Genomic DNA, 144,179 nt, shown 5'->3' on the forward strand with positions numbered 1-144,179 from the left:
TCCCTAATTGAGTACGGAAGGTAGGATACAAAAGGGCATAAGAAAGTATCCACATCCAATTGTGACCTCTTCTCAGAGAGTCCATCTATGCCAGACACTATTTGCCCACCCAGGGCAAAAGGGGTATTCTTGTGTATTTTAGGCAGAGTGTATGCGTAGGGGTAGCCGAGCTCATCAACCTCCCAAAAATATAATCCTTATATGTGATTAGTCTTCTTCATACCATTTTGTAAGCTCCTTGTTAAGTTTAATAGAAATGATAGGGATTGGGTTGGTCTTGAGGGAGGTGTAGCAGGATAAATTACTGAGTTGGTTGGTATATTACATTATTGTAGTTCACTTTATTAATGACCACTACACACCCACCTTTATCTGCTTCCCTAATGATGATCTTTTCATCATCCTGTAAAGTTTTGTGTGTCAGATTTTCTTGAGAGGTTAGGTTGTTACCAGTTGTTCTAGATCTCATTTATGAAGACGTCTCTGACATTTGGTCAAGGTCTCTGCATACGTTCTTAATAAATGTATCACAGTTGTTTTCAGAGGGTAAATTAGGAGTCCATTTTGACTTGGGTCACAGTTCAAAATCACTACTGGATCATATATCAATGCCTAATGCTTACACCACACTCCTGACACTCGTAATTCCCTTGTCTCCTTCAGTTAGTGAGAGGTTAGTAGAGGTGTCAATTACATTCTGTATTGAAAGATTACTGTACGCAATCATGTCTGTTACATGTATCTGTTGTGAAGTCTGGCCTACAAAGTATTTCTTGAGCTTTAACTTACTCACAAATCTAAAGATATCAATGTTAACAAGATTAAGATTAAGATCAACAAATGGACAAAAGCTTAACCCTTTTTTTAAGAATTCAGTCATATCAAGTGTAAGATTCCTATCTGACAGGTTAACAATCCTTACATCAGGTGTTATCATCTCTGGGTCTGCAACACCTATATTTGCTTTTCTAGGCCCTTGTTTGCGTACCCACTTTCTCTCTTCACTGGTCTTTTATTTCCTTTCCCTCTTCTGGTCTTTTTGCGTTTGTGGATCAGGTATTCCCATTCCGGCTGCCTATCCAGATCCGATGCAGTTTTTCTTAAAAAGGTTTTTTGCTGCTAGAGGTACCTGAAGTAGCCTCCCCAAAAACATGATTACTCTTGTTATCTCCTCTCGAGGGTACACTTGGTTGCTGAAGTTTTATCAGTTGAATGGACTATTTTCCTATAGACCAGGTAGTCAAATTGTTTACCGAAAGTAAAAACTCTCCCACCAATGTAGTCACTTTTGTCCCTTTTTAGTTTTCTGGCCTTCCTCATGTTTAGTTCATCTTAGTGTTTGTGGAGTTCACTATTAAGTATGTCATAATCCTTTTGAATGGGGTCTGGAAGATTCATGTCTTGTATTTCTTTTTCCTTGCCCCAATCTCTTGTTCATATCTAGATTTATTTCAGTTTCAACTATCAGGATTGCAATGAGATTCATCAAACTGTGAGTCAGGTCCTTTTCCCACTGCAGAAGAAATCCTATTTTAGATCGTCATATGTTGGAAAAATCTGTGCCCTAAAGAATCTTGGGATTTTGTTTAGCTTGATATATCTTTTAAGGCTTACCGCATCCCACCATTCTGATAATCTATTTACTCTAGGTTTCTCCAATTTATTAAATGTGTCTTATCACTCTTGTAACCTTGTTAGGCACTGGTGTTCCAGCGCTTAAGTTGCTAAATAACCCCTTGGCTATTTTCTCTTGTTCTGCAATAGTTGACATTACTACACAGTAGATATTCGCTGTCTAAGTCCAAAGTGGTGCTGCTACTCAGATAATGTTCAAACACGAGATAGGTGGCTGGGGAAGAAGGGCGCACACACTTAAATGTCGGCAAAGTTCCAAATGTCCCAATCAGCACATAACGTTACTTTATGGCTTCTCCAGAAGGGAGAAGAGCTACGGCGTCTTCCTCTGTTGGATGAGGTTCAAGTCATAAGCAAAAATCTTTGAGCACTCCGAAATATATCAAAGTTGAGTTCAGTTGTACGTTTTCAGCTTTTATTTCTCTCAAAGCATCTTTCAATTCTCTGCCTACACATGTTTTGTCCTCGCTGCAGATTTGGACTTCATCAAGTCTACAATGATAACCATATATGCCTTAGGAGTTCTCCCTGGACATGAAATGGCCAGAGAATCATCACCTGGCCCAGACTGACCCCCTCACCATGTATACAAGAGATAATATAGTGAGCTATCCAGAAAGATAGTACTCGCTATATGTTATATTTCTAGTAGGTCTAGTGGCCATTGGCATAAACCAATCAGGTATCCCAGAGGACAGAAGATAAGTATACCATAGAAGAGTCAAAGCTTGAAAATGAGGTGATCAGTATTATAGATATCCCACCAGTGAATGAATGACTTTCACAATATCTGTTCACCTTATTGGGTATAAATTGAGGCTGCGTCTGTTATCCCAGAGTCTCCAAATATTAAGTACTTCAGTCTTACAATATATATTATGTCCTTCATTACTAATGCATGCCAGGGAACTAGTCAATCAACAACCTCATACATATCAACTTCAGCTCACCTTCAGCACTTGCAAGATGTGTAGGCGCAAGGTTGCTCCTCTAAAATCAGTTGTCCAGCCCTGTAAGCAACACATATGTTTTTGTGTCCCTGTTTCCTTTCCTTCTCTTGTAGTATAAATACGTGCTATCAATGTAAGTGGTTGTTCCCCAGCATGTGTTTGAGTGTGCATCCTCCCACATTGTGCTTCCTAAGTGTGCAAAATGCCTCCACAAGGAATTAGTCCCCTAATACTATCTGTTGTGGCAAGACGTACTTGAGCAGGAAATTTAACTTATTACATGTTGTTAGACCTGGCATCATTGACGTGAGTCTCCCTTCCATTTTGACGGATTGCCTCCTCTCTTTTGATATATTTTTGCTGGTTAGATGCTTTGGGAACTCTACTATTTAGTGCCACAGTGCAAGTGCTCCCTATGTTAAATTGATGTACAAATTGGTGATTCCATGATTGGGTTATTTGATTTACCTGTCAGCCCCTAGTACAGTGCACCATCTGTCCCCAGGGCGTGTAAATAAAATGCTGCTGGTGTGCTTGCTGCACTGGTTGTGCCACCCACAGAAGCAGCTTGTAAAGTGGGTCTCAGGCCTGCCATTGCATGGCCTGTGTGCAGTCTAGTACTGCCATGTCGACGTGGCAAGTGCACCCACTTGCCAGTCCCTAAACCTTCCCTTTGCTTCATATTAGACATCCCTAAGGGAAGGCCCAAGGGCAGGGTGCATTGTAAATATAAGATAGGACATGCTTTGATGTGTGTAGCATGTTCCAATAGTGAATTACAGCCATTTTCATTTTTCACTATTGAAGGCTACCTATTCTCCATAGGCTAGAATGGGCAGTTAGATTATTACATTCTTATAATCCTAACTTGTTGAGTAGGAATCTAGGACCCTAGTGTAATTTTCCCAATTAATGCCCATATATAGGTATAAATTACCCGATCCTTATATAGGCATAGAAATCATTACCATATTAAGACTGAGCCTATGCAGCCCAAATACGGCATGGCTACTTCCACTTAGTTCCGAGAGTCAACAACGATTTCTTAGAGAAACCCGCCTTCAACAGCTAGGGACTTCCCCTTGCCTGAATACTAATTTATCTAGGAAATCATGGAGTTTTCAAAGAACTGAGTCTTTGATGACGTTATTATGTCTAATCATACGTCAAACTCGGCACCTTCAAGGTATAAATATGCCTCCATTTGCCTAGACAAACACACAGTGGTTTGGAGCAGTTCGACTATCTACTTGCCCGACGCGCCCTGCAGCAGCAAGTGCCGAAGGAAGCCGACCCTCCAGCTGACACACTGAGAGACGCTGTCTTCTCTCCTGCCGAGAAATCCAGCTCCAGTGTTTCCAGGCTACCCTTGCGGGTTGCTGGGAAATCGAGTCCTGAGAGAGAGATACAAGACCTCCTTCATTCTAAAACCAAGGTACAGAGCTGATTAGACCCTTAGAGAATTCTTGGAATAGATTCTTGGTAAAGAATACTAAACTTAAACTACACCTCACTTACTTCTTCCCTTGTACTAGACTTAGTTTAGGTACACCGGGTGTAGGCGTATTTTAGAAGCACCAGTTGAGTATTTTTAGTGGTTATTTATCACTGTATGTATTTTATGGCTTGGAAACCATCTCATGCTTTCACAGTATTATTTTATAATGCTCTTCGTGCTGTACGCATTGTACTTTATAACCAGTATTACGATTGTAGCAGTACATTTCTTATGTTTGAGAAAGAAGACTGTTCAATAAATACTTTTTATTGAAAACGCCCGTCTCTATTTCTCAGCACCTATGGTGAAACGAAGCATGCACGAGTGACTGAGTAAAATAGCTATCTATTGTTTCCGCGACTCTAGAGAGTGATTTCTTATACTTGGGAAACAAAGATGTCATGTTTATGCGGTTGTCAGAAACTAATCCCTTCTTGTGAATTCGAGAAAGTTTCTAGTGACCTCTGAGCTAGCTGGCACTCACAATTAAGTTTAATATATTCGGTAGAGACCTAGTCGACCTCAGTCCTACGTCTAAACTACAGGATATATTTTTCCAATGCGCAGAGCCTATTGGGAATATAGGAACTATACTACAAACTGACTCAGGGAACATGGTAGAAATTCGAATTTAGTATGCCTGACTCAGAATAATAAAATACATCTTTTAGTAAAGTTGGTTTGAATATTCTCTGTTTGAAAATACCACTTTTAGAAGGTAGGTATTTTCTTGCCTAACTGTCCAGGCCTGCCTCTGCTAGGCTGTGTATTCCTTGTCTGGGGTTGTGAGTGACAGGGCTGGGGGATTCCAGGAGACAGGCTGGGGCAGCCCAGTGGTGAATAGAGAGATCTGCATCTAGATGGAAGGGAGGAGTTGCACCTGGGACCTGAATAGGGCTGGGCCTTCCCTCTACAATGCTGGCTCCACCTCCTGTGGCTTGTCTGATGCCTCTGCCCTGCACTGTGAAAGGAGAGAAGGAATCATGTCAACAAAGTTTTTAAAAAACTGTTATTCTGATATTATGCGCTATTGTGTTTGTATTTTGGATTTATTGGGCACGGCAACTTGCTCACCTGATTGTTTCCACTCTTGACCGCTCTTGACCCCGTTCCGCCCCAGCATTGTGCCGTTTGAGCGGAGGGTCATCTACACAAGCGCCACTTCCTGCTTTCCATCACTTCCGCCCTGCCTCTCCACTGTGCAGGTTAGCGGTCTAGTGGCTGCAGAGCTCTCACCTATTTCTTGCGCGTAATCGGGCTCCTCAGTCTGACAACGTGGCGAGTAAGGCTGCGGGCACGTGTTAGCGCTATCGATGTTTTAATTACCTTATTCAGCTGACTACTAGCTGCTCTTTTTAAAAAAACTGTTATTCTGATATTATGCGCTATTGTGTTTGTATTTTGGATTTATTGGGCACGGCAACTTGCTCACCTGATTGTTTCCGCTCTTGACCTCTCTTAACCCCGTTCGGCCCCGGCATTGTGCCGTTTGAGCGGAGGGTCGTCTACACGAGCACCACTTCCTGCTTTCCACCACTTCCGCCCTGCCTCTCCACCGTGCAGGTTAGCGGTCTAGTGGCTGCAGAGCTCTCACCTATTTCTTGCGCGTAATCGGGCTCCTCAGTCTGACAACGTGGCGAGTAAGGCTGCGGGCGCGTGTTAGCGCTATCGATGTTTTAATTACCTTATTCAGCTGACTACTAGCTGCTCTTTTTTAAAAAAATGTTATTCTGATATTATGCGCTATTGTGTTTGTATTTTGGATTTATTGGGCACGGCAACTTGCTCACCTGATTGTTTCCGCTCTTGACCGCTCTTGACCCCGTTCCGCCCCGGCATTGTGCCGTTTGAGCGGAGGGTCGTCTACACGAGCGCCACTTCCTGCTTTCCACCACTTCCACCCTGCCTCTCCACCGTGCAGGTTAGCGGTCTAGTGGCTCACGTCACCCAGTATAAATGGCGACTTGGCGGAAGCGCAGCAGACGAGCGCAGCGGGAGCGCCGACTTCGCGCCGAAGTCATGCATAAGTCAAGCCCGTCTGTGCCCGTCCGCGGCCGACCGGGGCCCGGGGCCACGCATGCTGCTTGTCGTATCACTTATTCCTCTCAGGATTTATATTCTCTTCAATGCTCTGCCTCTCCTGCTCCCCATGTTGCTGGTATTGCCCAAGCCTGTGGCATTTGGACTTCTCACTGTCCTCATCACAACTGGGTTAGGACTCCTACCCTTACTCCTCATAGTAAGGCAGTCCCCACACCCACCACGACTAGTCCACGTGATTCCCATTCTATCTCCATTGTATACCTTAACACTCGCTCGCTTCCCAAACACCAACTGGAAGTGTTTCAATTGTTGGACAATGGCAACATCGATATTTTGCTTCTCTCTGAAACCCGGTTACATGAGGACTCTTCCCCCGATATCCTTGCTGCCATCCCCTCGGGATTTTACATCCTCCAGGCCAACAGGTCAACGGGTAGATCGGGTGGCGGAGTAGCTGCTATTATTCGTTCTCAATTCCATTTCACAACTACAAGTACTCCCATCCTAAACTCTGATATTCTTACCTTGAAATTTATGTCCCCTAAATATTCCTTTATCTGTGTCCTAGTTTACCGCCCCCCTGTTAATATGCCCCTTTTTTCTTCCCATTTTGGTGATCTCATTTCTCAGTTAGTTATTAATTCTGCTAGAATTTTGATTATAGGTGACTTCAACTACTGGCCATCAGACTCTCAGGAAAGTGGCCTGTCGGTTGAATTCACAGATCTATTATGTGGCCTGAATTGTCAGCAGCACATTTCTGTTGCGACCCATAATAAAGGCCACACTCTTGACCAGGTATGGACGGCAAACCTGGATATTTCCCCTCCCTCAGTTTATCCTTGTACTTGGTCTGACCATTTTTTAATTTCTTTTTTATTAAAATCTTCCCCGCCTACCCGTCCTCCACCGGTGTCTAACTTCACGGCACGAAACTGGAAGCAGGCTGATACCTCCCACTTTCATTACATCTTGTCAACCACACTCCCTAGCGACACCACTGATATCAACACACAAACCGCTATCATCGATCAATGGTTGACCCAAGCTAGTGATGTGGTTGCCCCCGTGAAAATTATCAGAACTAAACGCTCACATGACGCTCAGCGCTCGTTTACTGAACAACTAAAACTGGACAAATTAGTTCTTAGACAAGCTGAGCGTCGGTGGAGACCAAATTATGACCCCTCATTAAGGACCAGTTATATGGATCTATTAAAATTGTACAAGAAATCTATTATATCGGCTGAATCTTCTTACTACTCCCAGAAAATTATCAGTTCAGCTTCAAAAACCAAGGACATTTTTTCCACTGTAGCTGAACTTTCTCTTCCGGATCACGTTACTGTCCAGCCCCAACCCTCACAGGCTCTTTGCGACTCCCTCAATCTATTTTTTATTGACAAAATCACAACTATCAAAAATAACATTCCCCCTCCTTCCTCACCTAATGTTTGTGTTCTACCCCCCACGAATCCTTGCAGTTTGCACGAATCTCCTCCTATCGCTCAGTCTGAATTTATTTCTTTATTACATTTAGTAAGTTCTGGTTCCCCCAATGACTGTTGCCCCCCTCAAATTTTGAAAGATGCTTTCTTGGCCTGTCCAGGTCCCCCATTAGACCTTCTTAACCATTCTCTCGCTACAGGCTCTGTCCCCAATGCTTTCAAAAAAGCTATTGTAGTACCCATTCTCAAAAAAACAGGTTCTGACATAACTGTTTTGGGCAATTATCGACCCATCTCCCTCCTCCCCTATCTGGGGAAGGTGTTGGAGACCCATGTCACCCGTTGTCTGAGCGCCTTCATTAAAAAATCTCACTTCCTAGATGACCAGCAGGCCGGTTTCAGACCGGCCCACTCTACGGAAGCGGTCATTGTGGCCGTGATGGATGCGCTGAGACAGGGGGCTGACAAGAACCTGGCCCAGGCCTTGGTGCTACTAGCCCTTTTGGCCGCTTTCGACACGGTCGATCATGCTATTTTGATCGACTGTGTCAGAAATGCTGGTATCCGGGGCCTGGCCTTAACCTGGATTGGGTCGTTCCTCCAACAACGTTTTCTATCGGTTCAACTTTCTACCTTCTCTGCTCCCCAATCTTCACCTTCCTGTGGTGTCCCCCAGGGTTCCGCTCTATCGCCCCTTCTGTTTAATCTTTACATGCAACCCCTCTTAGCCTCTCTCCGCCACACTCCTGTTACCATCTTCAATTACGCGGACGACCTACAGCTAATCTTTCCTATCGATTCCTCTTCTTTCTCTTGCTCTAATTTTCAATCTATCATGCTCACCATCTCTGAGTGGATGAATTTCAGTCAGCTGAAGCTTAACCCCAGCAAGACTGAGTTGGTCGTGATAGGAGGGTCTTCAAATCCTTGGAGTTCCAGTTTTTGGCCCCAAGCTCTTGGCCCTCCTCCCTGCCCAGTCAAGTCCGTGAAGAGCCTTGGTGTCATCATTTCAAGTGACCTGTCGATGAGACCTCAAATCAACTCTGTTACCTCGGCCTGCTTCTATCATCTACGCAGAATTGGCAAAATCCGTAGGTTCTTATCCACAGAGGCTCTCATACTTGTTATTATGGCCCTTGTCACTTCACGCATTGACTATGCGAACTGCTTGTATGTGGGGATTCCTGTGTATAACCTTCATCGGCTTCAGCTGGTACAAAACCAGGCGGCTAGACTGGTTTTCCAACAGCCAAAGTACCAACACGTCATGCCCCTGCTGAAAAGACAGCATTGGCTCCCGGTCGCTTCCCGCTGTATTTTCAAAATGGGTTGTACTGTTTTCAAATCTCTTTTTGCACTTGCCCCTGCCTTTACCTCTCTTAGTCTCAAACGTCACATCCCCTCAAGGCATCTTAGGTCTTCTGCACATAACCTCTTAATCACCCCAGGTTCAAACGCAAGAAACAGGGTGGCTCTTGTTTCTCTTTTCTTGCTCCTTCTACCTGGAATTCTCTCCCTCTTTTAATCCGGCTTACTTCTGACTACACCATCTTTCGTAAAACCCATAAAACCTATCTTTTTCAGCTAGCTTATGATTAATCTCTCCACTCACACCCGACTGCTCTGTCTTTCCACTTTGTCTCTGAGCGCCATGAAATCAATTGGTGTCCTTGTGCGGTAACAAATTCCTTTAACATAACAAAGTGCTCCAGAGCTGTACCTTCCCTCCCCTGTGCTGGCTCCACCTCATGTGGGGCGGCTGATGTCTCTGGCCTGCACAGTAAAAGGAAGAAGAGACTCATGTAAACAAAGTGCTCAGGAACTGGTTTGGACTAGGCAGAGGCCTCTCTGCCTTCAGAGAACGAAGGATTTTGGGGTATAAATATTGGGACCTTGATCACAAGAAATTAGATCATTTCTGGAACAAGAAACTTTTGGCCAAGTAGAAGAACTAAGGAGGCTAGAGGAGTTTGACTGCCCCTATGCCAGTGTGCTGTTTGCTGGGTTGGTCTGCAGTGGTTGCTTCATTGCCCAGGAAAGGAGAAGGAACTTTTTTAAGGACTTTCATCATCTTCAGAATATTCTCCAACGGCTTGAACTGTGCTTGCCTCCTGCTGAAGTCTCAGGGACAAAAGGTCGCTGGGAGCTTGAAGCGTGATGCATCAAGAGGTAGCGTGTCGCCACTGCAGCTGAAATCGTGGCATCGCCGGAGAAGCGAGCCTTTGTCGCATCTTCCTGGAAGCTGCCTGCTGTCGCATCATCGGAGAAGCGTGACGCCATCGAGAGAGTCGCCATCGCATCACCGGAGAAGCGTGTCGCAGGGCCTGTTGCGGCTCCAAAGTACAGAGTTGTCGCAAGGCTGCCAGGTCGTCTAAGCATCATTATTGCAGCGTCATCGCATCGTCGTATCAAGGGCGCCATCTTCTCGCATCGCAACTGGATCATCGCATGGCATCAAGGCGCCATCTTGCGCACCACAACCGGCCCGCAGGACGAGATTCTACGCATCCCCTACTCTGCGTAAGCATTGAGGCACGACGCATCATCTCCCCTGGATCATGGAACCGATGCATGTCCCCTTTTGCGAGCCTCTTGTTTACTTTGCGTTACGCATCCAGGTACTTTGTTGACAACTTTGTCGCTAAATAACTTTTATCATCTTTAAAGCAATCTTAAGTGTAGTATTGTGGATTTTTGTCGTTTATGGTCTTGTGTTAAGTCTATATAAAGAATACTTATTTTCATAAAACTTGTGTTGTGTCCATCTGTAGTGTTTTCACTGTATTACTGTGTATATTCACAAATGCTTAACACACTGCCTCTGAGATAAGCCTGTCTGCTCGTCCCAAGCTACCAGGGGGTGAGCAGGGGTTATTAAGGAGTGTAATCCCCTTATCCTGACTTAGAAGTAAGGGTCCCCATTTGGACAAAGGTGAATACCATTTCCAACTAGAGACCCCCAGATCTAACACACATGCAGCAGCGATTCTGTGTTTTATATTGTAATTCATCAACATGTCATTGTCAGCGTAATGACCGGACAGAGTGAGTTATTAGTGTCAAGTATAAACAAGCCTTCTAAGTGTTGCATATATCCATACGTGCAGCAGTGCCCAGGCATAAACAAGCTGTGTACGTGTTGCAAATGTCAACAATATAAGTACCCAAGTATAGACAAACGCTATATACATATGTGGTAGCCATAACGTGGTGCCTGCAACATTAGTACATCCATATTTGCATTCCATCTGGATCGGCATATATCTCAGAGGTGGTATGTGTCATATATAACATGAAAACAAAACAATTCAGCCCTATACCTGGGAAGAGTACTCCCAACATGTGCATCATGTGCATCCCTCATGGAGTATCACGGGGTTCTGGCTGGCGTGCAGCACGGCTGCTATCTTGGGGCTCATATTTAGACCAATATCCAAGTACTACACAGGTGTGTTTAGAGGACAGACTTTTAAGTGAACATAATCACTGTGGTCACCAAATTGAAATGGGGCTCTGGCCCATTATAATGGTAATAATCAGTGAGTTTGTACAGCTGGATGAATATCATGCGGCAACACTGTGGCTGCCCTGTTTGTAATCTGCTGCTAGCTATCAATAAGTGGGAACTAATTAATGCCAGAGTCATGCTCGCACTCCATGTATCCCCAAATGTCTTTATTGTGTGAAATACATTTCTTGCTACCAATGAAACATCACATTTATCCAGTATGGACTATGGATTAGTCAACTACAGAGATCCACAGAGATGACGCCATTTCGGCAGTATATTGTCTCAACAAACCCCTTGTATCCTTGTCTCCTCTTAACTATTCATCATTATTGCCACAGAGCAAAATTTTCCTAAAAAATGAAACGTAGACGTTTAATTTCTTTTTTTGAAATGCATCCTCTTTTTCTTTAAGGAAAATGCCTGCCTTTCAAAAAACAAAAAAAAAGATTTTCTGTATAAAAAGCAATCACAGACATGGTGGTCTTCTGATTCCAGCAGGCCGCCATCTCTGTGATGGTTCCTAATTCCTAATGGGTCGCAAACTGCAACCTACCTCATTATTATTCATGAGGCAGGTCGATATGAGATCCACTAGGAATTCCCACCTACAAGATGTACGTTTTCTTACATTAGAAATTGCAGTTTCTTAATTGTGGTTTAGTAAGAAGGGCAATTAGGAAGCCACAATCCCTAAATTCCATACATATGGCCCAGGCCCTTGGTATGCTGCTCTGTACATGATTTATGGACCAAATGTTAGTACAAAGTTGAAGATATATGAACTCTGAATGTGTACTTCTATAGCGTTCTTTTGTTTGTGCTTATACATTTATGAAAGTAATTTACGATTGTTGTTTCAGTAGCTTTGCGTCACCCATGTCTGAAGCAGGAAATAGAATTAAGTCGATAGCTAACTTGGTTTAGACAGTCTAAATTCCTAGAATAGAGAACAGATACTTTTCAGCCACAAAGACTAGGAAGTAATTGCAAACTAGAGGAAATTCACACGTGCAAAAAAAATCGCCCAAGAATGTTAGATATATTTGCAAATATGGAAATCATATAAACAAGCTACAAGGTGCATATGAGAATATTAGCAGTTAAAACACAGGTAACCCTACTTCCTGTCATTGTTTTATGTTTACCTTGATGCCACACAATCTAAGTCAATTTCAGTACAAATCATGAGTATTTAGAGGTTTCAAATATAGCCAATGGAATAATTTAAATTAAGGAAGACCACTCAGTTGTGGTTTTGTGCCTTTGCAAACAATGGTGCAGTTGCAGGAAACAATTGGGGCCATATCAAGCTTTAAACAAGTAAACTGGGCTCTTACCATGGATTTCCACTTATTAACTACTCATATTCACACCGGTGGCCCAAGTCCATCTGAACTAAGAAGAAATATGACTACCGGACTTCATTCAATGTTCATGTTTGCTTCACCTTTTCCCTAAGTCAGTGCTTTCCAAACTTTTCATATTGGTGCCATACTTTTTAGACATGCATAATTTCACAACACTGTATTTCAGTTTTCCTAGCGAGGAGGTTAAACTAACCGTATATAAGAGATACAGACAAATACATTTATGTTAATGAAATTGTAAATAGGGAAATGTATGAGGACACAACATTTCTCATGAAAACATTTCATTGAAATTCTTAAAAATATATGTTTTGTAAGATAATAACACATATATATTTCCAAACCATGTTGTCCTTTATGAGTACCAATATGTAAATATGTGCAAGAATTAAAACATTTGAATAAAACCAACAACACTTACTATTTCAATGAGTTGTATGAGGTTGCTAGGAAGAATACAGCTGGTCAATATTTGGTGGAATCCATATCCATACTAATAATATAAAGAGAGATACCAAAACTTTGAGGCGGGTAAGCTCTGGAACCACTGCGCCAACCAAAACACCGCATACAGCATTGGAAAGGTGAGGCAAACCAGATGGACATAGGCTATACACCAGCGCAATATGTAGTTCGGAAGGGACAAAGCACGTTGTGGGACAAAGCAGTCCATTGGATGTAGCACCACCTCTGAGGTGGGCATGTTCGTACAGCATAAGCATGGGAATAGCGTTCTACCACGTTGAAAATGTGCGGCATCTGAGTACGCCTTCGGATGACTTTGACGCGGCGTGTGGCGTCTTAGGGGACCACGCCGTGTTGTTGATGTGCTTGAAAGTACGAAGCCAAACAGAAGACGCCCGGGCATGATGTGCACGGCAGGACGTCTGTGACGCTTTTGCAGACTGTGAGGCCAGCGAAATTGGGAGCAGTCACACACGTTCAACAGTAGCGCCGTACATAGTGGATGCGTGCCGAATCACAGACGCATGGGATCGGGTAATCGCGCGTGGGAGTGGGTAATCGCTGTGCCGTATATGCAGACTGTGAGGCCAAAGAAGTTGTGAGCGGGCACACACGCTCAACTTCAGAGCCAAGGTGAGTTGCCAAACAACAAGATTACTGCAAGTTATTAATGACCCATTACAACTACAGTGCTAAATCATTTTTGTCATACCCGGACAACGTCCGGACGGGCCGCTAGTATTAGATAAAGACACTCGCATTTCGTCATCAAGCATTTTCAAGCTTCCACGTTTCAGTGTCTTTGTTTGTCATCGTTAAAAGGGATACTTCACAAATGTATGTAGTTGAAAACTGCAGGAGAAATTGTAAAGCTTTTTTATCTATGTTTGTATGCATTTTTGAAACACGAATCCAAAAGCTGTCTAAGTCACCCTCTTCATGCATCATTAACAGACTTCGATCATTTTTTATTTCAGCTAATTCTTCCTCAATAAGTTAAAATTTTCCATTTGCAGTTGAAAGAAATGGATTTCTGATCCAATCATATTCTTGGATTTTAACTTTTCTGAAGTAATAATGAACTTTCTCTCTGAGCAATGTTAAATGGTCAACAATCAGCCGACTGATATCACATTTCAGCTCGCACTTAGCAGTTATGGAAATCATTTCAAAATTGCCTTCTTTCACTTTCCTTTTCCAAATTGCTATTTTTTCTCCCATAGCGCACATTTATCTACCTCTCTTAAGATATTGTATCCTTTTCCTTGCATACCGGTGTTAATTTTATTCAAATATGTCTGCAAAATATGTCCATTTTGTGCACCAAAGTTTGTTTTGAATTAGATTGCAGAATTTGTGTGGCTGATTTTCCTAAAAAAGTTTAAGCATCATTTCCCGCAGTTCGTATACACGACAAGGCACGTGACATCTTGAGAGCTAACAAACGTCTGTGGGCAGTAGAAGCTTTTTAAACCTTCCCCCCATTTGTTCACAAATGTGAGCAAATAATCTTGATTTAAGAGGGCTGCTTTTAATGTAATTGACCATTTGAACCACTTTGTCCATAACTTTTTAAAATTAATTTCCAATGTTTTGCACAACTAGTGCTTTGTGATGTAATAAGAAACGAGTAATTATGCTATTTTCATTCTCTTCGCTAAAGCTATAAAACCTTTTGTTGAGCCAACCATTGAGGGTGCGCCATCCATGCATATTCCAACAAAATGTAACCATTGCAAATTATTTTCCTTCATGAAGCAATCTAAGGTTTTAAATATGTCCTCACCCCTCTAGTTATCATTGGAAGTTCTAGGCAACACAAGAATTACTCAATAATTCTGTTGGTATGAATGTATAAAAACTAATAATTGAGCTAACCCACTGGCATCTATTGATTCGTCTACTTGCAATGTAAAGATCATATTATTGTCTTGAAAAATCTCCTTCATTTGCAGCTTAATGTTATCAGACATATCTTGAATAAGTCTTCCAATTGTGTTATCTCCCAAGGGGATTTTATTAACTTCTATGTCAAATTCAGGCCCATTCATTGTTCGAACCATAGCACAGCAAGAGTCCTTTATGGCGGTTTCGGCAATAGTGTGTGGTTCCTTGTTTTGGGCAGTTATTTGAGCAAGCAAGTAACTTGCCTTTTGAGCTTTCACTGATGTCTTCATTCTTTTTGTGAATGATGCAGACTGCTTCTTTATAGATTTTGAAAGCTCAATAAAGTATTTACTGATTTTTCTGACAAATGACTGTGTTTTGAGGTAAAATGCTGTTTAATTTATTTGGTACCATACTTTGATTTGCAAGTATATCCCTATAAACTAAACACTGGGGACAAGGATTATTTTAATTGCCTGAAAATGTGAACACCAGTTTCAAATAAGCTTTATTATATAAACGAGGATTGGATATTTTTCCTTTACATTTCTTACGTACTGAGACAGACCTTTCAGTTGATTCTATGTCAGGACCGGAGGCGAGGATTATGCTCATTCTTTCTTCGCTTTAATTAACAAAATTTCAACAGCAACTCATCATCAACTTAATAACAACTACATTGTCCTTTCATGCTGTCCATGTCTCCCAGCCAATAAATCATGCTATCACTTTCTGCACTTCATCTTTCTTCGTTGCTCGGCAGCTATAGATAAGTGCTTTCTTGTCTCCATGGTTGTCATGATATACATTTGCCTTTGGGCGCTTTCGTTTGTGGAGATTTGTTGTGCGTTGCTTTTTCTCCACAGATTCCCTCTTTGCTGCCGCGGGAACGCTAGTGCGCTCCTTACGTGGCTTGGCCACTCCCTGGGACCGCGGTGCGGTCCTCCGCCCACTAGAGGGCGCTGTGGGGGACGGTGCTCCGGGAGCGTGTTTCTGTCTGTTATCTCTGAAACGCGCTCCGGTCACCATTAATGTCCGCGCCTCATGCTGCCTGCAACATCGCTCAGTTCTGGTCTTGGTCTGTAAATTTCCCCATTTGTTAAAACGCCCGCGTGGTGGGTCAGTAGTGGCGCGCTGCACCTAAGGGTTTGCCCTTGACATGCCCAGTGGCACAGGTAGGTACTTGCTTGTGTGGAGGCCTCAGGCCCTTGCTCACACGGACACCTGGGGCAGGCAGAATTGGTCCCTTTGTATATTTGGGAGTATAGGTGTCCTGGGGTTGACAGCCATGTTGGAATCAGTGCCTCTGGCCATTAAAATGCATCTGAGAGACACTCAGTCAAATGTTTCCTCGCTCTACATGTGAGGGTGGTTCCTGGGGTTACCCAGCCTTTTATAATTGAGGTTTGTGCTGATTGTTGTTTTTCCTTATGGATAGCAAAATGGAGCAGGATTACAACAAGGAGGAAGACTCATTGTCTTAACTGCAGTGGGATGATGATTTTTACAACAAAGTGATAGTTCCCTTTAAAGGGCAGTCACAGAACTTATGACTCCCATGGAGCAGCGCTTGGTGGATAAAATAGAAAAGTTGTGTGCGAAGGTGGCACCCCCCAGCGCTGCATGTCCGTCCTCTGCGGGGGCGTTGGGACCTGCCCAGGTAGAAGGTAAGGGACCCCTTCCCACAAGAAAAAGTGTGAAGAAGGAGTTGATAAGGACGCGTTTGAGCACCTTAAGCAAGCGTTCCTAGAGCATACTGCCCCCAAAGTACTGCCCAAGCAGCCGGCTCCCTCGGCTGAGGACCCTCAACCAGCTTCTCCTCAGACCCAGCAGGGAGATACCACGGATGTTTCGGATGACGAGGCAGGCTCCTCGAGATCGTGGAGACCTTCGGGGTCTACTGACCCTCAGAAGACAGGCATAGCGGATATGCTGGACCCAGATGATTTAGTGCACCCTAGGGCGGAATGGGTCCCTGCTGAGAATGCGGCCTTGTATGTGGTATCTCACCTTAGGAAGCCCTTGGAGAACGAGGCTAGGAGTAGATTGAGGACTGAGTGTGCCCGACTCACCCTAGATGGTAAGGTGACGCTAACCCCGGATATTGAGGGAAAGATGGCTACCTTCCTTGCGAAGTTTATAAAAGATCCAAAGAAGGGGATAGATCGGTCGTGACGTGCATGCCAGGACAGGGAAACAGGGGAACGGGAACTGTGCCCTCTCGACAGAAAGGCGTAGGTCACTCTTAATAAAGGTGGACCTCAAGTTGGGCAACCTAGCCTGTTCAGAGGCAGGGGCATCAGCGCAAGGAGGCCTGTTCGGCGAGCCGTTTATTAAGGAACTTGGCAAATTTGTCGCCACATTCACGTCCCTAGATAAAGCGCAGGCGAACATCAAAAGGGTCTTTAGCCCCCGGGTGTTCTGCGGGGCAGGTCGGGGCAGGAGCTGACCGCCCAGCCGAGGACAAAACCAGCAGTCCCATGGAAGGGGGCAAGGCTCCGGACGTGGCCAGTACCAGACGGGCCAGCGCTTATTATATTGTACCGTTGGTTATCTATTTATTTTCAAAGATTTATAACAAGTTTCTTACAGCTATTTTTTTTTGGTTTGTAGACAAACTTATATTCATAATTATGATTGATCAGAACTGGATACACTGTACCTTGGCTCAACTGATGTTATTTGGACAAAGGGGTCATTGATTGACATTTCATTGGTGCAAAAATTTAGTGAATTTGTGTTTTATTTTAAAATGCTGCCGGCGTTTTTCCCAGGACTAATACTGTGTGTCCATTTGTTGATCATTTCAATTCATGGCAGAATTATAGATAATCAGAGCGGCTGTCGCCACACTCGATACTGTGGTAAGGGTGTTAAGACATGTGAGCGCTGTCTTTAGTCACCAACACTGTCATATGCATCCATGGGTCTGCGGGAGGGCAGCATCAGCGTTCGCCCATGAAGCTAATGGGGCTGACGGCCTCCCCTGCCGCTGCTGGTTACATAATCAAACCTAAAACTTTACAGCCGAGACCAAGGTTCAAGTCCAAATTTCACAGTGCAAATTTGATTAGCAATTCCAGTTTGATGAATTGGTTCATATCTCTGTCAACTGCTGTCTTTGTTGCCTATAACTCTGATACCATTATCTCAAGTGGCTGAAGGGACTGCTGTTTTGTGGCTGCTGTCTCCAGAGCTGCACTCTTGTGCCTCTGTGTGACTGATGTCTGCTACCTCTGGTGCTATTGTCTCTGGTGCTTTTATCTGTAGTGTGGCTGTTTCTGTGGTTGAAGTGTCTAGTGCTGCTGCATCGCTTCTTGCAGCCTATGGTGCTGCTGTGTCCAACGTGGCTGTTTCTGAGGCTGCAGTGTCTGATCCTGAGACTGCGGGGGCGGCGCAGGGTGCGCTGCACTGCAGAAGCGGCTAGCTGGGGACGGTGCAGTCTTTACTCACTGCTGCTGCTGCTACAATAGGCCCACTGGAGAACGGCAGTGTAATGCTTTAATAGGGCCTGCAGCCACAGGAGACTTCTCCTCTTCCGCAGGAAGCAGCAGTGAGCACCAGATTATGACCCCCACGCCACTGGCGATGCTAATGGGGCTGCCAGCCTCCCCCTGCTGTTGCCGGTAGGCTGAACGGGACTGCAGGGGTCGGTGCAGCCAGCGCTGCAGTCTTTACTCACCACCGCTGCAGCTTCAACAGGCCCAAGGAAGAACGGCAGCACAATGCTTCTCCTCTTCTGCAGGAACAGGTACTGCGTCAGTAACATGCGCAGTAGCTTCCATGATGCATAGACCGTGTCTCTTATGACACACCCACACACGGCAGCCAACACAATAACGTGCCGCAACACACTATTTGGAAAGCACTGCCCTAAATCCACTTGCATTTCCATTTCCTTTGGTGCTTTTTACTTTTCAATTAAAAATGTTCTTTTTGAATTGCGAAATATGTTTATTTGAATAACAAATAGATACATAGTCTACAGTTATTCTATAAAGAACTAGTAGTTAGGAAAATAGTGTATGTAGTGTATACAGAAAATAAGATATTTGTTTTGTGGAGAATTTTTCTGTTAGTACTTTAAAATGACTTTACAAATGGTCAGTGAAATGCCAAGGACCAAACACCACAAAATTGACCGAGATAAAACAAAAACTAAATAGAATTATTCAATCATCATACACATATGGTTTGCTGAAAATATACAGATGGACATAAGTTAAAGGTTAATTTAAGGCAGTTCCTGAAGTATACTATTGACAACAATATCAAAGGCAAGTGTGGGTTTTCTAAAATCGTCCTTTATAAGCAGGGCAATTCTTTCTCTCAAGAGGAAATTAAAGCCAAAATGCAGTAGTCCACAAACCACAGTAAACCCAATCAAAAGGAGGAAAAGTCAGAATGAAATATAAAGGCAGCATTTCTCTAATTTTGCCATCCAAATAAACCAGTAGGTTGCAGACATAAGATGGAGCGGGAAAAGAGACAAATATGTCAGAAATCACCTCCTGCAATTAAAAGGGGTCGAGTTTCTCTCCCTAGCACAAGATAGAAGAAACAAGAAGACAAGTGAAGGAGTTTTGATGTGATGATCAGTCCATCTCCAGAGAAGATGGGGAGTGTCTGTAAATAAATGCAATTACCCCAACCAACATGTGTTTCGATTTGCTAGTCATCTGTCAATCAGTTGAACATAATGGAAGTATGTTGCGTAGCCAGTGTATGTATACATTTGGGCAAATCTCTTGGGTTTCATTTGAAAGACATCTTACAGTCGTTACATCTCATCATGATAGAATAAGACATAAGTATACTCACTAGCTCTTTATACCAGTAATTAAACTCCAAATGCTTTGCTGATTCTGATTCTGATTTAAAAGAATCAACCAGTTTCATAATAAACTTTTCCATTATTTATGGGATGAAATAAGCCCTGCTGTACAATATAGGGATATTACAAGTCAACAAGGAGTTCCATGACCATATAGAAGATAGCAGCTGATGGGTGAATTCCTTTATAAGACTATAGAACGCCGAGGTGGCTTGCAATATCATTATCATGTTCGACAGGGGATGTCTATCCTATACGATACATGCTCATACCATCGCCTTACACGCAGACCACTTACATCATTGTTGAGTACTTTTTTAATATGAAAGAGTATGTTTTTAAATATGTAAAATAAAAATAGAATCTCTAGTGAAAAATGAAACACATCAAAAATGCTGTTGGATATTAGTTGCAAATAGATATTTGAATCAGTTTAGTACAAGTCAGTTAAAACAAAAAGCAGCAGTACCCCGGAATGTGTAGAAAAATGCTGATTCTAGATTTTTTATAATGACCTAAGGAGTGCGAACAATAAAAATGTTGCCATAAATATCTCTTTTCTGCTTATCACTGTAAGCTAGAAAAAGAGAGCAAAGGAAAGAAAAGCAACAATTCACTTTTCTTTAAACGGCTGGTATTATTGTGCTCCATGACCTGACCTGCCTTCCCTTCTGCAGCTGCCTCTGGCAGCAGGCATTGTGACATCAGAAATGAACTATAGTAAATTAATGCAGTTGAGTTCCAACATTATTTCTTTATAACCAGTGACTGGATGCATAACAAGTTGCCGGTAGAGATGGGCTTTTATACAGGGTTTGCAGAATCCCACATGCTATAAGTGATTTCAGTACCCCCTACTTTACCAGGGATCAGGCCAGCCCTGATCTCAGAAAGTCATGTAACTTTGGATTAGGCACTGTACAAAACACTAAGCATACATGCATGTTCTTTCATGATTGCGTTTCTTGCAATCCTAGTCCTGAAACAGTTCCTAGTTCCCTTAGAAGACATTGTTTCACTTTTACAGTTTCATAGATATGCTAATTAAAGAGAAGTTCAGTTGGAGAAGTAAAACAAAAACACTTGAAAGACACACTTTCTTTATTACTTAACATAGATGCCTGCCATTCTGACGAGTGCGCCTCTCCCTTTATTTCTGAAGTTGAAATAATCCACTCGTTTGCGTGTGGACGGTTTCCTGAACGAGAGAGTTTTTGGAAGTGAACATGTTGCAGTGTGATCCAAAGCAGCTCCAACCTTCTTTATGGTAAGCATTATTTTTGTGTATAAAATGTGTATTAGTGATTATTATTGCCTTACGCAACATGGCATATAATATTGTCTAGATTATTAGTCATAATATTGTTGAAATAAACACTGTGCTCCAAACATTTCCTGGTCAAGATATTGACCACTAAAATTTGTCAAGCTGTACAGATGTGGAGTTACGGATAGTGAAATGTTGCTTACCTACATATTCTTACCTTGAAAATAATTTGGTAGCAGATGTTTGTTTCTCCAATATTTGTGTAACACAGTATTTTTCCATGATTGTATGGTGCTACACCATTGTCTAAATCTACTCTGTGTGATTTTCTGTGATTTTTCTTGCTTGAGAATATTTCAAGTTTGGCTGTTACACTTTATTTATTTGAAGAGTTTCATAAAGTGTAATCATGACGTAATGGGAGCATCAATGCACTGTACAGATGGCAGTACAATCAAACATGTAGGGAAAAAAGCACAAATGAATAAGCAAACTGCGCAATGAAAGTCAGTTTTGGGCAAGAATGGTTTAATTCTCATTAAAGTGTTCAGTTGATAGTAGGCTTCCTTGGTGGTAGGACTGATATAGGCTTGCATATTTATATGTTTGTCCTATGTACTACCATGTGATTTAGTAGAGTCTATAACATAGAGGGTGCAGTTAAGAGCCGTGGGTTGTATAAGCCATTCTTTTATGGAGGAAGATTGGTTATGAGGGACTATCAAAAGGAATTTATTTTTGAGAGCAAGAGGTGATTATCGTCAGGTGATGAGCTTTTGAGGTACAGTTGTGTGTCATCCCCATACATGTGCTAAAGGATGTTGGATTGTTTCAGGTTCTCAGTCAGGGGCTCCATGTATAAGTGAATAATGTGGGTGAGAGTGTTGAACCTTAAGGCACTCCAATTGAGACCAAGGAGATGTATGAAAGTTTTTGATTAACGTTTGATTTTTTTGAGACAAACCTGTCTAAAACCAGACCAGATAACCCCATCCTGTTTTCAAGAAGGCCATTTGATTGTGATATTTAACTGTGTTGCCTACAGAGAGAGATCAAGGAGTATGAGCAAACATGGTACATTCTGATCAAGCTGTCTCCGGGCATTATAAACAATGTGGGTTATAGCCAAATTGGTGCTATGACCCATTCTGAATCCTGTTTGGCATTGGTCAAGAAGCTGATATTGTTCAATGTAGTTGCTGAGTTGTTGGTATAAGCATTTTTCAAGTAACTTTGCTAGAGTCGGATGTTAGTGATTGGGTGGAAATTGTTGAGGTCAGACAAGTCTGAATTATTTTGGGGGGGATTGATGAGGCTTGGCCTATTTTTAAGCAATCAAGAATCCTTACTTGTGAGAGGGGAGCATTGAGAATCTTCGACTAAAGCGGTAGTATGGAAGAACTATTTATTTTATTTTTTTTCAATTTGTAAGGCATGGTTAAAGAGCCATGTCTTCAGTGATTTGCGAAATTGGGCGTACACCATTTTGTTCTGAATAGCTGTGGGAAGGGAATTCCAGAGTGAGGGACCAAGGTATGCACACTCTACCACCCATCCAAGATAGTATGACTCTGGACACAGAGAATTTGCCTTGAGTGGATGAGCGAAGACATCGGGGGTACATAGGGGCAGACCAGAGACTTCTGATACTGAGGAGCAGCACCTATTTTGATTGTGAACATGTAGCTCAGGTCATTGAACTTAATTCGGTTCTCCACCCTGAGCCAGTGCAGGTTCCGCAGGTGAATAGAGACAGAGGTGACTCTAGTAACCCGGCAAAGTAGTTTTGCAGCAGAGTTCTGAACCCTCTGCAGCCTACGAGTCACCTCCTTGTTGGATCCTAGGTAGAGAACGTTACCATAGTCCAGTCTTGAGGTGATTAGCGCCTGGACTACTGTTCTCTGGGTGGGCTCAGGCAGCATCTAGATGATCTTTTTAGCCACTTCAGGATGGTAAAGCAAGTAGCGGCCACATTGACAGCTTGATCATACATAGTTAGCGAGTCATCGATGATGACACCCAAATTACGGACTTAACAGGATGGCAGAGGAAGTGCACCCATCTCACTGGGCCAATGTTGAGGGCCCTAGAGATCCTTGTTTTTACTAAGTATCAAGACCTCGGGTTCCTCTCCGTTGAGCTTAAGGTAATTTGTCTGCATCCATGATGCAATTTTACCCAAGCCCCGTTGGAGGGGGGACGACCCAGCCGCACTGTCCATAGAGAGAGAGAAAATTATCTGGGAGTCGTCCACGTAAGAAAATAGGAACAACCCTGCATCTTCCGCAACATCAAGTAGAGGTCTAACGTATAAATTGAAAAGTAAAGGGATAAGAATGGAGCCCTGAGGTACCACATAGGGTGAAGGATGGATATTGGAGCAGGCGGTTGGGGAAAAGACTTAGAAAGTAGGATTGGCAAGAAAAGAAATGAGCCAATTTAAAGCTGAGCCGCAGATGCCTTACAATCTCAACGTTTTTGCTAACATGGTGTGAGACACCATGTCAAAAGCTGCGCTTAAGTCTAGACAAATAAGGGCCACCATGTCTCCAACTAATCTCTTTAATGAGCTTGGCAGACAGAGGATTGTGGAAATGGTTGGAGAGTTTTATTGATGGTATTGCTTTAAGTAAATCAGCTTCATCCAGAGGTTTGAAGGTACTCCAGGTAGCATTATTTTTAACACAATGGCCAATGTGAGGTGCTTGCAGTTGGTGCGTAAATGGGAGGAAACTGGGTTGGTTCCGGGAAGGTAGACGTTGGGAGGTTAGTTGCAATTCTGAGTCAAACCTCTTTGTCTTTTCAATGAAATAGCAGAGGATTCATCACCACTTGGCAATGACCCATTATCAACCGATTGGAGTTTAGCTTGGCAACTAACTTGCTGTTTGAGGATTTCAAATAGTTTTTTGGGTCTGTTTTTGGCATGGTCTAATTGTACCCTTAAGTATTCTGCTTTTGATCTACGGATGTGTTTGTTGTAGGAGCTTCTTGTTGACTTGAGGTGACTTGAGGTGTGCTAAGGAGGGAGAGCCTCTCCAAGAAATCTCAGTGAGCCTTTGATTACATCTTTCCTCATTAAGGTTGGCGCTAAACCAGGGTTTGGAGAGTTTGATATATGTTCTTTTTTAGATGTTTCGGAACAATGTTGTCAAGTATGTTTGTCGTGAAATGGATGTAGTGAACAGTAAGGTCATTCACATGAGTCAGATTAGTGGGAGGAGGTAGAATGTTGTTGCTAATTGACGTTAGGTCTGTTAAATTAATATTTCTCAAGTCTCTTGACCGCTGTCACTGTCGGATGTTATCCCTGTCTAATCAGCTCCTTTTCCAATATGAGGAAGGAGATTAGGTAGTGATCTGACCAGCCACATGGGGATATGGATTCAAATGGTATTATAGCATCCTTAGCAATGATTAGATCAAGAGTAGAACCTCTGTTGTGTGTTGAGCAATTACAAGATTGGATGAGGTTGAGGTCTGAAAGGAAAGTCTTGATGGGGGTAATTTGAATAATTCCAGTGAATGTTAAAATCCCCAAGCAACATCTGTTTGGTGTGTTGGTCTGAGTTAGAGCAGATGGTCTCCATTAGTTGTTCAATGAAATGGAGATTGCCTCCAGGATGGTTGTAGATTGTGTGGCTTTTACACACAATGTTATCCTTGTGCCATATTTCAGTGCCTAGGTATTCACATGCTGGTATTGAAGTAGTTTGTCTTCCTCTCAAGGGGAGCACATATCAGTAAATGCATGCTATGCCACCCCCAAAACTTCCAGATATGTCCAGTCTAGTGATGTCATAACTAGGAGCAACCAAGATGTCCAAAATGTGCGAGGAGGTCTCATTGAGCCATGTTTCAGTTAAGATTAGGAGGTCTAGGTCTTGTACTAGTATGAGATCTGCAATGCCAGTTGTGTGTCTGACCACAGTCTGCAGTTAAGAAGCAAAGACTTTATATGAGATTTAGGGCCAGATGCATTAATACCCTAAATCATTGCGATTCACAATTAGGAAATTGCAAAATGGCATGCATGAAAGTGTGTTGAACACTCTCTGCTATTCCTAGGGGATCGCAAATGACCTACTTCATGAAGGATAATGAGGTAGGTCACAATTTGAGGCACCCTAAGTATCGCAAAAATCACAGGGAGTGTGGTCTGCTGGGGTGAGCAGATCACCATGTCTGTGAGTGCTTTTAAATAAAGCAATCTTTTTTTGTAAAGCAGCCCGTTTTAGTTAAAGGAAAACAAGATGCTTTATAAAAATAAAAATTAAAAGTTTTCTTTCATATTTTAAGAGCAGGCAGTGGTCCATAGGGCCACTGGCTGCTCTTAAAATTTTTTTTTACAAACATTCACAAAGGGGAAGGGGTCGCTTGGGGACCCCTTCCCATTTGTGAATGGGTAACCACCTATTTGAAGAAGGTGGTAAAATGTGAATGCTTTGTGACCGCATTTCAGTCGCAAATATTCATACATACCGATGTGATTCAGTATTAGGAAGGTGCGCTCTAAACATGCCGCTTCCTAATACCGAATCGCAAACCCGGTTGCGATTCGGTAACAGGTTACTGAATTGCAAAATTTAGGGTTTGCTACATTGCAAAAGCATTTTTTGCGTTTGCAAATTGGCAGATTCTGCAAATCGGCCCATTTGCAAACTCAAAAAGGGTTGACACATCTGCTCCTTAGTTACTAATGGTTCATGATGAGTTATGAGGAAATGTAGTAGATTATGCTTTTACATAGAACTGGGTTCTCTGAGCGGGTCAGAGATGGTCTGGATGGTGACCGGCAAGAATAATAAGTCCATAAGTATAGAGCAGTAACATAAAAAAGGAAGTGAATATAAGTATCAGATAAATGGTTAGTAATCCTTCATCAGCCAGGCTAGCTTGAATCCAGGGGCCATTATTTGACACAATATTTTTGATCCTCAGGAAAATTGCATTTGTGAAATGCCTTAGAAGCTTTGTTCTGTTGTTGTGTAATCAGAGCCTTAAGAAAGGGTTGAAACTGTCCAAGCTATATGATTAAATGTACCATTGAGTATCACAGCAGAACTTAAGAATTCTTTCATTGTGCAGTTGATGTAGTTGCATTAAAGCAATAAGACATCAACTATACAACTGTTGTGTTAAATGTTTTTTGGTCGACGTCTGAATTTGTCGACATATTGTTTAAATTTGGAATTCATTTTTTTTAATGATATATTCTTTTGTATACGCTGTCAATACATTACAAACATTGACCTTTAAATACATTTAAAATGTTAGCTATCATTCCATATATGTCATAAACACCGCTTTGATTCCCCATAGAGGGACCATTTGTGTACAGAACATCACAGTGGGAAAAAACACCTGTTATTCCTTTCCCCAGATATTTGCCCCCACCCTACAGTTGCTCTCAAATGTTAATCCTCCCATTCCTGTCTGTCTTGTGAAGAGCTCTCCTCGTTCTCCCCAAAATTAGCATGGATCTCTGACCGTGTTTGCAAATCCTCCTTTGCATGGTCATCTCTCCTACACTGACGGAGTAGCACCTCTTCGGCCACTGCCCATTCTATGACATCCTTGATCCACTTCTGTTCCTGGGTCCTAACGGGTTCATCCATGAAATGGCAACACACTTTTTTTCTAGTAGCACGGCCAGTTGTATGAATTTCCATTCTATTTTCCAGCTCTTGCGTTTCTTGACCATCCCCAAGAGAGAAGTGGACGGGACCAGTTTCACATATATACCCTCAAAACTCTCTAATCGTCTAACCACCAACTCCCGGTAAGCATGTCCCGGGGAATAGTACCAGGCTAAGTGAAGAAAGGTTGTAGGTCTACCTTGACACCGGTGGCATCCTTCAGTTCTGGTGGGCTCTGTTGTATGTAGGAACACTGGGGTAACATATGCACGGTGTATATAATTGAAATGTACTAGTTTGAATCGTGCATTGCTCATTCCTTGCTTAATAAGTGCGCAAGCAAATTTCCACTGTGAGTCTCCTAGTTGTGCACCCAATTCCTCTTCCCACACCTCCGTAGCCCAAAATATGATCCTTGGTTTGTCAGCAGTCATGGCTCTGCATAAATGGGAAACCAAGTGTCTACCTCCACCATATTCTAGAAAGATTCAAAACAGTAGAGAGGGAGGGGGGCATCTGGGTTTGTGCGTCAGACCTCTCGCACTATGTCGAAAATGATTGCATAGGTTAAAAACTTGCCCTGTCCCACTCCAAAGGTCTCCAGTGCCACCTCAAATGTGATAAACGTGCCATTGGGGTAAAGTTCACTTAGAGTCAAGCATCTCCCAGCACTCCAGATGCTAGTAACAACTTTGCCGGTAAATACATGTAACACTGGAAGATCCCACAAACCAAACTCACATGCAAAAGAGGCACTTTTGAGCACCACATTCATCGCTCGCTCCTATAATGATTATGTATGCGTAATTTAATATGGCAGCATGGGATCAGCCCTCCCACCATGGTAAAGCAACTGTGACAAGGTGTCTCTGAGTAATAGCTTTCCCAGTTTCCCCCATTAGACAGCCAGTGTTGTAGATGAGATGCTAGATAATACATTTCCATATTGGGCAGTGCCAATTCCCCATCCTCCAATGGAAGGTGCAGAACCTCACTGGCAACCCTGCTCCGACCGCTTGTCCACACTAAAGTTGTTAGTAAGGAGTTTAGACACTTTAAAACTACCCTATGTTGTGTGTCTAAAGAATGCTGTAGTAATTTGGAACTGATTGGGTAAATCTGGACTAAATAACGTAAAAGGATAATAGAATACTGGGATAACGCAAGTTAATTAACTGGATTGTGAATATCCAATTTGTGATTGCTGCAGTTGTCTCACTCTCTAAACAAGCTACATTTTTAACCTGATTTTTATTTTGCCATGACTTTGCCTGACCTCTTTCAGACAGCAATTCTTAAGTATAAAGAGTGCCTAAAAACAGTGTAGGGTACAAAACATGACAGACTAGAACATTTCTCATGAGGAGTGCTTCCCCTGTCCAATGGTTTTCGTATCTGCTAATCAGATGGGGTCTCTTGCGGATATGAAACTATACCCTAGAGTTTCAGAATCAAAACAGAAAAATATTAGTTTTCCATAATATGAATGCTAATCCATTTTGGCATGAAATAAACAATATATGTGATTATTATGGTACATTTTAATAGATTTTCAAGCTTCTAAAATGCAGCTTTTTGCTTCCCTATTTTGAAAGTGCCATCTATGCAGCCTGCAGTAATTACTGCCAGTCGTGCATCTGAAATGGTTTAATATTCTCAGTGATAGCGGATCTCCCATACAGCAGAGATTCCTGAATAAGGTAATTTATGCATTGATCTTTCAAAAATGTTCCTAGACAAAATCAACAATATCCATGGGAATCTTTGTTTTTATTTAGATTTTTTATATGTAATCTCATTGCATTGCTAAAATGCAAAATGTTAAATGTCTAATGATTGTTCCCTTTGACAAATAAAAAAATAAAAACATAAAAAAACACATGGGAATTTTTGTACTCTTAACCCTACTTTTTAATATCTATTAAAACTTCCCTTCTAAAGACTGATCCCAGGCATATTATTCAGAACTGCTCCTTCTTGACAGCAGATATGATGGCTAGCATTCTTTCAATACAATATGTATCTCCCCCCCAACAAGTGTCCTTAATCAGAAACACAAAGTGCTGGAAGTTACCACTCATGCATTTGTTCATGTAACTTGTGGTAAATATTTGATTTACCGTCCTAATTTCTATGCAGGTAAGTACTTAACAAAAATAACTCAATCGGAAAGAAAGAGGCAGAGTCCGTGGTGTTAGAGTTCTTAGGGGTTTTATTCCTTAAAAAGGAATGGTCATGGTACCAGATCGGATATCGTGTTCCTGCCACCACTGGGGTGCAGGAAGGGATAGAGCAATATTTTATTGACAATACATAGCTTATATACTTAAATCATGTAATAGAAACCAATACAGTAGGCGTAACATCTGAGAGAAACAAGATAAGAGCACACACGTGGTAGTGATACGTAATTGGAAGGCGTGAACTAGGCGTGAACATAGAGGCGTGTGCTAGAAACGTCATATGTAGGTGTCACGAGTAGGTGGGTACAAAGCAGAATTTGGCAATGTCAGCAGAAATCTGAGGTCGGGATGCGCACGCAGCTGCATGACGTGTGATTGACGTGGAACTGGAGGGTGCAGGGGACTTGACATTTACACTGGCGGAAAGAGACAGAAGTCTGGCATGTCAGATCAACTTGTACCTATATCATATCTGATATCTGATGTTTAGGAACCATATTATCTAGAAGGAAAAGGTCTCTGGGGCAGAAGCTATTCTATACTGACTGTGAGTGCGTGTATAAGCGTCTAAGTGTCTGCATGAGATGCGGGGGGACATGGGCCTACCATGGTAACAGAGGCTATGAATTACTTGCACGGAGACAGTGAGGCCGGGCCCTTTGCTCTGCAGCTGGGGGAATGTTTACTTAAACTAGTAGGTAGGAATGCATTTTCGAGGAGCGGAACAGATAATTCGAAGGTTGAATACAGTCTTGGCAGGCAGCAGGCTGAGCTAAACACCGTTAGCCGCGCAGGGAGTAAGGCAGAGGTCACGGGTACAGAGACAGCCTGGGCTGAGGCTTTCAGAGTCAGAAAGCAGAAAAAGGCTCGATGGCAGAATTCAGGGCCTACTTCGCCAGAGCTGAAAAACGTGTAAAGTACACCACAAAAAGACGTTGGCATAGCATACTTAAAAACGGAATATTCAACCCATTCAGGGTGGGTCTGAAAGAGGACATGTTAACGTTGGACGCAAATGTATTTGCGTCTTCATAGCTGGCACAGGAGGGAAGTTATATGTACTTTAAGCTGGTACATGGAGACGGTGGGGTACACGTTAGGGAACATTACTTGACCATAAAATTTATATTTCCTCATTCCCTCCTTGTTCCCTACGGACCCTTCATGATATATCGATCCTCATGAATCGATCAGTCTGTTCTTGTAACATCATTTGCTCTTCTTTCTTCTTTTCGCGTTTTGAGTGTAAACTGGAATGTGCAATGCACGATGTGGCGCACAGACCACAAATCGCTGGCCCGCACTGTAGGCACAGGCAGCAACTGAATACTATGACAAGGGCAATGCCTAGGAAGGATAGGATCTTCCATCCCCAAGCGGTCAACGTTGTCCAGAACCAACCGGACCAAGTCCAGGTGCCTGGATTCTGATGTATCAAACTTGCAATTTTATGAAGACGTGTAATAGCTTGGTATACCGTTGGCGCGTTTTCTGGAATGAAAACACAGCAACTTGACCCGATGACCTTACAAGCTCCGCCTCTATCTGCCAAGATGACGTCAATAACAAGACGATTCTGAAGAACAACAACCCGCATGGCGGACTGCTCCTCTGTTAAGTTGCCTAGAGCGGAGGCAGTTTCATTCACTACTGCTTCAAGTGTTCTAGTTAATCTGCGTATTAGTTTACTATTTTGGACGGGGCCTGTGAAGAAAAAGAATCCTTTATTGAAATCTGTGTATTGCTCCCATGCCGTTTCAGTATAGTCGACAATCGGGAGATCTCTTCTGAGTCTATTCTTTACTAGATTTGTATTTCTGTGATAGTCAGGAGGCGCTAGAAAAACAGGTGGCAGGAGGAATGCAATGTAACAGGTAACATCCCAATCTGGAGGTAAGCGTATGTATGCGGTATGGCCACAAACAAAGTAGGAATGACGAGTAGCTCGAAAGGAAGACTTGCCTTGATCACTGAATTCAACCACAGTAGTACATTTACTATGACCTAAGTGTACTGAACCCTTCTTTCTGACACATAAATCACCAGTAACCGGTAATACTGACATAGCCGGGAGAACTGGTGCAGCTTCGGATTCAACAGTAAGAATCATAAGGTTAATTGTATAATTACCTAATCCATATACTTCATTTTCTAGATCAGTTCCTATTCTAATGGGAAGTCCCTTCTTGTCAGGGTAACAGGCGTTAAGCAGAACTAAGTTCAAGTTTCCCCAAACCCAGTTTCCTTCGAAAACAGCAATATCAGGATCTAAGGAATTAATTATTCTAAACCATGCACCACAGGAGCCATTGTGAGTGAACGGGTACGGAAAGAGGGGCAGAACTCCCTTGTATTTCTGGTAGGGAGGGAGTCGGCCACATATCCAACAGTTTGTAGCATTATTAGTCTGATGGGAGTGATGTAACATACTAATGAATGTGTTGTTGCGCAGCGCAAGTCTGTAAGATAGTTCATGCGGAGGTAATTCACTAAAAGAATGTTCGGCAGTGACATTGTAAGCAGATTGTTCGCGCTTGAAGATAGGGTAATATATGGGAAGCAATATACTGGCAACAATAATCAGAAGACTTAGAAAAAACATAATCAATAATGTCACTATACAGTGACTGCGGAGTGATTTACAATATGTACGTTTCTTGAGTTGTCTCTCTCTCTCTCTATCTCGATCTAGGGGGTACATGTCAGAAACTATTTAACCGATTCACCTAGGGGAGGACTTAAACAATTAAACTGTCTGACTTGCTAGATCGGAGTTTTGTTCGATACTCCTCTTGGGGAGTTTTCTCTCTTTTTGGAACTTTGAAGTCTTTAGTATCGAGGCAGTCCTTTGAGGGGGTGGACGAGTCAGTTTCTGGCAACAGTTCATTACATTTTTTAATATGACTCGTATGGATCCACCCCTTTCGGCCTTCCACTTTGATGGCGGTCCTCGTGGTAAGAAGGACGATCTTTGGCTCTTTCCAGCGGGGCTCCAGCGGGCTTTTCCTGTCGAAATTGCGAATTAACACCGTATCTCCAGGACGGACATCGTGCGGCTTTACATCAGTGTTGTCGGGAAAAGCTGCAGCAACCTGTGAACGACATGATTGGAGTGCAGACATCAAGGAGGCAAGGTAATCTGTCAGCATGTTACAGTCAACATCGGTTATTTTCTTAGGCATGGGCGTCCCCCACATATTCGGTGGTCGTCCAAAGACCACTTCATACGGGGATAGTCCTGATCTCGAATGGGGGACCATTCTCATGTAGAACAGTGCAACGGGCAGGGCGACTATCCAGTCGACCCCTTTCTCTTTACAGATTTTAGCAAGGCGTGTTTTCAGTGTCTGGTTATGCCTCTCTACAAGGCCAGCGGCTTCAGGATGTCGGACACAATGGAATCTCCACTGGTATCCTAGCAGCAGGGAAACCTGTTTCATGAGCTCGTATGAGAATGGCTGTCCGTTATCTGAGTACACGACACGAGGCAAGCCGTACCGTGGGAAGAATTCTCGAACCAGCTGCCTGGCAGTGGTCGGAGCAGTGTAATCTGGGACTGGATATGCTTCGGTCCAACGGGAAAGTGCACAAACAACTACGAGGACGTACTTGAATCCTCGACAACGGTCCATCTGGATATAATCCATCTGGAGGACTTCAAAAGGGTGATCGGGAGGATGGAATCCACCTTGTTCTACAGGGACGCTTTTTCCTGGATTGAACTGACAACAGATCATGCAAGTACGCACTTTCTGTTTTGCTGCTGCTCGTAAGTGTTTGTTGTACCAGAGATTCTGTAAACTGTCTAACATAGCTTTTTCTCCTAGGTGTGCTGGACTATGTGCTGTATTTATTATGACTTGAACCATAGAGTCGGGGAGAAACCATGTAGATTTTCCCTTCGTCATCCAACCTTGATCTGTCTGGATCCCTCCTAGTTCAGTCCATTTCTTTATTTCCTCTGTAGTAGCATGTGTCTGAATATCGATTACATCTAGTGTGGGATCCCTGACTGTCATACAATGTGTCGGTACTATAATCTTTGTCACGTCAGTTGTCTGGATGTGAGTCAATGCTGTATGTTTTGCTGTTTGGTCTGCCAGGTCGTTACCCTGGGAAACAGAATCTGTAACTTTAGTATGTGCTTTACACTTCATGATAGATATGCCTGAAGGCAGATGTATTGCTTCTAACAGTGCTTGAATGAGGGGACCGTGTTGGATCTTGGCACCGTGAGAGGTCAAAAAACCTCGTTCTTGCCATAACACTCCGAAGTCGTGTACGACTCCGAAAGCATAACGGGAATCAGTGTATATGTTAACATTTCTGTTCTTGGCTAGTATACAGGCTCGGGTCAGAGCAATGAGCTCTGCCGCTTGAGCGGACAGTGTATCAATACGATATGTTTCTTTAACTTCAGTTTCAGTGGTCACTGCATACGCGGCCACTAATTCTCCTGTACTTGTTCTCATACATGAACCATCCACGTAAAGTGTCAGGTCTGGATTTGTCAATGGAACATCTGTTAAGTCTCGTCGGGGCTTTGTTACTGCATTAATGATCTCTATACAGTCATGCGGGGCTGAATTTGTCATAATCGAAGGTAACAATGTTGCTGGGTTCAGAATGTTACAGCGTCTGATTTCTATGTGTGGCTGGAATAGCGTTAATTCATAACCTGTCAGTCGTGCTATAGTCAAGTGTTGAGTCTGGGTTCGGTTTAGAAGAACCTCTACAGAGTGTGGAACTTGTACTGTTAATGGATGTCCTAAAACAATTGAGTCGCTCTGTCTGATTGCTAGGGCCGTTGCTGCTACTGACTTTAAGCACGCAGGGAGTGCCTGGGCTACTGAATCCAATGTACTTGAAAAATAAGCGCAAGGCTTATGTGATCCTGCTTGATCTTGAGTGAGGACAGACAACGCTGTACCATCACGTTCTGTAACAAAAAGTGTAAAAGGTTTGCTGTAACACGGTGTCGCTAAAATTGGTGCTTGACATAAAGCTTTCTTTAATTCCTTAAAGGCCTGTGTATGTTCCTGAGTCCAAGGAAGGACAGTCGAAGTCGCTGCCTCCTGTGTTGTCAACTGAATGAGTGGTTTAGCTAGAAATGCATACTGGGGAATCCATTGTCGGCAGTACGAGGTGAGGCCTATAAAGGCCCGCACTTCCTTTTGTGTCTGGGGTTGTGGCATATTTACAATCAACTGGATACGGTCAGGAGTGAGCTGTCTCCCCACTTTGGACAGCAAGTGACCCAAGTACACAACTTGCTGAACACAGAATTGTAGCTTCGAAGGAGACACCTTGTGTCCCTTGTCGGCCAGAAAATGTAAAACTGTCAGTGATGCTTGTTCACATTCGGGCTCTATCTGACTCTTCTCTATGTCTATCTTCTCTACGGAGCGCTTTTTCAGCACGTTTGTGTGATTCTTTACGCCAAAATTCTATGGCGTCTTTCTGAGATTGCCTGGCTTTCTTTTTCCATAGTGCTTCTTCTACCTTCATGATGCACTCGGCATCCCATGTTCCGGTAACAGGCCATCTGTGTCTCTCGTCTAGATGCTTAGTATAATCGGCCCATAAATCTAGATACAATATGGCGTCTATGCCATGCTTATGGTACATGAAATTTCCAGGCGTGTTCCTTGGAGGGGATAGGAATTTCTTCCTCTAGTATCCCTTTCCTAGTTCCTATCTGCTTTAACTTATTGAAAAACGGCATCTTGTTTACTTAGTACTGGATTCTTAGTACTTGTTACTTACTTCTGAATACAGCTAGTTACACAAAAACACAATAATGTACATCAAACAGTCACTCATCCCACGACATTAATCACATGAAAAACATTTTGAACATATATCTCTACCCTAGATACTGGATGTACTGCTAAACAGCACAGATACACTGTCGAAGACAGTGCAAGAACTTGAATAACTGATATACTGCTAAACAGTACAGATACACTGTCTAAAACAGTGCAGACCGTGTTTCTGTACCCAAACCCGTCTTTACCGGATACATAATAATGTACCCGTCTAGACACGTCCCAGCAATGGTACTCACCGGGAAGCACGGAAAATCGGAAGGCCTCGGAAAACTCGACTGGACTGGACCGGACTGGACTCGACTTGACTCGACACGTGAATACTTCGGAAACTGGTGGGTCTCTTGACACCTCGGACCTTGCTTCTTTCGGCTAGGCTCTGGTCGGGATCCTCCGCACTCCTCACCGCCTCGTCTGGGTGCTGATCGCAGTCTCCGTCACCTCCGTGGGCCAGAGGGAGAAACAGGAAATCCTGCGGGTACGCGTAGTTCCGTCTTGACTGATGGCAGGGGGCAAAGCTTGCAACGCACCTACCGGCGCGTGGGTTGGGGGAGGGGCCCCTGTTCGGGCGCCAGAATAATGTGGTAAATATTTGATTTACCGTCCTAATTTCTATGCAGGTAAGTACTTAACAAAAATAACTCAATCGGAAAGAAAGAGGCAGAGTCCGTGGTGTTAGAGTTCTTAGGGGTTTTATTCCTTAAAAAGGAATGGTCATGGTACCAGATCGGATATCGTGTTCCTGCCACCACTGGGGTGCAGGAAGGGATAGAGCAATATTTTATTGACAATACATAGCTTATATACTTAAATCATGTAATAGAAACCAATACAGTAGGCGTAACAGCTGAGAGAAACAAGATAAGAGCACACACGTGGTAGTGATACGTAATTGGAAGGCGTGAACTAGGCGTGAACATAGAGGCGTGTGCTAGAAACGTCATATGTAGGTGTCACGAGTAGGTGGGTACAAAGCAGAATTTGGCAATGTCAGCAGAAATCTGAGGTCGGGATGCGCGCGCAGCTGCATGACGTGTGATTGACGTGGAACTGGAGGGTGCAGGGGACTTGACATTTACACTGGCGGAAAGAGACAGAAGTCTGGCATGTCAGATCAACTTGTACCTATATCATATCTGATATCTGATGTTTAGGAACCATATTATCTAGAAGGAAAAGGTCTCTGGGGCAGAAGCTATTCTATACTGACTGTGAGTGCGTGTATAAGCGTCTAAGTGTCTGCATGAGATGCGGGGGGACATGGGCCTACCATGGTAACAGAGGCTATGAATTACTTGCACGGAGACAGTGAGGCCGGGCCCTTTGCTCTGCAGCTGGGGGAATGTTTACTTAAACTAGTAGGTAGGAATGCATTTTCGAGGAGCGGAACAGATAATTCAAAGGTTGAATACAGTCTTGGCAGGCAGCAGGCTGAGCTAAACGCCGTTAGCCGCGCAGGGAGTAAGGCAGAGGTCACGGGTACAGAGACAGCCTGGGCTGAGGCTTTCAGAGTCAGAAAGCAGAAAAAGGCTCGATGGCAGAATTCAGGGCCTACTTCGCCAGAGCTGAAAAACGTGTAAAGTACACCACAAAAAGACGTTGGCATAGCATACTTAAAAACGGAATATTCAACCCATTCAGGGTGGGTCTGAAAGAGGACATGTTAACGTTGGACGCAAATGTATTTGCGTCTTCATAGCTGGCACAGGAGGGAAGTTATATGTACTTTAAGCTGGTACATGGAGACGGTGGGGTACACATTAGGGAACATTACTTGACCATAAAATTTATATTTCCTATACAATATGTATCTCCCCCCCAACAAGTGTCCTTAATCAGAAACACAAAGTGATGGAAGTTACCACTCATGCATTTGTTCATGTAACTAGTGCATCTTTTAGTTCAGTATCTGTTCCTTGAAATTGGGAAACAATGCCCCCCTTCAAATAAAGCCAGAGCTGTAGTTAAATTTGTTCTGGCTAATTTTCGGCCCATCTCTATTTCTGTTACCCTCGCTAAACCCATTAGTGAAAGCTGTCAAAATCCAACTAGTTGACTTTTTTTAGAAACCCATCAGATCTTAGATTCAACTCATTTAGGGTTCATCCAACAGAACTAAAGCAGTTCTTGTGGCAACTGTTGAGAAGTACTGCATGGTTTAGAATCAGGTTGGCACGATGGCCATGAACCTTTTCAAACAGTCTTAGGCCTTAGATATGGTCAACGAAAATATTCTCATCCAGTGTATTGAAAAATTAGGTATAAAATTGTGCATTTTGGAGTGATTAAGTAATTCTTAACCGATAAACATTAAGTAGTTTCTCTCTCTCATTGTTTCATCATTGCACTGTGATGTTCAGAGGGCTTTGTCACAATTTGTTCAACATTTATGTGGCTCACCTGGCTTCTTTCATTAGAATTTTCGGTCCCTTATTGTTGCAGCCAAGCAAAAAATACATAATCATTGATTCAGCTGCCTGAACCAAAACATGCACCCTTAATCACACTTCATAACTGTTTAATTGTGGTGGCCAACTGGATGACCACCAGTGTGTTGAAATTTGTTTTAGACAAGACCAGTGTTTTAATTTTACATAATCACTCCTCAATATGGTCATCTCGTTGGTGTCCATCTATTCTTGGTCCATGTCTGATTTCTGAGGAGTATGTTCAAAACCTGGGAATTAGATTTGATGTAAAGTTGTCCTTTATCCACATGGAAATAAGCTAATCCCTGACTGCTCACTGGAGGAGCGTGATAAATAGTCTTACTTTGTTACCCACAGAGGGCAAGGAGATGTGATTTAGGAGGTACTCTTTTCAGACCACAACTATGGCAAGAAAACTCCTTTTCTGAAAATATCTGATTGCCACATGGCAGGAGATTCAGAACTTGGCAGTTTGCTTGCTTCTCATTTTATTGCCTTGTGTATCCATCAAATCTCATTTAGAGGAATTGCATTGGCTGCTCATCATTAAGAGAATTGCATTTAAATAGCTAAGTACAGTTCATGAAACCTTAACTGGCATATGCATTTGCTCCCTTATATCTAGATACCTAGCATATGTGCCATTGGATGGTCGAAGATCCGTTTTTCTTGCACCACTCAAGGCTACTCCATCCATCTTACTAGGATGAGTGGAAGAACCTTTTTCTGGGCAGGCACCCTCTTTGGAATTTCCTGCAAATGGACCTGAAATTGATCACAAGCCATCAGGTCTTTGGCATACTCTAAAAGGTCCACCAATTTAAGACTGCTCTATAGTTTTTTCCTGTGGCTCTTTCAGGTTCACAATGATGGTTTCAACCCAGATCTGTGACTAAGGGTGAGTGTCCTTGTGTTTGCTTTGTTCGCCCTAAGTTGGCAGGGTATGCCCAGACGTGGGTCCCTTGCTCACTTAGCCGCAGGATTCAAGCTAGCCTGCCTGATATGGGGTGTTACGCCATAACAGGTCCCAGGATGCTTGTTTCCAGTCCAGGGAAGGCCTGGCTTGGCAATTCAGGCTGGACTGTTCCCATGAGGCACAGGGTCAAGACTGATATGCATATAGCTGGGTCTGAACTGGGGTGGTGAAGTGAGCTAAAGAACGATGATGGGTTCAACCCAGATCTGGGACTAGTGGTGAGTGTGTGAAAGGTTTCAGAGCTTTGTCCATCATCTCCTTGTGTTTGCTTCTTTCAGGTTCAGTGACAGCATGCATTTGTGGCAGTTGTTGCACTTTATACATTTTCAATCCCTTCTATACTTGATCATCTAATTACACTTTCATAGTCCTTTTATCTCCAGGAATAAAGTCATTGGAAATACAAGACAACATTTATGTTGGCATTAGCTGCAGGGAAACATTCAGTAGGATCAACTGTCTCTTTCTGGAAGACAGTCTCAAAAGAATGCAGATAGGGTTTGGGTATCCAGGACTGGAGATAAGCTATTACGAATGCCTGAGACCTAGAGGACCACCTTTTAGAGATAAATCTGAGATGCTGCACCTAAAGTAAGAATGTAGTGTCAACTGTCCCATTTCATTTGCCAACAAAACAGAAACCTTAGCTATACATATTCACAATTAGTGAAATATAGTTGGTACACATACTTATCATATGGTGATTGCATCACCCTAGGATAAGTCTGTTTGCTGATGACAAATTGCGTACACTGGAGGAACTGAAAGGATCCCTTCCCTTGCTCTTACAGGAATTTGTTTCAAGTTCCTAAAATAAACCATAACACATTTTAGGTCATTATTCTAAAATGGTATCTTGAAGAGGTCGCAAAGCATGTATATCAGGCACTATTCACATGGGGAAAAATCTATGAAAAAAAATGTATATATTTATCCTACAAATTCACTCAACACTGTGCTACATACAAGCATGATTAGACTTAGGGTAGACATTCTTAATGAAATTTCTGAGAGTCAGTCAGGTCAAAGAAATACACAATTTCAGACTTTTCAGTTGATCTTTCAAGCCTCCTTACTATTACATCATATCTATAAGCAACCATAAAGCTTTACTCTTTCCTTTAGAGCCCCATCACACAACAACTGGAAATTCACCACTTTCATGTATTAATTGCCATGTGAATCCTCTTTTTCATGTTTACTACTAGCACAATTGGGCTGTGAAAAATCTTATTTGTGCCAGACCTGCAGCTTTAGTTGCCTGCGTTATATACTGAACCCCAAGAGTTAAGCACTCAACAAAATAACCACACTCAAGCATTTTTGCAATATCTACTAGCCCAGTTACATTTTTGTCTTAAGCATTGTGTGTCATACTACAACAAACCTCACAATTAAATAGTAAAAAACAACATTTTATTACCAGAAAGTTTCTAATTTCGAAGCGTATTTCTGCAAACCCTCGCTGAGGGATAGGTCAAACACAAAACAGTAACCAAAACTCTTAAACATTTGGTTTATTTTAACTGGACTTCTGGGAGCAAGGACATTTTGTCTGATGAAATTGGAACATGAAATCCTTAAGTAGCACTGCCTTACTTCTTGAACCTGGAAATGTATGGCCCTTGATATGTGTTTTCCTGGGATTTGCTGACAATGCAAGACTGCTTGGGTTGGATGAAAATTCTCAATTTCCAATCAATCTATTTAACTCCTCATTAATACAGATAAGGTATGATTTGATTTGATGTTGATATTTATAAAGCACACAAAATCCCGTGGGCATCTTGGTGCTAGCATCATCCTGACATTCAGCCCTAAAAACCAGAAAAGGAAATAAATAAACCTATAGAGACAATGAGAACAACTAAGATTTTTAGAGCTTCCGAAAAATAAAAAGATTAGACTAATTTTTAGATGCAAGGCCAATCTCTTCCAAATTTGACAGGTGGAATGGGCAAAACTTTGGCTGCCCTACGAAGCCTTCCTAATTCTTTTTTGCTCAAGTTCTGTTTATTGAAATTTCAAAAAAGAAACCATCACAATACAATTACAACAAGCATTTGCTTCCTTACAGTGCCCAGAGCCCAAGTTCTTGCACAAGTTTATAAGCTCTTTCTGACGTATTTTCCCATATCCTCGGCAGAAAAAGAGCACATGCAGGTCAGTTTCCTCTTTGGCTGGACAAGCTGGGCAGCCCTGGTCCCGCCCTGGTACCCACTGATTAGTGTATGCATTGAGCGGGAGACAACCGTGTCAAAACTGTAAATAAAGTTTCCTGGCCAGAGTTGGATAAATAACGTCAAGTACATTCTCCAGCATGTATGTACATTTCAAATCTAGGATTATTGACAGCCTGGAGCCAACCCTAGGACTGAGATACAATTTGTCCATTTGAACATCCCAATATCTTCTTATCAAGACCTTCCTCGTAATGCTTACACAGACTAGTCTCGGATTCTCCCACAGATCACAAAATCCTAGAGCAATCAAACAGTTTTTAACATACATAAGCCATGGAAACTTCCTGTTCCCTGAAATGATAAGGATCTCCTCCAGCTCAGTTCTATATACAGCTAGTTCCGGGGTAGCCCATATCCTTCGCCAAAAAAGAAGTGGCCTACATCCTACAACCTGGGTGATTGGTCTTACTCCTAGGTCCATGCGGAGAGGAAATAAAGGAGTGCCTACCGGGAGACCAACTATTTGTCTAAGAAATTTGTTTTCGGTGATCACAATTGGATTTTTTTTTATTGCAGTTGCTACTTCGGCCAGGGAAATTTCTGGGGAATCTATATCTGTGGTTGGCAGTATGAAGGGAGATGTTACTACCTTGGCACCGTTATCTGGTGTTGAAGAATACAAGGCTTGATAATGGGTAACCCAGCTCTCTGCTGCTATGTTCTTGTCCAAGGGAGTCCGACCCTCGCTACTACCGGTCGCGACAATGTTCCAGAATGATCTTGGATCCTTGGATTCCAGGGCTGTTTTTAACCTGTCCCATTTATCCATTCCCCATGCAACCTTGGCAGAAGCAATGCTGTTCTTGTACTGGGCCCTAGCTGTTTTGATGGCACTATGAGATTTATGTTTAATAGCCTCTAGAGTTTTCTTTGCCTGTTTACAGCTACTATTAAACCACGTAACCTTTTGTTGACTCCTTCTGACCCGTAGGCAGGGTTTGAAAAATGCTTCTCTTAGTTTACAGTAGATGGAATCATTAATGACCCCTAGTCCACTGTAAGTTTCAGGTAAAGCCCGTTGTCTACCAGGTCTGACAGGGTTGTTAGGTCGGGAATTATACTTTCATAGAGTAGAGCCAGCTTCTTTTGACAGTTTTCCATCTGCGCCCACTTAACCTTTCTTTTGTTGTTGGAGAGAAATAGCCCATCCCTAGCACACTGATATGGATCTCTTAATCGCGTTTTTAAAGGGAAGTCAAGGATTGCTAGCAGGGCGTTCTGATAACTATCATGCCTGTGTAGAATAGTAAATTCAGTAACGAAAGACCAACCTCTGGATTCTATTAGAACATAGTCCAGTATTGACTCGTGGCCCACCCTGTTAAAAGTGTGTTTGCCAGGCGAGTTGGAACTAAATTGACTGTTACAGGCACGTAGTGAATGTTTCAAGGTAAAAGCCTTGATTTGTAGTGCCAGAGGAGACCAGGCCCTAATCGGAGTAGAGTTTATCTCAGGAATGGCCCACATCTCGACTTCTTCTCTGCCACAAGAGTCATCAAAGTCTTTTAGGGGTTCAAATTAGCAGTTTAAATCATCACTTATTAACATAGATGTAAAAATGTTGGCCAAAATTCTAGCTACTCGTCTCCAGCCGCTCATGCAAAACTGGTCTTACCTGACCAGTCAGGCTTTATTCCGGAGTGCTCGACCTCCCATTAAGTACGGACGTTGTTTGCCACACTCCATACCCTCAATCCTGAATTGCCAGCGGCTGCGTACATGCTTGACGCCGCCAAGGCATTTGATTCTACAGAATGGGGTTATCTTTTTTATGTTCTGTGGAGGATGGGTTTTTCTCCCCTCTTTATTAACTGGGTGTGACTTTCGTATACTGGACCAACGGCGAGGGTGCGGGTGGAGGGCTTCACATCGGAGCTGGAAAAGATAATCAGGGGCACTAGACAGGGGTGCCCTCTCTCACCAATGTTATTTGCTTTGTCACTAGAGCCTCTGGCCTATCTTATTAGACAATCTCATAAATATGCAGTGCTTAATTTTCATCATCGTCCTGTCATAATATCTCTCTACGCAGATGACATGTTGCCCTACATACGGGAGCCTCGCACATATTTAGCACCAGTTCTTAGTGAATATATCCGGTTTGCCCTCTTCTCTGGCCTTCATATCAATTGGTCCAAGTCAGTGATAATGTACCTGACTGAGAGCACTGCCCCGCACGATCTTGAATTTCCTCTTCTGTGGTCCACAGAGCCGGTAAAATACCTTGGGGTGTGGATTCACCGAATTCCAGAGGTTGTTATTCACGAGAATTAGGGAACAGCCGCAGAAAGGTTAGAACAACAAGTGGGCAGATAGATAAAACTATATCTCTTTAGTAACATACCTCTTCAGCTCACGCAGCAATTTTTTAAATAGGTGCGCACTCTGCTACTTCGGCTCATTTGGGGTGGCCTTCAGGTGCATGTGGGGTGGAGGACTCTCACACTGAATTACAAACATGGGGGTTTTAACGTATCTGATTTTTATCTTTATTACTTATGCGCACAGGCCCAGTATGCACATTTTTGGTTCTCCCCACATGACTTTGTCCCTCACGTGGCGGTGGAACATTGGGATGCTCATCCCATCCCACTGAGCTCTGTAATAATTAATAATTACAGACCTTCCACTCGCTCCACATTTAACACCATCACCTCAATGGTTGCTGCTTGGCAGGTACTAGGTCGTGACGCTGGTAAACTTCCATTATACTCCCCGCTATTTCCGGTGGCTTACCACCCGAGCATATCTGTATCACATGAGCAAGGTGCCCTGCATACACTTGAGCAAGTGGGCATATCCAAGCTGCAGGATCTATTCCCACATGGAACTTTTCTGACCACCTCAGAAATGGAATACATAAAGAATAAGACACCTCTTTTCAGGTTTTACATGTATAGACTAAAAGAGGCGTTGCAAATTCACTACCCCACATTCCCCACGGAACTACCCGAAACATTGGCATTACACACACTTCTCATTGCCCCCACTCAACACAAACTAGTTACTAAATGATACCGCGCTGCTCGTGAAGACAGGACTCTTAGCAGAGACAAAAGACTTGACTCTTGGAATGCATATCTTGACCCACCACTCGCCCAGAAGGAATGGGAGATCTGCTGCCAACTCACTAGCGCCCTCACCTCTAACGAAAATCTCCGAATGATACACTTAAAATTCTTGCATCAGGTCTATTATACTCCATATAAGCGTTTTAAATATGGGCTCAGAGACCCAGATGCTTGTAAGCGATGTGGGGCTCGGGGGCAGACTTCTGGCATCTTGCCTGGACCTGCAGACAGGTGGCGGAGTACTGGGTAGATGTGACAACGACATTATCAGAGATTATTGGGATTACGTTGCAGTGCTCTCCACAAATATGCTTGCTGGGGTTAGTTCCTTTCCTACAAGGGTCGGTGGGTAGGTTGGCAAGAGTGGCACTGCTTGTCGCTAAGAGACGGGTGGCAATGGTGTGGGACAGTAAAATGAGCCCTTCAACGGAAATGTGGCTTAAATATCTGTCACTATGTAGGGAAAGTTTAGCCCTATACGTGGAGGAATTACCATCGTCCTCTAGGCCAAACGACTTTTGGAAGCCCTTAGTAACAAACTTACGTACTGCTACCCAGCAAGATTTAAATGAAGCTGAAACTCAGTGAACGTATATGCCATATATTGTCTGTAATGTTGTCACTCTGTCAAATTTTGTTCTCATGTATATTTTAGATTCAGTCACAGGTTTTTTTCTGTTCTTTTTCTTTCTTGTTTTTTAAATGTTTATTTTTTCTTTTTGTACTCTGAGTATGTCTTGTATGCTGGTCAGCCTGGTTAAAATCTGATATACCGGCGTTCTCCCTATTTGGAGCCTAACTGGTTTATTGTACCTGTTATTGTATAAGATGTTGTGAAAAAACTCATTAAAAAAATAAAACAAATATGAAGCCTCCGGTCCTGTATTGGAATTTATAAGCAAAGCATATCTAGCTAAGGTATTTAGAAGAGAAATGATTTGTTAAAATCAATCAGTGACACTTATAAAGCGCGCTACATACCCGTGGGGTCTCAAGGCGCTGGGGGGGGGGGGAGCCGCTACTGCTCGAACAGCCAGGTCTTCAGCTTCTTCCTGAAGGAGAGGTGGTCTTGGGTCAGGCGCAGGTCGGTCGGGAGGGAGTTCCAGGTCTTGGCGGCCAGGTGGGAGAAGGACCTTCCTCCTGTAGTCGCTCTTCGGATGCGGGAAACGGCGGCGAGGGCGTGGTTGGCTGATCGGAGGTGGCGTTTGGGAGCGTAGAAGTTGACTCGGCTGTTGAGGTAGCTCGGGCCTTGGTCGTGTAGGGCTTTGTGTGCGTGGGTGAGGAGGCGGAAGGTGATTCTTTTGTTGACGGGGAGCCAGTGAAGGTCTCGCAGATGTCCGGAGATGTGGCTGGTTCGTGGGATGTCGAGGATGAGTCTGGCTGAGGCGTTCTGGATCCGCTGGAGTCTCTTCTGGAGCTTGGCGGTGGTCCCGGCGTAGAGGGCGTTGCCGTAGTCCAGTCGGCTGGTGACGAGGGCCTGGGTGACGGTCTTCCTGGTCTCGGTGGGGATCCACCAGAAGATCTTCCGTAGCATGCGTAGGATGTTGAAGCATGCCGAGGAGACGTTGTTGACTTGCCTGGTCATGGAGAGGGAGGAGTCCAGGATGAAGCCCAGGTTGCGTGCATGGTCTGTCGGTTTGGGTGCGGTGCCCAGGGCGGGAGGCCACCAGGAGTCGTCCCAGGCGGAGGGAGAGGATCCCAGGATGAGGACCTCCGTCTTGTCCGAGTTCAGTTTCAGGCGGCTGGTCGTCATCCACTCGGCTACCTCTTTCATCCCTTCGTGCAGGTTGGCTCTGGCGGCGGCGGGGTCGTTGGTCAGGGAGAGGATCAGCTGGGTGTCGTCGGCGTAGGAGATTATGCTGAGGTTGTGTTTGCGTACGATGGCCGCGAGGGGGCTCATGTAGACGTTGAAGAGGGTGGGGCTCAGAGATGATCCTTGGGGGACGCCGCAGATGACTTCGGTGGCCTCTGACTTGTACGGTGGTAGGCGGACTCTCTGAGTTCTCCCGTCGAGGAAGGAGGTGATCCACTCCAGCGCCTTGTCCTGGATTCCGACGTTGCTGAGGCGCCGTACTAGGGTGCGGTGGCAGACCGTGTCGAATGCCGCGGAGAGGTCTAGGAGGATGAGGGCCGCTGTTTCTCCATTGTCCATCAGGGCTCGGATGTCGTCGGTGGCGGCGATGAGGGCGGTCTCGGTGCTGTGGTTGGCTTGGAAGCCGGACTGTGAGGGGTCGAGGGATCCGTTCGTCTCGAGGAAAGCGGCCATCTGCTTGTTGACGGTCTTCTCGATGACTTTGGCTGGAAACGGGAGGAGCGAGATGGGGCGGTAATTCTTGAGGTCGGTGGGGTCTGCTGTTGGTTTCTTGAGTAGGGCGCTGAGTTCGGCGTGTTTCCAGCTCTCGGGGAAGATGGTGGTGTCGAGGGATGTGTTGATGATGTCTCGCAGGTGGGGTGCGATGACAGCGTCGGCTTTGTTGAAGACGTGGTGAGGGCAGGGGTCGGTTGGTGATCCGGAGTGGATGGAGTTCATCGTGCGGATGGTGTCTTCGGTGCTGATCGGGGTCCAGGCGCGGAGGGTGGTGGTGGGGGGTGGTTGTTCGGTCATGGTGTGCGTTGGTTGGTTGTTGAAGCTGTTGTGTATGTCCGCGATCTTGTTGTGGAAGTATGAAGCCAGGGAGTTGCAGAGGTCTTGCGATGGGGTGATGTCGTTGTTTCCTGCGCTGGGGTTGGAAAGCTCTTTGACGATGTTGAAGAGTTCCTTGCAGTTGTGTGCGTTGTTGTCCAACCGGTCCTTGAATGCTGTTTTCTTGGCGGCGCGGATCAGCTGGTGGTGTTTCCGGGTGGCAAGTTTGAAGGAGGTCCTGTTGTCCGGTGTCGGTTCCCTTCTCCAGACTTTCTCGAGGGCTCGGCAGTTCTTCTTGGAGCTCTTGAGTTCGTCGGTGAACCATGGGGCTTTCTTGCTGCCGGGTCTGCTGGGCGGGGTCCTCAGTGGGGCGAGTTCGTCCGCGCAGTTGCTGATCCACTTCGTGAGGTTGTCGGCGGCCTGGCTGGGGTTCGCTGAGCTGGCAGGAGGGTGCTGGCTCAGGGAGGTGGCGAGCTGGTCTGCTGTGATCTTGTTCCAGCTTCTGCGGGCGGTCTGTTGCTGGTGGTGGTGGGTCGTTGTTTTCTTGAAGGTGAAGTGGACGCAGCTGTGGTCCGTCCATTGAAGCTCTGTGGTGTGGCTGAAGTTGATGTCCTTGCTGGATGAGAAGACAGCGTCGAGTGTGTGTCCGGCGAGGTGGGTGGGGGTGGACACCAGTTGCTTGAGTCCCAGGTTGGTGAGGTTGTCGAGCAGGGTGCTGGTGTTGCGGTCGTTGTTGTTCTCCAGATGGAAGTTGAGGTCTCCCAGGAGGATGTAGTCAGCGGAGGGGAGGGCATGTGGGCTGACGAAGTCGGCGATGTCCTCGCTGAATTGTGTGCGTGGTCCAGGGGGTCGGTAGATCAGGGTGCCTCTGAGGGTGGTGTTCGGGTTGGTGTGGATCTGGAAATGCAGGTGTTCGGCGGTGGTCAGGGAGTTGTCGGTGCTGGTCGTGAGACGGATGGTGCTCCTGTGGATGATGGCGATGCCTCCTCCCATCTGGTTGGCGTTTCGGTCCCTCCGGACGATCTTGTAGCCCTCTGGGATGGCGATGGCGATGTCGGGAGCTGAAGAGGCGTTCATCCAGGTCTCCGTGAGGAAGGCAACGTCTGGAGCTGTGGTGTCGAGGAGGTTCCAGAGTTCGATGGCATGTCTGTGGATGGAGCGGGTGTTGAGCAGGATGCACTTGAGGTGGGTACTGCTGGTGTTCGGCTTGGTGGGTGCTGGTGCGAGGCAGGTCCGGATGCAGGTGAACTTGCAGGCGTGGCAGCTGAAGGGTCCGTGGGTACGTCGTGGAGAGGCTTGATGGCATTCTGGGAGTCGGCCGGTGTTGAGAGCGGTGAGGGTGGCGGCGGAGTACGTCAGGCGGGTCGGTCGGGGTCTTCGTGGGCCAGGGGTCCTGGCGCTGGTCGCGATCCGGTCGCGGACGGGCGTAGACGGGCTTACCTTTGGCGCGCCTTCGGCGCACAATCGGCGCGCCCGCTGCGCGTGACCGCTGCGCGTCCGCACGGTCGCCATTTAAGGCGAAGTGCGCGGGTGGGCGGAGCAGCTGGGAGGCGGGAGCGGGGAGGGAACAGAAGAGAAAAAGGGGCGGGGCCAATGTCGGTGGCGGGAAGCGAGAGCGGAGGGCGGCGAGGTAGGCGGCCAATCAGGAAGGAAACTGGACACGGCACAGGGGATACAAAGAAATTAACAGGCACAAATTTAGGGCAAAACAAATAAAAACGGCAAAATACGCGAGCAGACGGCAGAAACAGACAAGCACTAATTTAGGGCAAAACAAGGAAAAACAGCAAAATACGCGAGCAGACGGCAGAAACAGACAAGCACAAATTTAGGGCAAAACAACTGGGAAACCAGAGGGGAGCGACCACGGCGTCAGCGAGGCAGAAGGCAGACAGAGGGGAACACACGCAGCAAAAGAATTTGAGTCTCAAGTTGATATTTACAGCGATCACGTACAGCAGAATCACGGCACGTGGTTGGTTTTTCAACATTTTACCTTTTTACGTATTAACATGAAGGAACCAATATTAAAGTACTTTGTAAACAGCCGTCCGACTCAAGCACAAAGGGAGTTGGCACCTAATCGGAATTTCAAGTAATGGGAATATTAACAGCACAGGAGGGAGGAGGGCAGTGCACATACATGAACACCATCGCTGATAGGTTTTCAATGTCATGTGACACGGGGGTCTCCCAATGGAAGAGTAAGTATGTTATGTGACGTGAGTTGAGGTGACTTCCACAGAAGTAATGAAGCGAATACCATCAACTGTTTACCTTTTTACGTATTATAATGAAGGAACCATTATTAAAGTAATTTCTAAATGGTACCTTTAAACAAACCCTGAATTAAACAGCCATCTGATTCAGACACAAAGGGAGTTGGCGATGAATCGGAATTCCTAGAAATTAGTATATTAACGGCATATGAGGAAGAGGGGCAGTGCACATAGAGGAACACCAGCGCTAATAGGTTTTCAATGTCATGTGACACGGGGGTCGCCCAATGGGAGAGCGAGTTTAAGTGTCATGCGGTGACTCCCACAGAAGTAATAAAGGGAAGACCATCAACATTTGACCTTTTTTTAGGTCTTGCCTGGCGTTAGCAGGGTGCATACGCTGCTCTCGCCATGCGAGGGCCTTTTGGAATCAATATGGATTCTAAAGCATGCACGCAAGCGAACAGAACATGTGCATGCGCTGCGTTTTTATTTTTACTGGGGATTACACTTGACCTCCAGTCTCTGTCTGCTCCTAACAAAGACATGCGCTGCTCTCGCTTGTCATTGCTGAATTGCTTTCAGAATGCTTTCACAGCCTCGTTCACATAGACGTTCTCTTACACTCGCCGAATTTCATTCCTGCAGTCCTTTCATGGCTCAGTGCTGCACGTGCTTGGTGGGAAATCGACCCTAATTTGCTTTTTTATTTTTAATGAGTGATATTTGTAGTCTGTCAAACAAAGTGCTTACCCTGTGTGCGCCCAGTGTGTGTGTGTTTTGCTTTCCCTCACATTTCGCCCTGGATTTAAATGGAGATGGGTATAGTCGGGAAGACCTGCTATACCTCTGAAGTTTTTAGTTTGTTTCATTGATTGTTTTTCTCGCATCAACAAACCCCCAAGAAGGTTGATCTGAAAACGTTACTGCACACATTAAATTGCAACTCGGAGATTACGCATTCTTGTTTTGTAGGCAGTTAAATTCCTTATGGTTCTGCTTGCATAGTGCTCTGTCTTAGCTGCAATTTTTTGTTAGTTTCTGACGTCACAGTGCCCTTTGTTTTCCTTGTATTTTATCGTTTTTCCCCTCGCCCTTTCGTGACCACTCCTAACACACCACTGCTGACATGCCACTGCTGACACATTATTGCTGACATGCCACTGCTGACACAGTGTACTGCTGACACACCACTGCTGACACACTACTGCTGACGATCTGCTGCAGACACACCACTACAGACACATGACTGCTGACACAACGCTGCTGAAACGCCGCTGCTGACACACCACTGCTGACTCACCGCTGCTGACACACCACTGCTGGCACACTATTGCTGACACGCCACTGCTGACACAGTGTACTGCTGACACACCACTGCTGACACACTACTGCTGACCACCTGCTGTAGACACACCACTACAGACACATGACTGCTGACACATCGCTGCTGAAACGACGCTGCTGACACACCACTGCTGACTCACCGCTGCTGACACACCACTGCTGACACACCACTGCTGACACACCACTGCTGACACACTATTGCTGACACGCCACTGCTGACACAGTGTACTGCTGACACACCACTGCTGACACACTACTGCTGACCATCTGCTGCAGACACACCACTACAGACACACCACTACTGACACATCGCTGCTGACACACTACTGCTGACACATCGCTGCTGACATGCCGCTGCTGACACGCCGCTGCTGACTCATCGCTGCTGACTCATCGCTGCTGACACGCCACTGCTGACACACCACTGCTGACACGCTGTTGCTGACACGCCACTGCTGACACGCGGCTGCTGACACACCACTGCTGACACGCTACTGTTGACACGCCGTTGCTGACACCATTGCTGACACACCACTGCTGACACGCTGCAGCAGACACACCACTGCTGACACATCACTGCTGACACACTGCTGCTGACACGCTGCTGCTGACACGCTGCTGCTGACACACCACTGCTGACACACCACTGCTGTAACACTGCACCGCCCACTGCTGACACGCCGCTGCTGACACACCACTGCTGACACACCACTGCTGACAAGCCGCTGCTGACACCACTGCTGCGGACACCACTGCTGCTGACACGCCGCTGCGGACACGCCACTGCTGACACATTGCTGCAGACATGCTGCTGCTGACACTTTGCTGCTGACATGCCTCTGCTTACACACCACTTCTAACACACTGCTGCTGACACCACTGCTGACACACTGCTGCTGACACAATGCTGCAGACACGCTGCTGCAGACACGCCATCCTGATACCACTGCTGACACGCCGCTGCTGACACACCACTGCTGACACGCCGCTGCTGACACACCGCTGCTGACATGCCGCTGCTGACACACCGCTGCTGACACACCACTGCTGACACACCACTGCTGACACATCGCTGCTGACACATCACTGCTGACACATCACTGCTGACCCCTTCTCTGCACCCCACTGCTGACATGCCACGGTTGTGCACCTCACTGCTGACACGCCACTGCTGTGCACTTCACTGCTGACATGTCATTGCTGTACGCCTCACTGCGGAAACACCACTGCTGTGCACTTCACTGCTGACACACCACTGCTGACACACCACAGCTGTGCGCCCCAATGGTGATGGCAGAATTGAATGCAGCCAAATTTGGAAGAGGTGGGCATGCACACCACAGACCCAAGTCACCTGAAGGTGTCAGGGCAAGGAGGAGGGTGCAAGAAGCTGCCAGCACAGCTGCATGAAAGACCAGGACGAAATCCATTTGATCCCAAAGCAGAGTCACACATGCGGGGGATAAGAAGGTGGGTGCAACTAAAAGAAGTGGAGTAGGAGGAGGCAAGAGCTCTGATGTAAAGAAACAACTAGTTTGGTAGAGCAGATGGATGACAAGGGGTGCTACCGGGTGGAAGAGGCTTTACAGAGCAGATTAAGGCTGCTCACCCCTCACTAAGGATAGACGCAAGTGCAGGTTGAAGTCATGTTTGGCAAGGATTGTAGGGGAGAGGACATGGGAGATTTACACGAATAGAACAAGCATTGAAAATGCAATAGGTCCCGCCTTTGATTAAGCTAGTCATGAGCATCGAAAGGGTTAAGTGGCGTGCGGTGACTCCCACAGAAGTAATGAAGGGAGGACCATCAACATTTTACCTTTTTATGCATTATTTTCAAAGAACCAATATTAAAGTTCTTTCTAAATATTACCTGTAAACAAGCTCTGAAGCAAACAGTCGTCTGCCATGACAAAAACCATTTGTGTGTGTGAGCAGCACTGCACTGCAGAGCTAAGGTCGGACCGAGCCCCACAGTGATTGTACTGTGATTCTGGGCAAATCGCTTAATCTCCCTGTGCCTATTAAATAATCGAAGTGTCATTAACTGGTGACCATTGGTTCCGGGACAACACAAGGGGAGGGGCAAATAAAGAAAACACAACACACGTGGAGGGGCGAGAAAGATGAGCAGCGATCTCGGAGCAAGAGGTGGTGGTGGGGGCGGGCTCCAGTGTTGTGACGGGGTAGAAGGGGTGGGTTGGTCCATCGCACGCTGTGTGAAGAGAAAGGTGGGATAGCCAACTAAAGCAATTACTAAGTGAAATCGCCTCGGCTGAAACAAGTAGCCAAAGACGGGACAATTCAGTGCAATTGACCAATAGAAACCCACATTCTAAATGCCACGAGAAAGAACCAATGGCAATGGGTGGGTGTGCCAAACCCCACAGAAGAGATAAGAACAGGTCGATCGAGCTCGACCTAAGAAGGCAAACCTTCAATAAACAGTTACAGTGTGTTCATAAGACATAGGAAACTAAATGCGAATGCGTCAGTATCTCCGCAAAGGCCATCAACAAAAATAGGCACCAAAAGGAGCGGAACCACTCTTATGAGGGAGCTTAGTGAGGCCGTAGCTAAGAATTGCATTGTGCGAGGTCTTGATGACATGTGGCTATGTGAAAGGTCAAATGAAGAAGAACGAACAATAGCTGGGATGGGGAAGGAGGGAAAAGGGCGGGTTGGGAGATCCAATCTGTCTCTCAAACGTGCAAGTTTGTGCATAACATCAGAGGAGAATGTAACAAAGAGCAGGGGGAAATATGGTAAAAAGCACCTTAGGAGGGCGATAAGGTGGGGAGGTTTCATGTCCCACACTAAGCCATCAAAGATGTAGGAATTTCTTACCTGTGAAGGGAAGCTTATGTGTCATTTTCTCCATGGTGATGGTATGCCAGAGTTGCGAGGACCAGGATGCCCTTGAGGGGATCAGGGGTGAACGCCAGGCCCAGGCTATAAGCTGTTTGGCGATGCCAGTCATGAGTTGCACCAGATACCAGTCCAAGTGAGTCTTGGCAGTATGTGATGTTGAGCGGATACCTAGAATATTAACATGATAGTCTTCTGGTATGAGATATCCTAAAGTGCCCTTAATTTGACTCAGGATCTCCTTCCACAAGATTTTTAACAAAGGGCATGTCCACTAATTGTGATTGAAGCCGCCCATTGGTGCAGCACTGGTCCAGCATGAGGCAGAGATCGTTGGGAATATGGTGTGGAGACGGGCCAGAGTGTAGTGCCATTGGAGCATGACTTTGTAAGCTGCTTCTTGTTGGGAAATGCTTCTGTGAGTGTGTGGAATTTCCCACCAGAGAAGTTCCCACTGTTTCTGGGTGATGTTGGTGGTAGTGACGATAAGGCAGGAGGCATGACTGTTGCAAGACTGCTTATGTCTTAGAGATTAAACCTCGGTTGCCTTCGAAGTTGCGGACATGCTGTTCAGAGAGAGAAAGTGGGTGAGTGGTGGCTTCTGAGTTTGAAGAGTAAAGAGCCCAATGTTGGAGCTGGAAATATTGGTGACAGTCAAACTCTGGGAGGTGAAAATCCTTCTTATACTGATCAAAAGACTTAAATATCTGGCCCTGAAAGAGGTCTTGTAAGAGCCTACATTCACCCTTAACCCAAGCCGGGAAGGAGACTGGGAAAAGACAGGGGAGAAGTCAGGATTGCAAGCAATTGGAGTATTTGGAGATGGGAATGTGGTCAGGCCCCTTTTGATCGCTATATTTAAACAAATGGAGCCTCACCTATATGTGTGCACATCCACATAAAAGACCAACAAGAATAGGGACCCCTTATCATTAGTGTCCCCAGGGATTTGTCAATGACATAAATCCTATGGTCAGGATGGGTATAGGTTCTAAAATCACACAGGGCCACAATTACTTCATCCACAAAAAAAGTGTGAAAGATAGAGGGAGTATCTCACGGTAGCACCGCCCGAGGGGGTTCCCGGTTAGTAATTACCGGTATACCCACTTATCATCATTGGCCACTCTCTCTATGTGAAAAGACAAAAGTGCACTAAAAATAGATAATAGTGCAAACGTGAGAATAGTGATGTGAAAAACACAAATAGTGACAAACGTCTCACCACTAACACACACTTATAGTGTACAGAGAAAAGATATAAAGACCCCTAACCAAACACACAAACAATATGTAAATGTGTGGTAGGGTTATGCTTGCTTTACCGTTTTATTCTGATGCAGCAGAACCCCACTTCTTAAAAATGGTAAATATGTATCATAACACTTTCTGTTCTCAAGCCTCTGGCCTCTGGCTTGAGATCGCAATGTAAGCGCAGCATGGGTGGGAGTGTCTGGGCTGCCAAGCGAGGTTCCAGAGTGGCCGGAAAGCGACCACCCTGTCCATGTGTACACAATATTTCTTGCTCTCATGCACTACCCAATCAGAATGATAGCGTAGGAGCGTTGCCCAGAAATAATCCTGGAGATTGGGACAAGCCAGTCCTCCTTGGTTCTACAGGAGCATGAGAAGTGCAGCAGAAATGAGGGGGTGCTTCTCTTTCTTTCAGCCTGAAACGGGTGATGTCCTCAGAGGGAATAGAGTGGGCAATGATTGAAAGATACAAAAGCCGGGGGAGGATGTTCATTTTCACTATGTTGATATGGCATAACCGGGAGATGTGAGCTGGCTTTCATCTCTGAAGATCTTCCTGAATCGGTTTACTATGGTGCAACAAGTTGGCACTAGTCAAGGTAGTCAGGGAATTTGTGATTATGAGGCCTAGATCAGGTTGATCTTATAATCAGACACCTGCTTGTAAGCTTTGAGGATCTGTACTACTGCAGGGGGGGAGGTGCCTGGTTCCCTTAGTGCATGTAGCAAAACCTTATGTTCTTGGCCTCCTAAAGGAATCCCCCTAATGTCTGCCAAAAGTCATAGGGGGATGGCAAGAGGTTCGACTATGAGGGCAAATAGAAGGAGAGATAGAGAGCAACCCTACCGGGTGCCCCAGGGTAGGGGGAAGGAGCTAGTAGTCTGGCCAATGATGTAGATAGAGGTGGTAGGGGCCGAGTATGCGCCCATACTTTTTTGGATCATAACAGGGTCTAGCCCTTTTTTCTGGAGTACCTATTCCATGAAGGCCCAGCTAACCCAATCAAAAGCCTTTTCGACATCTAAGGAAAGGAGAAGAGTGGGTATGGAGTGTCTCTGAGCCTTTTCTACTAATTGTACCAGGCATCAAATGTTGTCGGATCCCTGTCGATGTCGTATGAAACCCACCTGATCTGGGTCGATCAGTCCAGAAGGAAGCATTCTAGGCAGGTGGTCATCTTAGTGTAAAACTTTGCATCTATATTCACAAGGGCAATCAGGTGGTAAGATGCGCAAAGGATTGGGTACTTGCCTGGTTTAAAAACGAGTGTGATTTCCGAATTGGACATAAATGCTGTGAGGCCTGTGATATTGTTGAAGGAATTGCAAAGTACTAACAAGTGGGGTTGCGGCTGGGGAAGGAAAATCATGTAAAAAATCGAGGGGAGGCTGTCTGGACCGGGAGATTAAACCCCTTGGAAAGCGGGTGCTGTGCACTGCGAAGCTCAGTATTCGAGTGAGGCTCCACTAGATTGCAAGATAATCAAGAGTCTAGTGACTGCAATTTTTTATATATCGCGATCTTGACCTGAATCGGGTATCAGAGCACTTTACATAGCACCAGTTGCATTACATGAGACACATTCATTTTTTGTTAGGCATGGGGAAATTAAGTGATTTGCCCAGAATCACAGGATGTTCAGCATTGCAGAGACTCGAACCCGGTTCCCCAGATTCAAGGATGACCACCCTAGCCGTTAGGCCAACTCCTCTCCCTCATGTACAGCTCTGGAGGTACGTGGCAATCTCTGTGGGGTATTCTCCTCCGAAGTGTACAGGTTTTGATAATAAGCTTGGAAGGATCTCTGTCCGCTTCTCTAACAGCCCAATCTGATTCACCTATTCATAGTTTGGCAATGTGTGACCTAGCATGTTGGTAGCACAACCTATGTGCAAGGAGAGGACCAACCTGATCCCCTCCCTCGTAGTACTTTTGATTGAGAGCGAGCAAAGAGCTCTCAGCCTTATTAACTCGATGTGCCCGGAGTTGGTCCTGCAGAACAGTCAATTGATGCTTGGCCCGTAGCGTTGGATGTTACTTATCTGTGCGCTCTAGTGTGAGGATTTCATCAGTTAGTTTTACTTCAAAGAGACCCGTCTCCTGAATCCTAGCTATTGAGATGGACGTCAATTCTCCATGTAGGTGGCTTTAAAGCTGTCACATAGAACATGGGGTGTATCTGCTAGGAATTGATAGCAAAGTATTCTGTAATGGAGTTTTGTACAGCACAGTGGTGTATGTAAGTTTCCAGCATGGGGCGTCCATGTGAGCTCAACTGCGCTGGATGTAAATTACGCCAGGCATCCACCAGTCCCACGTCTCAGAATTCTTTCTTAAGCACCCCAGACATTGCCTCCGTGCCCTGCATGTGTGATATATTTCTATCAAGTGATGGGTAATATTCAGCAAATGTCACTAATCATGGAGACACATGGTCTACATTTTTCTTGGACCAACATGCTTCAGGAATATCATTGTAAATATTGGAGCAAGGTAAGTCTCCCAATCTTGCGGAATGATATCAAATACAGTTGCCCACCAGGTCTTCTAGTCACTTGCCCGAGTCATTAAAGCAATCCTTATGGCAGATCCTCATCTTGGCCTTCTTAAAGGCCAGCGTACCCTAGCTCGACAATATGAATGTTCTTGGTTGTGTAGATTATGATCTGGTTCTCTAGTGGGACCAAGCCCTTGGGTGTTACTGACAGTTTGTAGTGCACATTATGGAGTGCTCTTCCTTAGAGGGCGTGGCTACGGCTGCAATGGAGACGGAGGTGTTTGGGTAGAGCTCTGCAGGAGGCTCCCCTGAACAGGCCGATAACTCCTCATGCAGTCGATGCCGGGGGCAGCAACCGAGCCGAATAATCACGGGGCGTTATCCTGATGCAGCAGTGCTTATCCTGACCTGCCCAGGTTCTGCTGTGCCACTCCCAGCTGGTGAGGCTGTCTGCTGCGTAGCCTCGGCATGGATAGCCTCAGCCACGCAAGCCCGGGGTCTGGCCCTGCCCACAGGGTCGCAAGCAGTGGCGCAGTGGCAAGGAGCGGAACACTAAAGGCTTGGACTGCGGCTGCTGTCTGTACACTTACCGATCCATAATGTACTGCAAAGGAGACCCCCACTGTGTGGCCCGCCTGCCCTTCTGTGCCTGGGACGGGGCTGGCATTTGTCCGATGTGTCATGGGAGACGGGGCCGTGTGTGGTGTAGACAGCTGGAATTCCATCATGGCCGATGGTCTGCCTGCGGAGGTACGATGACCTACCTCCTCTCTGCAATAGGCACCCACTCCCTTGCTGGGCCGTTCTTTGCTGTGGGTGGAGGCGAAGAGGGAGCTGGAGCCCCAGAGGTGCTGCCCGCATGTCTCTGGGCTCTGGAATTGCCTTACTCAGTGGCTGGCGGCTGCAGTGACTGGGGGGGGGGACGCGGATGGACCACACTTGATCTGGTCGGGATGCCGCTGTCAACGCTGAGTGATCGGTGAGGGTGCCACCCCTCGCTGATAGGCTGAGGACAAGGACTGCCGGTGATGGTAACGCCGCATGATTGCACCCCCCACTGCTACATTGAGTGCAGCGTCTGATCCTCCCTGCTGCCTCTGCATACTTCTGGGCTCCGAGGAAGCGTTACGAAGACGACCCCTGTACACTGACGGCCTGACTGCGAACCCTGTAGAACCCACAGCCTACTTGAGGCTTGTGGGGGCTAGAGGTGGGGATGTGCTGTGGGATGATCCCACTCGGGCCCCTGCAGCTCTTGAAATATTTGCGCTGTCACCTAGCGACAGGGGACCCCATCCTACCCACTACAAGCCACTGTTCTGCATTGGTGCTGGTGAGCGTCACCAGCCGGAAAATCGGAATGGCATTGATGGGTAAAATGTTACGCTGAGCCCCTTATGCCCTTGCCCCAGATGGGACACCCTCCCCACATCTCTCGGGGAGCAGAGCTTTACTAACTCAGGACCCCCCCAACTCTGCTGTGTCTGCTGCAGGGAACCAATGAGGCTGGTGCCTCTCCTAGACAGTTGCTGTGAGGTCTCTGAGGCGTGATCCGGGGGACAGTATTGACATAACGTGAAGCAGAAGTGCAACCTATGCCATCACAATAGTGACCGCCGTGCAGTTGCCGCAGGCTTCCCGCACTCTGGCCGGGCAGAGCCTAGCGTGCCTTGTGGGCACTGTTTGGAGGATACTTGCAGACAGATGCCCACCGGCCTTGGCATGACCTGCTTACTTCTGCAAGGTGTGTTGATGCATTCTCACCTGCTGAGGCCTGTATACTTGAGTGCAGTGATTGACGGCTAGGTCAAATGGACGATATAGGAATGCAGTGGACGAGACCCAGTTGCTTAAACTGAGAGCTGTTGGATGCCTACTTATTTCGACCTGTTGGTGCTGCGGAGAGGTCCACAGCAGTGCTGAGTTCTGGTGGCACAACGCTGTGATTTCCCCGGACTCAGGGACAGCATACCCAAACGGACTTTACACTCGATGTCGGGCGGCACTCGAGCGTGGGCTGGAATAGGTGGAGCGCAGGCTATATCGCCGCCGTCCAAACCCTCATCGGATAAAATTGCAAAGCAGGGGTTGGTGGACCAGACCGCAAGCAGGCTGGATGCGGTACTTGCTGCAATGGAAGGCTTAGAGGAAACTGTGAATCAAACCCGCACCTCCCTGGAATCTAAAATAGATAAAGTGGCTATTGACCTCACTCACTAACATGCAGATCATCGGAAATTAATAGTATAGACAACAGTTGGTCCTTGACACAAATATGAACATTGAAATATTTCTAGCATTCGTTGAATCCTTCTTCTTTAAATAAAGACTGAATCTATGTCGTTAGAATAAAAAGTGATAATCGCCCATCTATACACAATATCTTACAGTAAGTGCTAAAAGAAAAACCTTCAGAACTGAGAAAAATCCAATCCAATCAGGTCAATCTATTTAATGTACAATATACCGAAATTTCAAAAATCAACACATCTTGATACATATATTTACAATAGCAATAAAACATTAGATATGCTCTGTTTCCAAAGAAAAACGTGCACAGAGAAAGAGTAAAGAATGTGCTCAAGTGAATGATCAGAGCACATTCTCCATATTGCAGGAAACCAGGAAGCTCCAAGATGTTCACATCGACACCTACAAAGTAGGTATGGGCGGAAAATCCGTTTCGCTCGCGGATTTTGCGGATTTTCGGGAAATCCGCAATCCGCGAGATTCGCGAATCTCCCGCAAAATCCGCAAATCCGCGAGCAGCGGATTTTGCTCGCACTGCTCGCACTGTTCGCGTGAGTTCGCGGCTTCCCAGTACAACTTCGCGCCCCGCGAATAAGTGCTAAATTGCAGAAATACGATCTTAGCAAAACTGAAACTACTTGCCAGGTTCAAAAGTTCAGGCTTATCATTAGTAGCCATTTCCTGTAGTGCTTCCTGAGGGGCCCCTCCAGAGTTCAGTTGCCAGTTGCAACTATTATGTGACCCTGCTCTGAACCTCAGAATAGTTACACATATGCCACAAAGGTCCTGAATTACAGCTAAGGGAAACAAGCAGGAGCCAGGCTGGAAGTTAAAATCCATTAATCAGCCCCTAATTCATTATTGTCAGTTGGGGCAGGGCAGGTGTTGTAACTAATTTTGCAACAATGAAAGCACTTAGCAAGTGCAAAAGATCACTAATCAGGGCGCACTAAGGAAGCAGGTGCCAGCTAAAAAAATATTCTGTGACACATTAATCAGCCCCAAATTAATTCAGGTCACTTGAGGCAGGGAAGGTGTGCTTTGCTTTGCCGAAAATAATGTACACTGGACAACCAGAGGGTGTGGTGATGAAACAGAGGGTGGCATGGGTGGGCCAGAGGGTGGCATGAGTAGTCAGAGAGTGGCAGTGGTGACAGAGAGTGGCAGTGATGAAGAAGAGTGTCCCAAACAGGCTGGACATGTAGAAACAACAAGTTCGCAAAACTTGCGACCCGACAGGTAAGTTCGCAAATTGCGAAATTGTAAAAACCCTCGCGAACTGGCAGAAACACGGGCGAACACAAAAAAAAAATCCGCAAATTCGCGGGAATTCGCGGATTTTGCGGATTGCGAATTCGCAAATCCGCAAAATTCGCGAACGCGAGATCCGCAAAATTCGCCCATGCTTACTACAAAGTAATGTTCTTTCCGGACTATACCATTCAGGTACAGCGTCAGAGGTTCTCATTCATGGCAGTAGAGAAACGCCTTCGGCAGCATGACCTGAAATACTCTCTGCTGTTCCCTGCACGACTGCGTGTGGTTGCCGGGGACAAAACGCAGTTCTTTAGCACCTCCGAGGAGGAGGAAGACTGGCTGGATACCTTCACTAGTGCGGGACCTCGAGACAAGGCAGCAGCTACAGCATTACAGAAACTGAAGGGCCCATTTCGCCGCCGACAGAGAGAGCGCAGAGCTACAAGAAGGGGGACACCGCCATCGCCGCTTGTTGGTCCGGCTCGGAGCTGATCCTCAGCGGGCGGTGGGATACTCTACAGGCAATAGCAGAAATCAGCGGTTCACTGAGGACTGAGGATGTGTCTAACTCCAGCCAACGTCACTTGACTAGTGACGATGAACAAATCTATGGGTTACAGAATTCGCAGGACTCGAATGATCAGCCGGATGTCAACCCGCAGATGGGGGACCTGATCTGATGACCATTGCAAGCTCCTGTGTTGGTGTGGACTACAACTTAAGGTATCGGGTTGTGTGTATGAGGGCATGGAGTTGCTGGCTGCACAAACACTTGCAATACAAGCTGGTATGGCCCCACAATGTGTTTTCACTGCCTGGTTCGGTAATGTACTTCATGGAGAAGGCAATGGGACTCAAATGTATATTTCATTGTTGCTTTGTGGACATTCATGCACACAACCCACTGGATATGTGCCCCTCGGCTGACGTATGTAAATTTGCTTCTTTTATAATATGTTCTGCCTGTGTATGGGGAGCCTCTGAGATGGTTGACATGTGGATTGTACACTGAAATAGAGCAGTCCGTAGTACACCCCCCCGTATCGTTTGACTGTTAACTTCACTCGGAGGCCTGGACGATTGCTAGTTGCATTTTCGCCCTTTTGAGATTATCTATGCTTATGTCTGGGTTTTTTGATGGGACGTCATTTGTTATGAGTGGATCCATGCGCTGCCATGTGCTGCGTGTAAATATGCTGGGAAAGATGTGCAACGCTAAGTCATATTCATTGCAGGTGTTTGCTGGGCTGCTGCAGGCACATGTTCACGTGACACGTTGTAGGGGCTATGTCTTCATTTAGGATTGGTACATGGAATGTGAGGGGCATGCACTCGCCATCGCATAGGTATCAGATCTACTCGTACCGTAAGCGAATCCATGTACAAAACGCCCTGCTGCAGGAGACACGCGTGGCTAGATCAGCGATACAGCGCCTACATCGCCGTTGGCGTGGCCAACTATTTGCAACAGGGTATTCGGCCTTTGCGCGTGGCGCAATAATAAGGGTGAGGGCAGGTGTTCCACTCACAATAACACACACACTGGTAGATGCAGAGGGAAGGTATGCGATAGTTAGGGGTGCACTAGATGGCTGACAAATAGTGCTTGCATCACTATATGCTCCCAACATGGAACAGGCTGCATTCCTCGATAAGGTATCACACATTCTTGTACCGTGGCACGACATCCCCATGTTGCTTGGGGGCGATTACAATTGTGTCCTTGATGTGTCCCTGGACCAATCCTTTCCACCCTTCCCAGGCACAAGCACACACCTTGCCATGAAATCACTGACCATTTGGGCAACACAGTGGCATTTGAGAGATGCCTGGAGACATAGACACCTCCTTGACAGGATATATTCTTATTATTCAGGGGCTCACAACCTACATGTGCGGTTAGACCGATACATGCTCTCGGATGCACTGCTCCCACATGTATCGATGATTTATTATCTAGACCAGACGCATTCTGACCACAACCCACATGTCCTGGAGCTGACATGGGAGCACCCCCGTCAGCCGATCCCGACATGGCGGCTGCAGCCATACTTGCTATTGGATGCACCCTTGAGTGAACTACTAGCTGCTAATATCCACCAGTACTTCGAGGACAATGCTGGTACGGCCACGACACCTTTGGTGGAGTGGGACCTGTTCATGGTTGTGGTCAGGCCTTGGTTCACAAGCAGGCATGCGGCGACAGTTGGAAACCAACCTCACGCGCCTTGAGGCTTACTCACTTCACTGGGGGGGGGGGGAAGCGTTGGAGGGACCACTGAAACGCTTTCGGGAACAGCATTCCAGATTACTGGAAAGGTTTTGTAATCTAAATTATGCAGCACACTCAACACACACACATCATATGGGAGATAAATCCGGCAGGTTGATGTCGTGGCTGATAAGGCAGGATGTGGCGACTGCACCTGTGACGGCAATACAGAATACACAGGGTGTCATGGTATACACTCAAAATAATATCCACCGTGCGTTTGTGATGCCTTATGCTACAATATACAGATCCTATTTGAGAGCTACAGATGCAGACATACAGAGCTTCCTATCCACAATAACATTGCCACAGCTCACGGACAGTCAACAGGAGGATGTAGGTGCTTATCTGCTGCCGGAAGATATGAGACAGTATCTCCTCTCTATCTAATGGTAAGACGCCGGGTCCTGATGGACTGCCGGCTGAATTTTACAAGGCATACTCAGATGTGCTGATACCAGAGCTGATACGAGTATATGCTGCAGCGTTAGAATATTCAACACTTACCCCCACACAAAACAAGGCAACATTGGTGTTCCTTCTGAAACCGGGCAGAAACCCTAACCTTCTGGGCTCATACCGGGAACTGGCCCTGCTGAATACAGACTATAAAATCCTAGCTTCGGCCTTAGCCAAACGTATTGCCCCGTTTGTGGCAACTCTGGTACATGCGGATCAGAACGGATTAGTGCCTATCAGAAGCATCTCCCTAAATATTCGAAGATTATTTAGAATCTAAAAATATGCTTGGCCTAGATCTGGCTGTCTAGTATTAGACCTGGAGAAGGTCTTTGATTCACTAGAATGGCGTAATCTTGCAGCAGTTCTACGCAAATACGAACTGGGAGATGATTATTTGCAGCTGGTGCAATTGTTATATCAGCGCCCCATAGTCCGGCACGCACGGGCAAGCTTATGTCTGAAGAAATCAGGTTGAGACGAGGAACCATTGGCAGCGCTCCTCCAAGAGGGTGGCACAGATTGGGGCATCCCCTTGAGTGATGGGCTGCACACAGTGTCCCTATATGCGGATGACCTGCTGTTGTATGTGCGAGACCTTCACGCTGTACCACTGGAGATATCAGAGCTGTTTTGTAGATTTGAGGCGATATCGGGCCTCAGGGTAAACTGGGCAAAATCAGACGCTTACTCCTTTCGCGTAGCTGCGACTGAAATAATAATAGATGGAACCGCACTTAACTGGTATCCGACCACGTTCAGATACCTAGGTATATACATTTATAGGTCCCCAGCAAACATACTAGAGGGTAATCTGGTCCGTGCCATCTCCTCAATTAGGTCACAAGTGCAATTCTGGAAGACCGTAGCCGCTTAACGTGATGAGCTGTGTCACTTTGACCAAAATGATAGTACTACCCAGATTACAGTATTATTTCGCGAACCTTCCGGTGTATTTCCCAGTGAAGCTCTTTAGAGAATTAGAGGGATTTGTTTGTGGCCTGATTTGGAATGTAGGGCGGCCTAAGGTAGCTCTGCAGAAATTGTATGCACCTCCCGAAAGCGGTGGCTTAGCAGTTCCTCATCTGGAACTATATTATCTAGCGGCGCAGCTACAGTGGGTCGCACGGTGGGTTAGCGGTAGGAACCTGACAGATACAGCAACTGACATGGCGACTTTGACACAAGCCCAGATATGCGAACTGATTCACTCGCTAGCGAAACTCCCTCGCCCGTCACAAATACATGTTGAACAAGCGCATGGTTGTTATAAGCGGAGCCTTCACCTCACGAAAGACACAACCCCTTATGCCTCGGTGCTGCCACTTCTCGGGACGCCTAGAGGCAGGGATCCTATAACGGAGGTAGCGTTGACGTCCTGGGTTGCGGCGGGGGTGGAGACACTGGGGGACTTATACGCAGAAGTGTCTTACTGCCATTTGCGCCACTAACAGCTGACAGTGGATTGCCGGTGGGTCAGTTCATTCTGCATGCAGCCATTATACGGATGCTCACACTAGCATGGGGGGATTTAACCAATGAACCGCTGACACATCAGCTGTTGCAGTATCTTCATCTAATGGGGTAAGGGTCGCATGTGATACACTGGCTGGTGCAGGCCTTGCCCGTTCATTTACTGAAGCCACTGCAAAAACTTTGCACATATTGGGCTGAGGACAGAGGTGGTCCCTGGACTAATAAAGAATGGGCACGTGTTTTGGCTGGTGCCACACACATACCGCGAAATGCACGTTTCAAGCTTATTCAGAATTACATATTACAGAGGGCGTATCTTATTTATTTCTTTATTTAAGGGCTTATATAGCGCTAGAATCGACTCCCGAAGGAGTATCTCTGCGCTCAAAACAGACAGAGGAGAGGAGATGGATCTAAAATATTCACTGAGTTTGAAACAAAAAAGTTTTTAACAATTTCCTAAAAGTGATATGTTCTGTACATAATATGAGAGTAGCGGGAAGCTCATTCCAGAGATGAGAGCAGAGGTACGAAAGAGCTTTTCCTCCCAGTCTTGCCCTCCTAATGGAGGGGACTTGTAGAAGACATTTGTTACTGGAACGGAGAGTGCGAGCAGGAACATAAGGAATAAACTTCTCTGCCAGATAAGGGGGGGCCCATATTTTGGAGAGCTTTATAAATGACACAGCATGTTTTAAATTTAATCCATTGGCGGATAGGCAGCCAGTGGAGTTTTTCCAAAAGAGGGCGCAAAGGTGATCTAGGAGGTACATTAAGGACTAGCCTTGCTGCTGTATTTTGGACTACTTGTAGTCTGCTAAGTAAAGTGTCATTAGCCGAGATCAGTAGCCCATTACAATAGTCCAGACGGCTAAGCACTAGAGCCTGAACCAATGTTTTCCTGGTTGAGTCCGGAAGTAGTGGAAATACTCTTCGGAGCAGTCCGATCACATGAAAATAAGAGCCAGCTGTCTGATCTACTTGCTCTTTTAACAATAGATCTTGATCTAATCGGATGCCTAAGTTCTTCACCATCCGCTTTGGAATAGGATCAGGACCCCGTTCTGAAGGCCACCAGTCCGGCGTCCATAGCAACGTGGCCTCCCCGAAGAGCATCACCTCCATTTTTCCTACATTACACTGCAAGAAATTGGTGAACATCCACTGTGATACCTCCCGCATTCCAACAGAGAAGGCCTTTTGGACCGCCCTGGTTAGCATGTTGAATGGAAAGAGGAGCTGCGTGTCATCATCATATGACACAGGAATAAACCCGTATGACCTCATGAGACTGGCGAGGGGGGCAACATAAATGTTGAAAAGAGTGGGGCTCAGGCAGGATCCCCGAGGAACCCCCTTGGTCAGTTCCAGAGGTGCCGAACAAAACGAGCCGATGTTAACACTCTGCGTGCAGCCAGATAGAAAACTTCTCATCCATGACAGGGCCGAGCCTCCAAGCCCCACCTCTTTCAAACGTCTGAGGATAACGTCATGGGAGATCGTGTTGAAGGCCGCGGATAGGTCCAACAGCACCAGAATTATAGAATGCCCTTTATCCAGGGACATTCTGATTTTATCAGTCACCGGAAGAAGGGCAGATTCAGTGCTATAGTTGGGCCTAAATCCGGACTAGGAATGATCTAAACCTCCAGTTTGTTCAATGAACTTCGACAAATGGGTGTTAACATGCTTCTCCATTAGCTTGTTCTGGTAGGGAAGAATTGAAATGGGCCGGAGATTCGACAATTCTGTCCAGGGGGTGTTGGAATTCTTGCGGATAGGTCTTACCTGGGCCGATTTCCACTCCTGCGGCACTAAACCCTCAGTGGGGGAAGATTGACAAGAGTTTGGATCGTGAGACCAAGCGGCTTGACCAGGGATGGAAGCATTCTTGCAGGCATGTGGTCAGAGGGGGAGCCGGACTTAACCTGGCAAATCAATGCTTCAACCTCAATTAGGGTAATGGCTGGAAATTCAGTGTATATTGTAGGATTGGATATCTTAGAGATCTGTTATGACACAGGACTGCTCATTTGGCTACCCGTCTTAGTGATCTTATCATAAATCACCTCTATTTTGTGAGAGAAATACAAAGAGATGTTGTCACATAGCTGTTGTGAAGGCAGATCAACACTTTCCCAAGCCTTAGGCTTAGTAAAGTATTGTAGGATCTGATACAATGTTTTAGATGAATTACCAGCCAGTGTTAGTTGAAGAGCTATACCAGTTTTCCGAGCGAGTTTAATATTTTTATGATAACTGGCCAGAGAGACATGATAACAAATGTTATCCTCCTCGGCATGTGTTCTTCTCCAGACCCTTTCTAGCTTTCTACACGCTTGCTTTTGCAAGCGCAGCTGATCGGTGAACCAAGCTTCCTGACGCTGGGTTGAACGTCTCATACAGGTTTTAATAGGGGCTATGAAATCAATAGCATTGGTAATTGCTGAGTTATATTTGGATAAGGCCTCCTCTATGTTATCCGATACTCTAAATTGAGGTTCTATAAACACCTTTTGGAAATTTTCCAATGAAACCTTGTGCCACTGTCTGCGTGAAAAGGAAGATTCCGGAAGCTGGTTTTTTCGATTTTATCATATCATGCATAGAAAATTCTATGACCGAATGGTCCAACCAGATCACATGCTTGGGGGGGTCACATACAACCTTAGACGAGTTGGAGAGTATCATATCCAGAGTATGGCCGGCTATGTGAGTTGGACCTTACACCCGATAAGATTAATAAATACTTTAATAGCAATACTTCCAAATGCCCAAGATGCCGCCTTCTAGGCACGGATCTATTACACATGCTATGGTCTTGCCCCTTGCTTTTACACTATTGGAGTACAATATCCGAAATACTTGCCACCTACACTAACATTGAGGTACCTATCACATGGGAGGTTTGCATCCTGGGGTTGTACAAGAGGACTAAAGCTAACAGGGTGAGCTCCAGATTCTGGGACCTGGGCTTCATAACAGCGAAATACCTTATAACTAAGAGGTGGAAACACAAGGACCCACAAGAGGTATCGCATTGGGTACAATCCCTTGCAGTCTGGGCACAAGCGGAGGGCACCACCCTTCACAGGGAAGAAACGGCTGGGCTGCGCAAGTATCCCATCGCGCAGCCCTGGGACGATATGCTCAATACACTCAAAAGCTCTGACGCCACACCACGACTATCCCATGCGCAACGGGCAGAACCCGACACCTAATGAGCCGCCAGGAGGTGGATGGTGGGCTGTCCCTGTCTGTCATTCTGGCTGTTGCTGCCGGTCCGGGCAAGGCCCCCACATTCCTTAGTGATACTATGTGGAAACAACACCTAGCAAACATCACTTAAGGCAAAAAGAAAAGAACCAACATGTCACTCCATGGGAAGCAGAAGTTGCAGCCCATGCCTTATACCACCACAATAGCCTAGTCGCGCTTAAGTACAGATGGCACACTGGATACATACTCACTCGGTCATTTGATGTCCCTTATGTTTTGATTTATTATTTGTTGTTGTTAGAATGCGGTTGAATTGTTATAACACCAATATCTAGTGAACAAGCTAAACATCTGCACATATATTTCGCTTTACTTGCTTATTAAACGTTCTCCGATGCCACTCGGAAGCTGAATCCAGTTATGTATATCCTTGAGCTGTAAATATTATTGCTTTAACGCATTATCATGCTTAGATATGTAAATGTGTATTACATACCTCTTCTCCGACCCTCCATTGTAGATGACAGAATGTGCGGGCTATAGGAGCCCAAGGCAACCTATAAATGTATGAGTAATATTACACCGCAAACAAGAACGACACTGAAATTATGAGATGGTAATGCCCTGACTTACATGTTTAGTGCTGTCGAGTAAATGGTACTGTAACTGAGGAAAAGTAAATGCGGATGTTTATATACTACTGAATCAGAAAAAATAAAAAAAATGCAATAAAGGTATTTTTTTTAAAAATGGAGTGCTCCTCTGTACAATGTGAAATTCCCTGGAGAATGTTAAACCATTCATTACATTCTGTGAAAGTCTTTGCAGTGGAAATACATTCCGTATGAAAAAATAGCAGCAATCATACCTTCAAGAATTATCACCCTTGCTTTAGAATCATTGGCTATCAATCTCACACATTGCTCATTTTGACTGGCTTCTGCGGCATTAACATGAGTGACTTCTCTTTGGTGAAGGGCCTAGTAGTCAGTTGGGTAAATGCATCAGGTTAACATAGAACTTGGATTGAATATTCTTGCAGCAGCAACATCCATGTTTGTTGGAGCTCGAGGCTTGTCAAAAAACTTTGAAACATAGAAAGATTGGTTTGCAATCTGTGCACACCTTGAACTGTTTGCGATATAAATAAAAATTGAAATTGTGGCATTCCCTGAGGATTGCTAGGGCACTTTTAGCAATGTGTGATTAACACTATTCTGCAGCTCACACTTGGTACTGGAATACAGTCCTCCTGGGTTTGTATATTCAGGAGCACAGCTCCTAGACCGGGGGTCTAGCAAACCGCAACCAACTCTGTGACTTATTAGGGTATAAAACGTCATGGACGTTTAAGACATTTTTGGTATACTATGTCATGCTTTTTTACCACTCCCAGAAGGCCTCTGCCTTTTGCAAACCTGTTATGTACTTTGTCGGGTCAGTATGATTCTTGATAAACTTCAACATCTGACAATCCCCAGGAATTAGCATACTTCAGGCACAGATTATGGTGCTGCGTACATTTTGCTGTCATAAACTTTCTCTGCATTTGGAACTACACCTTAGCTGGCTAAAAAGTGATACCTAGAAGACTCTAAGGGGGACTTTCAGTCAATCTCGCAACAAAGGCCCAAGGCGATGATCATCCTAAGAATGTCAAGTTTATATGTCTGTCATTATATGTAACATGTAAATACCAATAAAAAGATTTTTTTAAAAACACCAATTTGTTGCCGTAAAGTGTTGGCCCACAGTCATAATTTTGCCTCAGAGCACAACTGGGTACTGTGATGTTGTGTCAAAGATGTGGTATGGATCAACATGTCACTGTAACATTAATTATTCCCGTCAACCTAGACAGCACTTTATAGATACAGTTTTGAAAAATCTTAGCCACACCACAGATGCCAAAAATTGTTTTCTCTTTGGGGGCCTAAATGACTAGAAAGGTTTGCAATGTACCTGCATGATGTTTCAAGGTATAGCTAGTGGTAACCAACATTTAGTTCTATTCTATTTTTGAGAACCAGCAGGGATTAATTTGCTTCTTCCACTAGATCATTTGCAGTGGGCGCATTGGGCTCCTCACAATTTATTGTCTTGCCGAGCATCCTGGTGTCCTCCATGGACCTCACCTGGTTTTCTGAGTTAATGATCAACCACATGGGGGAGATTGATAGTTTAAGGCTATCCACAAGTTCTGCCTTCACTTCACTTTACATATATTTATATATATATATATATTTTAATATTTTCTTTATTAGCATTTTACACAATATATCGACCATTTTCATTCACATCCATACAGTAGGATGTATTACATCATATCCTTTTCCTTCCCCATTTCACATTGTGATACATTATACCAGTGTATTTTTATATCTCCTATGCCAAATGTTGGTATGTAACAAAGGATACCATCAAAACCTCTTGACTATTCGAGTCCCGCCCACCACTGTGTCACATTTCCAGCGTCACCTTCTTTCTGGTCTCTCCACCTGTCAATTCCCTAACAATATCTCTTATGTCTACCTGGTGTCTAGCTTGTCTTATTGTGTATGTATCTGTGATAAGGGAAAGCATTCATGTTCGGTTTTATGTCAGCATAGTCGTCCATGCCCGCAGATTGTCCTCTAGTTTATCGTCCCACCTGACCCTTTTCATGCGTATTGCTTCTGTTGCTGCCCATTCGCCTATATCTTTTAGCTACATCTTTATCTGCGGGGGATTTGGTCTCATCCAAAATATCTTTTAGCTAACACAAGCCCCAGCATTACAAATTTCCAATCAACTTTTTTTTTTGGAGTAGGTAGTAGACCCAGCAGCGCCTCCCGTATTCCTTTGGGCACATTCCATCCTGTGGCCTCCTTTATTTTATCCAATATTTCCGTCCAGAACGGAGATATGAGCGGACATGACCTTATTATATGCAAAAGGTCTGCTGCAGCAGTTCTACATCAGGGACACCTATCCCACCGAGTCGGGAAGATCCTACTAAACGTTTTAAGGGAGAGGTAGGTTTGGTGTATATAATCATACTGGATCAGTTTAAACCGTATGTTTGAATTTATTGCTTTAACCCCTTCATGGACTTTAAACCAATCCTTTTCAGTCAAGGGCTCCCCCAGGGCTTCCTCCCACCAGACCTGGACTGGTAGGTGTGCTGTTGTTAAATTTTCTCACAGTGCCCTATATAGATGTGAAATGAAGCCCCCCTCCCCTGCGCCATGTAGAGCATGACCTGCAGCACCTTTGTTACCGTCGGCTTCTCTAGGTATAGATGCCCATAATTCTCTAGTAACCTGTTCCTAATTCAAATATGGACTCCGCGTTTTCTCTAGTATTGAAAACTTTGTTGTGAAAAAGATCTCCATCGTCGGACATCCACTCTCCTTCCAGTTACGGACAGACACCGAGGCCGCTATTTTTGCAAAAGGTTGTATCACCCATAACGGCATATATGGGGCATGCCCCACCACCTTCTTTACAGAGCGTTATCATATTATTTGTGCCACATGTTTGATTATGTATGGGCAAGTTTGAAGAATACTTGCCCCCAGCATCAGGAGAGTCGCTAGTGAGTCTCCCCCTGTATGTGCCCGCGAGCAATCTTTTCTCCCAGTTTTAATTTTTGTCCTACCAGTGTATGGCATGCTGAAGTTGGGATGCCATGTAATGTAGATCCAGATGTGTAACCTCTAACCCGCCATTCTACCATGTTCTCTGCAATGTCACAAGGCTCACCCTTTTCCGATTTGATCCCCACAGTAATTCTATTATTAGTGTATTCAGTGTTTTGAAGAAATGGGCCGGGACCTCATATAGCGAATGTTGCAACATATACAAACATCGGGGGAGTATAATAATTTTTATAATAGCAATTCTGCCCATAAGAGATAGAGGCAGCTTTTGCCAAAAGCGTATCGAGCCTCTTATACCTTCAACCACTTTTTCTATATTAAGTTAAAAATGCCTCGCTAGGGTCAGCGGCCACCCATAGTAGCCCCACATCCGAGAGTGACTCCTGTGGTCTCTGTGCCAATCGGGAGTAGCCTGGATTTATTGGGGTTTATTTTCAAGCATGATACCTCCCCAAATTTATATAATGTAGCCAGTAATTTTGGGACCGCTTGAGCTGGTTGGCGCATATATACCATTGTATCATCTGCGTACATGGAAACCACATGATTAGTGTCGTCTAACCTGATGCCCTATACCTCCAATTTGCAGCGCAGAGCCTTTGCCAATAGTTCCATGACCTCTGCAAATAATAGTGTCGATAGGGGCATCCCTGTCTGGTGCCCCGTTGGAGTTTAAAGGCCCTAGAAATTTATCTCCCCAGAAGTATCCTAGCCTGTGGGGCCGTATATATTAGTTTAAGCCAGTTAAGAAATCCTGTCCCCATCCCCAACACACTCAATGTCACCCAGATATACTCCCAGTTTACAGAGTCACAAGATTGTTCTACATCAAGCAACGCCATAGCATGATCCTCCTTCTCAATGCATGGGGAGTGCCATACATGGGCTAATTGCCAGAGATTATGTGCTGGGCTGCATTGCAGGATAAACCTTGATTGATCAGGGCGGACCAAGTAAGACATATGAGGTAGAAGGCGTTGAGCCAGCCCTCCACTCAGGATTTTCATGTCCAAATTTAAAAGCAAAATTGGTCTGTAAGATTTCACTGAATATTATATTATGTTAGTTGAACTTCTAAAGTGCAACGGTTACCCTGAGGTGTCCTGGCCCTGAGCACTGCCTAATGGGTAGCTGTGATGTAAGGTGACTATAGAGTGAATAACCAGGTTTTTAGCCCGTTTGTAAGTGAAAGAAACTCATTTGAGTTTCTAAGGTGGAAGGGTAGATTGTTCCAGGCCTATGAGGCACATGGGACGAAACTCCCACCACCCCAACTTGCTTTTTTTGACTGGGGGGACTATCACCTTTTTTGCTCCCGTAGAAGGAAGGGTCCTTCAGGGGACATACCATTGGAACCGTTGTTTTAGGAAGTCAGGCCCACTGCCTTGAGGGCCTGTGGAAAGGGCTTTAAATTGTGACCGTTGCTTGACAGGGAGCCAGTGTAGTTGCTTTAGTTCTTTCTTAACTGAGACAAACCTGGGTGTCCCCGACAACGACCTGGCTGCCGCATTTTGCACGATTTGTTGTCTATTTAGGTATTTTTTTAATGTTCAAACAGAGACTATAGGACTAGTCTAACCGTGACATGATGAGGGCCATGACCGCTGTCCTAAGGCAGTCTTCTGGAAGAAAAAACTTAATTTTCCTTAGGATTCTGAGGAGGAAGAAGCTCGCTGAGACAACCCAACTTATCTGGTCCCTAAAAGTGAGTCTGTTATCCACTATGACCCACAGGTTCCTCGCTTTCATAGTCAGTTCCGGGACAGTTCCCAATTCTTTCGGCCACCGGTCGGGCATCCAGAGGTTCAAGTTGTTGCCAAATATGATGACCTCTGTTTTGCCAAAATTAAGTTTCAGGCAATTTGAGGACATCCACCCCGTGATAGCTTTCATACAATTATGAAATCTTGTCCCTATTTTGGCCTCATGCCCACGCCTGAGGGACCTCAATCATATACAAAATTACCAACTACACATTTCTTTTTACCTCAAAAAGTGAGCGGAACAAACTAGTATCAATTTAGTTTGTTAGGTACCCTTTATTCATACCTCTTTATTTTGATTTTTATCAATGTATGAGAAAAACACTATACACTTTACACATGAATACATTACAAATCAACATACATACAAAACAATTCCACAATCCATATATATACAATATAGAATTTGTATCCATTTTTCATCAGCAAACATTAATTCTGTGAGGTGTTACGGCACGTTGAACTATATATTCAATCAACAGCAAATAAATGTGAAAAAAGAGATTAGAAAAAGAGATTTCAAAGGACCACAAGTAAATTCATTGGTCTACTAGACATTTAGTGTCAGTCTCTTTTAATATGCCGACGCGTTTCAAACCCAATGACATCAATTTTCGGGTTCTCTTCAGGGCTCTGTCTTTTGTGTTTGTCTGTGAAATATACATAAAAAACTGCTTCGTTTTAGTTATCTAATCTTCCTACTAGCTCTCCCTTGATTTGTTTATTGTCGCATTAATTTAACTGTTCTCCAGCTAGTTGCCGGTCCACAGGGTCGCTTATTGTTTGATCATTCTTCTAAAATGCTACCTACAATGCAAGTGGGACATATCATCACTATTTGTAGGGGCAGTAAGCTAAGTAGCCGGAATGTTAAAGCCCCTCTTAGACATACCTGCACGTGTCATCAGTTTAATGTAGACACTTTTTTCTATTTTAATTCTTTCAGGTTCACACTTTTGTCGTTGTCGGTTTGTGGCCAAACGCACCTGCAAGCCACAAAAAATGTTTTCAGTCTCTCATCTACATTTTATCCTTCCCGCATTTGTGCGAAATAAGGCATACCTGTTTAATCTGTGTGTGTGTTTGGTGCTGAAAACTTTGCGCTCTTCGTCTAAATTTTTAAACCAGTTTCCGCAGCTTCCTCCGCGTGGGGCCATTGTATTTTTCATTCCCTATGCGCAAACAAGGGTTTTTAGTCGCAAGCCTAATGTTTCAATTTATTAGTTCTCTAGGCGTTCTGTTCTTCTTACCTGTTCATTCGGCAGACCAAAGACTAATGATTCAGTCTCGGGGTGGGGCGGCCATCTTTTAGTGTGTATTTATCTGATTCGACGATGTCCTGGATTTAGTATAGAACGTGGCGGCCATCTTAAAATGTGTTCCGCTGTATGCACCTTTATGTTTTATTTCGGGTGAATGCACTCGTGGTACCAGAGAGGACAGTTTGCGCTCATCAGTTTTCATAGTCTTGATATTTCAGATAGAGCATTGAGCCCAGTCAATGCGCTGTCAAATTTCAACATTAGATACGCTTCTTTCTTTAACAGTGTTTTTTCTACATAAGCAGGGCTTTGTTGTTGATTGATAGTAAACAATACTGACCATCTGAAGTCGTTTTCTCCATGTTGTTTCTCAATGAAATGATCGACCATCGGTGCGGTTAAGACTTTATTCTTAATGCGTGATCGATGCTGGGTTATTCGTGTATTTACTTGTTGATTGGTTTTACCAATATAGATTTTTGGACACGGGCACATAACTATGTACACGACATTGCGTGTTCGACAATTTGAAAAACCAACATGTTTCCACTTTACGTTGTTGTGTTGGAACTCTTTGCCCTCAATCGTGCTTACACAGGACACACAGTTTCCACACTTGTGGTGCCCTTCAATGGGTTTCATCCGCCATCGTGACAATAAGTCGCTTTTTGGTTTGGGCAAGGCTATATCAGCGCGCACAACTTGTTGGCCGATGTTTCTATCTTTCCTGTACGCAAACAGTGGGCGGGGAAATGGGCATTCCAAATTTTCTAGAAGATGCCAGTTTCTTAATATCATCTGTCTGAGTTTATGGGTATCTGGGCCAAAACTGGGCACACAGACCAATCGGTCCAGTCCCTGCTTTTCTTTCATCTCCAGTAGACACTCTGGGCGTGAAGCGTGCCCTCTTATAAGAGTGTTTGAGCAGTTTCTAGGGGTATCCTCTGTATTTAATTTCTCCACAGAATGTATGTGCATGCTGTTCATAGTCAGCTATTTCTGTACAGTTTCTCCTTATGCGGAGTAGTTGGCCAAATGGCAAATTAGCCTTTAGGTTCCTCGGGTGTGCGCTCCGGTGGTGTAATATGGTATTTTTGTCTGTCTTTTTCTTATATAAGGAAGATTTTAAAAGCCCGTCTGTGCATGTGATTTCTACATCCAAAAATGTCATTTTGGTACAGCTAGATTCAATGGAGAATTTGATGTATTGATGTTTGGTGTTTAACCACATGTGGAACTCCATCAATTCGGTGTGGCTCCCCTGCCACAGGAGCCACACGTCATCGATGTAGCGGTACCACTGTTTTATGTGTCCTTTATATGGGTTATTGTTATCAACGAATCTTCTTTCGTACTCTGCCATATACAGTACTGCCATCTCTGGGGCATAAGGGCATCCCATCGCTGTACCCTTCGTTTGCATAAAAAACTGATCATTGAAGCTGAAGTAATTCCTTTTTAGGGCCACTTCCGCTAGCTTCAGGATAAATGATGTGGGGACTCTATGCGGTCTCTCACGGGCATCTAGGTAAAGCTCCATCACCTTAAATGCTTCGTCCTGAGGTATTTGGGATACAAGGATGTCACGTCCATTGTTACCATTAGTTGGAATTCAGGGTCAAACTCGGTTTTCTCTACTTTTACTAAAAAGTCGGTAGTGTCTCTTAGATATGACTTAACTGTGCTAATAAAAGGTTTTAGAAAAAAGTCCACATATTTCGCAATCGGCTCTAAGCAAGAGTCGCACCCAGAGTCGACCTGGGGGATCACTTACATTTTTGTGAATTTTTGGGAGGAAATATAAAATCGGAGTTCTCGGGAATTTTTTAACTAAGTACTCACTTTCTTTGGGGCCCACAAACCCATGTTCTCTCCCTAGTCTGATGATGTCAGCGATTGTCCCTTGTATTTCTTTTACAGGATCTTCCTGTGGCTTCCTGTACCAAACCTGGTTTTCTACCTGTGAAAGTGCCCCAGCTATATATTTGTCCCTAGGCCAGAGGACGACCGCACCACCTTTATCGGCCTGTTTTACCACAATTGTGGGATCGTCTTTAAGATTTTTTAGTGCAGCTCTTTTCAAGTTTGTTTATTGATGACAATATTATTTGTTCGAAGGCGTGGACCTGTTTTGGGATATTCTGACTTGGTACAAAGCTTGATCTGTTCCGTAGACCCGTGGTCTCGTTATCTGGGCTCGGTGATTGATTGGAAAAAAAGACCTTTAGTCTTATCTTGCGACAAAACTCAATCATTTCAAGTTTAGTTTTTGTGCAGTCGGTATGTTGGCTAGGGACAAATTTGAGTCCAAGATTTAGTACAGACTCTTCATCTTTCGTCAATATCTTAGGGGATAAGTTTACTACAGTGGTTGGGCCCCCTACGATTTGTAGTAGTTCCTTCTTGTTCGCATCTCCCATGGTGTCTTGAACCTTGCTTTTAGTTGTTGGCCTTTCTCTAAAAAAGAGACCTGTTTTTGTTGCTATTACCTCATGTGCCTGATCCAGATGAGTCGGACGATGTGGTCTCGGAAAAGGTTTTGAATCTATACCGAGATCTCCCTTGATAATTATACAGGGCCCCTCGGGAGTCTGGCTGTGTGTAATATTCGTCTTTTAAAAAAGGATGTGCCTTTTCAAGTGTGAACGACTTAGAATCCCTTTCGTATTGTGCAGTCTTATTATTAATCGTAATGTCTTTAAATGATAAAATTTCTTTCTCTTTTTTCTCTAAGAGAGCTTTGGCATCTGGGACTACCTCGCTGTTCTTAATAGCTTTAGAGCTAGTTCCTCTATTTCTTGAAGTTCTTTTACACAGAGACTTTGTGCTGTTTCTAATGTGTGTACCATTAAATCCCTGCTACATCACTGGAGTGTTTTTAACTTGGAGCCCCTAAGGGATCGTGGCTCCTACTAGGTGCTTTAGGAGGAAGTGCCCATGGAGCTCAGTTCTAATATGTTTCTTTTTTTTTTGTAAAATTTTTTCTAATATGTTTCTTACTCAATCTAATCAGTTTATATGACTCATTTTGCTGTTGGGCAGAGGTGCTTAGTGCGACATTTGCAAATGGAGGAAGCTATTAGGTTTTGTATATGGCTCTCAGTGAACGACAGAGTGTCTTTCTTAGCCATTCCTTTGGAAGGACCCACAGTCCCCCCACGTAATTAATTCAATCTAATAATGGGACTCGACTAAATCAGGTGCCCTTAGAACTCTCGTGGGTGTTCACCCGCTCAAAACTTTGTTAAATTAAGGAGTTAGGTCCTGGGACATGCAGTTGGTTGGACCATCAAAATCTCAATCATATACAAAATCACCAACTAAACATTTCCTTTTACCTCAAAAATTGAGCGAAACAAACTAGTATCAATTTAGTTTGTTAGGTACCCTTTATTCATACCTCTTTATTTTGTTATTTTTAGTTATTTTGATTTTTATCAATGTATGAGAAAAACAATATACACTTTGCACATGAATACATTACAAAGGGACAATACAAAGGGACAGCACTATTTGGTGTCATCTGCGTAGGATGTCAATTGGAACCCAAAAGATAATATCAGGGAGGATGAGTAGACATTAGAAAGCGTTGGGCTGAGGTACGCACCCTGTGACACCCCACATGGAAGGAAGAAAGGTTTTGACCTGTCTTTGTCTAGGTCCACCATTTGAGTTCTATCTGAAAGGAAACATTTCTGAAATTTCTAAGCATTGCCTTGTACCCCTCCCCCTGTTAAACGCTCCATCAAAACCTAATGAGGAACTGTACCGCGTTGCCTTCGTGGTCTAAGGCCTCTCTTACTTCCTCTGTTGATTTTATCAGGGCCAACTCAGTGCTGTGTTCAGCTCTGAATCCATATTGTGTTGGATCTAATATGTTGTTTGTTTGAAGAAACAAGCTAAGTTGGGCATTTATGGCTTTCTCAATCATCTTTGCTGGTAGGGGGAGGCACAAGATAGGTATATAATTATTTGGATCCTTGGGATTGAGGTTCTGCTTTTTGAGCAGAGGAAGAATAGATGCAGTTTTCCATTTTTTTGGGAAACTGGCCGGATTCGAAAATTGTGTTGAACAGGGGGGTAAGGGCTGTACCAATAATCTCTGAGATTAGTTTAATTACAGATACAGGAAACGGATCCAAAGGTGATCCTGATTGGATGGAGGTCCGGAGTTTAATGGAATCTTATATTTCTAATGGTGTGAAGCTATCAAGCGTCGATATTACTTTGGAACCATTAGTCACCAGCATGGCTGCCTCCACAGTGTCCTCTGTCTGGGTAAGCGTAAATGAGGAGAAGATTGCTTCCACCTTTTGCTGAAAAAAGGCAGCTAAGTTATCACATAATTCCAGACTACTTCGATATTTGGATAAGTTGGGGGAGCTGAGTTTAGTTATTGTTTTAAAGAGTTCTTTAGAGGAGGATTTTGCTCGAGCAATCTGGTCCTCAAAAAACATCCTTTTTGTGTCAAACAGTAATTTTCTATAGAGGGTGAGACTTGACTTATACGTCTCTTTATCAATACTATTGTAGCTTCTTCTCCAGGCTTGCTCTTGTCATTTACAGGCGTGTTTTAACTTTCTTAATTCTTCCAAGTACCAGGGGCCTGATGCCTAGGCCCTTTTAAGAGTCCATAGTTTTATGGGAGCTAATTTATTACATGCGGCATCTACTAATTCCGTGTAGGCGGAAGTCACATCGTCGACTCTAGAGGGGAAAGTGCGAGCAGTTGCCTTCAGTAGATCTCCTAACTCAGCACTATTGATGTCTTTCCAGGTCCTTATTTCTATCTTTTCCTTGGGCTTTCGTGTGCCTTGATGACCATTTGGATGTATCAATTCAAATTAGATGACTGTGTGATCTGTCCAGGGGAGAGGAAGCGCCTTGGTGCTGATCAGGTTGGGATTGTTGGAGTAAATTCTGTCTAAAGTGTGTCCGGCTGTATGGGTGGGACCCACTACCAGTTGCCTGAGGTCCCCATATTCATCATTAGTCCCAGCCTAGTAGTGTCGGAGTCGGTGAGATTTTCAAGATGAAAGTTAAAATCCCCCTACACTGTGAATGAGTTTGCGCTAAGTCCCTCATCTAGTAGCGTTCCAAGGGACTCCAGAAAATTGCCTCTAGGGCCAGAGGGTCCATAGAGAAAGATCCCCTCGAATGTATTATGACAGGAGGTGTGTAGCCTAAATGAAAGAGCTTCACAAGCCAGATTAGATGCTGAGAGAAAGGAGGGCTCCAGTGAGTTGTGGTAGATAACCATCAGTCCTCCTCACCTCTTATGTGGCCTGTCTTGTGTGTAACAGTGAAAGCCTGATGGAGTGGCTTTGGCCAAATCAGGTCCTGGGGCTTAATCAGACCCGGACTCAGTTATGAAAGCCAACTTGATGTTATGTTCCTCAATCAGCAGTGCACACTCTGTGCTGTGCTTAATCAGGGACCTTGCATTTAGTACTAAACATTTTAGGGGGGCTAAATCTCCTCTGTTTTTTGTCCCTCCTTTTTTAATTTCAGGGCGACTGATGGAGTGGTACATGATATAGGGGAGATTCAACTGCCAGTTAGAACAGATACTTGTTGGTTCCTTGGGGGTTGCTTTGAGTGAGATACATGGTCAGCTAGAATTTCCACCTGCTGGTTCAATTCCAGAAGGTAATCTCTTGAATAAGTCAGAAAGTCTGGCTTCAATTACCCAGGGGGACAGGCCCTGAGCCCAGCGCGTGCACGGATGAGCACAGACGGACTTGCCTTAGGTGCACCTTCGGTGCACCAGCGGCGCGTCCACTGCTCGTGTCTGCTGCGCGGCCACATCAGTGTGCCTATTTGTAGCTTGTGGCTAAAAAGACTAGTCCGCTGACTTTGCGATGGCTGCCTCGCTCCCTGCCCCAATTCCCTCCTGTTCTGTGCAATTTCCGGTGAGTAGCAGCAATGAAAGAAATAACCCTGTACATTAAGAAACAGCTATCCCCAAGTTTTAAAAGCAGTCTATAAAAACAATATGATTAAACACATAGAATCAGGTAATGCAGTAAAAAACAATACACAGTCCTGGCAAGCTTTAACTCAGCTCAACAAACCAGGAAGGCAGCGGGTTCCTGTCAGGTTTGGGAATCATAATCACCAGGGCTTCCCTCATAGAATCGGGCACGGTCTGGAGCTGTAGAGCCTCATTGTATACTTCTAAGAGGTGGTCAACCAGCAATGGAGCAAACGGCTTATAACATTCTGCTGGCAAGCCGTCAGTGCCTGGACTCTTGGTGGGTTTTAAACCCTTCCATGCTCATGACGAGCTCAGCTCGTCATGAGGCACTGTGCTCGTGTGCTCATGACGAGCTGAGCTCGTCATGACCACACCCATTAATATTGGACCCCAGCACAGGAGAAAAATAGGTCTAGCAGCGATGTGGTTAATCTCTGGCTAGCTCCCAATATTTCTTCTCTGGTAATCAGGTTATCAAGCCCATCACCTATCTCTCCTCCAGACATGGCAGTCCCAATTTAGACAGAAACTCTTGCACCACCTCATGAGGAGGAGACGTTTTGATGGTGTACACCTCTTTCATGTGTGGAGTTAAAATACCTATGATCGACGCTTGGTTATACACCTTATTCCTCAAGTTCATCCGCACTATAGGAGGTGTAGGTTTCTCATTTCTTATCAACTTAGCATGCAGGGCCCCTGATTTATCCCCCTCAATTTGCAGCCGTTGTCAGTACGCCACTCTGTGAAATTTTCCTAGGCAGTGTAGGGACTCCATCAGGTCCTTACGGGCATTACTCCATTATAATATACATTGTGGGTGTGTTGGGAGGAGTGGTTCTAACCTCTGTAATTTATTTTCCTGGGTTGCCACTTCCCTTTCTAGTTTCTGTCTCGCCCCATATGAGGATTTTATGCATACGCTCCTGACCACCAGCTTCATTGCCTCCCACTATGTCACCTTTCTAGATGTCGTCCCCCAGTTGTCCTTAAAATAATTGGTGAGTTTCTCATCAATCATCTTTGCAAATGGTGGATCAGATAATGCCGCAGCCTGCAATTACCATGTAGGTATTACCGGTCTGGGACATCTGAAACCCAGTGTGATCTGATATATATCTAGGTAGGGATGATGTGTCCTGGACTTTGGGGATCAATTTGTCACTCAAAAAACACTGATCCAGTCAACTAAATGTATTCGTTGCAAGTGTGTGACAGGAGAAGGCTCTTATACTTGGGTTCCTTATTCTTCATATATCCTCTAGTCCCATTCCAGCCAGAGTATCTCTTAATGTCCCTGTTAGTCTTGGTTTAGTGTTTTGTCTGGGGGGTTCCCTATCCAATTCCCCATCTAATACACAATGAAGGTTCCTCCATCAGTATTACCCCCGCCCCTAAATAAGGAGTCGCTGCAGCAACCACAGCAGGGAAGAAGTCAGAGCAATCAGATTTTGAAGCGTATACATTGATATGGCAAATGTCTTGCCCGTCCAGACTGCCATGCAGAATAACATATCGCCCCTTGGGATCCACTACATGTTGGAGGTGCTGAAATGGGTCTCCCGGGCTATCCAAATGAGGGCTCCTCGAGCGAACCAAGAGTAGGAAGTAGCGTAGCTCTGTCCCCTCCATCTGCGTCCTATGCATGGTAACATATCTCCCCAGACATGTGTTTCCTGCAAGCATGCGACAGAGATCCTATACCTCTTTAAATAAGAAAACACCTGTCTCCGCCTATTGAACATTGCTGAACCCCGCACATTCCAGATAAGTAGTTTGATCACGGGGAACCATACTTGCCATTCTAAAAACCATTTCCCCTGTGTCCATCGTTTCCACTTCATTATCAACATGTACTGTGACACTGGTACGACCTTCCAGTTTGGGATCTCAACCCCTCACCCAACCAAGTGAAGTCCCAACAATTCCTAACCCACGCCCCCTCCCCTCACCCCCTGGGCAGTGATGCGAGGCCCATTCCCCATGACAGAGTTCTAGGATCCACCTCCCACGCCCCACATCCTTCCTCCCAGTTTCTTCCAACATAATAACCACCCAAACTATTGATAACCATAACATTATAATCACTCTCCTTCGCCATTTTGAATTGTAATATTGATACCTCAGGACTTGATTGCATTGCCAGTGGTCAGAAGTCGGGGTGCGAGGTAGAGATCTCTAGCTCCCCATGCGTGTCTCAACCTCTGTAGGGGGACCGGTCCTTCCCGCCGGCCACATGGGATAAGTATAATAAACAATTACCCATCATATTATCACCATAACATCAAACCCACACAAAACGTATCTGAGTGCGTTAGGAGTTAAGAATATTTCAATGTCTTGATCATGACGTATTCTTTTGGGAAGCAATAGGAAGCACCGGTAAGTCCTGCTTGGAGGTGTCCGATTCTGAAGAGGGGTCAGCTAACTGTAACATTCCATCCGGGCACACCCAGATTCAACCCTCATTATCCATCTCTGTCCGATGTGTCTCCCTGTTCTCTCCTATATTTTTGAGGGTTCTGATCTCTGCAAGCCTTCGCCCCACAGTGCACTGTGTTGCCCCATAGAATCAAGCCATTCAGATGCCTCCATTGCAGAGAAGAAAAACAGTGCTCTTCCATTATGTTCAATTCCTAATTTAGCTGGAAACAACAGGCTATACTTCATACACTCATCGCGTAGTCTTCTTTTAACAGCCATGAATGTTCACCTTTGATCTTGCACACAGGTGTAGTCCAGAAAAATAGCAATTCAATGCACCTCATAAGATGGTGCTTACCTGTGATGAATGACCTGCATTATCACATCCCGGTCACAATAGTTGCAAACGCGTGCTATAATAGCTCATGGTGATGCCCTGGGACGCGGGGGAGGAACCAGTACTCTTTCAACATTGAAAAATTTTGATAATCACTTGGTAGCCAGGACCTTAGTAATTCAATATTCCAAGAACAGTTCTGTGGAGGGCTTCTCTGCGCATTCCGGGAAGCCCACAGATCTCAAGTTGTTTCTCCTTGATCGTCCCTCTTGGTCTTCAACTCTGTCATCGAGTATAGACACACGCTTTGAAAAATTCGTGACAGTTTCCTTCAGTAGCTTAACTTCTGCCTGTAGGGCATCCACATTATGTTCATTTCCAGTGACCCTGCTTGTGGATTTACGTAGGTCACACCTTAGTAAGTTACCTTTAATGACCACTGTATTGATTTTGTTGACCATATTGTTTCTAGTAGACTGTAATGTTGCCATGATATCTGCCAGTGATGTGCCTGGGCTCACCGAGTGTATGTCCTCCTCTCCTTGCACCTCTGCGTCCGCCGCCGGTTGCGCTGATTCTGGCAGAAATGGCTGTGCATAATTGGATAGCTTGTTTGACGGTATGCGGGTGCCTTTCCCTTTCTCCATATTGATGTATTAGGTCCTGCGTGGGCCGGGACCCCGAAAAGGCCACGGGCTGGAGATCTCTGTCTCCTCTCCCAGTCCAGCAGGCCCCCGGCTATGTCACAGTATCCTCGTACTGCAGGAACTTGCTGTAAATCTTGCTCAGGCACTGACTGATGTCACTGGAGCCTCAATCACAGGAACCTCCATCAATGAACCCACCGTGCTCTTGGCCCAAAGAACCCGACCATGGAAATCCCCGTCCCAGCCGGTATAAGTATTACTTAGCTCGTCTCGAGGATCACTCACTGCAAGCTCCCGCTCCCTCAAGCTTCAGTGTTCCCGGTGCATGCCTAGTACCCAGCGTCAGCAGTTCAGGTAGTACTTAAGCGTGTTATCCTCTCACCACTAAACTTTGTTTAGAGCTCCTGGGGTAATTTCCAGTTGTCCCAGAGTCCTTTTTGGTTTGCCTCTTGTCCCCTCCACTTCGCTTCATCACTGAGTCTCTTCACTCCATATGGCTGGTCATGGCCAATGGTGTATCCAATTGCCTCCCTCCGCCTGACCCTTCAAGCGTATGGAGGACTCTCAATCCGCCGCTCACTCAGCCCTCCAGAACTCTTTCTTTCCCAAAACCGGGGACAGGGTGACCCTCCCGGTTTCAGGCGGGCCCATCACACAGTCTCTTGTTTGTTCCCCGCTGGCTCTAGCAGGGTGGTGCTCACAAGTATAGTCCCCTTTTAACTTAACTGTAAGTCCCCCTTACCGGGGCCAGCTCCATGTATGTTGGCGCCCTCACTGCTTTGGCCACGAGACTCCGGCAGTGCATCTCAAGGCCCATTCACTTCACAGGTATAGGCTCGACTGGTCCCACGTCCAATTTCCCCCCTCCACTTGCCTTTACACAGGGTTTGGGGACTCACCCTGCCTCTGTCCTCCACTGAATCTCCCCACCTGTCCAGGAATTGCAGTCAGGACTTCCATCTCGGCAAGTCAGCCCCTTGTTCAACGATGCCCACCGGGACGGCCATCTTAATCCACAGGCTGCCTCGGCATCATGGTCACAAGCCCCATCGCGGCTCCAGGTATCGCGAGGTCCGCCACTCGTTCTGGCTCTGGTACACCGCCAGCGTCGGAGCTGCCAGGCACGGTGTTCTTCAGCTTGGCAGCTGGGCCTCCGGGTCTTGACATCTTGTCTCTTCACTAAACCAAGATGCTACAGGACTCTCATTTGGATTATTTTGGGGGATTTTTATCTCCAGCTACTTTTTTCCATGCAGTCTAAGGTCAGCCTTCGCTACTCCACTGTCAACCTTGTTCTTTCTAACAACTGTATATCTGAGCACTATGTAACACATTAAAAGTGGACTGAGCACTTATTATTCAACACCTCTCAGGTTTCCAATTTTGAGTGCCATCCTCCTTATTCCTATATAAAAAAATCCTTCATATACCTCAGGATTACCGATGCTGCAAACATCCCCCCCAAAAAAATGGTTCTCCGCCATTGACCTCTTTGGGTTCACGCTCCACCTGAATGACTTCACTCTCCTCGACTCTCAGGTTGAGAGAGGTATTTTATTATTCTAGTTTTTCACCTTCCAAAATTAAAATGGTTTGCTCTCAATTAATTATGCTTTCTACTATTTTGAAAACGTGGGGGCAGTGTTTAATATCTATTTTCAGTGACTAGACTGAAATGACGATTCATGGCTAGGAAACAATTGAAAGAGTTTTCTGTATTTTTCCACTTGGGAGTATATTTATAGTTGATTAGATGCATGATTTGATGTAAATGCATGAGTAATAGCAAGGGGTGCCCATCTATAGAATACTTAAAAAATATATATTTTTTTAAAGATCGAAAACACAAACATGAAAATATTTTCTGGCCGTTTTATGTCCACGGACCATTCACCTAACAGCTAAGAGTGTTAATTATTCATGCAAGTATTTACATTGATTGATAAGTTCAGCATGCATTCAGAAATGTTTTTAAATTGGAAAGTTAAAAAATGTTGTGTTGACTAAAGAAAATATAATTTTATACTTACATCTTACCATTTCCGTTCTGAAGGCAGCCATGTCTTTCTAATTTCTGAAGGTCCAATAAAAAAACATCGTTTTACCTACTTCTCAGAGTCTTTTACAACTAAGGATTTCTTCCTACTGTTTAAGGTATAATTAATAAGAAGCTGAAGGTTAAAAGCCTTCTGGTCTGGTTGTGCATGATTAATAGAGCAAGAAAATATTACCCACCATAATTCCACATTCAAAATAGAATTCCGCTCTTTTACGATGTGAAGAGCCAAACTGGTTTGATGTACCTTTGAAGAGACATGCCTGTATTGGTATAGAGACAAAATATCGACTCCAAAATATCGACTGGACATAATATCGAGTTTTAAATATAGACTGGACAAAATATCGACTGGACATAATATCGACTACAAAAATATCGTTTTTCAGGTAAGTGAAGTAATATCGACTGTATAAAATATAGATAGCAAAAATATCGATTTTTTAATAATATATAATATTTTATAGTGTATTTTTATGTAATAATATGTGTGAATAGTGTGTATTAATGTTATAAAATATTTTATTACATGAATTTTGTTTTTATAATAATTGCGTAATGTAATTCTGTAGCGGGTTGTGGGTTTATAGGGGAATAGGGTGGAAAGTAATTTAATAATAATTAATTAATTAATATATGTTTGTTAATATTTTTAATTAATAATTAATTGATAATTAATTAATATTAATTAGTTAATTAATTAATATAATTTTGAATATATTTTGTATTAGTAAATAATTGTTAATTAATTAATTGTAATTAGTTAATTACATTAATTAGAGTACATTTTTAATATATATAATTTTGTGTTATTTTTAAGTAATTAATTTTGAAAAAATAATATTAATTATTAAAATAATTACAGCTAATGTTCTAATATATTTACTTTATTGTTATTGTTAATTAATAATTAATTGGTAATTAAATAATATTGATAAATTTTGGGTAAAGGAGCATTTTTAGGGTTCAGGGTCAGTTTTCAGTTCATGGGTAAAGGGGTATTTTTAGGGTTCAGGGTCAGTTTTCAGTTCATGGGTAAAGGGGTATTTTTAGGGTTCAGGGTCAGTTTTCAGTTCATGGGTAAAGGGGTATTTTTAGGGTTCAGGGTCAGTTTTCAGTTTTTGGGTAAAGGGGTATTTTTAGGGTTCAGGGTCAGTTTTCAGTTTTTGGGTAAAGGGGCATTTTTAGGGTTCAGGGTCAGTTTTCAGTTTTTGGGTAAAGGGGTATTTTTAGGGTTCAGGGTCAGTTTTGGGTTTTTGGGTGAAGGGGTATTTATAGGGTTCAGGGTCAGTTTTGGGTTTTTGGGTAAAGGGGTATTTTTAGGGTTCAGGGTCAACAAATAAGATTTTAAATAATTATTTTTATTATTTTCATTTATTATTTAATTATTATAATTTAATTTAAGTCGTTTTAAGTATATTTTAGTAATTAAAATTTAATATTAATTTAATTTAACACTGTTTTTAATAAAGTCGATATTTTTTACATCTATATTTTTGTTAACGATATTTTGTACTCGATATTTTTGTACTTACCTGTTTGTAGATACAAACTCGATATTTTGACTGTCGATATTTTGTCCACGATATTTTGGCAAGTCGATATTTTGTCCCTCGATATTATTTCAGTGATCCGCCTGTATTATTATGTTTGTACACAGTGTTTGTTTAACTCGTGTATAATTTATTTCTATTTTAAATCATTTGTCTTTTTGACTTATAGAATACACAGGATGATCTGAGCAGAGAACACAGAACCTCATCTTGGACATTTTGACCATCTTTTACCCAGAGAGCTCTAAAGTAATGGAAACAGAAACACCAAGTTACTATGAGTCTTTTACAAACAGTTTATTTATGTATGATGACTATAACAGTACCGATGATCCCCTTATTTTCCTTTGTGAGAAAGAGGAGCTCATGAAATTTGGATCTATTTTTGTCCCTGTTTCCTATTGCCTTGTGTTCATTTTGAGTCTCACTGGCAATGCTTTGATTCTGATTGTCATGGCAAAATGTGAAAAGATGGCAAGCGTCACTAACATTTTCATTCTGAACTTGATCCTTTCAGACATGCTCTTCTCTCTTTCATTGCCTTTCTGGGCAGTCTACCACTTCTCCCACTGGATCTTTGGGGAAATCATGTGTAAAATCATCAGCTGGGTCTTCTTTTTGGGATTTTACAGCTCTGTCATGTTCTTGACTCTGATGACAATCGATCGGTACCTGGCTATTGTGCATGCCCTGTCCACCGCCAGGCATCACCGGCTCCGCTATGCCACGGGTGCAAGCCTCGTCATCTGGTTCCTCAGCCTCGCAGCCAGTATCCCAGAATTTATTTTTTCAGGAGAAAGACGGACCTCCAACAATGAAATATTATGCGAAGAAATATCATTCATGGAACAGCATTACCATACATGGAAACAAGTGTCATTTTATCAGCATTCCATAATGTTCTACCTGGTTCCCTTGGTCATTATTATCTTCTGCTACAGCCGAATAGTAATAACAATTAGAAAAAGCAGCCTACACAAAAAGTGTAGAGTAGTGAAGCTTGTATTCTTCATCGTCTTGCTCTTTTTCCTTTGTTGGACACCCTATTATCTCATCACCTTTATATTGTACTGGCAAAATATACTTTCCGATTATGCTTGTGACACCAGTGTGGATTATGCATACTATATTTGCCGAAGTATTGCCTATTTTCACTGTTGTGTTAACCCCTTGTTGTACACATTTTTAGGTACCAAATACAGGAAACATTTGTCATACCTAATTAAAAAAAAATGTTTACCTGTCAAGACTATACAGCAGCAAGATCTAAGCATGAGGATGACTATGTGAGTACCTTCAATGCTTTTCATCTAAAAAAAAACTACACGCAGAAGAGACTGTATACTACATAATGTATTACAGAATACCATCTACAAATGCAGCTATGATGTAGTGACTACAGCATAACAAAGTGAACTCCACAGGCAGTGGCTTGTTGAATGGCAAAACTGAGTTAATGAATTCATATCTAGAACAGTGAATTCTAATTCAAAGTTTAATTTACTGCCTGTTCTTTTCAGACTTCCAGGACTTTATGGTTTGCTTGTATTTTGACTGCGAAAGACTTGCATGTTATACATATTATTTAAAGTTAAAGATTGGGGGAGCCCTGTGAGGTACTATTGCAAAACATTTTTTGTGTGCTTTGCTTTTTGTCTGTTACTTATTTCTGTTTGTTTATATAAAATATTAGGACTGCATTTGCTCTGCAATGTTATGATCAGTGGACCCTTCCTCGTCACAATTTAGACTTCATTTGACCATGACCAGGCACTATCGTATTACTTTAGGACTTAGGTGGAGGGGTTGTTAAACATTTGAACTTAACTCAGTTCTCAGCTTTGTTTTCCTTTGCATTGTTTCCATGAGAAATCCGAACTCATTGCCTTTCTTCTGTTATTCATATTTTGTTCCCACTTAGGGCCTTCAGTACAATGAGATTCATTATTTTGTCCCTGGCCATCCTGGCAATTTGTTATGTGTTTGTTATTGCCTTTTTTCCAATCACACAATTTAAAAATTCTATCCATCTCTTTTTCTGAGATGCTCCTAATGACTGCTTTTGTTCATTCTCAAGTGACAATCTTACAACCTTGGCATTATGAGGTACTCTTAGGACCTTGTTGGTCATTCATATTTGTCGACTTAATGTTTGCATTAGCATACGTTTTGTTCTGCATTTTCTACTGCATTTATCATATGAAACCAACAAATAAATATGAGACTTGACCACCAAAGGTAGAGTAACGCCATATATTTTGCAAGATGGTTGCGCTTACAGGATACTCGTGACGCACCAACAGTTATTGCAGCTGACTGTTGTCTTCTGCCGTTTTGGATCTTGGCATGGGGACACCAAGGCATATGGGGTTGTTCTCTGCCAATTTCATAACCTGGCTAACTGGGTTGAACAGAGGCATGAAAACAGCAGATCTACTGTTGTCACTCTGCTCTCCTCTGCATGCCTTAAAATGAAAGAGGCTTAGTAGCGAGGTAGTAGTAGGATGAGGCACCACCCATCAATCTATAAAGGAACTGTGTATCAACAATCTGAATGGAACTCAGTGGTAATTCTGGAGGTACCTGTGTACAAAATCAGTTCGTCTATTGATGTTTCTGATAATAAAGAAAAGAGTTCAGACACACAATTTTCAAGTCTTGACTTTTGCAAAAGTGTACTTTGGTCAGTGAATGTAGTTAGTTACCATTGTTCATATTTATAGGTGTTAGGAATTAAAAAACAAATAAAGTAGGCAGAAAACTAGGTAAACAATAATGCAAAACGTGGCATAAAAAATATATTTTGCTCCTTGTTCAAAAAACATAGGAATTAAAAAACGAATACACTTTATTATTCTTAAAGCAAAAGCAACGATAGATAGTAGGTTATAAGCTTGCGCTCAATTGTCGTTTGTATTTTTGAAAAGTATAAGGCTGCTTCTAGGGATAAAGATGACGTTTATCCAGCCGTCACAATTAGATGTAGAGAATACACATCAACAAATATATACACTTTGTATCCCGAGCAAATTAAACAGTGTATTATGCAAATTGTGAGTCCAAAAGAGACATTACAATCCACATGAGAGTATATCTTCTTCTTTAATGTTCAAAACAGCATCCTTATGAGTCCTAGCCAACACGTGTTTCGTCTATTTAGCAGTTTATGCATACAGACTTCATCAGGGCAACACTTGTAGTGAGATACTGGTATCACTGGTAACTACCAGTTCCAAAGGCGCGTTATGAAATAAAGTAAATGTTCAACAGGACATCCACAGAAATTCAACACTCCAAATATAAAACTGTTGATCCCCTCGTCAGGAAATAATCAAGTCACGCAATCGAGTAAACTGCCGGTTCCGATAACAGAGACAACCCAACTGCTAAATAGACGAAACACGTGTTGGCTAGGACTCATAAGGATGCTGTTTTGAACATTAAAGCAGAAGATATACACTCATGTGGACTGTAATGTCTCTTTTGGACTCACAATTTGCATAATACACTGTTTAATTTGCTTGGGATACAACGTGTATACACTTTATTATTATACGTGAATTTTAAATGTGCAATGGGTGCATTAAGGGGAAAGCTTGTTTGAAATTTGGTGGAGTTGGGTGCAGCCTGAGAGCAAGTCCCTTGGTTTCCTTGCAAATTAAAGTGCAAGTATTCAGTAGAGTCATACTACCATACCATACCAAAGAGTTTATTTAAAGTGCATGGCTACCACCAACAGCAGTGTCCCTGCGCTACGAGATCAGAAAAGGAGGAGAAATAGCACGATAAGGCAATTAATACAGCCATGTTTTTAAAGCCTTCCTAAAAGTAGGCTCGGAATCTGCTTTCCGCAGATGGTAAGGCATAGCATTCCAGAGAGTGGCCCTTCTCACTTCAAAGGCTTGACCGCCCATCCTGGCTTTAGAGAAGCCAGGAATATGGAGAAACATCTGAGAGTTGGAACGCAGGGTCCTGGACCGATGGTATTTCTGAAGTCTTTGTTTCAGATATCCTGGACCTTTATCTCTTGTGGCTCTAAAAGCAAGAGACAATGCCTTGAAATCAATTCTCTTATTCACAGGGAGCCAGTGAAGGCTCCGCAGATGAGGGGAGATGTGGTGGCAGAGAGGCACATTTCTGATTAAACCTGCTGTGGCGTTCTGGACTGTCTGCAGCCTACGAATAAGATAAGCTGGCAAACCTAATTATAAGCTGTTAGCATAGTCCAGCTAAGATGTAATAAGGGCATGGACTATAGTGGCTCGACAGACCGTCACAGATGAAGAAATCTTCGCAAGGTTTTGAGTTTCCAGAAACATGCCCTGGAAACTTGACCTATCTGAGCCTTGGCCGACAGTTTCAAGTCAAATTCAAAGCCTAAATTCCTGACTGAAGAGACAGGGGTAGAGGGGGGGGGGATTCAACTGCGATGGCCACCAGAGATCAGACGTGGGGGTGCAGGTTGGTTAAAAAACATCGACTCTGTTTTATCAGTATTTAATTTCAAGCAGTTGTCCGTCATCCAAGAGGAGATCTCAATTAGACAATGCCTGAAGCTGTCAAACACCACCTTGGCAGTGTCTTTAAAGGAAAACACAGGCTGTTTATCATCAGCATAAGAACTAATTCTCACTCACAGTGTTCCACAATCAATGCCAAAGGAGCCAAATAGACATTAAACAGGGTAGGGCTAAGTGCTGAGCCTTGCGGGACTCCACATACCATGGAGCAAGAGGAGGAGACATGAGGGTGTAAAAGAACCTGCTGAGACCGCCCCTCCAAAAAAGAGAAGAACCAGTTTAAGATGGGCCCCGAGATACCCAGCTGTGCCAGTCGGTCTATAAGAATTGAATGTGAGACCGTATTGAATGCTGCGGACAAGTCCAATAGCACGAGCATGGCACATCATCCCTGGTCTAGGGATTCTTTGATGGTTTCCGTTACCTCCAACAGCGCAGTTTCAGTGCTATAGCCCACCCTAAAACCCGACGGGGAATCGTGAAGGAGATTATTGGATTCCAGATAGTTGGAAAGCTGTCCCTGGACTTCCTTCTTCAATATTTTTGCAGGTACGGGCAGTAGGGAAATGGGCCTATAGTTCTTGATTAAGGCAGGATCTGCGTCTTCCTTTTTCAGAATGAGCAGAACAAAGGCATTTTTCCAAACAGAGGGATAACTCCCTGACGTCAAAGAAGCGTTCCAGATAACATTAAGGTGTGGATTAAAAAATGGGGCCAACTGGTTAAAAAACATAGCAGGACAAGGATCGCGAGGCGAGCCAGACTTAGTTCTAGCAAAGTCTAGCAAAGACAAGGTTGGACAGAATGGTCTGAAATCAGACCAGTGACACGGGGAATCCACTGCCAGTGAGGAAGTTGTACAATCCTTTGAAGCCGGAAAGGAAGAATATATAGAGTGAACCTTCTCCTGGAAGAAGTTAGACAGATCTCTACATAAATCAACTGAGGGCCTGATGCACGATCAGGTGGCTTGAGGTTTCATAAAATCTTGCACGATCTTGAACAATTCCTTAGATGAATTATCTGACTCTTTAATTTGCTTGGCTTTAAAATTCCTGATAGCCAGGCGTTTAAGGGCTTGGCATTTTTTAAGTGCACTTTTATATGTACTCTTTGCCTCAGGATTATAGGTCTTTCGCCAATTGCGCTCCAGATTTTTACAAGCGCTTTTCTCTAGATGAAGCTCCGAGGAGAACCAGAGGGCAGAAGGCTTTTTCCTGGCCAGTTTGACTATTTTCAATGGGGCAATAACATCTAGGGAGGAAGCAACCCACCCATTGAAGGAGATTGAATCCATACTAGGATTACCTGTAAGCCGAACTGTGGTGTTATGTAGGATGGGACCTAGGGACTCAGAGGAAACTCTCTTCCAATTTCTGTTCTTCACCAACTCTGGTCTCAAGCTTTGTTTCCCACTACCTCTTAGCAGGTTGAACGGGACCCACCTGTGGTCTGACCAAGTTAGAGGCAAAGGAGCCTCAACCTTAACTTAAGAATTGTTTGAAAAGATAAGGTCCAACATATGACCCGCCCGATGAGTAGGGGCTGTAACCAGCTGAGTCAAGTTTAATACACCCAACATCTCAGTCACTTGGATTGCTAAGGCACAGTCCCCTTCATCCATATTGACATTAAAATTGCCCAAAACCGTGAAGTTGGCATGTCTCAGCGAAAGATAAGCTATAATGTAATCCAATTTTAGAAGGTGGGCGACTACCGAATCCGGAGGTCGATAGACCACAGTGCCAGCAAAAGTATACCCTGGTAAAATTTGAATAGAAAAGGACATGGCCTCAATTGACCCCACATTCTCAATTCTTTTACATGCGAATGACCATCCATCCCTAAAAATAATATCTATTCCTCCTCCCCACCTATTATCTTCACGGTTGATCATAGAGATCTTAAAGCCTGCGGGAAGCGCAAGCACGATGTCTGGATAAGAAGACTCTGTCAACCACGTTTCTGTTAGAAACATAAGGTCCCAGTGATTGGACTCAAGGGAAAGCCAAATGTCCTCCGAATGTTTAGGGAGTGATCTGCAATATACCAAACAGGTTTTAATAGGGGACTTCCCCTCATCCATATCGTGGATAGGTGTATTAACATCAAATACCTCCGTCCCCTGGAACCTTTCCCGACCTCCAAACACATGTGAACATGATTTACATTGGTAAAACTGTGCTTCATTTGCCAAACGGAAATCAGAGCAAGTAGGATTGGTACAACACAGAGCATTCAAATGCCCTAACTGCTTGCTAGTCCAGGCGATCATTACACCGGGGTCGTTAGGGGCAGCGTGGATGGCCGTGGCCACGTTCCGGATGCGGACGGGCGCAGACGGGCTTGCCATAGGCACGCCCACGAAGCATAATCCATAAATAGGGTGAAAGACCCAAGTCAATTGCGCAACTAGAGCGCTAACAAAAATGGCGCCCGAGAGAAGGCACTGTCTGAAGAGGAACAATAGCAGCCAGTAAGACAGAGAGGAAGGACGCAGAGGGGTTACAGCATCCTGCTGAGCAGCAATACTGCCGCCAAAGACACAGAAGAAAATACAATTTATTTTATCAGCAATAGGTAAGTTTAAAAACGAAAAATAACCTAAAAGATTTCAGGTCATTTAAAATGTCTAAGGGCCATAGTATCATTGAAATTCACATTCCCAAAATGGTATGTATGTATGCAAAATCATTGGAAATCAAGTAATCGGTAAAACTGTGATTCCTTAATTTGCGAAATTGGCCAACCTGTGATTTTTCTGCGATTCCCTACATTTGCGAGTTCTCAGTTAGCGATTTTTGAAAACGGAAAATCGCAAAAGTAGGTAATCGCAGGAATATCGCAGATTGGCCATTTTTGCAAAATAAGGAATCGCAATGGTATGTATGAAAAATTCGCAGTTAGCGAATTTCGGAAATTCGCAAATTACAGAATCTCAATTACCACCAAGTAGGAGCAGGTGGTAACCAGGTGCAAACTATTTACGCAGCAACAGAATTCCACATACTGTTTAACACAATGGCGGGGCTTTACCTGATAGCTAGGAGGATGCGTCTGAGAGCTGCTGCACAGAGGACGATACGCCAGGAGAGGATATTCCGTTTACGTGTCAGCATCTCCAGGCGCCTTGAGGAGGAGCTCTACACCCATTACAGGCTGGATGAAGACTGCATTAATGATTTAATTGTGCAACTCAGACCCTACCTTGATCACCCCACACGCAGGACAAATTCCATCTCCACTGAAATCCAGGTCCTGTGTTCAATACACCTGTTGGCCTCAGGAAGTTTTCAGGGTGTGATTGCCATAGCAGGAGGGGTGTCACAAAGTGCCCTTTCGCGATTCTTCCATGCCTTTTTAGATGCGATGGTTCAGATGATGCAACATCACATTTACTTCCCCAGCACCCCACAGGCACTAGCCCAGATAAAGCAGGACTTTTACTGAATCTCTCAATTCCCACACGTGATAGGATGCATATATGGCACAGATGTTGCTATATCCTCCCCTCAAGCAATGAATACATCTTCAGGAACCGGAAATGCTACCACTCACTGAACATTCAGGTGGTGTGTGATGCCAAACACATCATAACTGACATAGTAGCAAAGTATTCTGGCAGCACATATGACGCATTTATCTTCCGTCACAGTGGGCTATACCGTAGACTCTCAAGAGGGGAGTTTGGCGAGGGATACCTACTTGGTAAATACCTTCAGACATAGGGCTCATTTGTACTAACTACCATGTGCATTTCTCAGACTAACCATTTAAATTGCAACCCACAGGTGACAGTGCACATGCAGTCCTGGATTTCATCTTGTCTCCCTACCTTAATCCCACCAATGCTAGAGAACGCAGATACAACAGGGCACACATCGCAACCAGAGGCACCATCGAACGGACCTTTGGGATCCTGAAAAGGAGATTTTGGTGCCTCCATAAAGGGGGAGGTGCACTCCAATACAGCCCCAATACGTGTTGCAAAATAGTGGTAGCATGTGCCATGCTGCATAATATTGCCACAATAAAAGGCACACCAGTGGAGCTGAGCGACTCAGGATCCTCTGAAGTGGAGGGGCCTGGATCAGGATGTATGGTAGCTGGTGTAGCTGTTGCAGAAGCTGGGCGCCAGAGGCGTGATGAGATTGTGTGCAACTATTTTTAGGTAAGGAAAAATGACACAATGCCAAATCTTGTAAGTGTGAATGTGGTTTTCAATCCTTACATACAGTAAAAATAGTAACACAAAACGTTCAGGAAAAGTAGTCATACTACATATGTTTGGCACATGTTTCAGTCACAGTGCCATTAAGAAAAAAGGAGTGACTTTAAAGTTCGATGTTGCACAGCGTGATGCTAATTGGAAGGTGTAGGCCTATTGGTCCTGCCACTACGGGGCCTGTCCAAGGTGGGTGGTGCTGCTCCGACCTGACTGCACGTCCTCTTCACTTGGAGTTAGTACTCAAGGTCCTTTTGTGCGTACTGCCCGCAGCTCGTCCACAGCAGTTGTAACTTGCAAAAGTGCATTTGCAATACCCTGTGTAGCATGTGTGAACTGACGCTGCATCTCTATGCTGCGCCTGGCCTGGATGCTTGTTGCAGACGCCAAGCGGTTGATGGCCCGGGTATAACTATCTTGGCGCTGCAACGCTCTGCGCCTAGCAGCACGCTCTGCGCACAATTCCTCACATACCGCCTGTAGGCCATCCCTCAGTTCATTCCTCAATCCCCTGAAGCCTGCCCTCACCTCTCTTTGTAACAGTTTAATGTTTATGGCTTGCAGGGGCTGCACCTGCTAGATATTGAGTTCCAGGACGGCAAACACAGAATCTTCGCCTCGGCCTTCAACATTGCTAGTCGTGCGCCGTCTGCGCCTGGCTGCACTTTGTGGCACATGATGGTCTGGTGCAGGGCCCTGTTGCTGTGGCTGTGTGCCATCATTTTTCAAATTTCCAACACTATCATCTGCATCATCCTCTATTGGCGGAAGTGGTCTCACAATGTGTCTCCTCTTTTGCTTGTGAGTGGTCACGGGGCTGTCCTCCCCATCATTGTGCTCATCATGGCCGGCATCTCCTGAGTCCAAACCTTCATTGACTGTTCCACTGCCTGTAGGCTGTGTTGAAGATGGTGTCGTGGACAGAAAAGCACACATTAATTTACTGTACTCACTTGCACTGTGTAAATAATTTTTTTTCACCATTTGGGTTTACATTGGTCTATTGTTTCCCTTTCATGACCTGCAGATTCTATATTTGACTTTTTTGGCTGAAGTTTTTCAACGTTGATTTTCATGTGACTACATCTTCCATAATGCATTGCTATGTCTGCCTGCTCTGGACTACCTATCTTTTTTCCTGCCCCTTGGTCACTGCTGGGGGGTGTAAGCGGTGTGAGGGCATGCTTCTTACCTCTTCCAGATGCTGGTTGATCAGAGCTGTCAAGATCAGCCACTCCTCCCACACTCTCTGGTTGCAGGGTCCCCTCCACCAGTTCCTCAAGGGGTGTAGAGTCCGAAACAGAAGAGGTCCCACCACCGGTTAGCCTAGACTGCTCCAGCCTGGCAGCTAGCTTCTCTTTTGAGCGCAGGCGCAGGTCATACCAGGGCTTTCTGAGATCCTCCAGACTCCGGGGTGTCACCCCCACAGCATTCACCTTATGCTGGATGTCCTCCCAAATTCGCCTTTTACAGCTCTCTGGCACCTTCAGAGATTGTTTTCCAAACAATAATTCATGGGTTGACTCCATTTGTTCAATCAAAGCCTCCAGTTCTGCCTCAGAAAATGTTTGCTTCCTTTTCCTGGGGCATTCACTCTCCTGCTGCTGGGATTCCTGCCTGGGCGTGTCTCCACTTTCTGCCATGTTGCTTCAGGAGCACAGTTCACTCTCCCAAACACACCTTCACTCTGCCTCTGACTCAGAAACTCAGGTGCAGCATGGGTAGTCAAACACTTCCTGGTTGTGATGTCATCATGCTGCACCTGAGTTCCTGATTGGCTGGTTTGCGAAATTCGCAAAATTGCAAATTTTTCTGATAAGGAATCGCAAAACTTTTGATTTTTCCGTTGAAAAATCGCACATATTGCGATTCCATGTGGTTAAGGAATCGCCCAAGGGATTTTCGCAAATAAATAGCGATTTATAAGGGATTGCTATTTATTTGCGATTTCTTTCATACATACCGATCTGCGATTTTGAATTTGCAATTTGGTAAAAATCGCAAATAAGGATTCTCAAATCGGTACTTTCATACATATGGCCCTTAATCATTAAGATAGAAGCACGTCCGTGCTGCTAATGCCAGCTTCAGATAGAAAATCACCAGACTGTCAACGTTATCTTTAGCGATTGTTCCCCAGGTCTACTGACCTCCGCTGCGCGCCCGCGAAGCGTAGTCCATAAATAGGGGGAGAGACCCAAGTCAATTGCGCAACTAGAGCGCTAACAAAAATGGTGCCCGAGAGAAGCCACTGTCTGAAGAGGAAAAATGGCCGCCAGTAAGGCCGAGAGGAAAGAAGCAGAGGGGTTACAGCTTCCTGCTGAGCATATAGCAAATAGTGACTTTTTACCTGGATTGACAGGCACATGTATGGTTTAGTTTATTCTGGACTTCCAGTGCATTAAAGACAGCTGAACACATGCAACACTAATCACAACCAAAACAAAACAGGGCACTTGTCAATAGTTTTGTTGGGCGTGGCATTGATAAGGCAATTGCTAACTCTAATTCTGGATGAAGGGTTCTTCCAATATATTCCTCATACTGGGAGAAGAGCACTTATCCCACACAACCTATTTCTAATTAACTCATACCTTTGCCAGAGCCAGTTCTAAATGTTATTTTAAAAAACATTATTTAGCTTTGGCATAACCATTGTAACAGGAGACTCACAATCTTTCTAAAGTTGAATATGGTGGTAGTCAAAAACTAGTGATGATGTGTGGGCATATTAGAATTCATGAAGTGCCATAAGCACAACCATTTTGGTGCTGCATCTAATGAGACAGCAACTTCAGTTCTCAGTTGTTCATTATATCCATGTATTATTTATGCAGGCTTTTCTCAAGTGAAGCATATTTCTATACCTATGCTGTTACGGTTTTTCAGGATCAGACAAGGTCAAAAATGAAATTGTTCATAGACAGAAGTCATTATTTTGTTCCCAGTGCTCTAACCGTTATCAATTCATCATGATGATCTTATGTTCATGATGCATTTGTTATCTGTGATCAGTTACGCTATAACTAATATGGGACTCGAAAATTACCCTATACATGTCTTCTTTGCTCTCATAACAGGCGACTTACCAGAACCCACGTGTGGCACCAGTACAAAAACAACAAACTTAAATGATCATTAGACTATGCACAGCAACACAAGCCCATGGCACTTTTCACAAGATTAAAAACAATCACTCCCCCACCAGATGAATGCTAAGAAGGAATATTGTGTAAAGGAAATTTCTAGTTATGTCAGACATGACATTACTTAGGCGAGAATGAACTTCAACCATAACTCCAGAACACCTATTTATTCTAGTCATTACCATATGTAATGCATATATCCCATGTCGCAAATGGGTTCCACCCAGTTAGTACACCAGGTCTTTTTGCTTTTTGATCACCAGTGGGTGAGGCTCACTACTCGAGTCTCGCTCTTGGTAATTTCATGGTAATTGAACTACTGTGCTTACCACCAGTGTCTGCATTTTAAGATGAGGCAGCTGCGACGCAGTAACGGTAAGGGGCACTGGGCTGGTTACACATGAACATGTGCACACACCTGTGTGTCCATGGGGGCAGGTTTACATGAGAGACTACAGTAGTGCATAGCCTGGTAGCTATACGCAGATGACAAGGCTGTGGCAGTTTTAAATTGCAAATTTGACCTGTCAAAAAAAACTTTTGACAACTCTTATTCTTATTTTTAAATATTAATCAGTAACCCATATGTAGGTATGTTTTAGCAGAAAGGTAGCGTGCATGATATTTAAAAATAGGACATGTAGAAATTAATGTAGAACATGTCCTTAGAGTGAAAAACTAGTTTCAATGTTGCAAGGCTGGCTGCTTCCAGAAGGGGTCATTGGGCTACGATGCTACATTTACTAAATGCAAAATTCTGATTGGTGGCAGCTGGAAAACCCTTCTTTCACTCATTTTAATGTCAAATTTTACATTATTTTGAAAACACCACTTTTAGAAAGTTGGAATTTCCCCGACTAAAGTTTCTGGGCCATTTCTGTGAGTGGCTAGCTGCCTGGGCTGATGATGGCTCTCCCAGTGTTAAATGTATAATAGGGCCAAACAGGAGACAAGGGGGCATGAGTGTATAGGGGAGTTGGCCTTACTGAAAGGATGGCTGGAGAGGAACCAATGCCCTGTCCTGATTACACTTCCACCAACACACGTAATGGAACTTGACACCAGGCCTGCCCCTGTTTTTGTTTCACTAGCCAGACTGCAGAAAAACCAATGGGAAGGGGGGGAACTGACTAGAACCAGTTTTAGGGTTAGACAAATGGGTGTCTCCCATCCACATGCTAGTACTGGGCATAAACATGGCATCCCCAGAACCTGAAAGGTGAGCAAGACCTTGGACAGAGACAGCAGCAACACCATAGGTGCTGGAAGGACAAGCCACCTTATGCCCTGATGGATTAGGACTCTTGGCTGGATGTATTTGTTGGCCGAAAGGGTACACAATTGCAGTTGCAACAGAGTACCCCTTCTGCCAACCTGAAGGTCTACCTGCCTCATTTGCAGTCGAGTAGACCTTCAGTGTATAGACAGCAAAGACTACTCCATCTCCACTTTCAAACACTCTGACAGCCTGACGTAGTAAGGGCCATTGGAGGTTTGGCTATGTGTCCACCCACCATATTTATATTTGGTGGCACATGGTCAGTTTTCTCCCCTCATCACGCCATGAAAAACGTGGCAGTGAAAACTTTCAAATGACCCATTCTCTGTGGAAAAAATGCTCCTCTGGCTTGGGCTTATTGTTCTTTATATTTTCAAAAAGAAGATCCCGCTTTAGGATTTATTTATTTTTTTAAATACATTTTTTTTAAGTTTGATGAGTGGGTCTGTCATGTTGATAGTGCTGTCTACCAAACTTACAACCGCCATCACATCAGTTCCTGGAAATGCTAGAAATGTCTGCAGGGGCAGCAGACATCTCTAAATACAGCAGGTGGAGTACCCTCACCATAGCAGGGGTATCGTACTCCACCATGGCGACTGTAATTACCCCATCAGCCAAGAACTAAATCAGCCCCTCTGTCTGCCGCTGTCCCCCATGAGTAGATGAGTGTCTGTTATGTTATGTTATTTGGATTTATAACGCGCAGGGCTACTCATGAGTGACCCGGCGCGATGTCTTAAGGGGAGCAAGGGGACTAGGAAACAAAAACATAAGTTTTCACATTTTTCATGAATGCTGTCTTTTCTTCAATATTGCATAGTGCCAGGGGAAGTGCGTTCCACGCTGCCACAGCCCTCCGGGTCAGAGACCTGCCATCCAGCCTCTGGTACTTAAATCCAGGAACCAATACGAGTCGGTGAGATGCCGATCGCAACTGCCTTGAAGGCATATAGAAGGTAAACTGCTTTTGCAGATAGGATGGGCCAACGCCATGTAAGGCGCGATGGGCTAGGACCTGTGATTTGAACTTAACCGTTTCTCTACGGGAAGCCAGTGAAAGGAACGCAAGTGGTGATGCACACTGTGTCTGGTGGAAATGCCCAGAAGAAGTCTAGCTGCTGAATTCTGGACTAGCTGGAGCTTTTTTATCAGGTAGCCAGGAATGCCAATGTAAAGCGCACTGGCATAAACCAGCCAGGTCAGGATGAGAGCACAGATGACCATTTCTCTTGCTGCTTGGGGTAGAAGAGGAAAGAACTTGAGAAGACCAAAACAGATGCCAGCCAACTTCTTAATGTGAAATGAAAAGGAAAGACTCTCATCAAACCATACCCCCAGGTTCTTTGCCGGCTTCCCTTCTGAGGAGGGCAGGGGAAAATAAGGTGGCCACAGATATTTCCGGAACCTGGGAGGGAATTTTCCAAACAGGAGAATCTCTGACTTCTCCTCATTTTAGTTGTGCAGCTGTAGGCCACTTAAAAATGGAAGAGAGACAGTGATGAGCTGAAGCAACCTATTGTCATCATTGTCCGGGGTAAAAAGCAGCTGAGTGTCATCGGCATAAGCCATCACCTTAGCTCCCAGGCTCTCAGCCAAATATACCAAGGGGGTCACATAGAAGTTAAAAAGAAGGGGGCTGAGGGAGGACCCCTGAGGAACTCCCGTAGTCACAGCCTGTAGAAGGGAGTAAGATGGAGGCAACCAGATCAGCTGGGCCCGACCCTCCAGAAAGGACTTAAACCAGTTCCAGGCCATCCCCGACACACCTATCCTGGCTAGTCGTGAGAGGATAAGAGAGTGTGGGACAGTGTCGGACCCTGCTGAGAGGTCAAGCAAAATCAATGCTGCCCTTCCGCAGGCGTCCAAACACTCCCGGATGGTCTCCACAACCTCCACCAGGCGAGTCTGACAAATTCACTGGCATAAAAGCATCCAGACAGTGTGTGGTGCCCACCTGTAAGGGCGATGTCATGACCTCGATCTCGCTGACACCCGGTAGAAAAGCCGCCTGAATCTTGCATATTTTGTCCATAAAAAAAGTAGAGAGAGTCTTGCACCAGGCGACTGAAGATGGGGATGAGCTAGCTTGTGCTGACGGTGACGTAAAGCTCTGCACTTTCGCAAAACTTTCCTTAGCGTTGTTTTTAGCAGAGTCAATATGTGAAGTGTAAAATTACCTTTTAGCCAGAGCTATTGCCTCATAATAGATTTTTTACTTGATTCTGAGCTTCAGCTTGGCCGCAGGGCAGTAGTCACTGTGGCGCCATGTTCGCTCTAGAATCTTGCATTTGTGTTTTAATTCTTTGAGTTCTGGGTTGTACCAGGGTTTAGAGGTATATCCCCTAGATGGTCTAGTAGAGCACAGCAGGGCATGACTGTCAGCACCCTTGGATATCCAGCTGGTAAAATCATCTAGTCGACTCTCTAGGTCACCCGACAGAATGGGTCTAGAGGTTTCCAAAGTATGGATGAGAGCACCAGGAGCATTTTTGCCAAAGGCCGGTTTGCTGAAGGGACACACTGAGGGCTTAGCATTGCGCAGTTCCCATGAAAAATATGTAAGGAAGTGTTCGGATGAAGAGACCTGACACGGGTCCCTCATTGAGTTGGGGAAGTTGGTACAGATTGGGTCCAAGATGTGGCCTGCCTGATGGGTAGGGAGATAAATACACAGGACCAATTGGGCCAGGTGTAACATATCCAGAAAGTTAGACGTGTCCGTAGCCTCTGGCTGGTCAAGATGGATATTAAAGTCCCCAAGGACAACATAGTTGGAAAATCTCACTGCCCTAGTTGCAATGGCTTCACCACAGGCCTGTACAAACTGATCTGAATGCCCCGAGGGCCTATAAATGAGTGAGCCCCCCACCGTGAAGTGGTCCGAGAAGCGAATGCCAAAGTCAAGTGCTTCGCAGGCCCCCTATGAGGTGACGTCTCCCCTCCGGAACTCCCACTTATCTTTGTAAAAGATGGCCACCCCTCCCCCCCTTTCTGGGCGGTCAGCTCTAGTAATTTTGTATCTCACAGAAGTAGCAAGAGTAACAATGGGGTCAGACATGGCATCAAGTTAAGACTCTGTGATAAACAAAAGATCAAGAAAACTGTCATCGAGGAGATTAAAGAACTCGGCGTGTTGTTTCCTGAGGGATCTAACATTGATCATGGCAGCCGTAATGTGGGGGACCTTCAATGGCTATGGGTAGGGCGTGCTGATATGGGCAGGGGTAACAGAACCTGGTGCCAGACTAAAGCCACAGGTCAGACACACCTTGTTACTGCTATCCAGAACATCCCAGTTCCCTTTGGAGGGACATAGGTGGGCGTTGATGTCCCGTAGGAATTCACCGTATGACATAATCGGCCATCATGACCAGATGCCCGACCGGCAGAGTGACTTGCCTTCGGCACGCCAGCTGCGCAAACTTTTAACAACTCAGCAGCCACAGAGACTAGAGCGCGGCCTACCCCAAGATGGCAGCTCTAAGTGACGTTCTCGAAAACTCGAAATCACTACCCACCCGACCCCGTCAAATTCTTTTAGTAGCGTGGTAGTGTGAATTCAAGCACGTCAGAACAGTTCAGTGCTAGACACGTAATTTAAAAGTTAAAAAATATATGAAAGAAATCCAAACTGTGCTGAGTTTAAGATCGGTGTAAAATCAATGTAACATGTAAAAAAGTACAATTTAGCCCAGCATGTGCAAAAAGCAAACTCGGAGAGGAACGCAGTGAGAGTCCTGCAAATAGCTTAAGGCATGACTGAACGTGCAGCGCCCATTTTTAACAACTCTGCAGCCACAGAGACTAGAGCGCGGTGTTCCCCAAGATGGCGGCTCTAAGTGGCATGGTGGAGAAATCAGAAATCACTACCCAGCCGACCCCGTCAAATTCATACAGTAGTGCGGTAGTGTGAATTCAAGCAAGTCAGAACAGTTCAGCACTAGACATGTAATTCAACAGTTTAAAAAGCTATGACAGAAATAAAAACTGTGCTGAGTTTTAGATGGTGTAAAATCAATGTAACACATAAAAAAGTACAATTTAGCCCAGCATGTGCAAAAAGCAAACTCGGAGAGGAACGCAGTGAGAGTCCTGCAAACCCATTAAGGCCAGTTTTGCTGGCTTCCTCACACCACCCAATGGGGAGGGTCAAATTGAAGTGGTCTACAATAAAAAGGGGTTACAAAGATGTACTAACTACAGGTTGAGTAGCAGCAGGGGTGAGGCTGGTATCAGAATCAAAGGGGGGCCTTACCTTGAACGTTGCTCCACCAGGCCAACACCGCAAATCTTTGCTTTGGGGAACATTCACCGTCCTGCACACAGCACTTCTCTTGCGGGTGTTGCTCCTGTCAGGACTGCCGCATTTCATGCCGCTGGGTTGCTGGACTACATCTCCCAGAAGCGGAAGCGCTAGCAGGAAGGGTAGGCGCTCGGAGGTGCTCTAAAGGCCGCGAGGGCCCACGCAGCACGGGGGCCTTACCTTGAATGTTGCTCCACCAGGCAAACACTGCTAATCTTTGCTTTGGGGCACATTCACTGTCCTGCACGCTGCACTTCTCTTGCGGGTGTTGCTCCTATCAGGACTGCCGCATTTCATGCTGCTGGGGCGCTGGACTACATCTCCCAGAAGCCCAAGCGCCTGGAAGCGCTAGCAGGAAGGGGAGGTGACCGGAGGCGCTCTAAAGGCCACGAGGGCCCACGCAGCACGGGGGCCTTGCCTTGAACGTTGCTCCACCAGGCCAACACCGCAAATCTTTTCTTTGGGGCACATTGACCGACCTGCACGCCGCACTTCTCTTGCGGGTGTTGCTTCTGTCAGGACTGACGCATTTCATGCGCTGGGGCGCTGGACTACATCCCCCAGAAGCCCACGCGTCAGGAAGCGCTAGCAGGAAGGGTAGGCGCTCGGAGGTGCTCTAAAGGCCGTGAGGGCCCACGCAGCGCGGGGGCCTTACCTTGAACGTTGCTCCACCAGGCCAACACTGCAAATCTTTGCTTTGGGGCACATTCACCGTCCTGCACGCCGCACTTCTGTTGCGGGTGTTGCTCCTGTCAGGACTGCCGCATTTCTTGCCGCTGGGGCGCTGGACTACATCTCCTAGAAACCCAAGCGCCAGGAAGCGCTAGCAGGAAGGGGAGGCGACCAGAGGTGCTCTAAAGGCCACGAGGGCCCACGCAGCACGGGGGCCTTACCTTGAACGTTACTCCACTAGGCCAACATTGCTAATCTTTGGGCACATTCACCGTCCTGCACGCCGCACTTCTCTTGCGGGTAGTGCTTCTGTCAGGACTGCCGCATTTCATGCCACTGGGGCACCAGACTACATCACCCAGAAGCCTAAGCGCCAGGAAGCCCTAGCAGGAAGGGGAGGCACCTGGAGGGGCTCTAAAGGCCGCGAGGGCCCAAGCAACGCAGGACGGACCAGCCAAAGCCCGGGCCAAGGGCGGGCCCGTCTGAGTCTGACCGGGGCTGGGCTGGGCCACCCCCCTTTCATTCGCATGTTGTGAGTACCACTACATGGATATTTGCTCCAGTTGAACTGGGATGAGACTTTGGGGGTACAAGAGTGTAATTAATTATGCTTTTATGTTATTTGAAAACTAAAGGGATGTCTGTTATATTGTAGCCCACTGGTCTATATACAACAGTTGGTATTGTCGTTGGACTTGGCTGGACTAGATTGGAAAAACTATGGGGAAAAGTACCCCCCCACGCACTAGGCCTACCACTAGACAGAAAGTTCCTAATCGAATCCCTATTACCCAACCGACCGCTATAGATAGAATGCTACAACAAGTCTCCACTGAAATAGAATGTACAGAGAGACGCCTTTCATTAACACCTAGTGATGTGTTTTATCCAGGAACCCAAATCAATATTGCTATTTTATGCCCTTGTACGGCTATAATCAATAATATCCCTATAATGGCATAAAGAATCAGATCCATGTTTAGTAAATAGCCCCTGCAGTCCACAGCACCGCAGGAGCTACTTCCTTGGATTCCTAGAAAGCACAATGAGTTCTTTCGACACACCAAACCTCCAGCAACCTGGGAAATCCCGGTTTGCTTTTGTTTTGATTTGTCATTAAAACTCCTGCGAACACTAAAGGAACAGTCAGTTCTTAGTGACATCTTTATTGACGTCTTATGTCCAAACCTTACGTCAAACTCAGCACCTTTCAGGTATAAATGTACCAACATTGCTTTAAGCAAACACACGGTGGTGGTTTTGGAGCCGAGCAGCCAACTACTTGCCCGAGAGCCCAGCTGATGCGAGAGGCCACGGACGCTGCCCCTCGTCTTTGACACGCTGAGAATGATGCTGTCTTTTTCTCCAGCCGAGAAAATCCAGCTCCGGCGTTTCCAGCCTACCCTTGCGGGTTGCTGGAATATCGAGTCCTGAGGAAAGAGATACCAGACCTCCTACATTCGTTTCCCAAGGTACGGTGCTGACTAAACCCCTAAAGAGAATTCTTGAGTCAGATTCTTGGCAAAACCAACTTAACCTAAACTGCTACTTACTTACTCCTTCCCACGTATTAGGCTTAGGTCAGGTACACCGGGGTAGGCGTATTTAGAAGCACCAGTTGAGTACGTTAGTCAATGTATATATGTATGTATATATTTTATCCATTTTAAAGTGTCTTATGGCTAAGAAACCATAACAATGCTTTTACAGTATTATTTCATAATACTCTTTTTATTGTACGCACTATACTTTATATTAAGTATTGCAATTGTGGCAATTTATTTCTCTTGCATGAGAAGGGAGACTGCTCAATAAATTATACCTTTTTATTGAAAACGCCCGTCTCTCTCTTCTCTGCACTCTGGTGAAACTAAGAACGCACAATGACTGAGTGAAATAGCTGTCTATTGTTTTCACACGACTCTAGAGATACACTCTTATTCTGGGGGAGCAAAGTTGTCATGTTATATGGTTGTCGGAAGCTAATCCCTTCTTGTCTATCCAGGGAGGTTAAACTCCTCCTCGTTTATTTGAGAACGTTTCTAGTGACCTCTGAGCTAGCTGACAAACCTTAAGTCTAATATAGTCAGTATAGACCTAGTCGACCTCAGTCCTACGTCTACACTGCTGAATATATTATTACAATTCGCAGAGCCTATTGGGAATATAGGAACTACACTACACTAGAATGTAGAGTATTTTACAAACCACGGATATGTTAGCCCCTGAATCTCCCCAACCACTAGCTCTTCCCATTTCTTTTGAGTTGCCTTGTGCACAAGCTATCACAGCCCTAACGATTATAAGTAGGGTGGGCATGGGTGGGAGGGCAAAGAGGACAGGAGCCCCCCGGAAAATATGTGGTCGTAGGGGAAGGAAACATGTGGAGCATACTCCAGGGCCAGTGCCAAACAAAATTCCAGAGGGTGATATCACGGATGACAGTAGCAATAAAATCTCCGAACCTCCGGGTTGGGTTTCACCACTGATAACGGAGCTTGAGTCATACTTATAACAGCTCATAAAATCTGAAATTAGAGATGTAATGAAAAGCTTTGCTAAATTAAAGACACTTATGGACGCATGGGGATCTAAAATTGATGCTGCTCTGAATGCTATTGATTCTAATAAATCCACAAGCAGGGTAACTACCCCTAAACGAACGCGGGTTACTCCACAACCTTGTACGCTCCAACCTCCCCCTGAAAACCAAAAGAATATTGTACAAACTGATCTGTCCATTATGCCTAATTGCCCGCCTCAATTAAATAAGCCACTAAGTAGTTCTCACTGTAGGGTGCCTCATTCCCCTGCAACATCCAATATCCTAGGGCTGTGATGACTACTACAGGCATCTTAAACAACTAACAGCCTCAAACAACAGCTGCAGTAACCAATGGGCATTTAATTCAATCCAAGCCGAGATTGATAAATTCTACTCTTCCCACTATATAGTAAAATTCTATACACTCGGAAGGTTAGTTGGCTTTGGCAGAGACAGAAAGATATCTCGAGGGATTGTGTCCTGATTAATTTCAGAGATAGAAGGGTGGTGCAACACATTCTCAAATGATGGGTAAAACTTTTGTGAGTGGAGGCATTCAGACAGTTCCCCTAGATTATTTTTATCCTCCAAGCCCTCTGCTAGACAGAGTGGGTAGTGTGTACAAAAAATGGGAATCGCGAGCTCAGAGTAGCATCTTTCCATATATAGGCCAGGATTTGGGCAATAAAGAGATATTTAATATCCCTGTAAGTAATCGATGTAGCCCCCTGGATCTGGTTGACTGACTAACACCTATGTATAACAATCTGAATTCTGCCCAAAATTTATTGAAATTCAACCCCATAAAGATCTGAGATTAGTGATCAACCCATTGAATATCTCGATGAGATCATCCCATCTGCTGGTGCGCCTGTAGTATCCAAAATTCCTCTAGATAATTTAGATTGTACTAAACAGGATGAGGAAGGGCCATATGTACAGGTTAATACGACTCACCAGGCAGTACAGCAGGGCGGGTTTCTTGTACAGAATACTAAGATCTTGTCCTGGAATATAGCAGGGCTTAACTCAACAAGCATTTAGAATGAAATGGTTTCGCCTTTGGAACAGTTAGAGCTATTGGCATTGTAAATGACAAAATTTGTATTTATGTGTTGGTTTTGAAAACAGATAAACAAATGGCATTGTCATATACATTGCCATTAGCTTAATCTCTGGCAAATGTGAGACCTATTGCATTTGCACCCACACATACACACAGAGCCACACACACACACACACACACACACACAGGCACACACACACACACACACACACAGAGCCAGCCGCACACACACACACACACACACACACACAGAGCCAGCCACACACACACAGAGCCAGCCACGCACACACACACAGCCAGCCGTACACACACACAGCCAGCCGCACACACATGCACAGCCAGCCGCACACACGCACACAGCGAGCCGCACACACGCACACAGCCAGCAGCACACACACACACAGCCAGCCGCACACACACACACAGCCAGCCGCACACACACACACAGCCAGCCGCACACACACACACAGCCAGCCGCGCACACACACACACAGCCAGTCGCACACACACACACAGCCAGCCGCACACACACACACACACACAGCCAGCCACACACACACACAGCCAGCCGGTCAGGTCATGTCACAATGACAAAACGGCCCTGTGTTGTTTGTGTTTGGAATGTACAATTCAAGCTTGGCCTTGATAGTACAGGTTTGCTTTAGCTCTATTTGTAAACTGGCCTGGAAAGGAAGTTAAATGTGATATTTCCGAAAGAACCGCATTTCCTTACAGCAAGTGAACACACACCCTGTACACTTTACTCGAAGCAGATAAGCTTGTGTGATTAAAGTGAAATGTGTAATGGATGAAAATTGTACTTATTACTTATTCAATAGTAAAGGTTTTCCCAACATACAAAAGACACAATTCATTCTCATGGTTGTGCCTTAAAGCATCTGTAATACGTTCTTAAGACCATCAGCAGAAGTAGAGACCTTAGACTAACGAGTGTAGAAGTGAGGCTAACCACATGACACAGAGGATTCATGCTGTCCGGGGTAAACCACGAAGGATCATTTGCCTTCAAAAGACAGCTGAGCTAAGGAGTCTCATTACTCATTCTAATGACTGTCAACAAGAGAACAGAAACACACTCTAAATACAGCCTATTTATGACATTTCTCTTAGTGGTGCAAACAATGAAGTAGAAAAATCCAACCTGTCAAATTATTTAATGAAGAAAAATATTAACAATGGTTACTTTCAATACATATCCCTGTGGAAAACCTGACATGTAAAGTAACGAATAGCTTCTTTAACAGAGTAACCATCAGAAATCAACGCGAAGCTGCTGTACCGTTGACAACAAAAGGGCTTGAAAAGGTTTAATGTAAGGCATGAGCTTTTCAGAGCTTTGTTGGGGACCTTTAAAACTAGAACGTCAAAGATAAGTCCCTGTGCCAGACTCTGTAAATAACTGAAGAGTGCAGAGCACGAATGGAATGTGATGGCAATCAAAGGACATGGTTGGTCTACACTGTTAGCAACTGTCCACAGCGAGGGCAGAAGTGAGTACCAACAGTTCAGATGGCAGACACGTGAAAAAATAGTAATCTCAACAGCTTGACGATGGCTTCTGGAAGGTATGTTCCAACAATCCCACATCACAACAGTCGACCAAAATTATACAGATTATATAGACATGTTTCTCGTTCCTTTCTCTGCTCCACGCCGATATACTTTTTCAGGAAGAGTGATATTTTGCATCAAAGAACTCACCATCACAAAACATCAATAACAGGCCTGCAACAACCTCTGGCTTTCCCCTGTAATACTGAAATGAAAAAAGTGACTGAAAACCAATCCCACGTCGGTAAAACTTAATAATGCAATTTTGTACTCACCAGTCTGATGTCCTGGGCAGGTCATGGGTTCTTAAGGAGGGTGTTGCACCAGCGTTCTAGGGTTCTGGAACCCAGGGCCTAGTGTCCAGGTAGGAGATCAGGCTCACTGTGGCGCCGGTTCTAGCGCATGTTGTTCAACCAGGAGTTTATGTCCGTAGTGCAGTGCTTGCGGGAAGGATGTCGATGCTCCAAGGAATGTGTTCTGGATGCAGCGGTGTGAGCAGGTGCCTGGTGTGGGGGCAGAGACCAAAAGTTGTTAAGGGCTGCTGTATCTGGGTTCGAGCCACAAGATCCATCTGTGGTCCGGGAGATGTCTTGGGTGTCAGGGTCCGTTCATTTTTTTAATAAAAATAGAAACCCTCAGAGAACGCTTGTTGAAGGCGCTGCTCTGGGGCGCATGAGGTAGGGGCGATTATGCAGGGGCAGCCCAGAGGCCAAGGCGATCCGGGAGGTTTCTGGGGATTTGTGAGGCTTGGGGCGGGAAGCCCCTGTTGTAATAATTAAATAAGAAGCCCCACAGAGTCACACTGGGGGGCTCCTGCGCCCTAGGGAAGGTGCGTCCCAGAGTCCGCTTCCAGCCGTTGTAATCTAGAGGCCTTAGGTACGTGTTGGGGGCTCGAGGTCCCCTCATTTTTTATAAAAATAAAAAGTCCCCAGAGTCCGAGGTCCAAGTGCGTAACTCAGGGGCTTGTGCAGGCTTGGTGGCTGGGGGGGCTCGAGGAACCTTGTATTTATAAAAAAATAAAGGCTTCCAGAGAGCGCTTCCAGGCGTGGTGCCCTGGGGCTTTGTGCAGTCGCGTGGGGGTCGAAAGGGCCCATGAGCACGCTGTGGTTTTAAGGTGCTCAGAGGCTCTGGGTTTTTGTGGCCGTTTGGTGATCGAAGCCCCTTTATTGATAATAAAAATAAAGCCCCCAGTGCCCGCTGTGGGCCCTGTGGGGCTCCGGGGATTGTGCGGCATGATCTGGTGGGTGATGGCTCGCGGACCCGATGTTTTTTTAAAAATGAAGTTTACATTGAAGCCCCCCCAGAGCCCGCTTACCCATGGCTGTGCTCTGGGGGGCAGAAAATGGCACTTCCACGGATCCCACGTGGATCCCGATGGCGGCGGCTGCAGGGGACCAGGGAGCTCCTTCGTCGTGACTGCTAGGGCAGGGCCCGCCCCTTTCGTGATGTCACCGGGGATACCCCTGACATCACAAACGGGGCGGGCCCTGCCCTAGCAAATACGAAGAGGAGGCTGGCTGCGCCCCAAAGGGGGCATTCAATAATTTTAAAAACAAGCCACACAGGCCTTACTGAACCGCCGCCCGCATCCTACCGGTCCCGGCCGCTCCAACATCTGACCCGAGCTCCAGAAACAAATCACTTTCACCGTCACTGGTGCCGAGACACGAACAGCGGGAGGGGGGGGCGGGAGCCGAGACACGGACAGCGGGAGGGGGGGCGGGAACAGACACACGGACAGCGGGAGGGGGGCGGGAATGGACAGCGCATCTGACCCGAGCTCCAGAAACAAATCACTTTTAGTGAAAGGGGAGGGGGCGGGAACGGGCACACGGGGAGGGGGGCTGAACGCACACACGGGGAGGGGGGCGTAACAGACACACGAAACAAGCACTCACCTGGGCTTCCTCCGGCGGCCGTGGTCGGCATGGAATGACAAAAACAAACCCTAAAAAAAAAATGAAACTCCGCCCACCGCCGCAATGACGACATTGCAGAGGCGGAGATGGAAAAAAACTCGGGAACGCCCGCGAATCTGGTCCGGCCATGACGGACAGATCTCTGTTCCAATGGCTAGCCTCCATTTATGGACCTAGCCAATGAAACAGAGGGCGGGACTAAGCAGTACACTGTAGAGACAATAGATTTCTCCTGGGCGGAGCTAGGAGCTCCGGCCCCAGGCAAAACCTAAAAATGGACCTCCCAGATTGGGGAGCCTATATAGACACCCATGAGTTATGCATTTTCCAGGAAACCTAGTCAAGGAAGGACTTATATAGAGTGAGTTATGTTGCATACTTTACTCCAGCTGCCCAGGGGCCCAGGGAGAGACCATCAGGTGGCTTTTGTGTTTGAGTTGGTATACATTTGGGCTATAATATCAAAGTGATAGACACACTATCCCCTGGCTTTCTGTGTATCCTCCTCACTCTCCATAATAACTTGGAAATTGCTATTATTAACATCTACTCTCGGCCAGTGAAACAGGGGTCTACATCAAAGGTATTAGATTGCCTGGCCACATTTCTTCATACATTGCCTGAGTCCTCACATGTAATCTTTGGGGGTGATTCTAATTGTCACTTTGAACCATTAAATGGTCTTAGTACTACCGTCACTGGTGAGGAGGACTCAGCCTAGTCAATCCCTGAATGTAACGCATATCATGCAAGGGGTTGGACCCCCATTGTCCTGCAGATGAACTCTCTTATTCTCAGTAACCTGCTAAGGGCATGTAATGGCCGATTTCCCTCCGACAGTCCGGGCAATTCTACTTATAATAAGTTGGACCAAACATCCATTATTGATTACATACTGGTAGATGTGGAGTTATGGCACAGCATTGTGGATTTTTCAGTTAATCCTCGCTGTGAAAGTGACCATAATCCACTGGTGTTAGAAATAACACTGCCAAAACTTGAGCATTATCAAAATATACCTGTACATTCCGCCCCAAACTTGGTGGCAATTGAAGGAGGTAGAAGAGTTCGATGGGGAACCTTCATACAGTCCCCCGAAAAAGTGGTCACTCTATATGAACAAATTATTCCCCATTTGGAACTTGCTTTCCCAATGTCTGTAAATGATCAAGGTTCAGATCCTCTGTTGGAAATAGGCAAGAACCATCAGGAAATGTTCTCTAAACTTGCAGCATATTTCTATAATGGAGAAATTAAAAATCATTTAGATCCCAAAAATAGACATTCTTGGTATAACAAAGCGTGCAGGGATGCCAAGCGAGCTTTGTTATTAAGGACAATTTATGTACCAAAGAAACCAGGGCTGTATTTAAAAAAATTGCAGTTGAAGCAAAGCTATCATGGGAGATTGATAATTGGGAAGCAATAAAGAAAGATCTAGACAATAAAGACATGAGAGGCTTTTGGAACCTGGTGAGAACCGGGAAGTCCGAAGGCAACTCGGCCATTGAAACAAATTTGGGGGAGGAAATCTGGAGGTCGCACTTCCAAACTCTATATTCTAGACCTTCGGATGAAGCTCTACCTGTTAGGGATTCAACTTTTTATAACACTCCCCTGGATATTAGTGCCCCTCCCTGCACCATAAAGGAGGTTACTGCAGCATTTGGTAAAATGCTTCCTGCAAAAGCACCAGGGCTGAACTGAATCCCTGGTGACCTATTTAAGAAGGAAGGATCTGTGTGGGCACCCTATCTATGGGTATTATTTAACGCTATCCTTCAATGGATGTGGCTACCCCCGACTTGGGCAGGAGCAGAAATTATCCCTATTTATAAGAAGGGCTACCCGCTTAACCCGGCAAACTATCGTCCAATAAGCTTAATTGACGTGACCCAAAAGTTATTTGCCCCTGTTCTCCTGGGTCGGTTGCAGTCTTGGATTGACAAAAAAAAATATTCTAACACCCTTGCAGGCTGGTTTTAGAAGTAAAATCTCAACTATAGACCAGGTTTTCAGATTGCAACTGATCCATTGGAAAACAGTGATTTTGGATGGTGGAAGCCTTTACCTAATCTTTGTGGATCTTAAGTCCGAATTCGATATGGTGCAACGTGATCAGCTTTGGGGTCTCCTCCAGGATATGGGAGTACCTGCTTATTTATGCCATCAGCTGAAGCGTTTGCACCAGGATACGTATGCGAGATTTAGATATTGTAAGAGTGGGGAACTGACAGCTCCCTTTGCGGTTGAGAAAGAGGTGAGACAGGGTTGTGTGCTAGCTCCGACCCTGTTCTCTCTCTTTTAAAATGGTTTAATTGAAAGCCTACTGGGAACAAAAGATATAGACTCACCAAGGTTAGCGAATCCTAAAATACCCGCGTTAATGTTCACGGACGATACGCTGCTACTGTCCAAGACGCCTATGGGTATGCAGCGGGTATTGGAGGAATTCTGCAAATTCTGCAAAAAGAGGGATTTGGAGATTAGCCTCCAAAAAACTAAATTTATGATATTTCATGCAAACACCAGTAATTGCCCACAGCCACAAATGGAAGACAAACCCCTAGAAAGGGTATCTACCTTTGATTACTTGGGCCTTACCCTTAATGATAAGATGGACTGGGGGACCCAAGTTAACAAAGCCAACCTAAAATTGACATAATCTCTAGGGGGTATTTTAAAAGTATAAAAAAAATTGTACCCAAAAAGTGGTATAAAATCCAGGCAAGGGGAGCGTCAATCTATGGAGCTGAACTCTGGGCCTCTTGCCCTTTCCACGCACTCTCTATAACAGAGAACATCTTCATTAGACAACTCTTGAGCTTACCTAAAAGCACGCCTTTAACACCACTAAGGGTGGACCTGGGTATCGGCCCGATTGGCGACATAATTGCTTCCCGTCCGCTTTTATATTGGCGCCGCTTATGGAGGAGTATGCCTGAGCTATTAAACTATAGGGAGAAACTGAAGGATGTTATGTCTATTTTGGGAGCAAGGAATATTCCGTGGTTGTTCTAAATTTGTAACATATGCCATACATTGGGGAGGACAAACATGTGGTTGACGCCTGAGGAGACCTGCTCCTCTATTTCCAAAAAAACCCTTTAGCTCGCCTTTAAAGAACATAAACTAGTCCAAGTCTCGCAGAGCTCCAATTCATGTACTTTAACCTCCCGGTTTCTGGACGTCAAACAGCAATACAAGGTTGAACCAGCACTTGATAATATTCAACCATTTCTTGCTAAGAAAATGTTTTTCCAATTTAGACACGGGATGCTCTCCCTTAGAGGATTTACAAATAAATGGAAGGAATCTCCCAAATTGGACTGCCCAGGGTGTATGGTGACCGAAGAGACTGAACTTCATGTTCTTCTCTTCTGCCCTGCCTATAGAAGGCCAAGGTCCAAATGGGTGCTCCAGTTGTGTAGAAACATGGGAATTAGAGAACACACTGAGGCTTACAGGCTATTAAAATATGAGTCACACCATTATTTGTTTTTGCAACTTCTAGATTCTTGCTTGAGATGTGGTGCATGCGTAGAGGTTTTATAGAGAAACAGAGCTCAGGACACAATCCAAGTATGCCCATTTAATGATTAAGCTGCTAATTTAAATTTGCACATCCTCCCATAAGAGACCTTGATCTGAAGGTCTTCTTTTTATTTTTAGCTCTTTTTTTAATTGTTTTTAACAATTATTTATTCTAGTGGTTTTAAATGATCTTAAGCTGTGTCTATATCCGCCCTCTCTTCAATTGGTATGTGAGGTTGTTGACTAATGTGCGATGTGAGCTCTTTGGACCTGAAAATACTATATAACTTTGCACTTTACCGCTTTTTTTATTGTTTCCCTCAATACATTCTGTACTTGTCTCCACAATGTCTAAAATGTTGTGCAATAGAAACTTGGTGATTGATGTATATTTTTTTAATTGTGCTTTTGTGGCTAAATAGCCGAAATAACGTTTTTCTTGACTTGACTTGAGAATCAAAGAGGAGATGGTATTTTGCAGATTTCTAATTGGATAGAGTTTTCACACCCTTAATAACCAAAGCCCTTAAAGATACAGTGCGGCATGATGGGCAGTCCCCTAGGGTGAAGTGCAGTGTAGTAGGTAACTCTCCTAGAGTGAAGAATGGTGCAGTAATAAAGTGAATTGTCCTATGTTAAGTATTCCATGTTGTAGTCCTTTGTGGAATCTTAGTATTGCATCGGTGTAGTGAAGTTTTATAGGTAACTGTCCAAACAATACAGTGATGTGTTGTTTGCTTATGTCATTAGAAATCAGTGTCAAATGGCAGGCTGGTGTCTCTGTAATAACCTAAGATGATCAGTGCAGCATAAAAGCTGGGAAGGTGGATATAACATTGTTTACATTATAGCAGGGATGCAAAGCTGTACTATAAAATATCAGACGTTGTTGTTCTTTGTCTTCTACTTTCTCACACGAAAGTGCAACAGAGTTAAGAGAGGATCGGGACCAGCACTGACGAAAACCCCTGACTGTTTCGTTCAGTTATTTGGGGGTAGAATCATGTCAATAGCATTAGGAGTTTACAACACAGAAACTCAATTGGACATTGTTTTTATGAATGCGATATGTATGTTTAGGAATGAAATGGATAACAATTTACCATCCCATTTACATACTTAACCAATGATAGTCCCACACACAATCCTAACCAAGAGGGAGGTATCTGAGAAAACGTTTATGACAACCACTAACAATCCCCATTATTGTCTCTAAAAAAAACAAAAGTACGTCTGACTTTGCTACTAACTTTTAAAAGTAGATTCCACAACAAAATTAGTAAAGAAATTCTGAAGTTTATTAGCAGAAAAAGACCCCTTGGATGTTCACTTAAGAACAGCAATCTTCAAAATGACCAAACAACATTCTGGCCTGGATCATAGACATATTAACATTCTAATGGTTTAAAGAAACATCACATATAAGAATGTAACACATCTTCCTTTCCAAAAATTAAAAAAAAAAAAAAAAAAACAATCATGAATATAACATATAATCATTGAACTTGACAGGCTTCACAACAATTCTTCCAGATAATCTCCTTGAACTAGGAACATCTTTCTTAAGAAAAATGGAAGACATTTGTTGAACCTTATTTAGAGGTATTTCCGTTGATACGGAAGGAACAATAGGTTTGGGTACAGAAATATTGTTGTTTCTGTTTAATCATAAATTCCGTTCTGGCTCATTGCATAAAACAATGTTACAAAAATTCCATTTCCGTCCATCATCTAAAAGCACACAATTTCCCATTACCTCCAACACTTTCTTTGGATGAGACCACCTGGAAGAGCCATCCTTTGACAAACCAAAACGAGAAGTTCTCACCAGATCACCAATATGGAAAGATTTTTCCAATTTCCTGATTTTATTGTTGTGTCTATCCACATATTTCTGTTGATAAACATTCATTCTATCATTGAGACTCTCTTTATGAATATGACCTCTAGAAGTTTTAAGCATCCATGCAGGAGTTACCTTATTACTAGCAAAACGTCCTTTGAGAAGGTGAAAAGGTGATACTAAAGTTGCAGAATGTGGAGTATTACGATAACTCCAAATCATGTCCTTGACCGCAACCTTACAATCAACACCTTCAACCATAGCCAACTGTATGCATTCCTTCAATACACGGTTGAATCTCTCAACCAAACCGTTCTCTCTAGGACAATAAACAGCAGTAGTAATGTGTTTCACACCATTCAAGCGTAAATAGCTTTGAAACTCACTAGCTATAAATTGTGGACCATTGTCTGTGGTAATAGTTTCAGGAAAACCCTCTCTATGGAACAACTCATCACAAAAATTAACAATATTGGAAGCTTTGATCTCCCTCACAAATGCTACTTCAGGCCATTTGCTGTAATAATCCATTAAAACAATGGCATATTTTCCAGCAATGTTACCAATGCTAAACGGACCACAAATGTCCATAGCTAATCTTTGCCACGGTTTGTCTGGAAACAAGACTGGACTAATGTTGGATTCTTGGGAAACATGAGACTTATCACTGCAAGTGCAAGCTGAACAATTCCTAACCCGCCTTTCTACATCTTTATCCATGCCTGGCCACCAGAAATCACACCTACATCTTTTCTTCATACCGGACATTCCTGAATGCCCCACATGAACAAGATCTAACAACCTATCACGTAAACTAGATGGTACAACAAGTTTATCTGCTCTTCTAACAATACCCGCTGCCACATCATAAGACAGTTCTGGCCACACAGTTTTATATTCAGACAATTCACAGTCACTCCATGAGAAACTATTGCACGGTGAGGTTAACCGTACAATTACTTCCTTAAAAACCAGATCCTCTTGAACAGCTTTTTTCCATTCTACTTCATCAATTGCACCATTACAAACTTCTTCTACAGTGGCTATTGACTAATCCTCATCTTGATCCAGTACAGAATCCTCATTACAAACTGGAAGACGAGATAAGCAATCAGCATTGACATTCTTAATGCCTGGTACATATTTCATCGAAAAATCATACTCCTGTAGTTTGTAAATCCACTTTGCAATTCTAGGAGTAGCTTTTCCAGCACCTTTGGTTGAGAATATGTCTACAAGGGGTTTGTGGTCAGTTCTCAATTCGAAATTTGTGCCCCAAACATAATTCCTAAAGTAATTTACCCCCCAAATACAAGCCAAAGCTTCTTTCTCTATGACTGAATATGAAGGTTCAGCACCCTTTAATGTACGGGAAGCAAAAGCTACAACCCATTCCAATTTGTCCTTACCTTGCATCAAAACCGCTCCTAACCCATATGCAGTTGCATCAACAACAATAATTGACTTCTTGTTGGGATCAAAAGGTTTAAGTGCAACAGCATCTATTATGTCTTTTTTTACATCGTCAAAAACTGATTGGCATTCAGAACTCCACACGAACTTAGTGCCTTTTTTCATTAACGATCTTAAACAAAAAACTTAAGAAGCAAAATTCGGCACAAATTTAGAATAGTACTCCGCAAGTCCTAAAAAAGAACGAAGTTGATCTTTATCAGACGGAGATGGAGCATTTTTGATAGCGTCTAATAAATTTTTCTTAGGTCTAACCCCATCCGCTGACCAAGTGTGCCCCAAGTATTCAATTTCATTAGTAGCAAACTTGCATTTCTCAGCAGCAACAGTTAAACCAGCACTTTGAAGTTTGTGTAACACATCATTTAGGATTTTATCGTGGACAGTTTTATTTTCCCCCCACACAAGTACATCATCTTGAAAAACCAACATGTTAGGTATTCCCTCAAGAACCCTACTCATGACTGTCTGAAAAACAGCTGATGCAGAAGACAACCCAAAAGGCATTCTTAGAAACTGAAAAGCTCCCTCAGGAGGAACAAAAGACGTTAAATGGCGAGACTCAGGATGCAATTTTATCTGATGGTAAGCATTAGATAAGTCAATTGACGAAAAATATTTAGCATCTCTAACAGATGCCACCATCTCATTGATTTTGGGTAAAGGATAGCGATCTACCCAAATGTTCTTGTTTAGATCTCTTAAATCGACACACATGCGCAATTTGCCGTTGGGTTTTCGTGCCAAAACAACTGGACTAAGCCAATCAGATGCTTCGATGGGTTCAATGATGTTTTGTTGACATAAACGATCAAGTTCTACCTTAAGTTGAGATCTTAACACTAAGGGAACATTGCGCACTTTATGGACAACAGGTACACAGTCAGGTTTAAGAATAATACGATGCTCAAACTTTTTAAGACATCCCAATTTTGGACTAAATAAATCAGGAAATTTTTTATGCCACTCTAAACTTGCATCTTCTTGAGTTACCAGAACTTCATCAGAGTGTTTTTATGCCAATTAGGAGATAATAAAACTTGATCAGGATGGTTGGGATCAGAGTCGTGCCTAAATTCCATAGTTCTTTCCACCCTAATAAGGCTCTCCCTTTTTCTACAACATACACAGTTCCAGAAGTATTTCTGTCTTTAAAAATGATTTCAGATGTAAAACATCCAATTACAGGTAATTTGATACCTAAATAACCTACAGGAGGTTTTTGAGAACATATAAGATCTGGTTTGCCACAAGCCTCCCACATGTTTTTGTCAATAATGGTATATAATGAACAAGAATCTGCCCAGAGAAATAACTTATGATTATTGATCATAACCTCACACTTGGGAGGTTGAATTTCCTCAGAAACATGATTAACTTCATTCCAAATTGCCATAACTTCAATGTCACTGTCACTACCAGAATAAGTAGATTGATCAATGAGGTTAACAGAATTTTTCCATGCATTAGGATTGTCAGATCTACACATTTTCGCGAAATGGCCGGTTTTGTTACACTTAAAACATGTAACATTTGATGCAGGACACCAAGAATTTTCAGTAGTATGCCTTGTATTCCCACATCTGAAACAAAATTGTTTGTTAAAATTTTGTGTCTTGCTAGAAGATGGTTTGTTGTATGACATGGTATTTTTATTACTGCTAGAAAATGTTCGAGGTTTAACCTTGATATCACGTTTAGTGTTATATCTATTGTCAAAAGATTTTGATTTGTTGTTGACTACAGCACATATATCACTAGATTCTTTGGTATCAGAAAACTTAGAGTCTCTACTGTGTGCACTACTTAATTCTTTAACATATCGAGAATTATTCTCAACTCTTCTAGCAATTGAAATGGTTTCATGAAGAGACAGATCTTTTAAATCTAATAATTTCTCTTGAATCTTTTTATTATTATTATTATTATTAGTTCTATTAATGAACTGATCCCTTATAATTTCCTCGTGTAAATCCTTAAACTTGCAAGTAACTGCTAATCTTCTTAAAACAGCAACATATTGTTCTACTGTCTCACCAGGTAATTGTGCCCTAGAAAAGAATTTATGTCTTTCTACAACTATACTTGTTTTTTTACCAAAGTTTTCCTCTAAAGCTTTTAATGAATCGAGGTATTCATCAGATGAAAATACTTCAATTTTTGAACAATCAAATACAACCTCTTCATCACTGAGATCTTCATTACCACTTTCACATACCACCTTAGAAGAAGTGTTACCAGATTGTATAGGTAAAGTTTTTAACACTTTCCTACCCTCAACACCAAGACTGTGTTTAAGTAATGCTAATTTACGTGAAGCTAAAAACACTTCTCCACCAATAGCTTCTAGGTAAGTTTAAAAAGATTTGCGCCAATCTTCCCAATTCATAGGAGGAATACCAGGATCCTGTAAAAATTTTGGTGGAGCTAAAATGGTATTAGTTTCCATGCTAACAATTAAATGAATCAACAATATCAATTGTATGAGAGACAGAGAAAAAAAAATTAACAAAATAAAGGTAGTCACCGTTGTCCATGGAGAAAAAAAAAAAAATTATAAAATAAAAGTAGTCACCGTTGTCTTGTATGTAATTCAATGGTTTTTCTTGTTGAAGATTGTTTGAGCTTTAAAATAAAGTAAATATTCAGTTTTAATAGTTAAAATCTTGTGAAATGTCTTAAGCACGAAGAAATACTTAATAAAAACAAAAACGGAGATGGTTGCTAGGGAACGCGCCCCAGAATGCATTGCGCTTCCCAGAATGCATTGCGCGTCATCAGACGTACTTCCTGAATCTTTTCAGAAGTTGCCGTTAGAACGGAGAAATGCTGACCTCAGCGCATTCACGAGCGCAAGGAAACCACTCGAAAAATGCACCCAGCACGGAGAATTTGACTTAAAAAAATGCAAGTAGTTTGTTGCCAACTCGGCGGTGTATATGTAAAATTGTAGTGAATAATCACATTGCTTCTTCTCAACAGCGCGATAATCACATCGCTTCTTCTCAACAGCGCCGCTTCATTCATATGATTATGCCGCTTTCTTTAAGATTTAAAGCAACGATTGAATCGTATCTGAAGTATCACTCGTTCAAGCACACTTAACAAAATAACCAGCACAATCGGCAAAAAGATCTACTCACATGGCGCAGTTCGTATGAAGAGATGAAGCATTCCCTTTATTTTTCCTTGCTTTAAATCTTCTTCTTTCTTATTTTTTTTAAAATAAATAATATTTGTTATCAAAACATCATAGGGGTCGATGGTTGATGGGTTGTTTTCTCCCTCGTCGCCACTTTTAAAAGTAGATTCCACAACAAAATTAGTAAAGAAATTCTGAAGTTTATTAGCAGAAAAAGACCCGTTGGATGTTCACTTAAGAACAACAATCTTCAAAATGACCAAACAACATTCTGGCCTGGATCATAGACATATTAACATTCTAATGGTTTAAAGAAACATCACATATAAGAATGTAACACTAACCACTTCCAAGGAGCACATCATGTCCCTACAAGAAGGTCACAGGTCCAAGCGAGGAGGATGTAATGATGAAGCATGCGAACTATAGTCGGTGAGAGTCACCATGCTTTTTAGGAAATACACCTCAGTGAACAGGGTCATTAATTAATACCAATTCTAATCATCTCTTTAAATCAAAGGACTCAATAATTTAGTCTCAGTATTCTGTTTTTGTATACAGGTGGACCAAGAGAGTATTTTTAGCACCATCCAATGATAATTAAACTTTTCCTCCTACCTTTTGTTTTTACTGGTTACTGTTCCTAGAAATCCTGCAGTTTGTTGAGTTAGTTTCCATTGGATTCTTTATAGTGATATGAATCGGTACCATTAGAATGCAGTGCTGTCTCTAGCGGATTACGGCCCCTAGGATGCAGTGCAGTGTGATGTGTCATGCCTAGGATGAAGTTCAGTGTGGCTAGTTTTGCATCTTGGAAACACTGTAGTGTGGTGCCTTAGTGTAGGTAATATGCTCTACAGTATGTTGGATTGTGGCCTTGCAGCGCAGTGCACTGATGGGTTGTGTGTCATAGGATGCATTATTGTGGTGTAGATTAACAACTCTGGGATGAACCATTTTGTGTTAATATTCATAGGGTGAATGGAGATGTGGTGGGTTAGTTTTTCCAGGATGTAGTCCTAAGGTTCAATGTTGTTTTGTATTGTCCTAGGATGACTTACTGTCTCCATAACATGCAGTATCAAGTGTCAGTGTATAAAGGATGCAATTGTGTGAGTTAGTGTCTGCCTCTAAGGTGGAAGATTTGTAGCTGTACTAGTGTTTGCAGATTGCTACAGCTATGAAGGCCCACACATCATTTGGACATCTGTGCCATCTCATCCTCCTTTGGCTTTTATGCCTATGATCTGCTTTCCCCAATTGATTGGACATCTCAAGTTCCCTCAAACTGTTGCATGTTTTTGGTATGGTCAACTGCACAGCATGCACTTGTAATACACCCAAACAGAACTCCTGCTCATAAAGGAAACTTGTTGTTGTTGTCAATTTGTTGTTACTGTAGGGTCATAGTTCATTTGTACCTGTAGCCCTGAAAGTGTGCCTATCCATTATTTCCACATAACTTCAGTCCAGAACACAGCATGCTGCTGTTACATTACTCGGCCAACACCTAGGGACAAGAAAGCCATTCTTTTGTTGCCTGCTCGAGGATGAAGAGATAAACTGATTGGAAAGTGGGAGTATATGCCTTGACCTCTCAGACAAGGTCTGTCTGACTACAAACTGTAGGGATAATGGTTGAAGAAGAGATTGTGCGGGAGAATCCTGCTGAGGAAGACCTGCAGCTACATTCTGAGACGATGAAAGTGTGCCCCAAACACTGAAATAGTTTTACCTGCTGCTGAATCTCTAGTGTACACCAAGTTGCTCTGAACCCTCACAGACGCTGGATTTGCATCTTGTTGGCATCTCTGTTATCTTGTAATTCGAATGGGCAATGATTGTGATGAACTGAGTTAAATATAACCTAACAGGTTGAAATAAAACAACATACCATTTATCATGTCATTGGGTCTACAGTAAGAAAAATATGGACTTTCTTTTCTTCTTAAGCAAGGAGCCCTCTGAGTCCAATCAGTTAAGTTGGACTCCATAGTATGAAGTGTCTATAAAACCGTACCATAGCTCTAACTACTCATTACCTACAGGCTACTCCACTGCATTCGGTCAAACAAAGATGATGTCTACCCATATGTTCAACGTTACATTGGGTCAAGATGGTCTGATTATGTATCAAAGCTTTGCTTTGAAAATACTAGTGAAATGCCTGAGGTAAAGCTGATTATTTTGATGCACCAACCACCTGTGGTAAGATGCTTTGGTAGAAATGAGTACCTGAATCCTAAAGAACAAAGCCTGCAAAAATTGATCCACCTTCAAGCATCATTGAAGAGCCAATAGTCCAACTGGAGGCTGAAGCGCTCTTCCTTGCTGTCTCAGTTTGGCTTTGATATTGCTGTACAATACAAATTCCTTAGCCCAATACATGTTGACAGTTGTAGTCCACACTGGTACAATTTCAGTACTAAGATTATTGACAGCTACTATTGACCTGCACTAAGTTCAATATGCTCACAATTATAGTTTTCCTCTGCATTGTCACAGAATCTAGAGGATTGATAAGAGCACATTCTGGTAATAAAAGTATATATTTGATCTCCTTATCTCTTCCCTGCAGAATAAGTGACTGGATTTAATATCCTGGTGTGATTTCTTTTAAAGCAACAAATGGGGTGTTGTCTTGGAGCCAGGTTTCGGGTCATGAAGAGTAGGTCTGGTTTTGATTCTGACATGAAGTTGAAAAGGTTTTGCCAGATCCTGCAGCACTTATATCTGTCCAACACTTTATGGGATTTCACGCACCTGTGGCCGCTCCATACTCATGTAGCACTGCTTTGTAAAGTAAGAAACTCATTGTTCATCCTTTGTAAAAGTATCCTTTGCCAACCAGTACGTCAAAATGAGCAAGTGTAACAGCTGTAAAAGCAAACAGCAATCCCGGTAAAATGGCCAACTCTCTTTTACAAACTTTGGTCATCTTTCTTTAGAAATGTAAATTGTTGAAAAAAGTTACTTTTCACAATACAGATTGGAAGGATGTCTGTTATTCAATTTTTTCTTGTATAATGTTTCTAACGCATCTGCGCCAAAGCGGTATTGGCACGCTGTACGGAGAAAATAGAGGCCTAATGCAGTTGAAAAGCAACAATGAATTTGACAGAACAAATTTAGAGACAGAAGGATATATTGAAGAATATCAACAAATTTACTTAATTTAAGTTGGTGAAAAGAAAAATATTTAATGCTTGCTGAAAGAAAGATTGGGTTGAGTTCAGGTCAGCTATTCTATCAGTTGAAGTGACTTGATTTTGGGGTAACTAAATCCAAGAAGATAAAAATGGGGTCAATGAATTATTGTGGATGGAAACTATAAACATCCAGTTTAGCAAACACGCCCACTGACCTAGACTCATTGCGCATTGCAGAGTAATCCTCCACCATCGCAATGACTTCTGCATAATTCACCGGCTCCATTTCAGTTCAGCTCTTTGGCCTATAGCTTACGTATGAAACCTTCATAATTTTTGGCATTTTAAAACATATCCTATTCATTGGTCTGTCAGATCTAATATATTTATGTATATAAATATAAAGATGATTTGTGTGCATGCCTTCATGGGATGTATCAACACAGAGAATGCAAGAAAAACGCGCCTATGTGAATAAAGGAAATGGATCCATCAGGCAAACTCCTCCCCATCTTCATCCTTTTTAGGTCAAGCCTGGACAGCGCATGTGCTGCTGCGAGGCATGCAGTATTGGAGTATGGCTTTGAAGCCCCGCCCACTCTTCGCCCATATTTTTTATTTGCTTGTGTCATTGTCCTTCGTAAACGCTGGTTTCTGAGTGGTTATTAGGATTGTTAGTCCCTCCTTGGTACCACTTTGTCTGCATTTGTTGTTACAAAAGATATTTGAATATTCATATAAATTCATTTGCATGTACTTCCAAAGAGTTCATGATTATATAAGATCACATTAACATGAGGCCTGGAGCTCAAAATGGCTTCCTATCTGACCTTGAATGGACAAGCTTCAACAAGCTATTCTGTACACCCTTACAGGTCACCTTGCTTGTCTTGACTACATGATATGCAAATGTTACACAGTGCAGAGCCTGCCTTTCTGGGTCTGCCCATATCTGGCTGTTTTGCATGGTGCAGACATTGCACATCCATGTCAGCCATATTTGGCTTGGTGCCTTATTCGAGTTCAGCTGAAATGGCACTTCATACAGTATATAAGACCTAGAAACTTGTCACTCTGGGAAGAAGCGATCTGAGAGCCCCTAAGGTGGCAGATCTAACTTCTTCCTTGCTAATTAGCAATGATGCATGCTTTTGGTTTCTTGTATAATGTTTCTAACGCATCTGCGCCAAAGCGGTATTGGCACACTGTACGGAGAAAATAGAGGCCTAATGCAGTTGAAAAGCAACAATAAATTTGACAGAACAAATTTAGAGAAAGAAGGATATATTGAAGAATATCAACAAATTTACTTAATTTAAGTTGGTGAAAAGAAAAATATTTAATGCTTGCTGAAAGAAAGATTGGGTTGAGTTCAGGTCAGCTATTCTATCAGTTGAAGTGACTTGATTTTGGGGCAACTAAATCCAAGAAGATAAAAATGGGGTCAATGAATTCTTGTGGATGGAAACTATAAACATCCAGTTTAGCAAACATGCCCACTGACCTAGACCCATTGCGCATTGCAGAGTAATCCTCCACCATCGCAATGACTTCTGCATAATTCAACGGCTCCATTTCAGTTCAACTCTTTGACCTATAGCTTACGTATGAAACCTTCATAATTTTTGGCATTTTAAAACATATCCTATTCATCGGTCTGTCAAATCTAATATATTTATGTATATAAATATAAAGATGATTTGTGTGCATGCCTTCATGGGATGTATCAACACAGAAATGCAAGAAAAACGTGCCTATGTGAATAAAGGAAATGGATCCATCAGGCAAACTCCTCCCCATCTTCATCCTTTTCAGGTCAAGCCTGGGTAGCGCATGTGCTGCTGTGAGGCATGCAGTATTGGAGTATGGCTTTGAAGCCCCACCCACTCTTCGCCCATATTTTTAATTTGCTTGTGTCATTGTCCTTCGTAAACGCTGGTTTCCGAGTGGTTATTAGGCTTGTTAGTCCCTCCTTGGTACCACTTTGTCTGCATTTGTTGTTACAAAAGATATTTGAATATCCATTTAAATTCATTTGCATGTACTTCCAAAGAGTTTATGATTATAGAAGATCACATTAACATGAGGCCTGGAGCTCAAAATGGCTTCCTATCTGACCTTGAATGGACAAGCTTCAACAAGCTATTCTGTACACCCTTACGGGTCACCTTGCTTGTCTTGACTACATGATATGCAAATGTTACACAGTGCAGAGCCTGCCTTTCTGGGTCTGCCCATATCTGGCTGTTTTGCATGGTGCAGACATTGCACATCCTTGTCAGCCATATTTGGCTTGGTGCCTTATTCTAGTTCAGCTGAAATGGCACTTCATACAGTATATAAGACCTAGAAACTTGTTAGTCTGGGAAGAAGCTGTCTGAGAGCCCCTAAGGTGGCAGATCTAACTTCTTCCTTTCTAATTAGCAATGATGCATGCTTTTGGTACCAATAAATACATTTCACTCTGTTTCTGAGCAACCCTGCTATGTCTGGTGAGTTTTATTCATATGCTCCTGGGAGGGTGCCAGTATTTCCCCATCAGAATGGTGTCAAAAGTGGGACATATTGGGGGACTGTGATGTCACCAGTTGATAAGTGAGATGTAAGTTAAATAACTAACTTTCCTTGGTGCAAGTGACCTTTCAGTCTTTCAAATATGTATTTAACTCATAGTATTAATAAAAGGGGCATTGACTGGCATTTAAAATAGACAGGGGACTGTAGAGAATGTTTTTAAAAAATATTCTCTGTATCAATAAACTAATTGATATGTAGATATACTGCAGGAGAGCCTGGGGAAGTAGTGAAGAAGGTGACTGATAAGTAACTATGTTACTTTATGTCAATAAATATTGACAAATGGCTAGACTCTTTGGGAGTTTTATAAAATCCATTTCAGGAGATCCTATGCTAGAAGGGGGTATTGATTTTACCCACAAAAAGAAACCCTCCCAGAATATAGTGAGTGGAGCTTCTGATTTGCTGGTTGCACCAGAACACAGGGAAATAATTTTGTAATATGCGTAGTAATGTCATGGATGAATGACTGCATTTGAATAGGGTATTGATCTTCAGTACTGAACGTCTATGTTTTCTTGATTTATTATAAAAAATGAAGCGCATTACTGCAAGAGAGAAAGATATTAGCCTAAATAAATTTTCCTTTGCAGGAGACATTTTGAATTTATCTTTCAGGGTTAGCGCGCATTGTAAGTACAAAGCAGACATCACAAGACAGGATCTCAGATGAAAATAAGGGTAAGCATACTAGAAAGCTGTTTAAAAAAACCGTCAGGGGAGAAAAATTCAAATGAAGGTAAGAATATGAAGTAAAGTAATATGAACAGTGAAGCAAGTACAAAGTAGGGTTGGAATGCCCTTTTGAGTCTGTGCAAACCTTGTGACTTGCGTGTTTAAGATTTTGCACCAATTCTTCTAAAATATTCTCATAATGAGGGGGGTTGGAAATGTACTCTTGGCAGTGGTTGGAGGAAAAGTGAACATGAGCAAATGTACACATGCAGAGTTGCTCATGGAAAAATGCAGTTCACAAATATTTTCTAGGAGTACTATTTCTTGGCCTATATATGCAAGGATAAACACCATGCATGCACTTTTTGAGACTTTGTTTAATAAGTGGGCTTTTAATTAGGCCTGGCGTTAGCCATGACTTTTTGTGTATATTAAAAGTATGCCTGTCACTCCCTCTCTCAGCTGGCATCACTTTGAGTGACTGTATTCTGCTCTTGCACAAGGAGCATATAGACTCACAAAGTAGTTTTGTACAGTGCACAGAATTCCTGTTGCAATGAGTACTTTTTGAGACCAAAAACGATTGTTGATTTTACCAATGCTTGTTAGAATAGTGAAGGCACAGCAGCTCCAACACTGATATGGGTTTACAAAAAGCCATTCCTAAAATAGTCAATTTCAGGCCATCACTTGAAAAACGAATTTGTGTGTTTCTACAAAACTAGGACATAACAAATATTAAAAATAGACATTAATGTGGCCTTAGATACATGATATTAAATATTAAAGGCATTCACATTAATTGGTGGCTGCTCAGGGTGGCTGCTCAGAGGATGAGCTACTGTAAAATAAAAAAAAACTGCTAACAATACATTTAGACTGGTTTGGAATATTTAGCACTGTTGAAAAATATTCTGTGCAAAGTAAATCAAAGTATATATCCAGATTTTTAATGTGCACATTACAATGTATCTCCAACTGGTTAAACTATGCTGTTGTTATCTAACACCAATATTATTGTCTCTTAAGTGAAAAACTTAAAATATAGTATGGCCTAATGGCTGCAGTGTCAAACACAAAGGCTTTCAAAAGTAATACACAGAGTAGCTCTAGAGACCTGAATTACATTGCAAGCCTTTATGCAATCTGTTGCTTTCATGCACAAGAATGCTGGGAGAAAATTATGGCATTCTGAAAACTGAGATGTTTTGAGCTACTTTTTGGGGCGCTGAAGGGGCGTAGTGCTCAAGAATAAAAGAAATAATAAAGATCCTACCTTAAAAGCGTGCTGGCGCGGAGCAGAAATATTTTTCAGCCATCCTTCTCAAGAGTTACTTGAACAGTGATGGCCACATGCGGAAAGCCTTGGGAAAGACAGCTGCTATGGGTTAAAGGTCGAGGTCCACATTTAGAAGCCTAAAAGGGCTCAGGAGCAAGGGGTGTCTTTGACATTTTGACCTCTTAAAAAGTTTGAAAGAGGAGATGGCAGCGCAGGGAGAGACTGAGAAGTTTGCGCACTTTGTTTTTGGCCAAAGCAAGAACTATATGCACTCATGCTAAGGGAACTGCTGCTTAAATATGCTATTTACTTCCTAAGAGTTTGTTTATGCCCAGTTTCTACATATACATGTTGACAGAAGTGAAATCTATTTCAGGTTTTCTACTTTTCAAAATGGGGCATTGTGGTTAGCTCCTGTACAAGTTAAGGGTAAGAAAAAATGTGGGAGGGGGGCGGGTGAACGGTCTCACGGACAGCGGGAGGGGGGGGCGGGTGAACGGTCTCACGGACAGCGGGAGGGGGGGCGGGTGAACGGTCTCACGAACAGCGGGAGGGGGGCGAGTTAACGGGCACACGGACAGCGGGAGGGGGGGCGGGCAGGCACACGGACAGCGGGAGGGGGGAGCACTCACAGGACTTCTTCCGGTGGCGGTCGGCAGCGGAATGAGCAAATGAAACCTCGACGATCCAAAAAATAAACCCTACCCACTGCCGCACTGACGTCCTAAAAGGGGCGGGACTTAAAAAAAGACACGGAAACGCCCCCGAATCGCGTTGCGATGGGGAAAGAGTGATTGACAGCCAATCTCTTCCAATGGCTAGCCTCCATTTATGGAGCTAGCCAATGGAAGACAGAGGCGGGACTAAGCCCCATATTGTCGGATCATAAGATTTCGCCCTGGGCAGAGCACCTGCTTCGCAGGTGCTACGTCCAGGGCAAAACCTAAAAATGGTCCTTTATTAAGGATCTTGTTAAAAGCAATACTATTGTACAAAGTATAGCGGTAATAAAATGTGAAGACTACATAGGAGCTAATACTACTTTAGCCAAATTTGATGCCATTGCTGACACAGCATTAAATGAAAGTATCTTACAGCCAGTGCAGATGGGACAAATGAACAAAGCATTCCAAAAATACAGCTCATTCAGAGACAATTGTAGTAAGCTAATGTAAAGGAAGAACAATGGTCTCCAACAACAGATGAACATAGAGGGAGGTTTGATTATGGATGTGAGCTGAATAATGAAGAGAGTATGGGCCTACCAGGATGAGATAGATGTCTGTCCCCCCCGCAGTATGTTACTTTCCCTTACAAGACTGGAGCAGGGACACTCTGATATTGCACAAGGGAGGATGAATGTGCAGATGCAAGTTGCTTCCCAGTGTAAGGGAACTTCTGATATTGCACAAGGGAGGAGGAATGCGCAGATGCATGTTGCTTCCCAGTGAATGGAGTTAAATATTTGCTGGTGTGGGTGGATATGTTTTCAAAATGAATGGAGGTGTATCCAACAGGGAAGAATAATGCAGCAACTGGGGCGCAGTACTTCAGTAAAGCCATCTCTCCAAGGCTAGTGACCCACCAGGGCATAAATAGCGATAACAAGGAGATCACTTAGTGACTACATTTATGCTGAAGAGGTTGGTTTTGGGAATAAAGTATAACATGCATACCCCATACCACCCTCCAACTTGAGGCCAGGAGGAGTAAATGAACTCCAAAATAAAAATAAAAATACAAAAATAAATTATTAGTAAAAGCAACCGATGGAACATTCCTGAAATGGCCTAAGGCTCTGAATTTAGGACTGCCTGCAATGTGGCAAGGACTTCTAAGGTGATTATGGATACATGGTCATTGCGAGAAAAATAAAAGCTGTTTCTTTTAGTTTTAGGTGGACTGGACCACAGGCGGTGAACAAACGCCATGAATGGATTGAGGGGAGAAGAGGAAAGGCAGCGCCCCAACGCCTGAGAGGACGGTACCAGAAAGTGATGACCATCTGTCACCAGAGGACCTGAGCAACACAGCAGTCAAGAAGAGGACAGACCAGACCATTTCTACGATCCATGAGGGCCGATCATAAAGTGTCAGAGGGATACAACATCTACATCTACTGATGCTGTTGAGTGAACTACACATGATGGTCTGCACCTGCACCTGCAGAAAAATAGACTGAAGAGGACAACGCAGGGCAGGTCCGTGAAACTGCCCCTGAACAAGACTGCGGACCAGGAAGAGAAGCAGACAACCGCTTACTGTGTGCCTTTAAACTACTGACACTTGCAAAAGGTGCCCAGAAACTGAGTAAAAAGTGTCACTGTAGCACTATGCATTGCACAGAAAAAATATTGTTGGACATGTACTGCTGGTATCACAACAGCCTGCTGATATAATATTTATATCATCAAGATGTATCAATGTGACAATATATGCATTTTATGTAAATACTGTGTAATGGCATCCAAAGATATGTAACTAATGTTTCCTACATATATAGACATATATATATATTTTGGTTTTACATTAATGTTGGATAGGTATATCCAAAAGGGGGGATTGTTACAAAAAATATTTGAAAATCCAAACACATTCATTTGCATGTACTTCCAAAGAGTTCATGATTATATAAGATCACATTAACATGAGGCCTGGAGCTCAAAATGGCTTCCTATCTGACCTTGAATGGACAAGCTTCAACAAGCTATTCTGTACACCCTTACAGGTCACCTTGCTTGGCTTGATACATGATATGCAAATGTTACACAGTGCAGAGCCTGCCTTTCTGGTCTGCCCATATCTGGCTGTTTTGCATGGTGCAGACATTTCACATCCATGTCAGCCATATTTGGCTTGGTGCCTTATTCTAGTTCAGCTGAAATGGCACTTCATACAGTATATAAGACCTAGAAACTTGTCACTCTGGGAAGAAGCGGTCTTAGAGCCCCTAAGGTGGCAGATCTAACTTCTTCCTTGCAAATTAGCAAATTAGCAATACATTTCACTCTGTTTCTGAGCAACCCTGCTATGTCTGGTGAGTTTTATTCATATGCTCCTGGGAGGGTGCCAGTATTTCCCCATCATTTGTTACCTCCCATAACAACTGGTGTTACATGGCCTGCTTTAAAGGTCGGTGAGCACTATTTTATTTAATACTCCTCCCCTATTCCACCCACTACCTTGCAGCAGCTGCATGCTTTGATTTACATTTTTACTATTGGTGGTCCACTTCAACTATAGTGGCTGCATTTTTTATTTATTTAGTTTAGCAGCACGGTCCGCATTTAGCGGCTAAACTTATTTATTCATTTATTTAGTTAACTAGCACCAATGCGTCGCTTTCACATTTATGGAGGCCATCCTCTTTCTCTACCCAAAACCGCATCTAAAAAAAGGTACGTGGCTGAAAGTGTGGCATGGGCGTTTTTACCAAAAAGAAATCTGTTTGTCAACTTGACAAAACAGGTGAATTCCTTTGGTCAAAGCCCCCATGACACAGTTTCACTTTAATGCAAGACACAGCCCTTTCTTTAGACGTGGCTTGACTAAAGCGCCCATGCCACACTTTCAGCCACGTACCTTTTTTTAGACGTGGCTTGTCCAAAGAAAGGGCCGCAGCCTACATAAATGTGAAAGCGCTGCATTGGGGCTAGTAAAACAAATATTTACAATGCAATAGGTCGCACATTTGCAAGAGTTTAAGGTATTGCGTTGCCAATAGCTTAACCTCTCGTTAATGCAAGACCTATTGCATTGCAAATGTTTGTTATTCAATGGAGGAGCAGGATGCAGTGACTGGACAGGTGTATAAAGAAGCATTTAGTGATGGCCGGCCACAAAATGGGCAAGAATAGGATAGGGACAAAACACATTTAATAGAAGAGTATTACACAGAACATGATCAGGATGGGAAACTTAATGGCCATAACTTAGGCCCTGATTTGGAGTTCAGTGGATGGTTTATTCCATCACAAACGTGACTAGTATCCCATCCGCCATATTACAAGTTTATTATATCCAATAGCACTATTAATACGGCGAACAGGATGTCCGTCACATTTGTGATGGAATAGCCGACAGCCGAACTCTAAGGCTTAGATTTATATACTGGTGGATGGCTCGTTTCTCTGCCAGGGTGACGTAGTAACTGACTGCTGCACTGGTGGAGATACCGTCCACCATATTTAGAAATTACTGCTAAGCAGGCAGTCACTTCTTAAAGCATTGTAAGGAACTGACTTTACTGCAGTTCCTGTCAATGCATTTTGCAGTTGGCTGTAGGGCTCTATAAACATGGCTGAGCCCTACACCAAATTGTTTTCTTTTTTATTTTACAAAAATTCTGAAGCAGGATTTTTTTTGTTGAAAATGCATTAAAGAAAATGCTCCGCTTGCCATGGGAGTCCTCTCTGCCAGGGTTTTCCTGGGGATAACAGGCAGTGAAAACTGACCTCTAATTCCACCCATCTTATTCAGGTGGGCGGAAATAGAGGTCCGCCTCCGATGGGCCTCACTCCACAGGGCCTTGTGGGGGGGAGGTTTAATCATGTTGGAGGTAGAGTAGTATCCGCCATGATTAAATCAAGGTTGGCCTGCATCAAAATGCTGCGGCCGGACCATTATGTTGGCGGTAAGCACGCACGCACGCAACCTGGGCTTCATCCTGGACTCCTCCCTCTCCATGACCAGACAAGTCAACGCCATCTCCTCGTCGTGCTTCAACATCCTGCGCATGCTACGTAAGATCTTCCGGTGGATCCCCACCGAGACCAGGAAGACGGTCACCCAGGCCCTCGTCACCAGTCGTCTGGACTACGGCAACACCCTCTACGCCGGGACCACTGCCAAACTCCAGAAGAGACTCCAGCGGATCCAGAACGCCTCAGCGCGACTCATCCTGGACATCCCCCGTCGCAGCCACATCTCCGGACACCTGAGAGATCTGCATTGGCTCCCGGTCAACAAGAGAATCACCTTCCGTCTCCTCACCCACGCACACAAAGCCCTACACAGCCAAGGCCCAGGATACCTCAACAGCCGCCTCAACTTCTACGCTCCCAAACGCCAGCTTCGATCGACCAGCCACGCCCTCGCCGCCGTCCCCCGCATCCGTAGAGCCACCACAGGGGGACGGTCCTTCTCCTACCTCACCGCCAAGACATGGAACTCCCTCCCCACCCACCTCCGCCTGACCCAGGACCACCTCGCCTTCAGGAAGCAACTCAAGACCTGGCTGTTCGAGCAGTAGCAGATCCCCCCCACCCCCCCCCCCCCCCCCACAGCGCCTTGAGACCTTCTGGGTAAGTAGTGCGCTATATAAATGCAATGATTGATTGATTGAATATATCGCCATTGCATTTGAGTATTATTTCCGACAACATAGAAATCGGGCCCTAAATCAGGCCCAGAGTCGACAATGATTGTGCCAGCACACAAAGGGGAACCCAATGGCTAGTTCTGGGCATAGAATTAGAATCATGAACCAGGTTAATGCAATCTGCTCAAAGTAGAATAAATGTGTTCTAACGATTAGAACAGTATTGTGATGATATTGCTTCTTTAAAATGACAGCCCAATGGTGTGGAAAAAAAGATAAAAAAGTTTAAGTGCCATCTGCCTGCAGGCCCCTTTACACACGGGACTCAGCTGTATTTTGATGTCTTCCTACCACCTGCATCCCCCTTAAGTGTGGTGAAGCCTGCAACAACACAGGTCCTTATAGCAGAATATGTTTTCCCCTCCATGGTGATGTTATTCCACAAATGAAACTCATGTAAAAACGGCCATTTGACCTATACAGATGCCAGGACCTCACCGTCAATCTCTGGTAATTTAATCTGGCTGACAGCAAGATCAGTAATGTGCAGCTGATCCCATACACATAAGTGGTTCAGTGCTAGAATTGTAATCATGGTAATGTTTCCACTGCTTGATACTGGTCCTTACTGGTTATGTGGTGAGTCAGGTGGAATATGTTTCTCAGCGCTGCATTTTCTATTACGCCTATCAACGTTTGATGTCCTGTACTTGCAGGACCTTTCACTATAAAAGTAGAGTGATGGTTCAGTGATAGCCCTGGTAGTGGTGATTCAAATTGAAAGTGTATGTGGTCATCCAGCTTTAGGAGAAGTTTGTCTTTTACTATGCTACTTTAGAATGATTGATACTTGCAGGAGATCACCAGCATTCAGTGGATGAAATCGACTTCTGGGGATTCATTGCTGCAAACATATTATTATTATTATCATTATTAATTGAGTTTTGTAAAGCGCAAACAACCCGGAGGCCTCGTAGCGCTGTGTATAGTCAGACTATTATTAGGTGAAGGAGAATTAGATGAACAGGTGGGTTTTTAATTCCTTCCGAAATTTTAGAAGGTTGGGTTCGCTACGAAGGGAGATGGGCAAGGAATTCCATGCCTTTGCGGCGTTCCAGGAGAAGGAACGCCCGCCCCATCTGGTGCGTCAGATTTTGTTAACAGTAGCCAGGAAAGCTGTGCCTGAACGCAGCGCTCTGTGAGGAAGGTAGGGGGTTGCTAGGGAGCAAATCATAGTTGGAACGGTCTTCCACATGGCTTTGTGCATAATACACATGGATTTGAACAGCACTCTGGCCTTAATGGGAAGCCAATGCAGTTTCCTCAGGGCCGCTGTGCCTGATTCCCGTTGATTAAGGCCTAAATAAAGGCGGGCTGCAGCGTTTTGGGTCACCTGCATCTTCCTTATTGTGGAGGTGGGAGCCCCTAAATATAGGGAGTTCCCATAGTCCAAACGGGACAAGATAATGGCTTGCACCATTATTCTACGGGCTTCGAAGGGGAGAAGTGGTAGCACTTTCCTCAGCATGCGCCCGAAACAGGTGGCGGACAGAGTGGTAGCTTGTTGCAAAAAGTTAAGATTTGCGTCCAGCCAGATGCCCAAACTTTTGATATGAGGCTTTGGTTTGGGCGGGGGCCCATACACGGGGGCCAATCCATCATAGGGCTAGGAATGGTTGGATTACCTAACATCATGAACTCCGTTTCCTCGCCATTTCAAATGCGAGGCCGCCATCCACTGGGCGACCGCTACCAGACAATTGCTTAGATTCGAGAGGGAAGAGTCAGATTGGTTCATGGATACAACTAATTGTGTATCGTCGGCATAGGTCACTATGTCAAGGCCGAACGAGTGCACTATATCAGCAAGAGGCTGCATATAAATATTAAAAAGGGTAGGGCTCAAGGCAGAGCCCTGGGGCACGCCTTGATCCAGGGGCCAGATTTTTGAGTGGGTGGTGCCCTCAACAACCTCGAAGGAGCGATTCTCCAAAAAAGAATGCAGCCAGTGCATGGCCTTCCCGGAAATTCCCATTTTGCAGAGGCGGTGAAGGAGGATGCTGGTGTTGACAGTGTCGACGGCGGCACTAAGGTCGAGCAACATGATTTCTGTGGTGCCGCCTTGATCCATTTGTTTCCTGGCCAGCTCAGTTACCGCCGAAAGAGCTGCCTCAGTTCCCAACTTGGGACGGAAACCAGCTTGGGAATCATGAAGTAGATGGTGATTTTTTAAGAATTGGGTAATGGACGCGTTAATGTGTTTTTCTAAAAGTTTGCTGACCCACGGAAGAAGAGAAATAGGTCGGTAGTTGGCCATGTTCTCAGGGTCCAGGGTTGGCTTCTTCAGTAGTGCCCTAACTTGGGCACGTTTCCAGGCAGTGGGCACTGAACCTGTGATAATAGAGGCGTTCAAAATATTAAGGAGAACAGGTTTGATGGTGTCCTTAACCTTTACTAGCTGACAGGGGGGGGCAGGATCCGTGGGAGACCCAGATTTGATTTTCAGCATGAGGGCCCCAAGAGAGTCCTCGTTTAGCAACGGAAACTCATCTAGTTTGTGACTCACGGTGCTTGGTAGGGTAGTTCCTTCTTCCTGGATCAGATTGGGTGGGTGAAAAGCAGAAGCAATTTTCTGTATTCTATTGTGAAAATATTCAGCTTGACTATCACAGCGAATCTGGGCTTTGCTAGGGTCAATGGGAGTCGGAGGAGTATCAATAAGAAATTTAGCTATCTGAAAAATTTCTCTAGATGAGTTGGAGGCAGTAGTAATTTATTCCTCGAAGTACGAGGTTTTGGCGCATCTGATTTCTGTTTTATATTTTTTGATAGCTTCAAGATGAATGGTTTTGTCTACGTTACTACGGGAGACCCTCCAATTCTTTTCAAGCTTCCTACACACCCTTTTTAATTCTTTAAGTTGGGGAGTGTACCAAGGCGAGTCCTTTGATTTGGTCTTTTCTTTGAGTGCTTTAATGGGTGTGATGGTGTCCAGGGCTGTGCACATCCAGTTGATTTAATTCTCATACTGCGATGCCGGGTCTATCTCAGTTTGGGGGGGAACCGAGGAGAGAGAGTTGGCCCATTGATCCGGGGATATTTTCGACCAGTCTCTCCCTTGTAAGATGGTGCGAGGGGGAGCCTGGAGTGACATAGCTGGCATCCACTGTATAGGTATTAAGTAGTGGTCCGTCCATGTAAGGGGCAGGGGGGTCCCTACCTCCAGTCTATGGTCGTTACTGAATACCCCATCAAGGAGATGGCCCTTTTCATGTGTGGGTTCAAAGCTCTTCTGTACAATCTGGAGAGCCGCTAGACTGTCCAGGAGCGCCGTGGCCATTGAGTTGTTGGGGTCATCTAGATGAATATTGATATCTCCTAATAAAGAGAAGTAGGGTCTGTTAACCACTGACTCTGCGATATTAGATTGGAGTGAATCCAGAAATTCTCCCAATTGGTTGGGGGGGCGATAGATAAGGACGCCGGAGAATGAGACTGTAGGTGAGAAATCCAATGTGAAAAACATACTCTCACAATTAGAGATTGCGGCCGGAGTGGTCCTACAGAGGTAGTGGTTTTTAAAAAGAATACCTAAGCCACCTCCTCTGCCTTCCGGTCTGTCCACCCTCTGCAAAATATATCCCAATTGCATGAGGGAAGTGATGTCAGGGTCAGACGCATCTTTTAGCCACGTCTCTGTCAAGAATATTGCATCAGGATTGGTCTCTTCTAACAGAAGTGACATTTGCACTGCGTGTTTAGTTAGTGACCGACAGTTTAAAAGAAACATTTTATAGGTTTTGGGAGAGTGCGATTTACCTTCATGGCTGGAAAGTAGGAACTTGCAGTGCGAACAAGTTCCGGTGGTAGTGTTGGGATGGATAGAGTGCTGACAGGTATCGTTAATTGGCGGCATTAAGTTTTTTAGTGAGATGGAGTCATACCGCATAGGTGTGCTGCATACTGTTCTGCATTGAGCAGGGGGGTGGCCCCTGGTCCCGTCCGGTCGCGGACGGGCGCAGACGGGCTCGCCTTTGGCGCGCCGCCGGCGCACCCACTGCGCCCGCCCGCTGCGCGGACGGGCGGGTCTAATGTTTTTATCCAGTGTGATGAGATAAAATGTTGTTTGGCTTCACCAGTTTCTGTCTAGATGGTTGATCAGATAATAATCTCTGATGGGAATGAAACATGGCAGCCTAGATTTCTTGGCATAAATATTACATACTAGAATGAAATTAACATTTGTTAATATGCGTTGTATCTATGTGTGCTGCTTGCAGCGAAAATCAATAAAATATGTTAAAAAAGGAGATTGTGGATCATGACTGGCTAAGTGTCCTGTTATGTTTCTTTTAAACGCTAATTACTGTGTAAGGGTATGTCCCAATTTTCTGGGTTGAGGAAGGACATCATTAATTAAATATCTATAAGGTATGCATGGCATACATGTGTTGCTTCGGTGTTTGCATACTTGCTGGACTTGCGACATTCAGGAGAGCTGTAACATGTATTGACTGGGAATTTTAGGAGAAGACATTTAGATGAAGATGGACACCACACACCATCTGTACATTGAACTTACATATATTGTCTGGTTTTAATAGGCAAGGGGCGTGGGCAAAGACCTTTTTATTGCCAGTCAACCAGATTGAAATATATTGAAATGCCATTGAGAATCCTCTGTGGTACCCAAAAAGACGGCAAAGTTTACCGATCGGGGTCTTAGAGTGCCAGCCAATTACTAGATTACCTTGCAGAAAGGTTGCTGTGAAATGCTGAGGTCATATCCAGTCATTATCTTGATGCCATCTTCAGTGTAGTTTCAAAAAACAGAATAGGTTTACCTGTCAAGGCATCAACCGGTGATCTTTCTTAGGCTTGTTGTCATTTGAGAAGCTTTAATAATATTGCAAGCTTCCACAGAGACAGCCAAACGGACAGCCAAACGTTACAAAATAAAAAATGACTGCAATCAGTGGTGGTAATTTAGACGCAAAAATTAAGATGTAAGTACAATTAAAAACATGTCTTTAGTACGCAACTAGAGTAAGAGTGTCTGTAGGCACTATTCTGTGGTACATGTAGCCAGCAATCTAGAACAGCGTACAATAAATAAACATGAGTTCACATTTTGTATTTATCTTGTCACATTTGCTGTGCTTCAAAGACTGAGGTCAAATGTCAGGCTATGTCTTCTGACAAATTTATGCATATGGTTTTAAACAGCATTGGTGTTTTTTTTCTTTGTCCGACAGCAAAGTGAAAGGAGCTTTTAAAACTATGCAACAAAGTGTGAGAGGAAAGGCTGTAAGATGTTTTTTTGTAACTCAAAAAGATATAAATACCTGTCATTGTACTGTAAACATATTTCAGCATATATAAACAGTTAGTAAAGCAAAAATAAACTACATTTGTTCCACAAATATACAACAGTGCACAAATTGTTTGAATGTCAAAAAGAATGAGCCCAACAAATGTCTGGTCCTTTCATCAGCCAACACGTCAACTATCCATTCCCTGTTCAATGGGACATTTTCCCACACGCATTTGGTATGACTGCACAGGTGACATAAAAAGGATCTAAATTAGACAAAAATTCTGGACCCATAATAAAAGCTATTTATAAAATGTTACACGTGTTACAATTAGCCTGTTGTAAAGAAACATCCTATTATTGAGCATGGTCACAATATATTAGTTGGCGTTCTAATTTGTAAACAATTATTCTGTGGCTCATTTATTTTCGTTTAATATTTATATTAAAATTAATTAAACCTATTGTTGAACCAAGTGGTCTGAAAAATGTATTTCCTTGATTTCCCAGTTCAAAATAAGAATCAGAAATAACTTTATTCGATTATAGCAATATAATCATAAAAGTTAAAAACAATATAGAAAGTTCCAGCAATTATAAGAAAATAACAATGATTATGAATGTTAAAACATCATAGAATTACGGTTACGCTCAGTGCCTTTTAAAAAGACTCCTACAGCAGATCTAACATTGACACTCAACAACATTAGTAAGAAACACAGAGTAGGCTTACATTGACGAAAATCATATTTATGGAGCATTGGGCTTAAGAACATTTTAGAATAAGGCAGATAATATTTACAAAAAAAATAAAATGCAGCAGTGTTTGTTCAGAAGATTTGTTCCATGGGCACACAAACTGAACCAGTCCTATATTGGCCCAGTGAAAAAGATAACAATCTTCTCACAATGTGGAGCCTAAATCTAGTCAAAAGATCTCTCTCCCATGCGCCCTCCTCTATTAAAACATATAGTTCAATTGATGCAGTGGTCTGAATAGTTGCGCAATTCTTTATAGTGGATTTTTGAAGTTCCGACTCTTCTATGGATATTCTCCTTTTATTCATAAAAAGATTAATTCCATTGGCCAGACTTTATCAGATTTACACATGGAAAAGGGATTAGTGAATAAAGAGTGCCTATTTACATCTCTCAGGACAGACTTAATATAAGGCAACCAAGGTATTTTAGGGCAATATTACACAGTTCAAGCAATCTTCAATAACATATTTATTCAGTACTGCTTGAGGATTACTCCATATGAAAATCCATAAAAGTTATAGAGATAGCTTGATGAGGTCTTCAACATAATAAAGCCCCAAATTCATTGTGACTAAAAATGTGAGGAACTGGGATGTAGGGAGAGAATGTGTAGAATCTTAGAGTAAGGGTAGCCCCACACCATAGGAAACAATGGAAGCACATTGCATTGTATAGATATCTAAAAGTGGTGCGATAGCTTAACTACCAATAATACAAATGACATTGAAAGCCGCACCAATAGACTGAGAAAAGGTTTGTCATCTACCAAGCAGGCAGGGTGCCAATGAGGTATCTGAATCAAACTTGACACCAAGGTAAGGGAATTGCTGAACTTTTTCCAAACCAACTTCCTTTGCAAAAATGGTTTTAGATCTTCAGCTATTGAGACCACATGAAATAGTAAAATTCATTGGGATGTCCATAACGGACACAAAAAATGTTTTCTAGTGTTCTCAAGGCCTAGTTCTAACTACAGGCACAGGTTTCCCAGTTCATTAAAGATACTTCTATTATTTTCTTCAATAATTTGTCAACTTATCTAATAACATTATTCAGAAGAATTTTCTTCTTAATCCTGCTTTACTGTCACTAGTTCACCGTTAACACTGTGGAAAACAACCTATTTGATTTACAGATTGTTCAAGAATTGAATAACACTTGCCTGAAATCAAATAATTAGCCTTAATTGGGACTCTGAGCTACACATGTCATATACTACTGGTATGTAAGTAAAAAATTTGATATAAACTACTTAAAACTTTTAAAGATATACATTACAATACAATTCAAAATACTAATAGAAATGTATGCTGATTGTAACATAGGTGAATTCCTTCTTGTTTTAGATCACAGTAGTGATATTTTATTTTGCAAATTTGAATGGTATACAATTGCCATTTACGTTGGCTCATATTTTTATGTTTTACTGTCTTTTCCTAATTCTTAATATATTGATATATTAGATTTGCCTATATCCATTGAATTAGAAAGTATATGTTTTTGAGTAGTGTGCCCCTTTTTGTTTGTTAGGGTTTTTTTTTCCCAATGTTACCATATTTAGCATGAAACTGCACGTCCGCCTCCCAATGCCTTAGTTCTGATCCCTGAAATTTGTGTAAGATCGTCTTGAAGTATTGGACTTTTAGTCAAGGCACAGCAATTTGGTGCACTTACACCACCCACAGGTATCACATTAAAAGACCTGCTTCGGGCCTATCAATGTAGGCTGGCTGTAGACTAAAATGTTACTACAATAAAAGTAAAAACAAAACGGAGGTTTTTCTACTTGTCAAAACTAAGTTCACCCTGAGTGTACCTTTTCGCCTATGAGGAGTGCTGTTCAATATATAAAAGTTGGACTAGCACCTACGTTGCAAAAGACTTTTGAACTGGGCGCTCTCCCAGCTATACTCTTATCTCTTCTCATGGTTGGGTTAACTCGTTTTCACAAACTGTCCCAGAGGTATGCTGGGGGTATATCCTCATTTCAATAAGGCAGGCCCTGGATGGAGTTTAGGAGCTCTAGATGGGTGACAGGTGTATTGACATCTTGAAAGCCGGTAAAGCAGGGTATTCAAGGATATTTTGTAGGGGAAAAATGGATTGAATAAAATTCAAGCTGGGCTGTACAAATTATTTTGGCATTGAGTCAGGAATGTTCACTAATCACTTGTGACAGTGTATTATAGAACTGTCTTCCCACCACCAGCCCCTCAGAACAAAACTGGATGCAGTGAAGAAACATAAGAAGGACTTTCTGAAGCTACCTGAAGGGAAGTCTGACATTGACACCTGATATCCTCTCTTCTTCTATCCAGGGACAGAAATTGCCTTCTAATGACCAATTACCTGGTATGTAGTTAGCCAGAGGGTCTAGAAAGACTCAAGAAGTGCTTTTCGTATGTGAAAGAATCCGTTACCCAGTTGGCACTGGAATGCACTGGATCAGGCTAAAGTCCTGTTCAGAGTGAGACCCTGTTTATAGCAGCCTTCCATCGTAGTCCGGAAGCTGTAGGAGAGACCAAGAGACAGATTTCCAGCACCTATAAAAAAGAAGGAATTACACAATTTTTCTACTGGAACACCGTGCCCAGATTCCCTGATAAAGGCATACTATGAACAGCAAAGACTTTTAGGTTTGCATAGCTCGGAGCCTTTTTCAAGCAAAGTTCTAGGCTACCCCAGGATTATCAAAAAGGCTTTTCTGGCCTTATGAAGCCCCCATCAGCTACAACTTCCTGCTTTACATTACTTTGGGCTCTACAATACCCAAATCAGGCAGGTGCCATATTGTACATCTACTGAGGCTGCGCTGGGAGTACCTGGAGCTTTGCCCTTCTTTAAATGATTATCAACAACAGGGGCAGCCCTGAAACCTCGACCAGGGGCAAACAATAATAGAATCCTAACAAAGGTTCAAGTGTAATGCTTAAATCCACAAAACATACCTCAAAACAAAAGGATATAAACTATTTAAAAAAGAGAAAGGAATCATAGACAGTGAGAAGAAAACATTCAAATGCTGTTTTTGATACGGAATACCCATGTATAAATAAATTCAGTTTATAGAAAATGTATTAACAAAAGATAGTTAGATCCAAAAATTTGTAATATAATAATGGCGCTCAACAAGATTCACAAACAACAGAACAAACAATACAATTTGTGATCAAAAAGTGGCTGAG

General features: G+C 43.9%; 1 protein-coding gene across 1 annotated transcript; it reads left to right on the forward strand.

Annotated features, from left to right (window-relative positions):
• Window positions 1-20,767: 20,767 nt before the first annotated feature.
• LOC147722240 (C-C chemokine receptor type 4-like) lies at window positions 20,768-88,913 on the forward strand. Its single transcript, XM_086964692.1, has 2 exons — window positions 20,768-20,905; window positions 86,846-88,913. The coding sequence occupies exon 2, from the start codon at window positions 86,929-86,931 to the stop codon at window positions 87,964-87,966; it is 1,038 nt and encodes a 345-aa protein (XP_086820818.1). The 5' UTR covers window positions 20,768-20,905; window positions 86,846-86,928; the 3' UTR covers window positions 87,967-88,913.
• The last annotated feature ends 55,266 nt before the right edge of the window (window positions 88,914-144,179 follow it).

Source organism: Lissotriton vulgaris, chromosome 4_1, assembly GCF_964263255.1.
Source record: "Lissotriton vulgaris chromosome 4_1, aLisVul1.2, whole genome shotgun sequence".
Taxonomy (NCBI): Eukaryota; Metazoa; Chordata; class Amphibia; order Caudata; family Salamandridae; genus Lissotriton; species Lissotriton vulgaris.

What these genes read in the sequence shown, in the direction of transcription:
- LOC147722240 (XM_086964692.1), top strand. Translation starts at nt 86,929, where the DNA reads ATGGAAACAGAAACACCAAGTTACTATGAGTCTTTTACAAACAGTTTA.